The following is a 144179-nucleotide window of genomic DNA, read 5'->3' on the forward strand; positions in this document are numbered from 1 at the left end:
TCAAAATATGTAAGAACTAGAAATTTTTCTTGATTTAGAGCCTCAGGATTGTATCTGCTAACTATGCAAATATCAGAGCTCTACGAATAGGTCAATTTTGAGGTATAGGTTGAATTAGTTTAACCTATACTAGGTGTATGCCAACTTAGTTTGACCTATACCATGAAGAGTTAAAGCTACAAGGTTTTGTTTTGTATCTACTCTCATTTATGCAACTTCACAAATTTGAATTTGTACGTCCATCACTTGCACCTACACACAAGAAAGAAGGGGAAATTGTTGTGGGGAGGGGCTTTCCTTGGTCAAGCTCATGTTTAGGAATTAAACTTGAATTAAAATAAAGGAAATGCTATCATATAGTAGAGGTTAAATCTATCAATGGATTAATATCATACCATGTAGATGTGATTGTGCTTAGTATGTGATTAAGTATGTCGTGCAATAGCTTTGAATTAACACAATAACCAAAATGAATTCATGTAAGACAAAACCTCTGGTAGTAGATGTTTTAATTTACCTTAATTTTGAATTGAAGAAGAAGAAGATGGATACTTTAATGGATGAATGTAGATATCTTCCTTTGATAACAAACTACTTTGCCTCCTATGGAGAAAGTGGAAGGAAATTCATGAATGCTCAGTAAATGATGGATGAATGCCTTCAATGAATACTTTCTTTCTTTCTTTAACTCCTTGAATTTACATTAACTTTATTTGTGAATAGATTTCTTGAAATGATATGTCTTGTAATTAATGGATGTCAAAATGAGAGGAAGAAGTCTCCTTTTGTAGCGATTTTGATGTCCAAATTCGTGAAGGCTGAGTACATTGGGCGAGAAAATAAAACACCTTCATATCAAGCCTGAAGCCCACTCAATTTTTTTTTTTTGGGATATACGTCAAATCAAGTTGACCTTTACCCAAAAAGACTTTCCATGATCCCAAATAGGGGTCATGAGAGATCCAACAATCTAGCATTTGAATTTTTAGTTAATTCTAGTGTTCGATTTGAATTTTGAGGTAAAATAACACCTAAGAGGGAAATGAATTATGTGAATAGATGGACACATTGTCAAGAATTTAACCTTGATAATCCTCAGGTCTAATGGTGCAGATTGTACCTGACTCTTCTCCCTATATAAACTTAATGAATGGAATTTGTAATTATTTATACATGCTCTATAGGTGCCGATGATTTGGAAGTAATTGGTTTTAGTTTGTCCTTAACTAACTTTAGTTAGATCTAACTAAAAATTGTCTTATGGTTGCCGACTTAGGGATATTTAATTACTTGTTATATGCCAAGGGTTATGTTCCTTGAGGGACATATCCTATAAAGAGGATATATAGGTGGGTTATATGATTATAGTTTGGACACACACAACAAACATATAGTTTGATCTCCAAGTAGTTGTATTCCCACAGGTTCCTAGAAGAAGTTTATATCATTCAAGTTTGTGATTACAATTCGGATCTGTAGTTGTCATCTATATCTGCCCATATATATTTGAACATATAATTTGAATCAAGGTTCATTCTAAGCCCAACTAAGTTCTCATCTTGAAGTCTAATTTATATCTCAGAATTTGCAGAACTGTACATGGTATCAGAGCCTTGTTATCAGATCTAGGGCTCTGCAAATTATCAATTATCAGACCTGTTTATATTCAGAAGTTGTCTTCTATTTCCAATGGCATATACAATCAGGCATGAGGATAGATTCGATGGAAAGGAACACTTTGAAGCATGGAAATTTAGAATCTTGATGATTCTTGAAGAAAATAATGTTAGACAGTTTGTTGATGGAGCATCCAAACATCCACCTATTGAACCTCACAAATCCATATGGACCTATGAAAATAGGAAAGCCATTCAAATCATCTTGGATGGGGTTAAGAATGATATCATACCTATGCTTACAAAATACCAAACTGCCTATGATATGATGAACGCATTATGAAATGCATTTGAAATAAACAATGCAACTAGGGTCCTTGCATTAAAAAGACAACTGAATCACATCCAAATAAAGAAAGGAGAATCAATAAACTCTTATTTCCTAAGAGTTGCTAGTATTAGAGATGAATTTTCAAGCATAGGAACCATCATTAATGACACCAAACTAATGCTCATGGCCATAGATGGATTGCCAAAATCATGGGAAACATTTGCACAAGGAATAAGTGCTTCCAAATTTTAATAGACTTAAGAATGATTGTCTTCAAGAAGAGTCAAGAAAACTAAAGAAAGGTGGAAAAACTAAAATGGAAGATGAAGAACTTCATGTTCTTAGTGCCAACTCTTATAAAGGAAAGAAAAAACAATTCAAGAAGAATAAAGGAAATTAGAAGAATGGAAAGCCCAAGAAAGACCTATCAAAAATAAAGTGTTTCAAATATGAAAAATTTGGATACTATAGATCTAATTGTCCAGAAAATTCGAAACAACATGTGAATTGCACAAATGTCGTTAGAGAAGAAAAAACTTATGATCTGGAGAATCATGTTTTGTATTCCTCTTTATCAAATGAAATCTCAAATAAGGCATGGGTAATAGATAGTGGATCTTCCAGGCATATAACTGGATACAAAGAAACTCTAGATTTCTTGTTAGAGAAAGTTAACGATGAAGTTACTATTGGTGATAACTTAGCACATTCAGTTGAAGGAATTGGTAGCTGCACTTTGAAGCTAAAGATAGGAAATACTCTTCTTCTTAATGATGTACTATATGTACTAGGGATTAAAAGGAACCTAATATCAATTACAACATTAGAAGATGATGGATGCAATGTTGCATTCATGGATGGCAAAGTATTAACTTGGGCTAAGAACTCTTCCATCAAGAAAGCTAAAGTAATTGGTCAAAGAAAGGGATATTTGTATGAACTGAATATAGAACCCATTCAAGCCCTTGTTCACAAAGCAGAAGATTCAAATGGAATCTGGCATAGAAGATTAGGGCATCTAAACTTTAAAACCTTAGTAACAATGGAAAAAATGGTTACCAGATTACCTAAATTAAACAAAGATCACCCTAGTATTTGCAAAGGGTATGCCCTGGGTAAAAGTACTAGAAGTCCTTTTCATGACAGTACTAGAAAAACAAATAATGTACTAGAATTAATTCATTCAGATTTATGTGGACCCATGTTCGTTCCCTCTCTTGGAGGATTCTGGTATTATGTCTTGTTCATAGATGACTTCTCTAGGAAAACATGGATTCATTTCTTAAAATGCAAAGAATTAGAAGAAATCTTAAAGAATTAATTGAAAATTTTTTAGGACATAAAATTAAAACCCTTAGAACAGATAATGGAGGAGAATATACCTCTGACTTGTTTAAATATTTTTGTAAAGAATCAGGGATCAAGAGGGAGTATGCTGTTCCTTATAACCCTGAACAAAACGAGGTAGTTGAAATGAAAAACAAGACAATTATAGAAGCTGCTAGGGCTATGATTTTTTATCAAAATCTAGAATACTATCTTTGGACAGAAGCCTCTTGTACTGTTGTATACATTCAAAACAGAAGCCCTCACTCCTATCTTAAAGATAAGACCCCTGAAGAAGTATTCACTAAAATAAAACCTAATATAAGTTATCTCAGAAATTTTGGATGTCCTGTATACATTCATGTGCCAAAAGAAAAGAGAACCAAATTAGAACCATTTGAGAGGAAGGGTATCTTTGTAGGGTATAGTGAAACTTCTAAAGCATATAGAATTTTCATACCTGGACAAAAAACTATTGAACTTAGTAGAGATGTAATATTTGAGGAAGATCTTGCATTCAAAAGAGCAATAAGTTCCAATGAACCCTCTCCTTTATCAAATTTTGAAAGAATAAGTGAATTTGAATCCCAAAGGGAGAACTTAGAAGAGGTTGAAAATGAAGTAAGCCTTGAGGAAAGTTCAAAGAAAAGGCCACTTTGGGCCATAAAAATAGTTGAAGCAACTCAAGATTTTGCTGCACCTTCAAGATCAGTCAGAGAAAGTAAAAGACCTAAAAGATTCTTTGGTTATACAACAAATATGATTGATTTATCCAAAATAGAGCCAACCAATCCTTCTGATGCTATTAGACATCCAGCCTGGAAAGAAGCTATGACAAAAGAATATCAATCTATTATGAAAAATGATGTTTGGGAAATAGTTCCATGGCCAAAAGGAAAATCCATTGTTTCTTTAAAATGGATATTCAACATAAAGCATGCTACTAATGGAAGTATTGAGAAATATAAAGCCAGATTTGTAGCCAGAGGTTTTTCTCATAAAGAAGGAATTGATTATGAAGAAACCTTTGCTCCTGTTGCTAGATATACTACTGTTAGAGTTGTCTTAGCAATTGTCGCATCTAAGGGATGAAAGGTACATTAGATGGATGTAAAGACAATGTTTCTCAATGGAAAGATTTCAAAAGAAGTCTATATAGAGAAACCAAAAGGATTTGAAATCCATGATTCTAATGCCTTTGTCTGTAGACTCAAGCAAGCTCTTTATGGGCTTAAACAGGCTCCCAAGGCCTGGTATGAAAGGATTGATAAATATCTCACCATCTTAGGATTCTCTAAGAATGAAGATGATCCGAACTTATATTATAAAAGAGATAAAGATGGTATTGTAATATTGATATTGTATGTTGATGATTTGTTATTCATAGGTGATGATCATCTTATAGATCAGATCAAGAAAGATCTTACCAGAGAATTCAAGATGAAAGACTTGGGTCTTCTCCATGTTACTTCCTAGGATTGGAAGTACAACAGAATGCTGATAGTATCATACTGAATCAAGGGAAGTACACTTTAGATATCTTGAAGAAATTCAAAATGTGGAACTGCAAGTCCATGTCTTCTCCAATGGAGAGCATAAACTCAAAGAATCAACTGCAGAATCACCTCCAATAGATTATACTCTCTATAGGAAAATGATTGGATCTCTAATGTACCTAGTAAAGACAAGACCTGATATTTGCTATGTTGTTCATGCCTTAAGTCAGTTTATGTGTGAACCTAAGGAGATTCACCTAGTTGTTGTTAAACACGTGTTGAGATACTTACAAGGCACTCTTAATTATGGACTCAAATATGAGAGAGTTGCTTTAGATTTGCATGGATTCATCGATTTAGATTGGGGTGGAAGTGTTAAAGATAGGAAAAGCACTTCAAGATGCTGTTTTAGTTTAGGATCAGCTATGATTTCATGGATATGCAGAAAGCAGTCTTCAGTAGCTCAGAGCTCTACAGAAGCTGAATACATTGCAGTAGCAATGGCCTCTCGAGAAGCAGTATGGCTAAGGAAGTTACTTGTGGGGTTATTTGGGCAAGCCATGAATCCTACAATCATTCATTGTGATAATTAGAGTTCCATCAAGCTCTCAGTGAATCCAGTTTTCCATGACAGATCCAAGCATATTGAAAATCCTTACCATTATGTAAGAGATATGGTAGACAAGAATTCTATTAAGTTGGAATACATTTGTACTGCAGATCAGACAACAGATATACTCACCAAACCTCTATCTAGAGTAAAGATAGAACATTTCAAAAAGAGACTTGGTATGGTTGAGTTGTAATTCATTTGTACTCTTTGATTATTAATAAAATAATAAATTTTATTTTGTTAGGCTATTGACTATTATGGGATTCACCATATGTAATCATTATTTAAGAGGTGACGATCTCTGAAATAATGAATATTTGTGCAAAAGGTATTATGAGAGGCGACGATCTCTTAGATAATGTCCTAACAGTAAATTTTACTGTAAGATCTAGGTGAATTTTAGATCATCTTGTGACATTGACATTGCTATTTTCATGGGTCACAAATTGGATAAAGGAAGAATTCTAGAAATTCTTCGGGTTTATCCTATATTCTAGTAGATCTTATAGTCAAGATCTAGTTGTGATTTAGAAATACTAGTTTCTATGAGTCACAACATGTGTCTTATCACTAGTAGCAGTGATTTTTCATATCACAGGCTTAGTAATATGACTTTGTATCATGTGTTCTATGATACTACATACTAAGAAGAGATAGACAGATATAGAGTATTAATTCTTGCTTAACATCTGTATTGATGTTGCTAGATCTGATATCTCTTTGTAGGATTATTAGGGTAAGAGGGAGTGTTAAGAATTTAACCTTGATAATCCTCAGGTCCAATGGTGCAGATCGTACCTGACTCTTCTCCCTATATAAACTCAATGAATGGCATTTGTAATTATTTATACATGCTCTATAGGTGCCGGCGATCTGGAAGTAATTGGTTTTAGTTTGTCCTTAACTAACTTTAGTTAGATCTAACTAGCAATTGTCTTATGGTCATCGACTTAGGGATATTTAATTACTTGTTATATGCCAAGGGTTATGTTCCTTAAGGGACATACCCTCTAAAGAGGATATATAGGCAGGTTATGATTGCAGTTTGGAGACACACAACAAACATATAGTTTGATCTCCAAGTAGTCATATTCCCACGGGTTCCTAGAAGAAGTTTATATCATTCAAGTTTGTGATTACAATTCAGATCTGTAGTTGTCATCTATATCTACCCATATATATCTAAACATAGAATTTGAATCAAGGTTCATTCTAAGCCCAACTAAGTTCTGATCTTGAAGTCTGATTTATATCTCAAAATCTGTAGAATTGTACACATGCGAGAAATTATGCACAGAGATTAGAGGCAACTTAGAGTTTTGAGTAAGATAGAAGAAGTTAGACCTTAATTTTAATTATGTCTTCTATTAGGTGCAATGTGAGGTCCTAATATAAGAACACACTAAAGTGGGGCTAAAAATGGTCCCAAAATAAACACAAAAGTAAGTGCATACTTTTTAGAACTATGGACAAATATACACCAACATATGAAATGCCTTTTTAAAGCTCATTTATGTGTCCAACACATTTTTATATTTCCTAGTTTAGGAGACCCCACTTATGGAGTTCATAACTTTTAAATCAAGTGTCTAATTAACAAATAATTTGAAGTGCTAAAAAAGCTCATGACGTGATCTATCAAGTTGTAGCCAACTATTTTTGTTATAGACACTTTTGAACCATTTAGGAGTTTCTACAACCGTCAAAATTGACTTAGAAAAATTTCTTCAACAACTTCAAAAACAAAAATTGCAATATCTTCAAATCTAGAAATGGTCTTGCAACAAAGATGTATCGACATGCTTACCTAGCTGAACCATAACTCTAAGACAAATTTAGGACCAATGCATGCTTAAATATAAAACTCACAATAAATATTAGTCGTATTTAAAGGCAAGGTAAAGACGCTATTTTTCTAACAGGAGTTACCCTCATGTTCCAATAGTTGACAATTGTGTTAATGTAATTGATTTTGTTTTGAGGCTGTTGTAACTTTTTTGTTCAAAGAAGTCTTAAACAATCTGTTGAAGTGAGAAGTTGCAAATACTGTAATCTACGCCCAAACTCAAGGAACACGCCCTTACTTAGAATGGGGAAACAAATTTAAAGTGTTTATTTTAATATTATGTGTGTATAATCACTCCCTTTCAGTCATACCATTACTCTAAAAACATAGTGTAACTGAAGTTGTGAAAAAAGGGATGGTACTTCTCATAAGTGAAGGTGTGAAAAAATGGTTGAAAGAAATCAGTTCATCTTTCTAATATTTGGGCTCTTTAATTGACACTTTTACTATTACATACTTACCATGAACTTTTGTTGTTATCGAACATTTATCCTTTACAACATATGAAAGTCAAATAATTTATATCTTTAGATAGTCTTACATTTTCTTATTTTCAACCATTACTTATTAAAAATAGATCCTACCTTTCGAACAAAAAACACATTCCATATAAATATATTAAATTTAAATAATAAAAAATATCAAAAATAATATTTTATTTATTTCTCTTAAAACCTAAAACCCTTTTTCCCACTCTCCTTTTAAAAGATACTTGTAAAGGTATACAAATAAAAATATAAAAATAAAAACTATTATCAAAATTTGAAACCAGTAAACATTAAAATAAAAACAACTTCATAAAAATAAAAATTATCTTTACATATATTTTGATGATTTCTCCATATCTCCACTCTATGTGATAGTCTTAAATTAAAATTTCATTTTATTGCTAAAATGCCTAGATACGGCCATACCGCCATACGTATCAGACAAACAAATTGCAGGTTTTGTATTTATAACCTCTGCATAGCATTTGATAGGTTGGGTGTTCAATCTCACCCCAAAATTGGATGGAGGAAACTTTTTTGATATGAATGCAAAGGAGTAAATCTCCAAATTCAACAGCAAGGCAACAATGAGAGGCCCGGGCCGAAGTTGCATCACCCTAAAACATCACAGTCCTCTGAAGGATTTCCACGATGGTCCGCATTTCGTCTCGTTCTGTTCAACTACCCTCACCAATGGAAGATCTATCAACAAAAAAGTTATTAGCAACTACAGCATGGTGTTATCTGTAGCGGAGAAAGCTTTAATAGGAGCTTGTGCAGGGGGAATAGCAGGGGCATTTACTTATGTGTGCCTGCATCCACTGGACACAGTGAAGACCAAACTTCAAACACGAGGGGCTTCGCAGGTCTACAAGAGCTCCCTCGATGTTATCAGCAAAGTGTTGCAGAAGCAGGGCGTTGCAGGGTTCTATAGCGGAGTGTCGGCTGTTCTGGTGGGCTCTGCTATATCCTCGGCCATATATTTTGGAACCTGTGAATTTGGCAAGGCTATTTTGTCCAAATGCAGGCCAATTGTACCGTCCTTGGCAATACCGCCTGTTGCAGGGGCAATGGGCAATTTGGTGTCCTCGGCTGTGATGGTGCCTAAAGAATTAATAACGCAGAGGATGCAGGTAGTTAAAATTTAGGTTCTTGATTTCTCAGCTTTTTCTTAAATTCATTTTTTCTTATCTAAATTTGGTACTTATCTGGGCGAATTTTTGGGTATTTCTTCCATGACGCTTTCTTAATTGCCACAATTGGGTGGCATGTTTCTTCTGTCAAGTTGTCAGGAGCCAATATTAAATAATTCATCGACTACATCCAGGACCTACACTACCCTAATTTTGAAATTCATCCAAGGCTTTACTAGCTTTGTTTGTATATAGCTAGGGAGTTTGAATGTAACTCATCTAGGAGTTAACTGGCCTCGTTTGTTTGTGCCCAGTGAGCTAGATGTAGGGATATTTATAATTAACAATATCCAGTAATAGCCAATGTTTTCTCCTCTAGCTCCCCAAAAGATTTTGCATATTGGAGACATTTGCATGTGAAGATTCCCCTTAAGTTCTTTGAACAAAACTTTTTCTTTCTGAATTTGCCAATTTTATCTAAAATATAGAAAATGTCAAATAAATACAAGAAATTTTTCAAATATTGACATTTAAAAATTCAGTGTTGAAAAGGATTTACCATGATTTCTGAACTTGGGTGTGTCATGACTATGATACCTGTAATTGTTAAAACTCATCTCATTCATCGAAAAGCACTTTCAGTTTGAAAATGAATGATTGTTTCATTTTTTCTTAGAGATTGATAAAAATATTGGAAAAGTTTATCTGTAATTCGATTTGGGCCAAGTTACTTTGGGCACTTGACCAATGAAGTCCTTGGGTTTTTGGATCAGCAATCCATGTGTGCTAAAGGATCCGAATGTGACTTTTGATTGGCTGACATACTTAGGACACAAATGGTTCTGCCAAAGTTCCAAGCCGGTATCACTCATCCTTTTCCTAAGACATTCGCACAATTAAGGGGATTTTTGTGTTTTTGTAGTTACTAGAGAAAATTTGTTTGTGGATTTTCCCAGTCGGCTACCCATCAATGGACTTAAACAATAAATGGAGAATTCTGGTGGAACAATGAAGCACAAAGGGTTTCTGAGGGGCTCAAGGAGGTAATGAATAGTTGCCTTGTACTTTCAATATCTAATTTCTCACTGCCTTCCATGCTGGATACTGGAATGTGACACATCCATATAATGAATTTCAGTGATGCTAATGCAGAACAATTATCCTATAGAGGATCCCCACTTACAATTAAAAAATGCTCCCCATCATGCATGCCTTGGCAAAATTCCACCAAAGCCCATTTCATGGTAAGTTTGTGGTAGAAATGGATCATAATAATTTGAAATTCTTTCTAAACCATTGAGACCTTTAGGGTAAGTAACCTCCAAACTAATAATTTTGAAATTGAATTGTTAAGGGAAAAAGATTGCAGTTGCTGATTGGTGCATTCTCTAGGATGCGAAGTATGTGCTTTATTTTTGAGATTTCTATTGTTTGGAAGGATTTCTTAATAGTTGAATATGCCAAAGATGTTTTCCCAGTGATATTTTTGATGAAAAGTTCAGCAATGAAGGTTTACAGTAGTTGATGGACTTATTAGGTAAAAGGGAAGAACCTTCTTGATCCTTGAATGAGAGTTAACAAAGGAAATCCTAGAAGTAGTTCATGATCCCCCTAGTAGGACATCTAAGTTTCTACAAGACATACAAACAAACTAGTGAAAGGTTTTCCTGGAAAGGCATTAATAAGTGCTCAAGCATGTATGTGAATATTTCACTTGCTAGTAGAACAAATTAGAGAAGATACTTCTTGCCATTTTTCTTCAACCCTTACCTATTTTTGAACAAAAGTGGGAGAGTATAACCATGGACTTTATCACAGAACCTCCAAAAGCATATGTTAAAGATTGTATTCATGTGGTTGTGGACAGGTTAACAAAATTCACTTTTCTTCCCTATTGCGCTGATTACAAAGCACCAGAAGTGGCAGATTATTTCTACAAAGAAATATCCAAACTCTGTGGCTTGCTAAAATCAGTTATAAGTGATTGTGACAGCACATTTTTAAGCCTATATTGGCAAGAATTGGTCCAGTTAGCAGGCACTGCGCTCACTCCAAGCACAAGCTGCCACCCACAAATAGATGGCCAAATGAAAATAGATAACAATTGGACATAAGGATACTTCAAAAATAATGTTTCAGGACAGCAAAAGGCATTGGTCGAATTCCTTACCTAGAGTACTGCTACAATACAATGCACCGCATGTCTTGGTTTTTCTATTTTTAAGGCCTTGTATGAGTATGTGCTGATGTGATTTTTATGCCACTACAACATGCAGAATCAGATACTTAGTATTCCAAGAGGAAACACCAAATCTCCAACTTTCTCTTCAATAAGGATGGTCACATGCTAAACAATGTATATGGATTGTCTGCTCAAATGTAACAACCTTGAGATTCCTTCTTATTGTGGAGTTAACTCAGTTATAATGATGTGATATGCTTGGTATCGCAAAGGGACTTGCATTGTTCATTCAAAGGACATCAACCACTACAACTTTTTCCAACCAAAGAAAGTTCAAACATAAAGGGTTTAGTAAGCTATTCTACTTCTAGAATGCAAGAGATGACAAATGCCTTTGTGACTCTACTGGATTTAGTTTAGCCATTGGCATCAACCAAGCTAGTGTAATCTCCTAAGGTAAATGTAAGATGTTTAGATTATTACCATTCCATTCATACCATCCATTGATGCATGCCAACCTGCAAGCAATAATTGAAGTAAAACCCATAAATATGCCATTCGACCATGCAAGACAAGCTTACAATCAGCAACCAGCTAGTGGTTTGGTCTATGTGAGTTAACAAATATGCATCCAAAATATATTCCATTCAACTAAACAATTCTTCTAATCAACATGAAATGAAATCCTAATCTAAGTGAGGAAATAGAGACACCATGCAATACACTAAAGCAACATAAGTAATCCACCATGGAGACCAACATTGAATTGGCAATTACATTGATAGCATTGTGGCAAAAATTTCAACCTTAGTGTGCTTATCTTGACTAGATCATTTTCTTGGTGAGAACCTATCTCTTGATATCAACATTTTCAAGCCTTCAATTGGTTGTGGCAGTCCAAGTTGTTTCATCTTCATGATTTTTTCTTTTACTTCTGGAATTTTCATATTGCATTTGCTTTCTCTTTGAAATCTTGATTTCTTGGCCTTGATCTTGTTGAAGTGATGAGGTACTTCATGTACTTGAACTATAAACTTGGATTTTTGACGGAAATTCAAATTGATGATAACTTCTTTTACTTGTAGCCTCTCCATTTTTCTTGCATGACTTGTTCTTTAATCTCCACCTGCATAATCTGGTCTTGAACTTGGATTGGAGTCTACATTTTGGCTTTCACTGTCAAACCATCTCCTTGTTTGTCCTTTTTGATGGATAGCTTCACACTTTCTAAGCCATCTCCTTTCATTGTTGCCTTGCAAAACAGAAAGAAGAATTGTATCAAACTCAAACATTGAATTTTCACCCTTAAATTGGCAGTTGAAATTAACTTGAAAATTCCTGATCATTTACCAAATTTCAAACTATTTTAACATGTAATTGCTAGGAAGTCCAAATTTGAAGGGGGGCAGCTTATTTTTGAGTTTGAATTGCCACTCTACAAGCTGTCAGAAATCAGGGGCACAAAGTCCCAAGTGGGACACAGATGGGTTCGATTCTGACCTCCCCAAGTCCGAATCTCCTTCAAGCATCACCTTCAATCAAACTTATAATCTGCTTCTTTACTTGGAGTCTGATGTCTGGGTTGATTCTTAGTTCAAATCAGAAGTTTGATCATTATTTTCTTTCCCCTTAACATCTGATATCATGCCCAGATTTACAATTCACAGCCTTGACATGTTTTACGTTTAAATAAAAACTTCATTTTACCTATGAAACAATTGATTTACATTCTATGATTAACCTTGGAGGGAGGTTTCTGAATAAAGCTAAGTTTTAGCCTCAAAAGGGGGTGGCGGAAATCGAAGGTGCTTTGTTCACATGTGGACGTGAGAGGATTGGAATCCGACCACTCGAAGTCCACATTTTACTTGCAATTTTACTTTATCTTATTTCAAATTCAACTTTCTTTCTCAGCAATTTCACATTAACTTCCAAGCATTGATCAATTTTATTCACCTTGCAAACTATGATTTGATATTTTCTTTTCTTCAAGAATCTGGTTTCACCCTTTGTTGTTTTCAGCCTTAAAATCTGATCAAACATGGAGATAACAACTAAATTTAATCCTTGTCATTTTACCCTTTTTCAACTCCCCAAAGCCCAAGCAATGCAGATTGTTTTTCCCATATGAGGGCAGAAATTACATGATCTTCGTGCAAGAGTGGGCAAGAGAGGGTCGGAATCCGAACACTCCAAGTCCAGGCCACTTTAAATTTCACATAAACTTGGTCTATTTTTCCCTTGAAACTGGCATTTCTCTACTCTACAATGGCAAATGATTTGAAATTTGTCTAAGACTTAGGGCAAAAATTTGAGGGGTGAAGTCCTTAGTTGAAACATGTGGTGGTCAGATTCTAACCACTTTATGTCCAGGCACACCTATTCATTCATGCCAAAACACTTGTTTGCATTTCAGTTTCGTGGATATTTTTTCCCAAATTCAAGTTTCTTTATGATTTACATCCTTAATTTCATCTCTCTCTTCATTACCCCTTTGTCAAAATTTCCAAAGTTTCATGATTGCATCCATTTGACAAGCAAAATTGAAAATTAGGCCCTCATGTGGTAGGGCAGCTAATAAAATACAACATATAAGTGTTTTATACTTTAAGTTATATTTTATGTATATGTTGGCAATTTGGCTAATTAGGATAAGTTGTATATACCTTGTATGAAGAAGGCATTATGTGCAGAAGAAGATTCTACAGTTAGACTTGAAAATTGTCTAACTACAAGTTAGTTTATCTGGCAGAACAAAGGTAGTTTTGATGTGTACGAATGACTGAGACATTTTGGGCATGTGCGTTGTTAGGTATGGACAGTACAAAGTGTCAGGATGACGCGTGTAAGTGCACAAGTCAGTACGGAAGAAGATATGATAGTTTTACCAGTTGGGGCAGCATACAGACGGAACAAAGCATAATAGTAAATGGGCAATTATGAGTTAAGGAAGTATTTTGTAATTACTTGACTAATTAGGGACGACATCCTAGATGTTAACCCTAAGTGAGCAATAGTTAGTTTTGTATTTTGCCAAGCGTGTGAAAGCTTGAAGGCCGACTTGACAGTAATTCGTAAATTGCAAAGGTATAAAGGTAGATTACAAAATGCGAAGTAAAGCGTGCTTCTTGTGAAGACTATGCAAACTTTATGCAATGCAAATTCTAATGTATGATCAGAGGATTGCAAATATTTTGATGAACAATAGTGACATATCAGATATTGCAGATATTAGCAACAAGCAAGAGGTTATTGTATCTATCTTTTGTACCAAGGAATTACATTGTAAGTTACATGTTTGGGTAGTGGGCTCAGCTTGTACATAATTTTGTATGTATATTTACCAACTCTTAACAGGGTTGAAGCAACTCCTAATAGGGTTGAGGCTTCTAACAAGGCCTAAGTCATCTAACAAGGACCAAAACACTATACAGATGTAATAGACTCCTAACTGTTGACATTAAGGTCAATTTTGTCTATTAGTGACTCAACACTTAGTCAAATTGGTTACATTGCTATTGAGCTCTATAGTTGCTGAAATATTTCAAACCGGATATTTACTCATTTTTCCCTTTTGACTATATTTAGAACTAAACACATGCAGATATATTGCGAGCACAATCAAAATCGGTACAAAATTCAACAAATGTTTAACCAACTTCTTCTTAATTATAATGTTCAAACTCAAACGTAGGCAAATGTAAAATGATACGACAATAAAACCAGAAGATTTTCCACAAGATAATAACAAGTTCTTTTTAGAAAAATATTCAGGATTTCAAGCATATAGAAATGCATTACAGACCCACAATGATAAAACTAGAAGACTCATAAAACTCCTTAAACAATGTTATTGCATTATACAACAGCAATACAATAACCAACACTAACAAATCCAATCTTAAATACAGATGAATAGTCAGATTGGAATACTAGAATAAGAACCTGTGAGTGCATGTGAAACACCTGAACTGATGTCTCCCCGGACAATGGGTTTGCGTCCACTGTTTGTCGGCATGAGGGGCTACGTCCTCCTACTGGTTGAAAGCTGAAGCTTTCTAAATAACTCTCACAAGAGAGAAAACTGAAACTGAATCATAAATCAAGCATCCCATGGAATGAGCCTCTTTCCCTTTTTAGTACACAAACTAAGACTCTTTGACTCCCCACTAGCTTTTGTCCTATTCCCTTGTGACTCTTCAACTTCCCCCTAGCATTTCGTCTTATTCCTCCTTGACCCTTTGCCCTCTTCATAACATTAAATTTGACCTTTTAATAATTTGAGTCTACGCTATCATAGTCAATTTTAACATTATATAAATAAGACTTTAATATTTCTAATGTCCCAAAAAGGGGACATTACAAATCTCCCCTCCTTAAAATTGCTTGTCCTCAAGCAATTAGTACCAAGATCCCATACGAGTTTGTAGGTAGCTTGGCAGCACAAACAGAATACAACTTCGACCATACTGCGAAACAAGGAGCCCCTCTGCAATCCTTCCATCAACTGGATCCCTGGATCCCATATAACTCTATGAAAAAGCGCTGTACTTGTAAACTGTACAACTTTGATCATCATTGCATCCAATCTCAAATTGAGTAGAGCTATAACCAAATCCTCAATAAGCCAGAGATATATGCTATCAACATCTAGATCCTAAACCTTGTTGTCATAACCAGCTAGTATGATAAGGTAGAAATGTATCGATGAACTATGCATAACCTAGTAGATGGTGACAACCCTACGTAAATAGATGACGTAATAAACAAGCCGCTCAAAATTTGAAGGTAACACTTTGGGCGCAACAAATACCATAGTGTCATCTGCAATCTGTGGAACCTCTGAGTAGATAGGTACTATGAATAAGAGTGAAACTGAAAGAGCATTCCCTATGAGCAACACATAACTCTCCTCAAAACTACAACAAAAACTATCCAAAGGCTGATGTATGTTGATGTATGTAATTCAACCAACCCTTGTATGGTGTGAAATCAGGGACCCTATGTGGATTGATCCAATGATGCACAACCGTAGTCAAACCACCACTTCCATCTTGTGACCCATATTCATTGCTAGGAATCATACCAGGATTCCATATCTTGAAATAAGAATCATCTTTATCATGATAATCAAAAGGAGAGTCCTTGTTTATTTCAAAAAGGGGATTATCGAAAATCCAATCAACATCTACTTCAAACACAGGGTTATCGATAAGCCGAAAGTGATTTGAAACTTTGGAACTTGGTCGCTTGGGGCAACTATCCAAATCAAAAGTTTGCTTGATGCTATCAAGCTTAACAATGACTTATTTGAAAAACTCTTGCCTCACCTTACCCTCATGTTCCTGAGAGTGATTTGTGACCTTGATCTGATTTTTTGTTTCCTAAAGAGAAAATTGAGTTTCATCTAATGCCTCTTGAGTAGACATAAGCTCCTCATTGAGCTCCATAATCTCATTCCTTTCCTTTTTCAGCTGATCAACATGTACTTCAGCAACCTTACTAATGTTATCCTAGTCGGAAAGCAAATATAAATAATTTGATTTCATAGTTTCAAGAGCTGCTTTGATTACATGCAAATCGGAAACAAGCCATTCTTCTTCCACTCCCTTTTGAACCTTCCTGTAGAGATCCTCAACCATTTTGTGAGTGCTGTCATAATGTACCAAAGATGCTACAACCATTTCTTCGTTAACCCTTAGCTGGTTTCTAAATGCATGCATTTCATTATCATGTTGATACAACTCAACGTCTTGTGGTGCCATCTTGGATTGTTCCTTTGAATTCCTATCATGGGTGTAGGAAATATATGGTTCATCACACAAAAATTCCAATCTGTTATTACCTTGTGTGCAACCATCTTCATTAGCCTTTTTGTCAACACTAACCTCTAACTCACCAACATAAAAACTTGTACCCTGTGTAACATCTTCTACATGGCCGTTGGAAGGCTGTAAAATAATGGTAGTTGACTTCTTTTCTTTTTCAAGAACCTTTGTTCATTGATCATGATTTTTTGGAAATTCCTTGTATACATTTTTGCCTTGGACCCTTGCAAGAAGATCCTAAACCAATTCCGAATACTTCCTCTTTGCCATCTCAGACTTATTTTGCTGCTCTAAATGATAATCCAAGTAATCATTGAATGATAAATCATTCTGAATTCGGGTAGGAAGTTCTTTATACTCTTCATAAATGTCGAGTATTTCTGTTGTTATAACAGATTTTGAATTCTGGGCTAAGTGCTCTTGTAGTTTTATAGTATCTTTGAAGATATTGTTCAAGTCTTTTACCATTGCTGAATGTTGTCAAACAGCTATTTTCTGTCCCAGAATTGCCTTGATGTTCCTGAACCTCTAAGTTTTGTAGATTCGCATTGGTTTTTTTTTTTTTTGCAACAATTTTTGAATAATGATGAACTTATCAATACACAATTGCTAATAGACTATTGATCTCCAAACTTAGAGTATTTGCACACAACTGCTTTGTCACTACTGATGTGATACCAATTAATAACGCTATTTAGAAAAAATAACTCTCAAGTTATGGGTCTAGAACGACCTTCTAGAACTTAGTCATCTGATATAAAGTCTTGATTCTTCTTGCAGGAATATGTCTGTAGTATTACTTTAAACGTCACGAGAGTCCATGCTAAGCCTTGCTCCAAACTCATTCCATTATGCGTGGGGTGCGACAGTCTTACGATCCCTTCTATATGCATATGTATCAGAATTTGCCAATGGTAGTTGGAATTTCTTTTGCAACATTAATCTGTAGGCACTCTACTTAGTCTCCAAGACCTCCATTACTGCTCATTCCTTTTTTGCATAGGTGACTTGATGGCATAAAGAACTGGACATGTCCAACAACTTTGTACATTCTGTGATGCGCCTCAATTCTATGACATTAGAATTTGCAAATGTCTGAATAGACATAGTGTGATCATTTAGAACTAAGATTTTTCTGATTGCAGAGAGTTTCGAATTATCACTTACAATTGAAAGATATTCAATTCCACTTGAGTCCACTTTCTGTTTCCCTGTGCTTGTTATTTCTTCTAGGCATCAAACCTTGGCGAGTCTCACTATGATCACTGCCACAATAAAGTTTAGTAATTTATTTGCTGCTGACTGTAAAGATTATCAATGTCTTCAAATACACACTAACTCCAAATAACAATAAAACCTTGTAGTTGCAAACATCTTCACGCTTGTATTACCAATGTTGTTGGTAGAGATTCCTCAAAATGTGTAATGCTTGAGTACAATATTGCCGCGTGGGTTATGCTTGAGTCTACTTTCAGACAAAACAAATAATAGGCTTTGATTCGGGCAACAACTCTTGCTCGGTTACTGACAAATTTTGTAACGGTAGTGCAACAATTCACCAACTCTGCTACAATTGACTCTCCCCACCAATCCCTCCAAAGTAATATTGAGGCAACTGCTATATAGCCTGAACATTACTTCGTATTGACGGATGTATTAAAATTACCACTTAATGATTCTCACCCAGACTTTAGTATAAGCTTTGGTCATAAGATTCACGACAATAAAATCTCGATTGGTCGTTGTTGCTTTGTAGGTTCCATTACCTTTCTCAACTTTTCGATGCCTTTGAAATTCCTCCTACACCATTTCTTTGACAAGTGTTTATGCACAGGAGGACAGGTCAAAGGTTTCGCCGTTTTCATTGGATGCACTTCAATCGGAAATTGTCAATAATCCTTCCTCAGTGCGTACACATCATAAATACAATTACAGTCTATGCAAATGTATCAATAATGCATGTTCAAACGCTTGCTACTCTTATTTGAAGCACATTGTTTATCTTCACAATTATTGCGTTTAACCGGTATTCATGATGAAAATTTCGTCTGTACCAAAAATCGTTCAATACCACCGTTATGCGTTGTTGTTTATAAAGAGATGCGATGCCAGAAACGTTACCACTTCACTTGCTGGAACCATGCGGAAGTCTGTATGTGAGCTTGATCTCTTGGGTCATTCCAACTGTATTGCGTCCACCTAAATCCGCTTGTCTCAATGTTATAACCTGACTGACAATGTATTGGGCTCAGCTACATTTGAGGGCTGCAGATGTGAAATCGTCTACACTGCTGTAACAGTTAATGTAATATTGAGGTGACTGTTAACTCCACCTCCGCTTATAGTCTGGGTTCTTTTTGTCTCGACGCCCTATAGATTGCCGTCAAACCAATGCTCAATTCAACAGTTTGAACATGGCTGTATGAGCTGATAGGACACCCATGATTGTTTGAGTGCCGATACCTACCTGATAAATTCTGCTCTGAACTTCTATCCATGAAAATACTTATACTCGGGCGCTGTGCTTCTTTCCTACAATTGTTTCATTACTCGTCAATGTTCACCAACCAACCACATGCAGTCATAAGATCGTGATGCATGTGCAGTGAGAAAAGAATAGCACTTGTTTGCCTTGGTGATACTACCATGTCGCTATTGAGAATGGGTATGATATGTTGCTTGCCCTTGGACTAGTTGTGTGGGATGGCAATAGCAGCTACAGGTCACCTGTTATCGTAGTTCCTTGCTAACCAATATGCATTCCTTCAAACTCTCCCTGTACACCGTGACGTCCCAGCAATTGTGTAGAATATTATGGTGCCGCAGAATACACTTGCCAGAACTAAACACAGGATTTACCACAATTTCAAATACAGCTCTCCTGTTCAAAATATTAGTACTTTCAGACCTCCAACTATGGTCGCCACTACAGAATACTGTCCACTGATAAGGTTTCCTTTTTAGAAGTCCGTTAAAATCATTTGGTAGTTTTCAAGAATGTTTATTTAAAGACATGCATAGCACACTCGGTTTTGCATCAGTCCAAGCCTTTCAAATTTGCATCCATTAGTTTTCAAATAAACCATATTCTGGTATAAAGCAAGGCCTGATAAAAACTTACACTCTTAAAGAACTCACAACGTCCAAAATGAAATTCCCAGCATAGAAATTATTAAAGACTACTCTCTATTGAATATGGGCTCCAAAATTATGATAAATCACTCTCTGATAAGTATCAATTGTTCATTATTCTATTTGGATAGTTGCAACTAAGCTCTCAATCGAAACTCTGAAAATACCCACTAGGATGGTAGGTTCAATAGCTCTGATACCATTGAAATATCCCTAACCGGATATTTACTTGTTTTGTCCCTTTTGACTATATTCAAAACTAAACACATGCAGATATATTGCGAGCACAATCGAAACCGGTACAAAATCCAACAGATGTTTAACCAACTTCTTCGTAATTATAATAGTCAAACTCAAACGTAGGCAAATGTAAAATGATACGACAATAAAACTAGAAGATTTTCCACAAGATAATAACCAGTTCTTTTTAGAATAATATTCAGGATTTCAAGCATATAGAAATGCATTACAAACCCACAATGATAAAACCAAAAAACTCTCATAAAACTCCTTAAACAACATTATTGCATTATACAACAGCAATACAATAACCAATACTAACAAATCCAATCTTAAATACAGATGAACAGTCAGATTGGAATACTAGAATAAGAACTTGTAAGCGCATGTGAAACACCTGAACTGATGTCTCCCCGAACAATGGGCTTGTGTCCACTGTCTGCCGGCACGAGGGGCTACATCCTCATACTAGCTGAAAGCTAAAGCTTTCTGAATAACTCTCACAAGAGAGAAAACTGAAACTGAATCATAAATCAAGCATCACATGGAATGAGGTTCATTCCCTTTTTAATACACAAATTAAGACTCTTCAACTCCCTACTGTCTTTCGTTCTATTCCCTTGTGACTCTTCAACTTCCCTCTGGCATTTTGTTTTATTCCTCCTTGACCTTTTGCCCTCTTTATAACCTTAAATTGACCTTTTAATAATTTGAGTCTACGCTCTAATAGTCAATTTTAACATTATATAAATAAGACTTCAATATTTCTAATGTCCCAAAAAGGGGACATTATAGTTGCTACTTAGCTTATCGTTCAGTTTGCAATGTTAACCAAGTGATTTCGTTGTTCCCGAGCTAAGTAGTCAGTTTGTAGTGTTTACCGAGCTACACAGTGTTTACCAAGCTTCAGAGATATAAGTTCAGTGCAAACCTATGTTACCCAAGGATGCGTTTCCGGCAAAAATTGACCCCGTCCCCATGTCCCCTCATCCCGGAAACTTCCAGAAACCTTTCCTTTGGCTGTCCCATAAAGTTAATGTTTCAGTTTTGATAATTTGTTTGATTTCCACTCTTATGTGAACTCTAAAGTTAAATTATTTAACACAAACATTATATGTTAAGGTTCTATAATTTATATAAGCATGCATTATCCATGTTTTTATATGAACATTTAAAATTTCCCTGTATATTTTAAATTTTCCCTACTTTTTATATAGTTGTTCCCATTGTCGACCCCTGTCGTCCCTTGCTCTGAGAAAAAAAAAAATCCGTCCTGGAAACCCGTTTCCTCGTCCCCTCGTCCCAGAAACTTGAGGTAACATAGGTGCAAACCGAGCGTAGCAGAGGCTACTGAGCTAGTCAGTGGAAGTGAAGGAGATCGTAGTGTTAACTGAGCTGTCAAGGTTAGCGAAGTGGATCTAGTGTTGACCAAGTCATGCTATGTCAATTGAGTGGTCTGGTTGCTACCGAGTTTCTCAGAGTTCACTGAGCCACACAATGTTGATCGAGTTCAAGCTACTTGGAAGTGATTAGTATGGACCAAGCTTCAAGTTCAACCGAGTGCCAAAGATTGCTGAGCATTGACAATGTTTGTTGTGTATCAAAACATCATCGAGTTTGTCTTTAGAACCCAAGTTACATTAGTTGGGCCGACTTTGTGGATTATGATGTAATTGGTATTGTAGCCGATTACAGTAAGTTGCAATTTGGATTGATATATATGTAATGTATTGTATTATATCCAAATATGTATGTGGAGAATATATGATGAGCAGGAGTGTGAATTAAAGAAGGCTACAAGTAGTATAAGGGACAACAAAGTATTATCTATTACAATTAGGCAATCATTGTAATACAAGGAATCTGAACCAACAAATCAAAGTTGCAGATCAAAGATTAGCCACTGGTTCATCCTAATAGGTGCATCAACCAAATCCTTTAACAAGGTAGACCTAATTGTCTTTGCTAAATCTCTTAACTGAGCGCATACTTCATTGTATGTTTGTAAATCCTTTTACAAGGTGGACCTCACAGTCCTTATTGCTCCTAATAGGGTAGATCACCAGAAGTGGTCAATTGTAAGCGTTAACAAGTTAACTTTATATTGCAGTACTAAAGCTTGTGGGTATCATCCCCACCCCAATTTTACTTTCTAATTGGAAGGTTTCTGGGTCACCATATCTTGTGTCAAATTGTTATGAATGTTTATTTGCTTTCATTCTTTCATACATGCAATTAGATTAGAATATTATATGAAGGATTAATTGGTGAAGTAAGATAAGCTTTATTTTTTCTTGATTCACCCCTCCCCTCTCAGTAACCTTGCCTACCTTATATTTCTAACACTAACAAGGTCAATATCTTTAATCGGATACTTTTGATTAGTGGATCATTTTGTGGGTACCATCCCCACCAAGGTTTTCCCTTGGCCAAGGTTTCCCTAGTTAACAAAATATGGTGTTATGAGTTCTCTTATTGCATGGTTATGTTTACTGTTCAACATTTTTAGTTTACTTTCATATGCAATTATAAGGTAATTAATAATATCCAATTTTTGGCCTAAAGTTCGTAGAATACTGATTCACCCCTTTCTCAATATTCCCTATTTCTAACAATTGTTATCAGAGCATAGTTACTCAGAAGAGGCATAATAACTTGAGTAAGATCCCTATGGATATGGAACAATTATAAAAGAACCTAGAAGAAGCTCTTGAGCAGATTGATATTCTTAGTGAAGAAAGAGATATTCTGAAAGAAAGATATGAAGATGCAAAAGACTACATTGGGAAATTGAAAGATAAGATTGATCATCTCAAATCCAGAAAGGAACTTAAAGATTGGACAAAAGATATTGATGAAGTATCAAGATTGAAGAAAGAAAATTAGATTCTAAAACATGAGTTGACGATCATTGAACTGAAGTTAAGTTTGAAGAAAGATGATAGCAAAGTTGAGTCAGATATGAAATCTGAGAATGTAGATCTAAGATCCATCTTACAAAAGTGACATCTGAATTTGAATCCATCAAGTTGGAACATGCAGAACTTGAGAAGTATAATTCTATTGTGAAAGGAGAGTTAACCGAGACTAAGCAACAATTAGATAAGTTATATTCCAATAGTGAGAAAATTGATGAGCAACTATATTTTTAGATACCTTCCTATGATAAGATTGGTCTTGGATATTTTATTAGAGAAAAGTCAGCAAAGAAATCTGAAACAAGAAAGGAACCAGATCCATTTGTTGAACATCTTGAACATAAGAAGGATGACCAAAATAAGATTGAATAAAGTCAATCTAAAGATGCACCAAGAGAAGTTGAGCACGCAAGTCAAACTGAGAAAATTGATGAACCTAAGCAAATTGAGCAATCTGAATCACCAAAGAAAGTAAGCTATGAATTTAGAGGTAGATGCTTTATATGTAATGAAGTTGGTCATATGAAGAGAAACTGTAAGTCATTCAAACCTATTACTAATTTTTATTGTTATAATTGTCATAATTTTGGTCATAAAGAAGTTGATTGTAAGAAACCTAAATTTGATAGTAATAATAGCAATAGTAGAATGTTTAGAGATTGTTAGTTCATGTTTTTCAGAGTCGCCATTTTTACTCTTTATTTTTGGTTCAATCTTGTTTTCATTTTTTTTAGTTTGAACCATTGGTTCTGTCAATTGTCAAACTCGAAAGTGAAGTTGTACTAACATTTTCATATTTACTCAACTTTGTTTTTGACCAATCTTTCCCTCAAGCTAAATTGTTGACCAAGTCCATTTTGGCCAACTTTAACTGAAAGCGATTTATTTCAAAACACCATCTTGTTGCGGTTCGGAAAGTTTCTTGGTATAATAGACAGGTTTTCTTGTACTCCTTGAACCTTTTGTACCCCTTGTACCAAGTTCAAAGAACACTAAGCTACGTTGAACCTTTTGTACCAAAGGAACTAGTTCACGGGTTCAATGTTTTGTTCGTTCCTCAAAGCAGTTTCCCTTGGAGGACCCACTTGACATGCTGCATGTACACGTGGTACATGAGACACACAACAGCTGGTTGCCTCGTCATGATTAACATGGTTGTAGGTGACGTCATGATCTGAAAAGTGAGTACAAGAAATCAATGGTCGAAGTAAAATTGTCATTAATGGTCTCGCCGAAGTTTTGATTTAAGGGTGCGGAAACAAAGATTTGGCACGTGTAAAGAAGGGTAATTATTTAAAGTACTTGCCTCCTAATTTAATGCCAGTACCTATTTTGCCCTGTCATCTTTCCTTCACGACATGCGAAAATTACTTCCGTCCTCTGCGCAGTTAATGATCATTTCCTCCTCAAAATGCATCTAAAAGAAGGTTTTCTCGTTTAAAAAGAAAGACATTAAGTTTCTTTTCTTGCTCAAAACAAGCAGTCGTAGGAAAAAAATGGAGAAAACCAGCCTTCTTTCATAGTTGAAATAGTTGTTGTTCTCCAGGAAATCCTTCCATCTTCTGGTTATTTTTCTTCCGCTTGTGGAGTGAATCATATTTGTGGTTGTTTCCTTGCTTTTGCATTCAAAGTAAAGCTCCTAAAATCATGAAGTCTACATTACACCTATTTGGAAACACACGTAGTCTGCAATGTATGCCCCCCATAATAGCCAATACAAACTTGCTAGGGGTGGATTTGGGAGGCGTTTCAGAAAGATTGTGTGAAAGACTGGCCCAACCTTTTTCCACTAAAGTGTTAGACACAAACTTGCTCATGGCTTCAACTTTCCCTCCAGCTTATCCTTGCCCAGAGTTAATTTAGGAGTGCATACATATGTACAATGTGTCTAAAGGAAATATATTGAAGAAAGATGGAAGTGTTTTGTTAAATGTCAATAGAGAGACTGTATCTAACTTGTTTCACCTGGAAGAGCAGCAATTTGTTGATCTTACCACAGCCTTGTCTGCCGCTAGATTTTCTGAGAAAGCAAGTGATTATAAGAATGTCATAGCAAAAAGTTGGACTGAATCTTACTATAAGGGTGGTTCAAGGTTACCTAAAACTTTGAAGAAAAGCCTAATGACCACCCAAGTTCAAGACATAATGGTTCTTTTACACAAAATTTGTGGTTCCCCCGATGTCTCTGTTTTTGAAAATTGGATGTACTTCTACATTCAAATTGTGTTAAAAGGTTCACAATTTCTAGATTGGGCAGAATTAATAGCTAGTTCTCTCAGAGATTAGTTGAAGGTGTTACATCCCAATTTTTGACCTAATTTGAAATATAGCCGTTGAGGTTTTGTTGATGCGAGTTTTGTATCACTTACATAACATATTAGCAATTGAACATTTGATACAGAGTATCAAACATACAATTCCTCTCTTGAAAAGTTATTGCTCATGGGACATGAGTATAACTCCAATGTTCCTTACATTGTTGGATACTTGCTCAGTTTTATCGATGTGATTTGCTGATAATCATGTAGGCAGCCTTACGCTATTCTTTTGAGGATGACTCGGACTTTGGTGGGATGAAGGTGATGGTGGCTCGGTTTGTGAAATGTGCGGGTGGCAGATGATGTTGATGGTAGTGATGGTGGAGGATGTGTCTGCCAAGGATGATGTTGGTGGGAAAGCGGTGGTGGTGGAAGGTGAATGGATGTGCTCTGATACTTAACTTACTCTTCTAACTTCCTTTTCTAAACTTCGACTACCCAGCTACTCACTATTCTACTCCTACTCCTATGAATGGAAGGTTAGCGAATGGATGGGGATCAAACCTAATGAGAGTTGACCAGCAGCCTCACTTCCACAGGTGCAATGATTCAAAGGAATAATAAACTAGTTTACCACACAAAGCTTCCCAACCAACCGTTAGGATGCTAGTGGTCTAGTATTGATCCCTATCAAACATTTTTATTGATGCTAGCATACAACTATTCATCTACTTTACTCTCACTTAAACAACTTGAAATGAAATTAACTTTAACAACTTGAAAGGAAATCTAACTATGTGGAAGTAGAAAACATGCAATAATACCCAATGTTCTTAATCAACATGCAAATCGCAACAATGAAAAAGAGAGCAATTTTGGTATTATCTTTGCAACAATTTTTCCAACACCTTGCAAATCAGAGCAAATGGCCTTATATAGGGGCCAAAAATACAACGGACAATGGAGATCAAAACAAGATCAACGATCTGGATTGGATCCTAAAAACCCTAATTAGGGTTGCCACCCCATTGGCCAATGAGAAGTTGCCACCTCATCAATGGACCAATGAGAAAAGTGCAAAAAGTGGCAACCAATAAGAAGGCACCAAAATGGTGGTCAATTAGAAATAGACACTTGTCCTATTCTAGAAGAAAGAGAAATTTGCCACTTTGGCTTACATCAAATGATCTTCTAATATAACTCTTCCCTTTTCTTTCATCTTTTTAGCTAAGGCAATGAACTTAGCTAGCCTTTCGTTAACTTCTTCCATAGGAGGACAAGGTGTGTGCTTCGCCCTGAGTTCTGCTGACTTCGCCACGCTGCTTGCTGCTTGTAGTATCCTTTCGTGATCCTTCTCATATTCCTTCGCAAATCGAATAAAAGCACTGAGAGAGGAAAGGGTGCCCAAATGCTTTTTCTTGATAGCAACCTTTCCCAACTCATCCAACCTCGATCCAAAATCTATCTCATTGATATCCTCCTTGCCAAGGGGGATTGTCCTTCCTTTAGTCTGTCCTTCATCCGTATCATGTCCAATGTATCGATATTGGTGTCAATTATTCTCTTCATTTTCGAGAAGAAGGGCATTTTGGGCATCATATCCTCTTTGTCTTTCTTAGTGTTTGTCCATTTGGGATTCTTACTTGCACTAACATCCTCCATGCTCGTTGCCTTATTACGGGATGGTAGAGTGGTGGACCAGAAGGCAAGTAGAACCAAGGGAAGGAATCCTAAGACTAAAACAAAAGAAGGATGTTAGCTTAAGGACCCCTTGCAACTCTAGATGATGAAAATTCACCTTAACCAATAATCTTACAATGACTTTTCGGAATTAGGACTTGACCTCAAGAACTTCAAATCCCTTGCAAATTAGAAATTTATCATGCAATTCACCTCCAAATAAAATTACCCAACCTAGGGCAAAAATTGCAGCCTCTTGCAAAAATCAGAATTTTATCTCCCACAAATTTCGGCTCCCACAAAATTCGCCAAGCAAGAAGAGTGCAGATTTGCTTTTGCAAAATCACCAACGCCTTGAGAAGGAGAAGTGAGAAGTGAGGAAGAAATGGGAGAGAGGCCTCCTCTTATACCCAACTTTCTTACTCCCTCCAAGCTGGCCGACGTGGACCCTGGGAGAAAGAAAAACAATAATTAATGCAAAATTATGGCCCATAATAAAATACTTAGCTAAATATTAATTTTGCCAAAATGAAAATTGCCTTTTAAAATTGCCAATTTGTTCTAAATTGCAAGAGGAAATTAAATGGTGCCTTGGAGATGTTAAATATTTCCATTTAATGAGGATTTAGTAATTAATACGTCATTTAAATTGGATTTTGGCTAACCAAAAGCCATTTTTCAATATTAAATTACCAATTTCATTAAAGGCAAAAAGTTTTCAAGGCAATTTTAGTCTATTAAAGCCAATTTTTTGCAATTTTTACCCAAATCGATTTTGCTATGCCAGTATATTTATTTTTGACAAAAATAAAATAAAATTTCTTCTAGAGCCAAAAATCAATTTTTGCAATTTAGCCCAATTTCAACAAAATTGAAATTTTCACCAAAGAAAAATTTAAGATTTTCCAAAACCAAATTTAAGAAAATTTTCTTTTTGAAAGATTATTCAAATTGACAAATTTATATCCGGATTTTCAAAAGAAAACGTCTAAGTACAAATTTACAATTTTATCTTGCCAAATATTGCTCTTTAAAATTTTGTTTGGCCTAAGGATGAAATTGGTGGCTCTAGAAAATCAAGTTAAAAAAAAAAAGGTGAAAATAAGCTAAGTCTCTCCCACATTTGGCTTGAAGGTGTCTAAGGCTCAAAATTTTCAAAACTCAAAAAATTTTGGACAACCCAAAAATTTGCCGAGGCGATCAAAAAAAGGGGTCCCCAAAGAATTTGGGGCGATGGTGTGAGAACCTCACGACATCTAGATAATGTTGATGTGAGTTTTGTATTACTTACATAACATATTAGCAATTGAACATTTGATACAGAGTATCAAACATACAAGTCCTCTCTTGAAAAGTTATTGCTCATGGGACATGAGTATAACTCCAATGTTCCTTACATTGTTGGATACTCGCTCAGTTTTATTGATGTGATTTGCTGATAATCACGTAGGCGGCCTTACACTATTCTTTCGATGATGACTCGGACTTTGGTGGGATGAAGGTGATGGTGGCTTGGTTTGTGAAATGTGCGGGTAGCAGATGATGTTGATGGTAGTGATGATGGAGGATGTGTCTGCCAAGGATGATGTTGGTGGGAAAGCGGTGGTGGTGGAAGGTGAATGGATGTGCTCTGATACTTAACTTACTCTTCTAACTTCCTTCTCTAAACTTCGACTACCTAGCTACTCACTATTCTACTCCTACTCTTATGAATGGAAGGTTAGCGAATGGACGAAGATCGAACCTAATGAGAGTTGACCAGCGGCCTCACTTCCACAGGTGCAATGATTCAAAGGAATAATACACTAGTTTACCACACAAAACTTCCCAACCAGCCACTAGGATGCTAGTGGTCTAGTATTGATCTTTATCAAACATTTACCAATGCTACGATACAACTATTTATTACTTTACTCTCTCTTAAGCAACTTGAAATGAAATTAACTTTAACAACTTGAAAGGAAATCTAACTATGTGGAAGTAGAAAACATGCAATAATACCCAATGTTCTTAATCAACATGCAAATCTCAACAATTAAAAAGAGAGCAATTTTGGTATTATCTTCGCAACAATTTCTCCAACACCTTACAAATGAGAGCAAATGGCCTTATATAGGGGCCAAAAATACAACGGACGGTGGAGATCAAAACAAGATCAATGATCTAGATTGGATCCTAAAAATCCTAATTAGGGTTGCCACCCCATCGGCCAATGAGAAGCTGCCACCTCATCAATGGACTAATGAAAAAAGTGCAAAATGTGGCAATCAATGAGAAGGCACCAAAATGGTGGCTAATCAGAAATAGACACTTGTCCTATTCTAGAAGAAAGAGAAATTTGCCACTTGGGCATATATCAAATGATCTTCTAATATAACTCTTCCCTTTTTTTCATCTTCTTAGCTAAGGCAATGAACTTAGCTAGCCTTTCATTAACTTCTTCCATAGGAGGACAAGGTGCGTGCTTCGCCCTGAGTTCCGCTGACTTCGCCACGCCGCTTGCTGCTTGTAGTATTCTTTCGTGATCCTTCTCATATTCCTTTGCAAATCCAATAAAAGCACTGTACAGGTAAAGAAATCAACGCATACAGACCATGGAACAGAATAGCAGAATTATATTCGCATATGCCAGACATACATTATGCTTCATATCCTTTGCAAATCCAATAAAAGCACTGAGAGAGGAAAGGGTACCTGTTTACCGTACAGGTAAATAAATCAACGCATATAGACCATGGAACAGAATAGCAGAATTATATTCGCATATGCCAGACATACATTATGCTTCATAATATCCGTAATAGTAAATGATGATTTACAATGATCCCAGACGGGATATAAATACTACCGCCGAACCTTCCCGAAGGAGTCTGTCGGCCACAACATTACATCCGCTACAAACTATTTGCCCGTCGGCTACAAAATACAAAACACTGACGACAGTCAATCCGTCGGCTATAGAAACATTGCCGGGACCATCCAGTCGATTGACACCATCCCCCCCAAAAAGAAAAGTCGTCTCCAGACGCCAATTACAAAATATCTGAAACAAATTAACAAACAAAATACATTAACGGACTAATTACAACCAGATAAATTTGCTTCTGACACATCACTGTCACTTCGTCCTGTGCTTGTAGCCTCTGCTAACACAACACTCTGCCTCCTCAATGAAGCTGACCTTGATAGCCACTTGTGCTTTCTCTGTTTTCAATTCCTCGGTAGCCTGAGCCAAGTGTTGCTGCACTGCCTCCAAATTGGATGATTAGCTCCTCCCGAGCTCTCTACGCATCCACCAAGACAGCCTCCCGGCCAACACCTACTCCTAGTGCTTTTGGTACATAGAAAGTCCATGCCTGCAGCAACTTCAACTCTTCTCAACTAGTCAGATTCCCACGACTGATATCCGCAACGACTGGGGGTCCAAGGGGCAACGCCTTCAAGGGGCAGCGCCCCAGGTGCGCTCCAAATTAGCACTTCGAAATCCACACAAAATTGCACGAAACACACCATTTTTGCCATTTTCTACCAATTCTACACTCTTTCTGGCAACCACAAATGCGTCTCCTTTCCTTTGGCATCATCTGTAACTCATTCTGAACAATTTGATTCTGTCGTCGTTTTTTCTTTTTTTAAATTTTTTTTAGAGAAACCCTCCTGCTACCCTGCAATCTTCTTCCTCCTCTCCACTTCCTAACGTATGGAATAGCTTCCTACATGCTGCAGCCGATCACAAAGTATATTCACACCTTTCCTAAGGAAAACTAAAACACCTGGAAAGAAATTTGCACCGCAGGAGCGTCCGCGGAAGAGGGAGAAGAAGATTTATCATCCTTTTCCCGCGGCATCCCCGACTCTCGAATACTGCAGCCCCGAATGCCTGCCTAACAAACGCGCCTTTGCATTCTGGTCACGAGTTCGAGATTCAACTTTGTCATGTGCACTGCGATCATTCTAACCCTGGCGGCAAAGTTTGACAGCCGAGTAGTCTCATTGGAAAGAAGAAAGTAGCAAAAGACTCCGCGGAAGATAGGAGCACCACCACGGAAATTACTTGAACGATCGTTTGCGGAGGAAATCACGCGGAGAAAACATAGTCTGTGGCTGTCCCCCAGAGAAGGAAAATGTCCGTGGAGAAGGCAGAGTCCGCAGGGACATCTACCCGCGGGGACACGAATGATGTCCGCAAACAGGTGTCCACGGGACAATCTGCCTGCGGGACATCCTTCCGCAAGGCCGCGGATGATGTCCGCGGACAGGTGCCCGTGGGACATCCTTCCGTAGGGCTGCGGACAGGTGCCCGCGAGACATCCTTCCGCAGGGCCGCGAACAGGTGCTCGCGGGACATCCTTCCGTAGGGCCGTGGGTGATGTCTGAGGGGTTGCCCGTGGGCACAGTAATCCATTTGTTTCTATTTTTTTTAAAATTTGTTTTTTATAAATTTTAATCCAATTTTTATTTTATTTTTTACAAAAATAAAAATACAGAGGTACCTCAATTTTGCCTCCAAGCGTCGCCATTCTGCAACGATGACGGAGTTTGCCCGACACCATATATTTGCAATTTAAATCCGTTGACTACCGGAGGCACCTCTTGCTCGTCCAATGTCTCCAATTTTATCACCTGATTGTCGCCGACCTTCCGGGTCTGATATGGTCCAACCCATCTTGCCTGTTTGATTTCATCCCGACCGTCGTACTTGAGTACCAACTGCCCTGGCTAAAACCTACTGAGTTTGTCATGCCATGCTTTATGTCTGTTCTGTGTTACCTCCGTCGCCCACTGTGCCTGCGGTCGTCACGCATCTAACTTATTTCCTTGCTGTCGGCACCCTTCAACCAATTTTATGGTGCGATGCGTTCTTTTCCTCCTGTGCAGTCCGTTCACCGTGTACCGAATGGTGGGAACTTTCTTTTTTTTGGGTCTATATCGTATGTCCTTCCCTTCTTCAGCCGTAACCTCCTTTGCGTCATCTGCTTCTCTATATTCCTCCGGACACTCATTTTCCTCCTTTTTCTCACCTTCATCGACCCTTAGCATATTACAACTCGGAAAGAGTTCGTAGTCTTCTATCTGCCAGTGGTAAAGGGCATTCACCAAGTCCAGGTCATCGTCATTCGATCCTTCGTCAAGTCTCAATACTCCTTCGTCCGGTTCCATTCTCCTCTTTCCTTCGTCATCACTCTCGCCTTCACTTTCAGAATCTGACGATGCTGCCTCCTTGTCGACCATTTGCGTGTGTAGCTCAATTGTGAATCTTTTGCCTCCGCCCTCCATTGATAGGGTATTTCGTTTCCAATCATGTTTTACTTTTGCTTGCACCAACCAATCCCGTCCCAGAATAGCATCATATCCTTTTCTTTTTAATGGAATAACCACAAAATCCAATAAAAATGGTTGCGTTCCAATAGTTACTGGTTGCGCCTTCAAGATTTCCAACGGTTTGATTCCGTGTTGGTCTGCCGTGAGCAACTGGAATGCCGGTGGCCATAAGGTCGGCTTTCCCAACTTTTTCCAGGTATCCTCCGGTAACACATTCACGCCGGACCCTCTGTCAACAATTGTGTCTGTCACAACCTTTCCCAAAATTCCCATCTTGATGACCGCCGGAGGTGAGTGCTAGCAGCATTGGGTCTGTTGTCATCAGTTCCCTATTGTCCCTTCCTGTGTCCTCCGTTGCTTTCGAAAACGGTGTATGATTCAGAATGGCCGTCTGTAACTGGGGCATTGTGAGGAGGTCACTTATCTTGACCGGTATCTTCGTTTGTAAGATCTGTCGTACAATGTTTTGTTCTGCGAAATTCCTTGCCAAGGTGCCAGTGATGTCCAACTGAGATGTCCCCGCCGACGATGCCTTTGCAATTTCCGCCTGCGCTTCCCCCAATTTTCTCTTTTCCTCCGCTTGCCTCCGTGTAATTGCCAGAACCTCCTCTACATCCGTGCCGACAGTGATCAAGTTTACTCCAGACTTTGGACACTTGGAATCTTCGTGATCGCCGGGTCCGCACCATCTATATAATAATTTCGGTGTGTTTGCCGCTGTACAATCCCGCGCAAAATGACCCCACAAATTACATGCTCGGCATTGAACAATCGACCGTCCGTTTGCATCATACTAAGTTTGACTTCGGCTCCCATTATTATTGTTATTATTTGTATTGTTGTTATTTTACCCTCTGCTATTATTCCTGTATCCTCCGGATGTGGCACTTGCGCTATTTGTATTTCCGCTATTGCCCGATGGGAAAGCCTCTTGTGTAAGAAACACCTGCGGAGATCCTCTTGTCTTCATGTTAAAGGGGCACTCTTTTGTGGAATGGCCTATGATCTGACAAATGTCACAAAATTGGTTCTTTGGACACGATCCTTTAGTATGACCGTCGGTCTTACACTTCGTGCACCACAGTTCACTGCCTTTTGGCTCCTTCTGCATGTTTTTAAACTACATCATGCGAACCATATCCTTCTATAGGGCACGAACCTTCTTGCTGCTGCCTTCGTCGTTGCTGCTATCATCTCCGACAGGCTCGTCGTCATCAGAATCAGAGGAGCTAGTTTTCTTCTTCTTTGTCTTCTGCTCACTTTCAAGGTCCAGTGCTTTGTTATACGCGTCCGCATATGACGATGGTGGCACAATTTTCATTTTCCTCTGCAATTTCGAGCGTAGGCCATTCACGAACCATCGTTTCTGCAATCCGTCCACCGGCTTGCTTTCCATTTTGTTTATTAAGTCTTTTAATCTCCTGGTGTAGACGCGAACAGTTTCGTGCTTCCCCTGTTTGGTATTGAAAATCTCTGCTACGATTTCATTATCATCTCGCAAGAGTTTAAATTCCGCTAGGAACTCCTTTTTAATGTTATCCCAGGTATTTATCTTTTGTGGATCCGTATCCGAAAACTAATCAATCGTCACACTTCGTAGGGTTGCCGAAAATTGTCTGACCCATTCGTTGGCATCTGTGATTCTATTTGCCTGCTAGATCGTCTCACATGTCTTACAATGTCGGATGGGGTCGGCTGTACCATCGCCCTCAAACTTCGACAGCTTTTCTTTGGGTCCCGCCATCACAACACTGGAGGTCTGCACTGCCACACCGGCGGTCGGCACTCCCACGCTGGTGGTCGGCACTCCCACACCGACGGTCTGCACTCCTACAGCGGTGGTCTGCACTCCCACACCGGAGGTGTTGACAGCTGCGAAGCTTGGTGAAGAAGAAGGATCTTCTGAAGTTGTTTCCTGTGGAAGTCTATCCGAGACGAAGAGGTCACTCCACGCTCGTGCTCCCTCGGCACTGCGAGCCGTGCGAGTTGATGCTCTTCCGTCTGAATTTTTCTCCCTCGGCGAACACAAATTCAAGAACTCCTCCTATGCTTCTCCCACCAATTCCACCCGCTGCCGAGTCTCTTCCAACAATTCTTCGGCGCTCCAATTTTCGTCGGCAATCTTCTGAAATCTCCGTTGACATTCAGCTTGCTGTGCCAGAATTAAATTCTCTTGCGCAGTACGGGTTCCATCTTTTTCCTTGCCCTTATTCCGATATTTGTTAAGCTGATTTGGCATTAATCTTCATTCCTCCCACCTTCCAGATTCATAAGGCAACAACGCCAAATGTTTTTCGTACAAGTAAAGAAATCAACGCATACAGACCATGGAACAGAATAACAATATTATATTCGCATATGCCAGACATACATTATGCTTCATAATATCCGTAATAGTAGATGATGATTTACAATGATCCCAGACGGGATATAAATACTACGACCAAACCTTCCCGAAGGAGTCCGTCGGCCACAACATTACATCCGCTACAAACTATTTGCCCGTCGGCTACAAAATACAAAACACCGACGACAGTCAATCCGTCGGCTACAGAAACACTGCCGGGACCATCCAGTCAGCTGACAGTACCCAAATGCTTTTTCTTGATAGCAACCTTTCCCAACTCATCCAACCTCGATTCAAAATCTGTCTCATTGATATCCTTCTTACCAAGGGGGATTGTCCTTCCTTTAGTTTGTCCTTCATCTGTATCATGTCCACTGTATTGATATTGGTGTCAATTATTCTCTTCATTTTCGAGAAGAAGGGCATTTGGTGCATCATACCCTCTTTGTCTTTCTTAGTGTTTGTCCGCTTGGGATTCTTACTTGCACTAACATCCTCCATGCTCGTTGCCCTATTACGAGATGGTAGAGTGGTGGACTAGAAGGCAAGTAGAACCAAGGGAAGCAATCCTAAGACTAGAACGAAAGAAGGATGTCAGCTTAAGGACCCTTTGCAACTCTAGATGATGAAAATTCACCTTAATCAATAATCTTACAGCAACTTTTCGGAATTAGGACTTGACCTTAAGAACTTCAAATCCCTTGCAAATCAGAAATTTATCGAGCAATTCACCTCCAAATAAAATTACCCAACCTAGGTCAAAAATTGTAGCCTCTTGCAAAAATCAGAATTTTATCTCACAAATTTCGGCTCCCACAAAATTCGCCAAGCAAGAAGAGTGCAGATCTGCTCTTGCAAAATCACCAACGCCTTGAGAAGGAGAAGTGAGAAGTGAGGAAGAAATGGGAGAGAGGCCTCCTCTTATACCCAACTTTCTTACTCCCTCCAAGCTGGTCGACTTGGACCCTGGGAGAAAGAAAAACAATAATTAATGCAAAATTATGGCCCATAATTAAATACTTAGATAAATATTAATTTTACCAAAATGAAAATTGCCTTTTAAAATTGCCAATTAGTTCTAAATTGCAAAAGGAAATTAAATGGTGACTTGGAGATGTTAAATATTTCCATTTAATGAGGATTTAGTAATTAATACCAAAGTAACAAGAATCGGAATCGGATCGGAATCGGCAAGGCCGAATCAAATCGTGAATCGGCCATGAATCGGAATCGAATCGGCCATGAATCGGAAAATTTAAAAAACCCTTGAAATTTAGTGAGTAACTTATTTCATAAACCCTTTATCGCTGATTCAATTCACCGATTCACAAAAAGTTTTCAAGGCAATTTTAATCTATTAAAGCCAATTTTTTGCAATTTTTACCCAAATCGATTTTGCAATGCCAATAATTTTTTTTTTGACAAAAATAAAATAAAATTTCTTCTAGAGCCAAAAATTGATTTTTGCAATTTAGCCCAATTTCAACAAAATTAAAATTTTCACCAAAGAAAAATTTAAGATTTTCCAAAACCAAATTTAACAAAATTTTCTTTTTGAAAGATTATTCAAATTTACACATTTATATCCAGATTTTCAAAAGAAAACGTCTAAGTACAAATTTACAATTTTATCCTGCCAAATATTGCTCTTTAAAATTTTGTCCAGCCCAAGGATGAAATTGGTGGCTCTAGAAAATCAAGTTAAAAAAAATCAGGAGAAAATAAGCTAAGTCTCTCCCGCATTTGGCTTGAAGGTGTCCAAGGCTCAAAATTTTCAAAACTCAAAAAATTTTGGACAACCGGAAAATTTGCCGAGGCGATCAAAAAAAGGGGTCTCCAAAGAATTTGGGGCGATGGTGTGAGAACCTCACAACAGGTTCACATGAAGTCAGTTGGCAGTTTAATTTTTTATATTTTGGTGAAATGGTAAGATAGTTAGTCGTTATGATTTTAAGTGAAGATAACATGCTAAGTTGATCGTTTATCACGAATTCATGGAATTGAGAAGATGGTTAACCGTTATGATTAATTAAATAATTCATTATGATAATATAATTTAACCACTAGGAAATTCCTTGCAGGAAACATGTCAAAGGGGGTGGAAGCATTGTCAGAAAAGAATTAGGTAGGAACATCATATTATTTTAATTAATATTTGTAAACGTTCATATATGTATAAATGATTTAGCGCCATTATAATTTAATAATTTAATAAAATGATGTTAATATGTACATATAATATTATAATAATGTTCATAATTAAATAACGTTTGAATTATAATTATAACTCAATCCTTTCCATTTTATTATTCCTTGCCTTTAGCCAATTAACACTTGGTTTGGAAATCAATTTAATATTTGGCATTTGGAACTGTCTTATAATCTTTCTCCACTTTTAATCGTTTCCTCTTTTTTTTGTTTTTGTTTTTAATCAATTTATTTCTTGGGGATTTTAATCGATTCCAGTCTTCTTGTAACTGGAGGGAGCCGAATAGCCAAGCCAGCCATTAATTAAGAGTATCGATGATCGTTTTGGGGGATAACCTATTCCTCTCTGCAAATTCGCGGTTTTCTTTCACTTGCTTTATGTTTTAGGAAGAATCTGAGATTGATACATCTTCTGTGGCTTATCTCCCGCCGAATCCATCTAGCCTTTCCGACTTCTTTAAATCACGGGATCAGTTCAAGGAGAACATAGACTATTTCCTCTAGCCGTGGGAGCAAGGAGATGAGTTTGATAAAATCACGTAAGGCATTCTGTGTTTTGAATCCTATTATTTCCTAACACTTTACCAGACGACGTCCTGTCTTATTCATTATGTTTATGAGAAATTAAATAACCATAAGATTGTCCCAATTATGGATATGTAAGATGGAAATAAAATGAAATCCATGGATCGACAATCATGCCTGTGTTATCACCATTAATTATAGTACTTGTTTCGCTCCATGCATTCTGTAGAAGTTTCTTTGTTTCTCATGATGGCTGTACAAAAGCTTAAGTATTGAATAGCAAGTTATAAAACAGAATGCAGATTCCATATTAGAATATAGAATTTGTATCAGAACTTTGTTTCAAAGGAAGTCATATCAGTACAAGCTTATACAAAAGTATTTCCCATCTACCTCTAGATAATGGATAGTACTCTCAGGAACTAGTAAATAGGTTATAAAGCAAATTTTTAAATCTTTGCTAAGCCATAGACCCAAGTCGGATACACTGCAATGGCTGTGAATATAAATGTTTTTGTATTCTTATGAAAGGCAAGTATTATGAATCTTTTGTTGAAACCAAGAAAAATTTAGTATAGATCCATAATCATTATGTCGAAGGATATTAGAATAAAACATTCAAAATTTTGGAATCTCTAAAGAACATAATCATGTAATCATAGAATGTGAAATGATGGATGTAAGTAGTCATCTTGAATAATTGACAGAGCCGTCTGCTTTGAGAATTCCGAATACTTGGGACTCACTCGGTTGTGTGGCCAAGAAGATGGGTGATGAGGTGAGAGAAAGGAATCATCAATAATATGTATCAGTATCAAATGTGATAGAACAACGTTTATCATTTTTAATATGAAGTAATTAATAGCTCATGGATATTTCTATTATTGTGTACTCCTACTGCCAAGTCGTACGATGTGTTATATACTAGAATGCCCAGTGGATGGCAAGATGATCCCTGCCCATTCCGGGTAGGGAGGGCCTTTCTCGTTAGAGATCGTGTGGGGATATGTTGTGGTCCGAGGTTGGGTGGTTAAGCCTCTGGCAATGTTTCACCTCTCCCCAAGATGTCAGTCGTGAGTCAGATAGAGAAAAGCTATGCAGTCAATTGTTTAACGAAAATAGGTAACATCACTTTTATTTAGGAGGTAAGATTAAATTGAGTTATTTCATTGTTACTATTATTTTACACCTAGATATAAGAGATAAATTCAAGGATTGCTTTTCATGAATATCGAATATAAGCATATTTCTAACCTTGAGATACTGTTACAGTTAAGTAATCAAAAGGAATGGAATTTTGAAGCCGTGATTGATTGAGAGACGACTGGAACCCTAAATGATACAGTGGTATCGGAAGCCCTAATTGAATTTGTGGTATTGGAAGCCCTAGTTGAATCAGTGGTATCAGAAACCCTAATTGAATCCGTGGTAGCGGAAGTCCTAATTGAATCAGTGGTATCGGAAGCCCTAATTGAATCCGTGGTATTGGAAGCCCTAGTTGAATCAGTGGTATTGGAAGCCCTAGTTGAATTATTGGTATTGGAAACCCTAATTGAATCCATGGTAGCGAAAGTCCTAATTGAATCAGTGGTTTTGGAAGCCCTAATTGAATCAGTGGTTTCGAAAGCCCTAATTGGATCAGTGGTATCAGAAGTCCTAATTGAATTAGTGGTATCGAAAGTCCTAAGTGATATAGCGGTAACAGAATCCCTAAATGAACTGATGGTAAATGATGCCCTAATTGATACAGTGGTATGTGATGACCTAGTTTAAAATATAGTGGTATTTAATTGTAATTATCATTTGATTTTGAGATAGCGGTTTTTAGATGTTAGTCATCATGTGAAATTGTTATAGCGTATTTGTGGACTAACTCGGGTGGTTGCAGAAACATCCCTAGTTTGATTTCAGTCTCATTTTTTTGAGGTATGTGGTTTTCAATTTCTGTATTAATTTCAATTGACGGTATTTCAAGTTTTTAGTCAAGAAATTTTATCTAACTGATTTTAATAGTAAATCTTATTCACATGAACATGCATGATATAATTGTCTACCTATGAAACGAAGTAAAAACTGTATTCTTTTAGTATGTTAGATGTTAATTTAGACTTGGAAAAACCGGATGTTACAGAAGGGTGTTTTAAATCTGAAAAAGGATTTCATGTCATCTTATTTAATGTATATGTTAGTTGCCACTCAGGATTTGCAACATTTGCCACACGAACCCTGGACTGAGGATCACCATATACAATTATTGCCTATTGTTACATAAGGATAAAGTCTTAGATGACTTTAGAAGGGTTCATGATGTTTTATTTGGGAAATTGTGTTTTGAGATGAAAAGTTCTTTGCAACATAGATTATCACCTGAGTCCCAAAGACTCATCCAATCTTTGGGTAGCTTATATATCCAATTCCCAAGGTTCACTTATTTGAGAGTAGGAGGTTTTGATGAGGAACCTATGCATCTTCCCAGATTTGCCTTTGATTGTTTCATCTTGGCAAAAGTAGCGCGGCAATTAGTCTTTGTGATAAATAAGTTCTCAGCCGAAGAAGTCCGTGATATCATTTTCCCGCTTAAGCTAGGCAAATTAACATGTGGAAGCATGAAGATGCAAAATTTATAAGCTCTGACCTGGTTAAATTTGGTTTTGGTGTTTATCAAGCTAGGCCAAACTTTGGCAACAAAGGAATCATTCATAGCTTGTTTGATACTCAGGTGAAAACTATACATGTACCCGTTGTGGAAGATTTTTGGGAATTAGAATTGAAGAGAAGAGGGTTATCCAGGTTTATCATTTCCCAAATTCTCCTTTTTCAATTGAAATTGGGTATAGATATTACAGACATAGAAAAGGATGGGACCGACATTTCAGCTTCCCAATAAATTGAACCTGTAAACCTTGTTATAGATTGGGATTCTAAAGAGGAAGATAATATTCCTTAAAAAACAACAAATGTGATTAAAAAGACAAAGTCTTGGTTGAAATTGAAAAAGGGCACATGTGCTAATGTCAAGGTTGATCCTATTTCTAATGTTGGTCTCCCTATTGCAGGTAGCAGAAGGTCATCAAGAATTTTTGAGAAAAAGGTTCACAATCCCCCTCTTGAGCAAAAAACTTGTTCTAGCAAGAAGACTAAAATGTCAATGCCAGTAAGTCTTTACCAGGTTATTCAAGTTGATAACGAACAAGACAACGATTAGGGCAGAGAGCTCATCGTTAATAGCCAGAGAATTCAAATGACCGTGGGTTCATCTCCTCCAAGGATGCAGACTGTAGTTACTCCAAAAAGGGCTGCTGAATCACAACGGGATGCTATCATTCCTAATTGGCTTGTGGCCTTGGTGAATAGGAAAAGGAGTCTGGTTCCAATTTCTTTCTCGGTTGATGATATTGTGAGTAAATATACTAATAAGGCTCCCAAACCCAAAAGAACCAAAAGCACAGCTAGGATAACCTTTGACAATGCGACAGGGAGGAGCATAGTCGAGATAGCCACCTATAACTAAAAACAGGGAATTGACAAGATGGACCTGAGCAACTTTGAAATTACACGTACAGATTTAGGGGTAATGAACCGTGAGAAAAGAACATTGGGTAGAGCCATCCACAAAACAAATTGTGCTACAATCACAGAAAGATGGAATTGAGAAGAAAAGGCTAAAGCTGAAAATAATGCAATGGCTGAATACATAAATTCATTGAAAAGACAAAGCTCAGTTCTCGGGAATCAGTCACAAATGGCCTTTGATTCCAATGTCCCTGAAAATCAGCAGCTGTTAGAAGATTTAAAAAAAGGAAAAATGATGACGTTTGTAGTATCCAGTTGGATTAACCTAGTAACGAGTCAAGTTGCTAAACTCATGCAAAATTTGCATGAGATTGTTTCCTTAGTCGGGATTGCACTTGACGAATCCCGTGTTCAATCCGGGACTTGGAAAATAGAAGTCGAAAAACAATCAGCCATGGTGTCTCAATTAGTGGAAGTAGAAGAGTTTGGACTAGAAAAATTCCTCCAAGAGAACCCGTTGCAACATGTAGATGTAGGTCTAATTCAGGTTTTGAGGAAAAACATAGCCTAGAGAGTGTCCAATTATACTTCCGCAATTTCAAGGACGCAATCATGTGAAAGGGATTTCAAGACATTATTGGAGCAGGTAGGCAGAGACTTCCAGTCCATCAGTTCGCCTTGGCCTAATCCCCTTAAAGGAGGTTTTGATGTAGAGATAATGGTCAAGCAACATGAAGAACGCATGAAGTTTGTAAAAGACAAAATAGATCTCACATCATTCGACTTCTCCAAAGTGGCCAAAAGTGAAGTGATGTCAAGAACCTGCACCCTGCGACTACCAAGTTACCTGGACACTATGAACAAAATGAAGCTGGACAAGGACATTTGGAAAAACCGTCTTCAAAGCATTAAGAATCCAAACACGACCGCCATGATTGAATTCATGAATGCATTTAGGACATGGAAGTTGGTGCGTGGGCAAGGTGATGTTGAAGATGCCGAGGATGAGGAAGAGGAGGAAACCACTTGACCAATGGCGGGTGTTCAATGCTTTTTGTTAAATTGCTTTCAAAACTTTTTAGTTATGGTTTTTAAAAAGTTGAACTCTGGGTTTGCATACCCTATTTCATGTTGGTTTTCATAACTACTTCTAACTATCGAAGAATCGGGTTTTCAGGGAGATTCTCGAATAGCTTGTTATTTAAGTTTGAAACTCCGTAGTGCTAAGGGTTGGCAGTTTTTGATGGATATCATGCTGTGACCATTTTATCTGAAACTTTATGATTATGCAAATTTTCTAAGTTTTTCCAGTATCATATTTGAACAGTATTGTTCTTTTTGAAAGGAAATGGTTGAATGTTCAAAGATGTATGCTTTGAATTCGCTTATTATTGATTTAGTATTGAATCAATATTGAATTGTTGAGATTCCTTGTGTGCTGGATATTTCTTTCTTCTTGTGACTGTATCAAATTTGTTTATTTTCTGGAGGGTGATTGATAGAGAAACTGTGTTCTCTCCTTTGTATTTATTTGTTTTTATTATACTGTCATTAATTAAATTGTTCCTCCTATCCAAGAATAGATGGGAACCCTCGTTACTTTTGGGTTAAAAGTAATTCTCTTTTGAAAGGTGGTTTTGATTGAAAATCTAATAAGGAAGCTAAACCTTGCCAAAATTTAGAGAGGAATTGTGAATGTGAAAATTCCTCAACTGTTGGAAAATTGTATTTGTGTTATGAACTTAGGCATAGAACCTTTCATTCTTTTTTTTTAAAATTTAAAAGACAAATCTGTTCGTCAACAAAGATACTAACCCTGCAGGTAATCAAAGAAGAAGATCTAGTGAAAGAACATCAAGCGAAAGAAGGAGATCAAATGAAGGAACAAATGGAACAAGGAGCAACATTGTGTATTACAAATGTAACAACTTTGGACATATTGCCAGAAATTGCAGAGCACTAGTTAAGCAGTGTGGACCTAATCAAAGAAGCAGTGCACCAATATGTCAACTATGCAACAACTTTGGTCATATAGCAAGATTTTGCAGAATGAACATCAACAATAATCCACATTTCGGAAGGAACAACATAAATGGCAGTCCCAACTAAACTTCAGGATTATCAAGCTTCCCTTAAAAAACTGATTAAGGACAGTGAGATGGGTATGCAGGGTGTTACCTCGTCCATTCTGGCTGCTGTTGCTTCTATTGGAAAAATTTCTCCAGATGAAGCTAACTTGACCAGTTATGCACTGGTGTTGGCTGGTGGTTCGAGTAGAAGAACCAAAAAAAGCACTAAGAAAGTGGACCTACAGCTTCTGGCGAAGAATATTCAAGACTCTCTCAAAGAGGTTGCTGTTTTATGCACATCTATTACTGGTGCTATTAAAGATCTGATCTAAGTTTTTTCTGGAGTTTTGGTCCCTGTTGTTTTGTTGATTTATGTTGGTTGTTGGTCCCTGTAAAACCAACTTGACTTGGTTGTTGGTTCCTGTAAAACCAGCCTTTGAATTCTACTATGATATTCTGGGTTGTTGGTCCCTGTAAAACCAGCTCTCGACTTTGGTTCTTTTTTGTTTAGGGTTTCGGGTCCCCTTCAAACTTGCTTTTACCTAATCAAAACAACAGAAATGTCAGAAAGAATGATAGTAGCAATAACACTCAAAAAGATGAGTTGAGAGAACATGTGGAAGAATTCAAAGAGGTATTTGTCAAGGCAAAAGATCCATCAAGCTCGCATAAAGTATTGGAAGAACAATATTTTGATGCACTTGATGAGAGATTAAAGTCAGCTATTGTTTGTGATTCATCTTATTTGAATTGAGCATATTGTAAAATTGAATTAGCATTAGAAATCAGAGAAGATAGTTGACGAAGAGTTAATGTTTGCGCAGTTAATATGAGGTAGTTCATGATGAGTTGAAGCTATGGTTAAGAGTGCATGTCATTTGGAGATTGTATGTATGTGTGCAAAAGTAAACAAGTTTACCAGTAATCAATAACAACTTTTCATGAATTGCATACTTGCGCAATTAATACAAAGATCATTTTGGTGAGATTTAAGGATTGCAAATGAGATCCTATGCATCATTCGATCATGTGAAAGGTAAAGAAGCAATCAAGAGCAAAGTGATAGCGATTTGGAGGCAAATTGAAGTGCGAAGTTCTGTAAACCCTAGTTACATGCAGAAACAAGGTATTTTTATATTTTCCGCAAGAATTGTGTTGAGAATTGAGTCTTGAATTTAACCATTGAAATGGTCATGTCATTGATTCATAATGTTGAGGATGAATGATGCAAAGGACCTTGGTGGACTTGCAATCAGCAAATAAACGAGGGCTTGAATAGTGTTTCTACAACACCAACCAAGCATCTTCATGAGGATCATTCTCCTTGATCCAAGCCAATTCCACAACCTATCAGAGTGCACACCTTGTCTTTATGCCACCATAGGCTCTACATATTTTATAACTATCACCAATGTCCCTCAAATACATCAGTGTCTTCAACCAAGCAACTATCTCTTACTAAGCGCTCACTAGCCCAATCACCAAAAATATGCTTCCTTGTTGTCTCTGGACAGACCTTCACACAAATAAGTATAACTTTTGAAGATGATACAAACTTCTCGATTGCTCTCGTGAGAATGGGTGTAATTAGATCCTCACAAACATACTTAAATTTGAGAGAGATCCAACGGTTTGTTGGAAAGATATTGCCCCCGTACTGAATTGCATTTTTCTGGAACAGTCATCTTCAACTTTTTTCAAAATGTGTGATCCATTTCTTCAATCTTGTCCATTCTTGCACACAAACACTTATAGAAACATATGATACATGGATTGGCTCCTCCAACAAGACACAATAGCCACAGTAAGTGGGAGGGCCTAGGTATTCATAACCACTTCAAAAAAAATCTCTGATTGCACTTAAACCTCTGTTTAGGAACAGTCAAGACAATATGAGTTTTTCTCGCTTTAAACTTCACAAAACAATAAGCCAGAGCATGGGAATGAACAATCACTCAAACCCTTACTATCCTACTCCATTATTAATTAATATTTCCTTAAAAAAAAAAAAGGTTCAACAATCCACAACAAAGGAATGCTCCCTCACGGCAGAGAACAGAGAAAATTGCAGAGAAATAATTCTATATTCAATGAAACTTCATTACATTACTTTTTCCTTTGATAAAAACTCACTACCCACTCTCTAAGACTCCCCCCTTTTAAAAAAAATCATGCTCACACAACCAAATAACCTTTCCAACCGGTTATCCAATGTAACTTCCTCCTAACTGGCAATCAGTCAGTTTTATGACTGTTACAATTAGTCGCCATTTTAGGCAAATTGCATTATTTGGGCACTTTTAGTGCATTACATCCTTTTCAATGGATTTATTAACCATATTACATTAAATGACCCAACATGGTCATGTTTATTCTTTGCTCCCACCTAGGATCTATTCGGTGACCCTAGTGTCTTCTTAGGCCTTTGTCTTTGGTCCTGGTGCTCCTGCACCATACTCCACAACTTTAAAACATTTCCAAGTCCTCTTGGAAACCTGAAAGTAAACAAATGTCAGTAAAAATAAGTTAGGCCTCCATCTGGACCTTTGGCAAATATAGGTCCTCCATGAACCATGCATTTCTTCCTCCATGGAACTTTATCTTGCATCTAGGCTTCCTCTCCTTCATCAATGCTTTCTCATACTGCATCTTCTTACTCACCACCATACCCACTTGTATTTCTGATTCCATTTGTGCTCTCTCCATTCTAGGAGAAATTTTTTTCATGGTTTGAGCCTCCTCATGGCCCATCTCTGCAAACATAATGTCTTCCTTGAAGGCTGCTTCCTCATGTGCCTCCAACACTCCTCCATAACTCTGCCACTCTTCTACTAGTGCAACAAACTCATTCCACAAATCAAGTTCATGTTCAAGACCTTCTAGGACTTCCTCTATGCTATCTCCTCCAGCATCTACCAAGACTTCCTCACAATCCTTTACACCTCTCACTATGGGTGTATCCTCCACTTCAAGAGTACGCATCCTAGTACCCTCTTCCTGTCTCTTCATCTTTGCTGCTGCAACTAGTCTCTGAATAGGCCATCTTATCCTCTTCCTCTTCAACCTTAAGCTCTAACTTGTAGCATTTTTGAGTATCTGCTTAAGTCTCTCCAATCTTGCTTCACCTTCATCTAAGGCTTTCTCTAGAATCTTTATCTTTTCTTCCCTCTCTTTTCTCTCTTCTTCCCGCTCTTCCAAAGCTTTCCTCAAGTTTTTCAACTCTTCTTGCTTCATTGTATCTTCTTCTTCTTTCTTTCTACTTCTTTGTCTTCATTCAAGAATTCTTTCCACAACTTGTACAACTCTCTCTCACTTCTGGTCAATGCCATCTTCTCACACCAATCTAGGATTCATTAGATATCTAGCCACCACTTTGGAAGACTCCCAAAGGATAGTTCAACTCCAAGGGTTCAACAAAGGGCTTTTAATCTTCCAAATCCCAGAACTTACTCGCTCTGATACCACTTGATGTAGAGGACCTTGGTGGACTTGCAATCAACAAATAAAAGAGGGACTTCAATAGTGTTTCTACAACACCAACCAAGCATCTTCATGAGGATCATTCTCCTTGATCCAAGCCAACTCCACAACCTATCAGAGTGCACACCTTGTCTTTATGCCACCATAGGCTCGACATATTTTATAACCATCACCAATGTCCCTCAAATACATTAGTGTCTTCAACCAAGCAACTATCTCTTACTAAGTGCTCACTAGTCCAATCACCAAAAATATGCTTCCTTGTTGTCTCTGGACAGACCTTTACACAAATAGGTATAACTTTTGAAGATGATACAAACTTCTCGACTGCTCCGGTGAGATTGGGTGTAATTAGATTCTCACAAATACTTAAATTTGAGAGAGATCCAACGGTTTGTTGGAAAGATATTGCCCCTGTACTAAACTGCATTTTTCTGGAATGGTCATCTTCAACTTTCTTCAAAATGTGTGATCCATTTCTTCAATCCTTTGTCCATTCCTGCACACAAACACTTATAGAAACATATGATACATGGATTGGCTCGTCCCACAAGACACAATAGCCCTAGTAAGTGGGAGGACCTAGGTATTCATAGCAACTTCAAAATAAATCTCTGATTGCACTTAAACCTCTGTTAAGGAATAATCAAGACAATATGAGTTTTTTTTGCTTTAAACTTCACAAAACAATAAGCCAGAGCATGGGAATGAACAATGACTCAAACCCTTACTATCCTACTCCATTATTAATCAATATTTCCTTCAAAAAAAAAGGCTTAACAATAAACAACAAAGGACTGTTCCCTTATGGTAGAGAACAAAGAAAATTGCAAAGAAATAATTCTGTATTCAATGAAACTTCATTACATTACTTTTTCCTTTGATAAAAACTCACTACCCACTCTCTAAGACTCCCCCCTCCCTTTAAAAATAAATCATGCTCACACAACGAAATAACCTTTCCTAACCAGTTACTCAATGTAACTTCCTCCTGACCGACAATCAATCAGTTTTGTGACTGTTACAATTAGTTGTCATTTTAGGCAAATTACATCATTTGGGAACTTTTAGTGCATTATATCCTTTTTAATGGATTTATTAACCATATTACATTAAATGACCCAACATGGTCATGTTTATTCTTTGCTCCCACCTAGGATCTATTCAGTGACCCTAGTGTTTTTTTAGGCCTTTGTCTTTGGTCCTAGTGCTCCTGCACCAATGAAGCAAGATCTAAGTTGAAGATAGTAAAACCTATGGTAGATGATCCTAGTGTCGCATTTTTGAGAATTCCAGAAAATGTCATTTACCTAGATGATGTAGGTTGTTATCTCAGAAGTAAGTTTGAGGAGATAAGCACGTCTCTGAGGAATTCAACCTTATTTACAACTAGGACATGAGTTATAAACAAGGTTATGAGCACCTAGATGAGCTGAAAATTATCAAACATATGTTTTATACTAAGTTTGACAACCATGAATGGACAAGGATAATTTTCAGCCGTATTCATGAAGATATGTTTTAGGTAGAAGATACAATGATAATGATTGATAATGACATGATTCACAAACTTACTGGTCCAAGTAACAAAGGATGTAATCCTATAAATGAGAAGAATGTGAAGAAGCTAGATGAAACCAATCTGAAAACCAAATTTGATGGAAGAAACACGAGACTTGACTTGATTAAGGAAACTGATGTCAGAGTGTTGAGCAAGGTTATTGGGTATAAGATGGATTATGGTTCTAGAATGAATTCAGTGCCTGCTGGATTCATTCATGCAGCTTACCTAATGGCGATAAAGAGAGAGAAAGTAAATATGTGTGAGATCCTTAAGCAACAAATCTTGGATAACATTGAAAGGATTAAGAAGACTAAGAATGCATCTTTTAGATTTGAGTCTTTAATTACACATCTATTCTTTCAAGTTATGAAAAAGTTTCTTGGTATGCCTGATTATCAGTGGAATAGAAACAAATGCACCATGAGCATGATCACCCATCATTATAGAATACAATTAGAGGAGAAAGTTACAGAGGATATCTCTAGAATGATGAAAAGTTTTCAGAATGAAATGAAACATAGATATAGAATTCCGCCATCACTAGTTGAGAAATATAAGAATGCCATTTGCTTCATGGTAGAGACAAATGTCACATGCATGGAAGCAGTTGAGCCGAGAGTCGAATTCATTGACCCCATGGGCTATGAAATGACTGAAGAATTGATAGAAGGATATGCAAAGATAATTCTTGAGTTTGAAAGAGACAAGGAATGTCCTAGATGGGGGACATATAAAGAAAAGATGAAAGAAGTACAAATTGAGGTATACAACAAAGATATCAAGAAGGTTGAAAAGAAAATTGAAACACTAATGAAGGAAACATGGATGAAAAAAGATGAACTAAAAGAAGCCACGAGTATTGCCAAAGAGATGAGGGCAAGTGGACAAATAGAGGTCTTGGTTGCTACACCACCAGCAGTTGCAGGATCAGCAAAGGGTGTTACATTGGCAGGACCATCCACACAAATCCCAAGTTCACCCTATGCCGTAGTATCCTAGGTACAACCTATTATTGTACAACCAACGCAAAAGGAGAAAGATGAAGATGAAGTGAGTTTGATAAAAGCACAAACAATCACTCCTAGCACTAGGAAGTTTGAAAGACTGACAAAGGTGAAGCAAGAACTAGCGAAGTCACCTTCCAAGAATAGAACTAAACAAATGTCCAGTCGGCCGGGCAAAAGAAGAAAGACCCTGCAAATGATTGAACCAGATGAATCTGATGAAGAGGAAGAAACAAAGGACAAGCCAATTGTAAGAGTAGAGATAGAGTTAAAGAAATCCTCTAGAAGAAATTCATGGAAACCAAAAGTTGAAAATTTGAATGTTCAAATTATCAACAACTTTGTACAATTGAATAAGTTTTATGATCATTATAATAACATGGATAGATTGCAATTGGAGAATCCAGTAGTTAGACATATGATTCTAACAAATAAGAAGTTTGAGGATAATGAGAAGAACATACCAAAAGATCTATAAAATAGATTGATTAATAGAAGGAAAAGAGTGGCAAAAGAGGACAAAAGAATCAGAGAAAATATGACCTGAAAACTCTGTGAGATAAACAATGATGATGACTTAGACAAAATAGTAAAGGGCATTGAACCTTTCCTAAGAAACAAAAGAAGAGCAATATTGTTGATGGGTGGCAACTATGAAGAGGTAAATGAAGAGGCTAAATCGGCAATTGTGAAATTTGTGATCTCTACATCCAGCATCCCACAACCAAGCAAAGACTTGGGGGGAGCAATCCCTATGGCACAAGAAAAAGCTACAGAGACTTTACCAGCATAGACAAAAAATGACACCTTGATGAGAGTCAACTTCGCAGATAACATTTTCTACAGATACTATGCAAATTAACAACACCAAGGTAATAGTTGATACAACTGAAGATCCTTTTAAGGGTACAAATATTGTTGGCAATTTGACTAGTTACACTAGTTTTGAAGATGAAGAAGGGGAAGAAGAAAAGAGAAGAAGATGAGAATTGAAAACAAGAAGAAGAGAAAAAGAAAAAGGAGGAAGAAGAGAAAACAAGGAAAGAAGAAAAGAAAAGGATAGAAGAGGAAGATAAGAAGAAGAAAGAAGACGAAGAGAAGAAGAGAAAAGAAGAGGAAGAAAAGAAAAGGTCAGAAGAGGAAGCAAAGAAAAAGAACGCTGAGAAAGAGAAGGATGAAAGAATAAAGCACAACTGGAAAGTTCTGATGCAGGAATCAGCATTTAAACCTCAGCTCAAACATGTTACAATAGAGTATGATAAAATAAAGTTCCAACATGAGGCTGATATTTTGTTGGCTACAGTTGAGAAAGGAAAAATTCTATGATAACAAAATTGTCACTTGCATCAGATGATGATGATGATCAGAAAGGACTTATATCATCACTGAGCAAGCTATTGGAGAAGAACAAGAAAGTTAGAAATCTAGAGAAGACTTTGGAAGGAGTTCTTGAGAAATTGCAGAAAATAGTTAAGACCAAGGTGATAGAGTAGGATTTACAATTGAAGGCAAAAGAGTTAGTGAAATGCTTTGATGCTGAATTCACAAATTTATTTGATGTAGCAATAGTACAAGCTTAGACAAAGCATAAAACTCAGATGTTTGACATTGTGTGTCAAAAATATCAGAAATGACTTAGGAGCTCTTGATACATGCATCAAGGAGCTAACAAGATGCGAGCAAGAAGGCAAGACATTTTACGCCAAATGTACAATGTCTTTCAAGTTCACCAAGGACAATGAAGATGAGGAAGCATGATGAGTTAAAGGCACTAGTAAATCAGCTTCAACAACCAGATAAGAAGATTGAAGACATTGAGGCACAAATAGGGAAGACTTGTGATGAGATAAGTCTTATAGAAATGAATAGAGAAAGGACAGTGAAGAGGTTCTCACTTTTGAGAGAACATTTGTCTTTGAAGATAAGTACACTTGAGCAGCAAGTGGAAGAATGTCTGAAAGTGAAGACATCTTTTGACAAGTTTGTCTACTTAGAGCTGAACGCAGTTGAAATAACATCCTATGGGTTATGTGCTCTTCTCAACATATCAAAGGGAGTCAAAGATTCATGGGAAAAGAACTTTAAGAGTTTGAAGACAAGCTTTGATGAACTGTATCGCATGCCTATCAGCCTATACAGAGGTATAAGATTCAAAATTTTGACTTGTTGTCATTGATGTCAGAGGGGGAGTAATATAGGAAAATTGTATAAAGTATAATGTAAGGGGGAGTAACAGAATAATAGTATGATGTTTGTAGAAAGGGGGAGCAATATTTATGCGAAGTATTATAATATAATAGGAGATATAAGGAAAGATGGTTATAAAATATGATGATCCAAATTTTTTGAAGTTTTGTGAATTTTGTAAAGGCCAAGTTTTTGATCAACATTTTGGGACTTCGCCAATTTTCCCATGTGTTGCCATCAATGCCAAAGGGGGAGATTGTTGGCAATTTGGCTAAGTAGGATAAGTAGTAATAGAGTTAGAGTTATTATTTATGGTAACATATACCTTGTATGGAGAAGGCATTATGTGCAGAAGAAGATTCTAAAGTTAGACTTGAAAATTGTCTAAGTACAACATAGTTTATTTGGTAGATAAGAGTCAATTTTGATATGTACGGATGATTGAGACATTTTGGGCACGTGCACAGTTAGGTATGGACAGTACAGTGTTAGGATGACGTGTTTAAGTGCGCAAGTCAGTGCGGAAGAAGATATGATAGTTTTACCAATTGCAATAGCATACAGATAGAACAAAGCATAACAGTAAATGGGTAATTATGAGTTAAGGAATTATATTGTTTACGAAATAATAACTTGACTAATTAGGGATGACATTGTAGATGTTAACCCTAAGTGAGAAAGAGTTAGTTTTGTATTTTGCAAAGCATGTGAAAGCTTGAAGGTTGACTGGATAGTAATTTGTAAATTGCAAAGGTATGAAGGCAGATTACAGTATGCAAAGCAAAGTGTGCTTCTTGTGAAGACTGCAAACTTTATGTGATGTGAATTCTGATGTATGATCAGAGGATTACGAACTTCGTGATGAGCAACATTGACATATCATATATTGAAGATATCAGCAACAAGCAAGAGGTTATTGTATCTATCTTTTTGTATCAAGGAATTACGTTGTAAGTTACATGTTCGAGCAGTGGGCTCAGCTTGTACATAATTTTATATATGTATATGTACCAACTCTTAACAAGGCTAAAGCAACTCCTAACAAGTTGATGCTTCTAACAAGGCCCAAGTCCTCTAACAAAGACCAAGACACTATACGAATGTAATAGACTCCTAACAGGGTCAACATCTTTAACTATATACTTTTGATTAATGGATCATTTTGTGGGTACCACCCCCCTTCGAGGTTTTCCCTTGGCCAGGGTTTCCCTAGTTAACAAAATATGGTGTTATGAGTTCTCTTATTGCATGGTTATGTTTACTGTTCAACATTGTTAGTTTACTTTTAGATGCAAGTTATAAGGCAATTAATAATATCCAATTTCGGGCTAAAGTTTGTAGAATACTGATTCACCCCCCTTAGTATTCCCTATTTCTAATAGTATATATAGTCAGCATGTTTGAGTGTGGTTTCAGGTTTATAAGAGTTATAATAGATTCTATATTTTGTGAGATCCTAAATTTTTTCAAACTCAGCCAAATCTTAGACATGCTTCAATGAATTTTCTTTTTTGTAACTTTTCCTGATGTTTTAAGATAAATTTGATATTGGAAGAAGGATTTTCCAAGAATTCTTGACTTCATTTCCACATCCTTGATTAACTTGGCTTAGTCCTTACTCATCCTTGACTAATTTGACCTCCTATCGAGCCAAAGTTGCTCAAACTCATCCCTTAGACTTAGAGACTTGAAAATTGTCACTGAACTAAGACTACTTGGACAACTACTCTGTTGCCAAGAAAAATGAGGGGGTCCACATTTGCAATGGGGCAATGATGTGAAAACCTCAGAACAATATGATGCAACAACTTTTGTTGATTTAGTCATGTCAGCTAGTATGGTGCTAGGAGCCAAAGATTTGATTCAAGTGAGTCAATACTTATTGAAGAGCTTTCAGGCATACTTATAGTGAGTTCAACATCAGTACAAATAGTGTGATCAGTGAAGAATTGAGAGAATTTTTGAAGCAGGGGACATGGTTTTCCGATAATTACAGCTTTACAAATATCTCTCCAAATAAGTTGAGTAGATAACCTCAAACCACATTTTCATGGACCATATAGGATTATACGAAGAATTGTAGTTGTGGCATACAAGCTAGAATTACCGAAAGGGTGCAAAGCCCATTTTTCCATGTTTCATGCCTCAAGTGAGTGATTAGGACGCACCTTGTACCTTCTATAACTTTCTCGCCTGTGTAATGTCTTGCCAAGGAATCCTTGGAACAAAGGATCAAACATCCACTAGATAACTTATTTTTGATCAATAACTATAACATCAATGACTCAAGTGTATAATCATAATGACATTGCATAAGCGATAAAGAAACACCATGATTGCCAAGTGATCAACACAAGCAAAAGTTTTATAAGTACTTCCAAGGGTTCCCAAACCACTAGAAACACTCAAGCATAAAAGATAATGTAGGTAAAGCATATAAGGTAATGTAGGTATACACTCATGTCAATCAATGCATGCAAATGCGGATAGTCAATAACACTTCGAGGACACTCAACATGTGGACCAACTTCCAAAACTACAATAACAATGCCACACGACCATAATACACCAAGGTACTACTCACTGTTACAAGACCTAGATGCAATTAGTACTAATTATAGGGAGTATACATACTCACACAGGTCACATCTAACATCCTAGGACTCAAGTACCATCTACCACCCTCATGTGTCACTCATGACATCTGTGGATTCAATGGTTTCCACCATCCGCATGGGTCAATAACTGACATCTAGGGGTTTAAATTAATCTTGTTTAATGTTTATAGCCAATTCATTTAATTACATTATTTAAGAACTCCTAGATGTGTTTGATATGACCTCTTGTGGGCCAGGGCACACGTGAGGAGTTGCTCACATACCTACTCAACACACTTAGTCCTATGGCTCAACATCACAAAAGAGACAAATCCAATAAGCTCATCCATTTGGGCTACACCAAGGACATGAATAAAAGATTCTATCCACTTGGTCTATACTAAGGACATGAATAAACCACAACTTGTCCACTTGGTGTACACTGGAGACATGATGAACACTAACTTGTCTACTTGGTCTTCACCATGTATGTGGTTGACAAAAAACCCAACAAGCAATCAAAGCAAGAATAGGAGGATCATCAACTCCCAAAACACTCTAAACCAAGTAAACACTCACACAAGTGTACATATTAAGGTTGCTCAATTGTCCACTTTTCCAAGGGCACAAATTCTGATGGAGTCTATCAAACATCTCATGAACACATGAGGAAAAATGCCCAGTGAAGGAAAAGTATGCAAGAGAAGCATAAAATAAGAGAGGGGCTCAAAGCCATAAAACATGAGGAGACTAAGTGAACTCGATTGGCCTCAAACCAAGAGCATGGGTTACTTAGATCTCATCATAGGCATAGCTGAACCATGTTTGAGGATGTGGTCTCAACTTAATGTAAAGCAAATGAAGAACAATGCGGATGTAAAAACTGTCAACACAAGCCAAGAGAAACAAGGGCAATATGGTAGTGCACAAGTATGCTTAGTTGACCTCTTTGTGAAGAGCACGAATCCCTTGATGATTTGAGATGTGCTTCACACTCTGCCCTCAATCAAAAAGCTCCATAAGACCGTATTAAACAAAAAGGGCAACTAATTCTAGTAATTACTAGCTAGGTGCACCAACTAGAAAATTAATTGGAAATCCAAGGTTTGGATTGTGGTGGTAAGTGATTGGATTGTCTTAGATAAATTTTGACGACATAATCCAACTATAATAATAGGATACAACTAAAGCCCGTCTACAAAACATGCCAACATGGCGACAATCCCAAATGGGAGTTCATACAAAACGAGGCACACACAAAAATTCTCAAAAATGAAACTAAATCTTACAAAAAGAGAAAAACCCACTGGTTTTCATATTCTCACGAAGTTGAAAATACAATAAAATTCCGATTTCAACATCATGGGACAAAACGGACAGCCTAATGGCGATAATTTACTCTTGCAAAATCCCAATCTCATACAAGCCCGATCAGGCAGCAAATTCAATAGTAAATTTTGGGAAAATATAGATAAATATCGTGCTACATGATTGCAAACAATAAGCAGCTGCAGAAATGGGAAACAAATTAAACATGGAAAGTCCTGCCTCAGGGACCGGCGGAAACCCAATAATAGGAGAGAAAAATAAACACTTGACCCATAGGATGAAAGTCATGACAAACGATGGTAATCTTGCCATGGTTTCAACAAGCCATTGTCCACAAAATTCGGATGCTTGAGTTGCTCCCAACAAAAAAGAAATGGAATTCCTCCATAAGAGGGTTGGAGCAAATTCCCAAAACTCCACAAATGGAAAATGAATAAAAGAATTCACTTTCAAAACATAATATGCCTTTTCAAAAAGGCAATTTCCCCAAATTATATAAATAAAATAAAATAAATGACTTAAAAAACTCAAATAAATTTTGGAAAGCCCGTAGGATAAATAGATGGACTACGCCCAAGGCACAATTTGACAAGAATTTTAATAATCCATTATCAAATACTAACAATTAACATATATTAAGATATAATATAACTAAGACCACTACAAATTGCCAATGCATTGCTTGAAGTATAATGCATGAAATCTAGGATCTTGTCTACACAACGTTCAAAAGGTTATAATGCTAATTGGATACATTGTTCCATCCTAGAATGATATTGGCTCAATATGCAAAATGGCCAATGTGAAGAAATCTAGGACCTTGTGTACACACCGGTCGAGAGGTTATTTTGCAAATTGGATACAACACTCCATCCAGGAATGATATTGGCTCAATATGCAAAATGACCAATGTGACTATCTCCTATAACCATTGTAGGGGATAAAGAGGCACTCAAACTTGTAGCTCACGTGGAGATGATGTTGGGTACATGTTCATGCTTTGGTGACATAATCATTCGTAAGTATTGGAATGTTATGACATTGATCATTCCATATTTAATCCTTAGTGTACAACTTAATTAAACATTGCATTTAAATTATAACATTTAAATAATCATTTTCCAACACTTTGAGAAATTAACAATGAAAAACTCTACATACAGATTCAGCAACATGATAAAACATAATATCATTGAAACTCAATAATAACCTCATTATAACATATATAATGATCCCCAGTCCAAATAACATCTTAACGTGATAAAAAATCATTATCCAATAGCCACAGGCACATGCATAAGTGAAACTATTAAATAACATCATAAGCCATATATCCCAAATACCATCATAAGCTCACCTATAATCTTGGAACCGAACACAAGAATGAATTGAGCCAGGTGCATCTCATAATGCTAGCTTACAATCATTACATGAGAGCAATCATCGAACCACATAAAAGAATCAAGCTTAGGACCAAATCATCGAGAACACAATGAATCCACATAACTCACAAAATAGCCTTAGGAGGTCTAACATCCCAAATCAGGTATACATCGAGACACAATAGAATGGTTCTCCCAACTAGGAATAAGGACATAATCATTTTGCCGATTCATTAACATAAAACAGATCATCAAAAAGGCACCAATACATCATGGATCCAAAATGGTAATAATTTATAAGAATATATCCATCAAAGCATAAGATATGCTCAACCAATCACATATATCAACAAAGAAAACATCTAGAGCCAAAGCAAGATATCACAAGAGATTTCATTACACTGCAGAAAGGCACTAACGCCTAAGCCACATACATCAAGATTGTTAAATTTTAAAAACCAGAATACATAGCGGATCATAGATAAATTAAGAACACAAACACACTAGAGATTATCCTGGGAAAATCCTCCACTTGAGCATGACAAAACCCAACCCCACAAAAATAGATCCTTTATTGAGTGCTCAAATCAAATACAATGCTCTGACACTTCTGATTGTTAACTCTTAACAATTAACCAATAAGCCTTGATCACTTTTTATATGCAAATGTAGGATAAATAAAACTACAAGTATCTTGCAGATACTTCTAATAGTGGTAACATCCTACAAACACAAACCAATCATTCATTGATCGACATAGAATGATCCTTACAGTGAAATGATCATACACAGATCATATGTAGGACAAATCTGTTGCAGACATAGAGCTTTCTATTGTAGATATGCCATCCTTTACGTAGTCACAAAATCTACAATCTTTCACCTTAGCTGAAGACGCACCCAATTTAGCTTAAGAATAATCACATAGTGATCACGTCTATGATCATAGAATAGGCACACACACTCAAAATATCTTCAAAAGCTCACCTACTTGATGCACGATCCATATATAAAACGCCCTTCCATTATAACTTGCATTAATATTTCATTATCTGAAACAAAGGCCCGATGAACTACCAAAGTCAACACCTATTGCCATTGTCATTTCTTATTCCATCTCAAAATGAAGAGTCACACGATGCTTGAATTAGATTGATTTAAGGAGTAACTGCATAAGAATAACCAAACACGTAATCATGTGAATTGCAACACCCACGAGCCTTAATGCCAACATGTGAATACTGACAAATGTGAAAGAATAGCCTTTTTCCAAGAATACAAGGAGGCAACTGAAGCTACTTAATGAATTGACGTCAGTTTAGGATGCCAGGCGCAATGAATCATCCATGCGATCATGATATGACACGTTTACAAAGCCATGACATCCACGTAGATTAATGACTCTAGACAAGCATATTGATTGCTAGTACTTGCATATTAAGTTTGGGCAGGGATGATTGAGGAGAAAACGTCGATTCACCTTCACAATACACAAAGTCTTACGAATATTGACCAAGAGATGAATCACAAAGGCATTTGAGCTGACAGTGATGAGTCAACTAGGTTCCACAATAGGCTAATGTAGACAACAAGTCCATTGCAGGTAGAAATGATTTCTCCTGTAGCTATAAAGCTTTAACACTCCCTCTTAGCAAAGGAGAAGTCATTTGTAGATATCATGTCATGGAGTCTCTCACATGACATCCAACAAAGGATCCACTGAAAATGTGTCAATAACGAAATCTTATTACACATTCTCTTAGCATGATATTGTCATCTCAACAAGACTCCCAAAGGGTGAAAGAACACAAGGGCTAAGTCATGAAATCTCTCACATGACATCCACCATGGCTACTCTTAGAGGGTGAAAGAACACAAGCGCTAACTCATGGAATCTCTCACTTGACATCCATCATGGCTACTCCTAGAGGGTGGATCCACCATGGCTACTCCCAAAGGGTGGACCAAGGGCTCTCACCTCAAATTTCAATCACATAGAAGAATGCATTAACAAGTGTTTCCAACTCAAATTTCTCTTGCAAAGAAGAATGCATTAACAAGGGTTTGCACCTCAAACTTCTCTCAGAGAGAAGAATGTATCTGTAATATCCCTAATCGGACATTTGCCCCAAACCCTTAAAAAAATCTCAAAATTTTATAACAAATAAATTCTGCAATGTATTTCATAGATTTCACCAACAAAACCCCCATTAAACAACCAGATAAAGCAAAGTTTCGAAATGTTATTACAACAAATCTGCAACGGAAATACATTTTTAGAAATAATATTTAATTGAAGCTCTTCAACAAGACAACCAAGAAATCCAATTGTAGATACATTAACTACAACTAAATTGGAAAACAGAAAAGATGAACCTGAAATACAATGTGAAACACCTATGCAATGTTTCCAACGAACAATGGGTTTTTGTCCTCTATCCAAGTTTGAGGGTTTTTGCCCTCTGCCTGTTGAAAGCTGAAAGTTTCCCAAATAACTCTCCAAGAGAGAAAATGGAATCCAAATCACAAAATCAAGTATGCTGAAAATGAGCTCGCTCTTCCCTTTTAAGACAGGTGACTCAACATTCCCCTTTCAGTTTCTTTATTTCTTTTTTTGAAAATAATACTTTTCTCCCACTTAAGGAAATAAAGTGTCCATAGGCAATAAGGTGACATTAATAATACAAATTAAGTTATAAAGTCAATTTATAATAAATCAGTTAAATCTTTAGGCATTAAGATCTCTGATTAGATGGACTCAAATATGCATGTGTGATAGCTTGTCGGAAAGGTCTCGATGTTAAATATGATAGTGTTGGTCAGTATGGAAGGATGTGAAACTGATAACTATGTATGCATAAATGTATACCGGTTTACTTTGTGCAACTGTTATACATGTATACATACACAATCATATTTATGATCCAATTAATTATCCTTTACATCAATGATCTGACAATGCATATTTTTGTCAAGTATAAAACCGTCGATTATCTCTTGAAATTGAGCAAATCGATCAAGCATTTGTTCATATATATATTCATTGTTTTATATAGATTGATCTTGACTTGTTAACCAAACAAACACTAATGAGATTGGTGTTAAAACTAGTTAACTGTTAACACTCGATTATGATCGGGGCTCTTTTGGAAATTAATTATGCTGAACCGTCATGCCTCCTTATTTGATTATTCATGACCACCTGTTCATAGGATTATATATATGAATGAGATCGTAAGAGATAGCACCATCGAAAGCAATAAATAGTACTATCTCTACCTTTGGATATCAGATGAAAGAAAAGCATTATCTTCAGAATTTCGATCTCAAGTCTGAATAATATATTAGCATTGTGATTGCTGATACCTGCAAGACAAGACAAGAAGATCAGTATTCTGAAAATTGAATAAATTACAGTCTACTACTAAGTTTACCAGTAGATTTACATGGTATCAGAGCCAAGTTAGGAAGATCAAAGGTAAACTTGAGAAATCAAACTACATACGTTGATAAAGTTATGTCACACTTCCATCACTTAGAATGACAAATCCAATCAGATTTGAGGATCACCTTGAGGGTGCCAACAACTTCATAGCGTTGAAATTAAGAATTATGATGATATTAGATAAGAATAACACAAATTAATACGTAAAAGATAAAAGGATGAAACCCGAGGATGAGCTAGAAAAATCCCTATGGATTGAAAATAACAAGAAATATATGAAACTGATAATGGATTCTGTAAGAGACCACATAGTACCTATATTGGCAAAGCAGACAACTGCATATCTCATGTTAAAATCTCTAGAGAGCACCTTTGAGATAAATAATACAGGCAAAACCTTTGCATTCAAAACACAGCTGAATCACATAAGTACGAGTAAAGGAGAATCTGTGACTACCTACTTCATGAGAATAATAGAATCAAGGGATCAACTATCAAACATTGGGTATGAGATAGAAAGAAAAGAATTATCCCTGATAGCTCGAAGCGGACTACCAAACTCATGGGAATCATTCAAGCAAGGCATAAGTGCAAGGTCAAAACTCCCAAAGCTAGACCGCTTAAGGTTTGAGTGTTTACAAGAAGAAGCTAGGCAGTTACCAAAAGGGATCAAACAAAAAACCAAAAGGGATCAAACAAAAATCCATAAACGAAGACCTTGATGGTCTAAATGCCAGACATCATAATAAAGGGAAGAAGAATAACTTCACAACAAAGAACTTTTTTTATGGAAAGCGCAAGGAGAGGTGCTTCACAAGTCCAGTGTTTTAGATGTGATGAATATGGACATTATGCTGCCAACTGCCCTGACAGACTTAAGAAACAAGCATCCTATGCTAAAGTCAGAAAAAAAAAATACAGAAGAGGATCTTGAGAAGTTGCTATTCTATTCAGCACTATCAAATAAATTCAATACTTGGGTGATTGAAAGTGGGTCATCTAGACATATCATCGTATTTTGAGAACATCTAGATACTATGATTGAAGAAATTGAGGAAGAGGTAACTATCGCTGATGACTCTGTAGACCCTATAAAAGGAGTGGGGACTTGTAACATTAAATTAGATTTAGGTATCACTATTCAACTACAACATGTACTATTTGTACCAGGATTTAAAAGAAACCTTGTATTTATATTTGCTTTAGAAGATAATGGATACATAGTCACTTTCATGAATGGAGAAGTCTTGGCATGGCCAAAGAATGCTACTTTTAAGAAGGCTAAAACAATAGGTGTAAGACATGGATACTTATATAAACTTTGCATTGAGTCAAAACAAGCACTCATTCATGAAACCTCCGACTCCAGTGAATTCTGGCACTGAAGATTAGGGCATATACATTTTCGAGCCCTAACATCTATGGAAAAATTAGTGATAGGACTTGCCAAACTAAACTCAATCCGTAATGGGACAAGTAAGGGGTATGCCTTAGGGAAGAACACTAAAGGATCCTTCCCAAATAGTTTAAGCAAAACTAAAAATGTATTGGAATAGTCCACTCAAACTTATGTGGACCTTTGTCAACTCCATCCATGGGAGGGTCTCTATATTATATAATTTTTGTGGATGATTTCTCTAGAAAGACCTGGACCTACTTCCTGAATGTAAAGAGTTAGAAGAGATTCTTAGAAATTTAAAGCGTTCAAGGCCCTAACAAAGAACTCATCTTGGAAGAAAATTAAAACCTTGAGAACTGACAATGGTTAAGAATTCACTTCAGAAATCTTTAAAGAATTTTGCATTAATGTCGAGATTAAGAGGGAGTTCACTGCACCCTATAATCCTCAACAAAATGGTGTAGCTGAGAGAAAAAACAAAATGATTGTGGAAGCTGTAAAGTCAATGATTTATGACCAAAATCTTGATACTTCATTTTGGGTAGAAGCTTCATGAACAGTTGTCTACATACAAAATAGATGTCCTCACTCATCTCTTGATAATAAAACACCAGAAGAGGCCTTTACTGAGATAAAACCTGATGTAAACCATCTTAGGATATTTGGGTGTCCTGTATACATACATATGTACATAAAGAGAAAAGGGATTTTTGTAGGTTACAATGAAACTTCTAAAGGCTACATGATATACCTCCCTGATCAATGACAAGTATAGTTGAGCAAAGATATCACCTTCGAGGAAGATATTACCTTCAAAAGGTCAAAGAGCTTAGATTAGTTATAAATTTAGGATTCACTTGAGAACATGGAGGAGGAACCTACTTTTGAGCCTCAGAGGGAGCAACCAGAAGAAACCTCTAACGAAAACCAAACTGATCCTAAAACTCAGAGGGAGCAAAACCAAAATATTAACAAAAGGAAGCAACCACTTTGGGCTAGAAAGGTTGTCGAGGAAGCATAAACTTTGCTGCACCAAAGGGCACTTTTAGAGAGATTAAGATAGATTAAGAGGCCTAACATATTATCAAACTACATGGCTCTAATGAACGAGATTATAAACTCAAAACCTACTAGTGTTATTGAATCTCTTAAACACCAAGTATGGAAAGATGCCATGACAGAAGAGTATCAATTCATTCTAAAAAAGAGGTGTGACAAATAGTACGTAGAGCTGAAGGGAAATCTATTGTGTCTAAATGGCTTTTCAAAATTAAACATGTTGCAAACGACAACATAGAGAAACATAAGGCATGTTTTGTTGCAAGAGGTTTCTCACAAAAGGAGGGAATTGATTATGAGGAGACATTTGCACCAGTTGCCAGATATACGTCTGTTAGAGCAGTTATAGCCATTGTTGCATCTAAGGGCTAGAAAATACACCAAATGGATGTAAAGACAACATTCCTGAGCGAGACTATTGAAGAGGAAGTCTATCTAGAACAACCTGATGGTCTTGTGATTCATGATGTAGCATCCCATGTATGCAAATTGAAGAAAGCCTTGTATGGACTCAAACAAGTTCCTAGAGCCTAGTACGAGAGAATTGACGACCACCTTATGGGATTAGGTTTCTCTAAAAATGATGCTGATCCAAATCTCTACTTTTAAGTTATTAAAGGTGACATGTTTATATTAATTTTATATGACCTATTGATTACAAGAGAAGATCACCTCATTGCTCAATGGAAGAAAGATTTGGCTTCAAAAGTTGATATGAAGGATTTGGGTATACTACACTACTTTCTAGGATTGTATGTCTGGCAGAAACCTGATGTTATAATTCTAAATCAAGGAAAATGTACCATTGATATACTGAAAAGATTCAAAATGCTAAACTGTAGGCCCCACACCCATGGAAACAAACTTATATAAATTGAAAGAAACAACAATTGAATCTAGATTTCCAGATCCTACCCTATATAGACAAATTATCGAATCCCTGATGTACTTGGTTAACACATGACCTGACATTTGCTATGCAGTGAATGCATCGAGTCAGCTTATGTGTGATCTACGTGAAATACACCTTGTTGTTGCTAAACACATATTGAGGTACCTACAGGGTAGTATTGGACATGGGCTCAAATATATGAATGTTGATCTAGACTTACATGGATACTTAGATTCAGATTGGGCCGAAAGTGTGATTGATCGAAAGAGCATGTATGCATGTTGTTTTAGTTTGGAATTAACCATGATCTCTTGGATAAGCAGGAAGCAGTCTTCCATAGCACAAAGTTCTACACATTGTAGCCGCCATGGGAGCTAGAGAACCAGTATGGCTTTGAAAATTGATTGTGGGACTATTTGGAAAATTCTTGAAACTTGCTACTATTCATTGTGACAATCAAAGTTGCATCAAGTTCTCAGTGAATCCTATTTATTATGATTGATCCAAGCATATAGAGATCCCTTATCACTATGTGAGGGATATGGTTGAAAGGAAAGAAACTCAGCTCTAATATATTTGTATAAATGATCAAATAACAGATATCCTTACTAAGCCTCTCTCCAGAGTTAACGTGGAGCACTTTAGAAAGAAACTTGGTATGGTTGAAATGTAATTCGTTGAGACCAAATCTCAACATTTGTTCTATTTGTACTAATATATATATATATATTTTAAAGATGTTTCATGTGTAAACTCTTTTGTCATTTGTGTGACTCTATGACTTTATGGGCCTCCCCTGTGTATATTACTGAAACATGATGATCTTTCTGATAATGTACAGTTGTATTCAATATTGTAAGGTGATGACTTTACAGTGTCTACTATCAGGACGAGTATCATGCTGACTTGATATTCGTAGTGATGGAACTCTAATTTTTTGAGTTTCCATTTTTAAATATGATGGAATATAATAGTGGTTTGCATTTTATAGGCCATATACATATGGAACTGAAAATAAAAGAAAGTAATGCACAAGTAATTGGGTTGAAAATCAATATTTCCATTCATAGTCATATCAGAATTAAGCATGAATGTAACATCCTTTATTACCACTGTACAAATCAGAACACAAGGAAATTAAAGGGTTCCTTGGCTTCACACATATGCACTATCAATTCCTGGAGACTTGAAGACTTCACAAAACGTTCCCAAGTCACATATTGTCATACAAATAATTTCTGAACAATGCTGTGGTTGCAGATTATAATCTGGAACCCTAGAAAATGAAATGAACAGAAACTGAAATGTTTAGCTTTTTCTTATCCTAAGCTGAGACAGAAGTACACATTCAGCTCTCTACACAACTATGGAAAAACATTGAAAGTCTAAACATTTGGAACCCAAGGATATAGTGCTCCCTTTAGAAAGATGTAATCATGGCAAACACATCATATATCAAGTGAGCAGAATCCTTTCGCAGAATCATTCATCCAATGCCTGATGAAAGACAAAATGAACGGCTGGAGAGATTTGATGGCATAGTCTGAAGAAACAATACAAGATATAGAAGCAGACATGAAAGTATTTTCAAATTAGAAACTTCATGCAGAGATATTTGTTGTAGAAGACCACAAGACTTCCAATGAAGGGGAAAATCAAATAAACGTCCATCATCTGAAGGAGAAGGTAGTGTGCTAAAAATAAAGAGTGTTTCATAAATTTGAGAATTCTTAAAACAGTGAGGTATATAGAGTATTCACCAGAATCTATTTCGTGAAATTAAGGGACTTCATAACGGTGTTTGCATAGGAATCTGAAGATACATATTTATAACTGCAACTGTTTTTCTCGTCAAACCCACAACATAGGAACCCGTCATCGCGTGGACTTTGAAATCTGCCTGAACAAAGAAGAGTACGCAAGTGGAATCGGACATGTTTGGAATGAATCTGCGATGAAGAATCCATATGCCCTCGGGAGTTTATTTAAAAGCCACGGCAATAAAATCATGATTATAATGCCAAAGATGGCCTATGGGGTATGCATGATCGCATTTGTTATCTAAAAAGATTAACTCATGCAGCATAGTCAAGAACTCACATACTTCAAGGCTATCGAAGGATATCATATTTGAAAATAAAAGCCATAACCGATTATATTGACTATTGTATCCGCTAAATCATAACTTGTTAATGAAGGAAGCCGATTATATTTGTGGTTAATTATGCAAAAGGTGTATTAATTAAAAGGGGCTGCCAAACATAGACGTTTCTTCAAACAAGAGATACAACTTTTTAATCGAGAAGAACATATATAAATTGAGAATCTGAGATTTGAAAATCTATATTTTGAAGAAGTATTTAATATCTACTTGTATGGACGAATAAGGGCTCAATATGGCTTCGTAATATGAATTCTATTATTTAATTTTATAATAAAATAAAGTGTCTTATGTTTATTTTTAAATGGCATGGAGATTTAAACTGCAAATGAATTGTCCTTTCTAATTATTTTTTGAATTTTGTATACAATTTAAATGTCAGATAAGTGGACACGGTCATTTATCATCTTAAACTCGATCATCATAGATATTGTGAAATATTAAATTGTTTTCGTATCTATGTCCAGTTTGTCTCCCTACTAGAGGAGTTAAAATTCAATCTGGGCTAATTTAAGATTGCATATATATTTGATCTGTCGCATCTTGATTATTTAATTGTTGGCAGTATAAGTGCGTAGAACATTATAAAGTTGTATGTGAAAATTCATTGAAGTTGACTCTATTGCTTGGAGGAGTAGAGGCATTGGCCTTTTTATCATTGAAGTCAGAAAATCTATATATTCCTTCCTACAAGCATCAAATTCATTATCATTCAAATATTATACAAAACATCCAACCATTACTTAGTATTCAATTTCATTGTAATTGAGTTCCAGGACCTTGCCAGTCGGAGAACTCCCAAACTTAAATTCACTTTAGAAAAGCTTTGAACCAGGTGATCAGGTTCGAGGAGAAGGTCTACCCACCTAGGTGTAGTGGAGCTTGAAGTGCAAGGGAATCGAGAAGTATTCCCGTTCATTGGCCAAAACTGATTGCGGAATCCTATCAGAGAAGTGGCAGGCTCTTGGATTTCGAATCTGCGGTTTTGGGAACCAACACATAGAATGCCTTGATAGTTAATATCTCTTAGACTGATTGATTGATATCATGCTGACTTGGTGTCTGTTGTAGATCAATTTGGTCTTAATGAGATAATCATGGTGGACATTATGTGATGTAATGTCCGTGGACATGCCATGACTTTTTATGGCGGACATCGTGCGACGTGGTGTTAGTGCACATACCATAACTAGGATATACAAGTATCATGCCGACTTGATATTTTGTATACTCCTTGATATCACATGCTAGGTGATATCTAAACCAATTCATATCTTTTTGCCTTCACTAGCTAAGAGGGAGTGTTAAATATGATAGTGTCGGTCAGTATGGAAGGATGTGAAATTGATAACTATGTATGCATACATGTATACTAGTTCACTTTGTGAATTGTTATACATTTATACATACGTATCATATTTATGATCCAATTAACTATACTTTCCATCAACGATACAACTGTGCATAATTTTGTCAAGTATGAAACCTTCGATTATCTCTTGAAATCGTGCAAATTGATCAAGCATTGTTCATATATATTCATTGTTTTATATAGATTGATTTTGACTTGCTAACCAAACAAACACTAATGAGATTGGTGTTAGAACTAGTTAATTGTTAACACCTAATTATAATCGGGGCTCTTGGAAATTAATTATGCTGAACAGTCATGTCTCCTTAGTTGATTAATCATGCCTACCTGTTCATAGGGTTATAATGTGAATGAGATCCCAAGAGAGCACCATCGAAAACAATAAATAGTACTATCTCTGCCTTTGGATATCAGAAGAAAGAAAAACATTATCTTCAAAATTTCCATCTCAAGTCTGAATAATATATTGGCATTGTGATTGCTGATACCTGCAAGACAAGACAAGATCAGTATTCTGGAAATTGAATAAATTACAGTTTGCTACTAAGTTTACTAGTACATTTACACTTGACAAGTCGCTCTTAGTCCAACCTTGAAATGCCAAGAATGCTGAGCCTGTTGACTTTCTAAAAATAGTAAGTGTCCGAAAACCCCACTAAAACAACCCTCCTTGACTAGCAACTGAAACTATCTAGTCCAAAAACTGAACTGATGCCAGAGAAAACTTTGTTAGCCCTCGAGACCAAGGCAAAGGGGGCTAGTGACGCAACGAGAATCACCGTCCTAAGAAAGTGGGCATGACAATTCTCCCTCCCTAAAGATTGCTTGCCCCCAAGCAATCCACATCTGTATATTGGAACCAAATACTTGGATCCCAGATATGCCTCAAAGCTGATACTCTGTCCAATTGTTGCGCTACATTGGTGTAAACATCATTAACCCTAGATTCGTAGAATTCAATATGAACCCAAACACCAATCAATTGGATATCAAGAATCCAAAACATCTCGTATATACTCAATCGGGACAACCTGCCATGCATTGCTATTAAGTAAGAAAATGCTCTCTACCCAAGTACCTCACTTCACTTGCAACTACACAAACCTCTAATACCAGGAGGTGGCAGGAGCTCAACAGTGTACCAACCTCCATCAAGGGGGTAGTTCGACAAATCACTCCTCTCAACTCCCTTATCCATAATCCATCTGAATGCTCCCCCTGGATCTATCATGAGGGTATTGCAACAAATGAGCAACCCATTTGTTCATTCACTGTTTTTAATCATTTCATCCATTCTCCCTATCCATACCTTGTCTTAAACCCGTGTTTTTACATCAAAAACTTGTCATGGACCCTTCATATGAAGATGTTCTTACACTATGGGATTTTTATGTAACATTTGTGTAGGCATACCACTCTACAATGCGAAGAGAACCTACTCTAGCAAAAGATAAAGATAGAAAGAAAATGAAGTGCCAATATGATCATTATCATAGCTACATTCCACCATCACAAGTAACTTCCTATTGTGATGAAGTGCGGGATACTGACATCTCATATGAACATTGAAGATTTCCTTGCGAGAGTCAATGTTGAGGCTATCGAGAATATGACATGGATCAAGTGAAGCCATATTCATTTGCTGTCCACTTTCCTCTTGGCAGCCCATGAGCCAAAATTCATTCTTGCATGTGCAAGACACTTTGATGCACCCTCTCGAACCATCAGAGATCAAGATGGTAATACTATCATTAGTCTCAATCCTGAGACTATTGATCGTATTTTTCATGTTCCTCACACTCCAATTGTCACAGACATCACAAGGCAAAAGGCTTTGGATCGGTGGAACGAGGATACCTCCTATTGCACCAAGTTCGTCAATGATAATTGGTTGATCACTAAGAGGCCGAATCTTGTTAGATGGCCAAAAGGTGTGCACTGCAATGATTTCAATGAAGAGATTAATGACCTCATCGCATTGCTCAGTCGCTTAGCAGGGCTCAAGGATTCAAACACCGTCAAACCTTAGATGTACAAGTACGTCTCTCTCATTATAAGGTAAAATGAGAATAGATTTTGGGCTGAACTAGTGGGTGATGCAATTTGTGAACAATTGGTGAATGTGCTGACTACAGGTGTGTTCAACATGAACTCCTACTTGGTGTATATTGCTGCTGTCCTAGGTTCCTTCTTAGGTTTATCAACCAAAAATGACAGGTCTGTGGTGCACGTGTGGGAATGCTATGACTAATTGCCTTTGAAGCAAAGCCGGATACACTTCCAAAGGGTTTAGGATGCCTTCTTTGGGTATTACATGTGCTTGTTTGACAAAGTACACCCAAACAAGAGAGTTTCTGATGAGGCGTGGAATAAAGTGAAAGAGTATGGTTGCATGTTTCTACAGTTTCTTAACTTCACATATCTATGAGTTGGATGTTTCAAGGGAGAGCCATACATTTTGCCTCATGGATTTGGCAAGAGAAATCATGGGGGTACAAGCTTATCAATTCAGTTTGCATCGGCTAGGAGTGGGGACTTCATCACGCAATCCCTTAAAGATTGGTGGGTACTCTTTGGATACTGTGCCTAAGGGAAAGAACATAGAGTTTGAACTTAAAAGAATCACACTGAAGAAGTTCGCATCTAGAAGTTGCTTTGACTGGAGAGGATTGAATGATAAGATGGGGAAGCAATTCCTACACATACATCACTTGGAAGATCTCTGGATTGATGTACGGACCGAGGTGGATGTAATGTCCCCACTAACTAGGACATTAATACCTGCAAAACCAATGTTAGAATTTATACAATAATAAAATCTATCTTACTATTCTACCCTTTATCCTAACCCAACCTTAAAGACGTCTCTAGATCGGGTTACCTAACCCTTAGTTATTCAACTGTCTTTTCTAGAGTGCACCCTTTGAGGTTCACATGTGCATATGTTGACACCATTAGAATATTCCTTCCATTATACTTCCTCAAGCATGTTGGTCAGATGGAGATAATTCTCGCATACCAACATTATAGAAGTTGTATCCATTAAGTAGTGTTTTTTGTCCAAATGGGTGTCACACCCATCTCTGATACCAACACTTTACCATCATCTCTGTTGTGTTAGCCAAATAGGCAGTCATACCTATCTTTGATACTGACACCAAGAGCTTGCCATTTACTTCATCGTAATTGCCAAATGCGAATGAACCTATTTTTGATACAAAATATGTGAAGCGATAACCTTGGATCATTCCATGACATTCGCAATGAATGCCCTCCACCAAGTGCACTTGGATTATAATATGACAATTCCTAAGGAGTGTCCTCCACTAGGCATTGTAGACACCTAAATTTGATTACACTGCTTTGGTAATCTAATTTAGCCATCTCTAAAGGCATCATTAATTAAATTCTTATTTAATTAATCCTTTGTCATCCCCTAGCTGATTAATTTAATTAATCATCTATAGTCCTAAATTGATAAATCAAATAATCTATTATTTATCAATTAAATCCTTTTCTCCTATCTAATTCCAAAAATCCCCATTTATTAAATAAATCTATTTGATAAATGAAATCCTCAAATTCAAAAACCCCTAACCTATCTCTAAATCCTCCATTTAGCCTAATCCACCCCATCCACCCATACTAACCAAGCTTAGCCACTAACTCACCCACCCTCATTAATGTCATCCACTTGCACATCTCTAACATCCCTAATCTAATCCTAAACCCAAGCCTAATCCACCCCCTAATGTTGTCAGATTCCTTAAACAAGTTTAAGACTTTCCTAATCCAAACCAAAGTCTCCCCTCAAAAAGCCCAACCACTAAGTCATGAGTGCTCTTACAAAACATAAAAGACTCTTACAAGCCCACTCATGACTCTTACACCCATCTTCCACACTCTTCCCTCTTCCACACTCATTCCTCTTACATCCCTCTTACATACTCAACCCCACTCATCATGCTTTTAACCAACCCTTTACCCTACCCTCTCACACTCATCCTCCTTGTGACAAGTGTCACCTTCCCATTAGTGCTAAACAAGCACAATCCATGTGCTCTCCTTTGAGTGCATCCTAGCCCTCCTTAAGCCTTCATCCATCCTTGCATCTAAGCCCTCCATCCCTCTACCCCTTAGCCTATAAATTGAATCCCATCCCAAGCCATTTCATCAACAATCTTTGAGCTAAAGTTACCATGCTATTTTGAGAACCAAAGCCATCAACCATACCCTTATAATGCCAAATTGAGAGCTCACAAAGCTACCAATTTGCCATTACCCATCTCCATTGAAGCAGCTTTTGAGCATCTTGAGCATACATCCACAACAAAAAGGACACATCTACAGAATCAAGAAAGCATGGAGTGCTTTTTCTTGTGAGGTTTGCACTTCTTGTTTTCTTCCTTTGTCTAAGCATATATGTGAATTTAGTTTTTGGTTTGTGAATGTTTACTTTATTTGTTAATGTTCTTTGCATACTAATTCTTGTTCTACAGGCATATACCTGGATCATGACATGACATTCATAACGAGTGACCTCCACCAGGTGCACTTGGATTATAATATGACAATTCCTAAGGAATGTCCTCCACTAGGCATATACCTAGATCATGACATGACATTCATAACGAGTGACCTCTACCAAGATTTACTTGGATCATAAATATTATATCTTTTTTTTAAATTCTATTATACATTTCTATTATGATCAAACATGATTATTTATTACATAATGTAATAATATATGATTATATATATATGAAAAGAACATAATATAATAAAATCATAACATTGTTTCATACCTTTGTCTTATCTTATGAGCCCACTCAAGTGGCTCCTTCCTTTTTTCTTATATGATGAAATTAAAGTCTTATATTTATAAACTTGGTATCTTTCTTAGTGCTTGTATGGTTAGTCCCCTATAATTTCGTGTTTATCTGTAATGCCCCGCTCGGAGTTCCTTGGAACAAGGATGAAATACAAGCCAAGATATATATTTTTTGAACAAGTACGAGTGCACATGACAACATCATACACGGATCACATAGGTCGCAATGGAAGACTTAACCACCATCCTGACAACCAACGAATCTCTAAACGCCCCTACCCAAACTGACACACACAATTGGAAACTAAAATTTAAAATGAAAACAATAAAAAGAATCTACGATCTGTCAGAGCATGGTAATTTAAGTAAACCCAAAGGGTACTGGAATCACCAAAAATCAGTGGAGATGCCCACTGTTTTCCGCTCGAGGACCACAAACTAACAGGTTTTCTTGTGAAGATGTGTAGCATGCCTTGCGAGAAAGTGCCTTCTGCGTGAGGATGTGCACCATGCGGCGCAAGGAAGTGCTTGGCCAAACAGCCAAAGCACCCAACATTGGTGTTGGGTTTTGCGCGAGAAAGTGCCCAAGGCCACGCGAAGAAACCCAACACAATGCGAGATCTTGCATCCTCGCGCGAGGATGCACGATTTTGCACAAGATCCCAGAACAACAAGCTAGAAAATGAAAAGATAAAAAACTAAGGGATGAAGTTCCTCCACACTGGGGAGTACCGGATCTACAATTTGAGGCGTAAACACTTGAACACAATACTGAAAGACGGAAATACAATCTAACCATCTAATAATTAGTGAAGGGAAAGTACAGAAGGTAACATCGCAATGTAGTCAAAACAATATCGCAATAACTGAAAACAACATCGCAATATGCAAAACAACCAAACTAAGTACGTGGTTCCTCCCAACCATAATAGCATCATAAGGCCATCGTGGACCCTAGCCATCCCTTGCGTGTAACATCCCAAGTTACCGATTAGATCGTCAATACTATCATATAAGGACGTCACTACTAAAACATGCTACAATCACAAGCATAAGAAAATCTAACATGCTAGAAGTAAAGCATAAGATAATCCTACAAACATGGATAACATCATCTATCATATGCTAATCATCATAGTAAGGAAATGTGTCAATATCTAACATCATCTAAACGTGATATACAAGCATCCCAATGAAAGTATAAATCACTAGAAAGCATACTCTGGAACTCGAAGCACCAAGTGAAAACATCCAACAACGGTTGCACCAAGACAAAAAATTGTCTCTGTACATTGGTCCCTAGCAGTGGTATGGGTAGTTACGCTTCCCAACCATGTGGCACTCGTAGGTTCACTCCCGCTGTGCTGATGGAGATAATGATCCAACTACAAGCACACGCAAGCACAATGTCCATGGCTAACACACACGCCAAACAATATGATGACTGAATCCAAGACCTAGACAATGCATAAACTACAGGTCCTGGTCAGAAACTCAATGGGCTACTAAGTAGGGGCTGACATCATGGAGAGTTGCTTGGCATTGGCAAGCCCAAGCTAGTACTGGTAGCTGCCCTCCCCAACAGAAGGTGCATAGTCTAGTTTTAATTATCTTAAATTTATTACCACCCAAAATTTTCATTTAGTTATCACTTAATTTAAAACTTCCTTCGCCAACCCTCTGGGTACAATGATCACCAAGCTGCAAGATGGAAGCCCCCTCCATATGTTACCCTACCCTACCCATGCTCATCCAACGATGAGTACCCGTAGGCATGCAAATTCCCAATCCAATCCTAATGATCATAACTTCCAGAAGTACCACGAAAGATTGGGACTCGCAGGTCATCCGACAAATAAACACGCACGTACTCGTGTGTGGTACACCGCCATCACGAAGATCATTACACAAGGACTGGATGAGAACACAAGGCAAAAAGTCACTCAACCCAAAATAGACTTGGGAGGACGGATGCTGCACGCATCCCAATGCAACACAAAAGTGCAACAATGGTTCGACTGACACCCAAATGGATGATCCAAGTCCATGACAACATTGTGCCAAGAAAACACGAGAAAACAGGGTGGCACACAAAATGAGGTAAAAACCCAAAAATTGGAAAACTTCGAAATTAAAACCCATTTGGTCTATGGGTACAAAGCCCCCAAAAATCCAATAATATTTGGGTTTGGACACCGTATGCAAAAACGGTTAGCATAACGGTGCGAAACCCCAAACCCCCATCCCAAAAACTGGAAAAATGTTCATACCCGACCAACTAGGTAGAACCAACAAATACAAACGGAGGGGAACACTAGTTCTCAACCTCCAAACAAACAACTACCAAAAATAGAAGCTAAAACAAAGCAGAAACAATAAAACGGGAAAGCCTTACCTGGCAACAAAAGGGTAGAAACTGAAACCTGTACAATAGAATAAAACACTGAAAATCACGGCAAAGCAAGGTCTACCCGAGCCAGATCTAACAAGATTGACCTCGCGAAATCCCACGCTCACAACTCTCAGAGCGAACAAAAACGTGATCCTCCAGAAGAGGATTCTCAGAAAAGCTCTCAAATTTCTATTTTCAAAAAGTGTGAAGTGAATAATAAAATTCCTTTTTCAATACTTATTCACTTTTCAAGTGAATAGTCAATTAGGGCAAGTAGCCAGTTAGACTAGCTAGACTCCGAATGAACCCAAACGAAAATAGGTTATTCCTCGTAACGAGAATTTACTTAAGGAAAAGTTGGCAGAAATTAAATTCGAGAAGATTTAAAGCCCAAAAACCGAAAATCACAAAAAATCACTTAACAACTTTCGTGACAATGTGAACCTCTAAATGCACAGACACGCTCACTGGTCTAGTCACATAATACAGATGAGTTTGGATTTATTAATCACCGAAAGGTTTTAATTTAAACAATTAAAATAAGGATACATTGACCATTCAAGGATGACATTGGTAAAATATGAATAGCTGAATCACTAACTCCATGTGCCACTGCCAGGGATGTAATTCCTGCACACTAAAACAGACGATCAAGTGCAATTGCATATAATATCATAGCCGAAGCAAAATGCATTAAATACTTAATTAATCCATTTATATCACTCACGTTCGCATAAAGTATAAAGAGACAAGAATGACGTAAATCACCATAGCATAAAATCCAACGCATAACATAATCAGAAAGTAAGTCCAAATACTAGGTAAAAGGGATTGGAACTCAAGAAATACTAATTGACTTGAGTGATGATGATGCTAGGAGATCAAAGGAGCCCTTACCACTGGTTCTGTGTCCTCTTGAGGTTCTTGCAACAACCTCTTCCAGATTCAATACCTGCATTAGATGAATCCCCAGATTCACCTTTGAACACAACTGTTGATGCATTTTCCAAGAATCCATTCATTGAAGATCCCATGGTGATAATACAAGCCTTGCCTATGTCATCAGCTGCACCTGCATACAAAATGGAAGACTACGAGAATGTGTTTGACACATATTCTATGTCTATTCCTTCAATTCAACCTTAGTCTTTGGTTCTGATTGATGTGACTTCAGCCCAATTTGAACAATTCATGATTGAAGTTACACATAGTAGTCCTACCCCTGCAGCCATTTAGATTGAGGCACCTGCCTTAGTAAATATAGTTATGCAAGATAATCCAATACGAACCATGGTGATTACTACTACAGCTGGCACATCTTCTTTCAGCCTTCCTCCATGGTTGAGCACCATCACATAGAAGAGGAAGAAAGAAGGAATCCCACCTGAAGAGTTTGACAAACAAGTCACCAGACTAAGGTTTTCAAAGAATAAAAATGCTAAAACATTTTCTCGGGTTGTGGTTGATGCTAACTGAATAAAGTATGCAAAAGTTGCTGAACCTCTTGTTGAAAAACCAACAGAAGAAATGCAACTTGCCGATTACAAGTTTTCCACAATTGATTTTGGCAAACAAACACGTTTGGGCTGCAGACAAGATGCTCAAGACGCACTTACTTTTGAAAAATGACAAGTGGGAAAAAAAAATGCTGAAAAGTGAGAATGCACATCTTTTGAAAACAGTTGAAGAGATAAAGAAATCTTCTTCAGGTGTTGAACATGCTTCCTCTGAGTGTATAGAAAGAATTAAAAGAAAGGCACAAATTGTAGATGAGTGGGCTGCCAATGTTTAATCACAGGGTGTTCAAATCATTTGAGATATCTACAGGCTGCTGAAGAAAGGAAAGGAAGCTGTTGCCAAATTAAGTGATATTCAAGAATCGCTTAAATGACAATTAGAGTTGTTGGATGGAGATATAGGTGCCTGGAAAAGCATGATGTAGTTTGATATGGATACCTTGTGTGACTATGAAGTCATCTCATCTGCTGAGATGTATCATGATTACAAGTACCTGATGACTAACAAAGAACAAGTTTTACAACAGCTCATGAAAGATGCAAAGGCAGCAGTAATAAATATTAACGATCAAGAAGACATGATCAGAAAATGCTACAAAAAGCTGTCATGTGGAGTTATTACTGGGAATAATGAACTCAAGAAAGAAGAGGATATTCTTACAAGGTTCACTGAAGCAATTCACTTACAACTTGAAGCGGATGATATCAATATTAGTGTGATGAATGCATTTGCAAGTTGGAAGTGTTCACTAGATGAACTACAGAGCAAAAAGGAAGTTTCCATCAAAGAAATTTCGGAAGCAGCAAGTACACATTGAAGGATCATAATGGTTGTTGAATACACAAGTCAGCCTGCTGCTGAAGTTATGTGTAACTCACTGCAAAAATAGTTGAGACTCTGTGAACATTTCAAAATTTTCATATGTTTTAGAGTAGGATGACAAAGATTACATGAAAGGAGCAATTATGTTGTAAATATAGGATAACATGTCCCTATACAATCAGCTCATATAGTCAAGTTGCAAATGCATTAGACATGCAATTTTGAATCAGTCAAATCAGTTAGGAGTTTGTTAGAGAATAAGTCAACGTGGTTGAAGAGTTCCTCTTTCCCCTCCACCTTTGTCTCTCCCATTTTCCTATATAAAGGAGAGAGCTCATTGTAAATAATCATCTTTTTCTTTATAGAAGAAAGGCTGGGCTTGTAGCTTGAAGGCTTTGTATTTCATATTGCAAATCTCTGAAGTAAATAAAGAACCAAGTTTTCCCAAACTTTGTGTTGTGAGGCTTGGAATCAATCTTTGTTTCTTATATTGCATTGATTAATTCATCTTTGTTACTTCTCTCTTTGTGAAGCATTTGAACATTTGGTGTTGTTCTTGAAGACTTTGAGCTCTAGGAAACAAGATTTCTTTAGTTTAATAGTGGCTGTAAGTATGGATAGTTAAAGACTTTGTGTTTTAATTCTTAGTATATCATTTTAAATTGAATAGTTGATAAGAGACTTTGTGCCTTATTAGCCATTCATCCTTTATTCAAAGAGGATTGATCATAGGAGACCGTGGGCTTTTATTCTCAATCACAAAAATCAAGTTGTAACTGCCGTCTTAGAAAATCACAAAAATCAAGTTGTAACTGCTGTCTTAGAAAATCACAAAAATCAAGTTGTAGCTGCTGTCTTAGAAGTTGTTCTTATGTCAGTTTCTAAGACATTAGTATTATCGTAGCAATAGGTACCTTTTGTTGATTCTCAAATAGTTGTTGTTAGAGTATAATCGTTCCTGAAAAAAGAGGAATTGATTAAGAGAACTACCTATTTGTCAATTCCAGTTAGCTCTCTATTGTAGCCACCTGTGGACCAAGAAGGGAGCCTCCCCTATTGCTGAGAGGAGAGATTTATCTCACTACACCGTTGCTTGAAATTCCCATTTTGTAAGTTGTAGTTCTAGTGACTTACAAAATTTCTAGCCAACAATGCCGCCAAGGCATTTGTGCAAGTGATGGTAGCATCTAGGATTAGAAAGTTAAGTTGAGACAAGAGAGCTCTCCTAGTGAAAGGGAGTGGATTGCGAGAGAATTTTGTTTTAATCTCAGGATGTTCATATTCCTGTCTAGTCTAGGGATCTATCTTATAATAGTAGGTCCAAGGTGGTATTGGATCTAGCACATTCAACCATATGTGGATCATGCTAGATGATGAGAGTCTCTTGGAGCAAGATATCTTCCATGATTGGGACCATGTGAGTAGGGTATGCTTCCATGAGAGAGGGAGTAGCTAGAGGATCTTCTTTAGTTGACATCGAAGGATCTTGGTCATATTTGTTCAGAGGGAGTGCACCATGTCGAGATGGTTTCTCTAGTGATTAGGTTTACTTCCATTCAGACCATGACTTCTCCAGTTCTTTCATGAGATAGAAGTTGCATCAGTGAGATTTGATGGTTGATTTCTTCTTTTTGGAAATTGTAGTAGTAAGAGGACTGTGATTCATGGGATGGAGTCCCATGTATATAGGTTAGAAGGCCTCTATGTTGCCACCTATGTCGTGATATTCTTGATAGATGAATACTTGGTGAGCTTGGAATTCACCAAGAGTGATGTAGACTCCAACCTTATATTTCATGATAGGTCAAAGCATGTGGAGATCAAATATAACTATATTAGAGATATGGGGAAAATGAATGCTGTTCAGTTAAGGTACATTAACATTGCTCAGATGGTTGATATTCTAACCAAGCCTCTTGCCAAAGTGAAGTTTTTGCATTTTCGAGACAAACTTGGAATTGTGGAAAATGAAGCCCTTGTTGAGAGAGTCTTACCATCAACGATTTCTAGAGATGTACAATAATGCATTTCTTCTCTGCGAGGGAGAAGTTGGAGGTGCAAGCTCATGTTAATACATTCTTCTCCGTGAGGGAGAAGTTTGATGTGTAAGCACTTAACGCATTCTTCTTTGTGAAGGAGAACTTTGAGGTGTAAGCCCTTGTTCCACCCTCTAGGAGTAGCTATGGTGGATGTCATGTGAGAGACTTCATGACTTAGCAGTTGCGTTTATTCATCCTTTGGGAGTAGCTATGGTGAATGTTATGATGGGATGATAACATTACGTTGAGTGATTCCATGATGGACACGTGTTCAAGCATTTCCCTACATGGGAGTAGCCATGATGGATCTGTCCTCTAGGAGTAGCTCTGGTGGATGTCATGTGAGAGATTACGCAACTTTGCACTTGTGTTTATTCACCTTGTGGGAGTAGCCATGGTGAACGTCATGATTAGATGACATCACATTGAGCAATTTCGTGATGAGCACTTGTGTTCTTTTGCATTTTAATTCATGGGAGCATCCATGATGGACCCGCCCCTCAGGAGTAGCCATGGTGGATATCACCACATAACTCAAATATCAAGAAGGATTCCTCCTTAGCTAAGAGGGAGTGTTAATGTTAATTGTACGTATGGTTTGATTCCTTTAGGCCGACATAGATAACATAAAGGTTGTGATAATATAATTATTGTGATATAATAATTATATTGATAATGTTATTGTGATAATATAATTATATTTGATAATATAATTTTTGTGATATAATAATTTTATTGACAATATAATTATTAAACTAATGGGGCCACATGTGAAGGGTGGTGACTCTTGGTGAAGGGGCACCGCCGATAGGTATAAAGGAAGATTGAATCTTCCTCTCTTGGCAATTGAAATACACACACCAAAAAATAACACTAGCAGCAAAATGAAATATTGAAAAGAAAGTGCAGACAAGAGGTTTGAGCTATTTCTCTGTCAGTGTTGTATTTCACTCTATTGTGATGGATAAGGGGAAAAAATAGAACATGTGCAATGGATTGCAGATGAGTTCTAGAGATTCCAACTTAGCTCAAATAAAGTAAATGATTCATACTTGCATAATATACACATAATAGATCTCAACAACCTTTATATATTCCTAATAACATCATGTGGTACATGGCTATCAGTTCCTAAACACGTAATAGCTTCTCATGTATCTATCACAATATCTCAATATATTATGCTCTTATCTCTCTTTACATATATATTCACACCTCCCTTATATCACATACATTCCATCACGATATTTCACTTATCAAATCTTCTATTCCTATGTGGCACAGAAATATAGGGATATGTCCATCCTAATGTTTCTTTAATGATATGCCTCGTTAAAGGTGCTGCAGTTTGGCTGTAGGTACCACTCTGTTGTTTCCTTGGCTTACAATGTCTTCAATTTGTTCTGCCCTACAGGGAAATGCATGCTTTGGTTGCGGTTTCACCCTTGGCCTCCATTAGGATGCCTTTTTTGGGTTTTCACAGTAATGGAAATGGTACGGCTGAGTCTTGCCAGCACTACCATATTTTCAAACAGGGTCCTTATACTTGTCATCACCTCTCCTATTTGTGGATAACATTTTGTTTGGAAAAATAAATTAAATATTAGCATGATGAAAATAACAGAAAAAATATGAAACAAGACCCTAGCAGTATTAGAAACTAACTCAATATCATTACAAAATAGTAAATAACTGAATCCTGGCCCTAGAGTCTAAAATGTTTGAATGAATGCAACAATTATTTATTTATTTTTAAACAGAAAAATTTTAGTACGTGTTGAGTGCAGCTGAATTAGAGGTAACAAAGTTGCTAATTTTTCACTCCCCACTTCCAAACACCTCAAGTAAATGTGCTAATATAGTGCTGAAAAACAGATTGAAGAATGAAGAATGGTGGCTTTTTGGGCAAGCTGACATATTTGAGTACCACGCAAGTATTTGCCAAGTTTTACATATGGGTTCACAAGTTATTGAATAACTTGCAGGTTTTATTTGATTCACAAGTACTCACGAGCCATGCCAGTAGCTCACTATATTTTAGTCTATGATTTATATTACCTGAATGCCGCATTTTCTTGATTATTATTTGAGTTAGCATTTTCCATGGTGAAGATGAGGTTTTGTCTCAATTCTTTTTAGAAATAAATAAGTTTTCAAGACTAGAGCAAAAATATCTTATTGATTCTCATTGGCAGCATGAAATAAAAAGATTAAAATACATTTGTGAGGTTTCCAAACTTATAAAAGTTAGTGTTCTCTAAATCTTTCGTGGATGCAGGCTGGGGCACCTGGCCGTTCTTGGCAAGTTCTGTTAGCAACTATAGAACGTGATGGGATTGGTGGCTTATATGCAGGATATTCTGCTACAATCCTCAGGAACTTGCCTACAGGTAATCTAGGCAGTTAAAGAATTCCGGAGAATATTTCCATTATTGAATTCAAAAGTTCCTGAGATTGTTGATAATTTAAATTGCTATTGTTCTAACTAATGAAGATTTTAAACGTTAAAATTGGTGATTCTTTTCTGTTGCAATCTTAGTTTGTGAAAATTAAATATTTTTGTTTAATCCAATTGGTGAACTTTTTTTGAGGAAAAACTGATAAATTCTAGTCTACTGGCAGTGATAGCAACTAATTTTTTTGAAACTGCAGGCGTGCTTAGTTTCTCATCTTTTGAGTATCTGAAGGCTGCAGTTCTGAGCAAAAGTAAGAAACCCAACTTACAGCCAATGGAGAGTGTAATGTGTGGTGCATTGGCTGGGGCTATATCTGCAGTCCTTACCACCCCTCTAGATGTTGTTAAGACAAGGCTTATGACTCAGGGAGTAGGAGGGAATTTGGCCAGTTCATCTGCTGCTTACAAAGGCTTTTTGTCCACTTTCAATAGGATATGGCTTGAAGAAGGGTGGAAAGGTTTGACACGAGGAGTGGGTCCTCGTGTCCTTCACAGTTCTTGCTTTGCTGCGTTGGGATATTTTGCATTCGAAACAGCCAGACTTGCCATATTGAGACTTTACACTGCGGGAAAGACTGCTGCCCTTGAAGAGCAGGGCAATCCTACTTGATTGCAAGCAGTTTGTTTTTGTCACATTGCAACTGTATGTGATGAACAGCTATGGGAAGACCTTGCTCTGGTCTATTGGTTAGGAACCCAAAGCACGATCTTAATTTGAGTTCAATTATTTTTCTAGGAATTAACTACATTAGGGATCATTTTTTCAAGCAACATAATGTATACAGCATCTTGGGAAAAGTTTATAAGCTTTGAAAGATTTTCATCTCATTGTTGAGCAATCCTCAGAATATTTTATCTTTCGTCTTTGAAAATAATATTCTAGGTGGGAAGGATCTCTTGAAGAGAGTTTTTATTTGCTAAAATATTCCTTTCTCTTAGAAGTGCATTCCAGACAATAACTCCAGAAGCAGGTTAGCTATTGTATTTTAGTGGTGAAGTTGCTTTTTATCCATAGGTGGTACATACAGAGGATATTTCAGTCTTTCTTATCTTCAAGAAGTCAGTTGAGGTTGAGTTAATGTGTGATTATGTTAGGCTTATTTGTGCAATAAAATTTTCCAGGTTACGAAATCTACTGCTCCTTTGTTCTTTATATCCAAGATTTTCATACAGAGATCAGTGGTAACGCATATCTGAGATTGTCGGTTCTTGTTACATGGTTAATGCAGAGAAGAGTCGAGCAATAAAGAGAGGAGTCCGCAGAAACAAAACTATGTAAAAATCTCAAGTAACGAAGGGAGGAGTCCCAAGAAACAAAGCTATGTATCAGTAGTAAACATTCCGTTAATATTTTAGATAGGTCACTTTGTTATTACTTATTAGTATTTGTGTGATATTTAGAATATTAATGATCAATTATATTTCCTGTTGGGTAACAAACATTAATGAGATCTCTTTGTACAAGGTTCTGTGGGAGGTCTCTTGGTGGCCAAATATGATACCCGTACCCATACCACTGGATCTTTTGGCCTTATTGACATCCGTACCTTCAAGAAGTTTTGACTATCCTACTTGTTGACTGTTTTGAATTCTATGATATTCAGTTTATACATCGTTTCATTCTGATTTTGAAATTTTTAGTTTGAAGCCATTGTCGTTTATCTGCTCAATCATTGTAACTGAAATTACTATTTCATAGCTGTATCAGCTATTGTTATTACTAAATCTGCCTCTGATATCATAGTACTGTTGTCACTCAAGAAGATTTGACTTTTTTTGAGAAAATCAGGCTATTGCAAAACATGTTTTTTCCAGCATCCCTCCAAGTGTCAGGCCTGAATTTTCAGGACAGCCCTTTTAGGGTTTTTACAGTATTTTTCCTTTAAAATTATCTTTTTAATTTTATGCACTGAATGGAGTAGGCTGTTCAATCTTGAAATAGGGTATGTCCCTCCAATTTCCTAATTCCCAGAGTTCTAGGAAGTCAGGCACATGATCCAGATCTCTTTGGCTGCATCCTTGTGGAATTCTGTGTTTTTCAAATATCTTCAGCTTTATGAAAAATTATAAAGAAACTGGTTACTGGGACTTGAAAAATTGCTGAGTAGGCTAGGAGTACTTATGGAAATACTTCAATCTGTAATGTTCTTTCTGAAGCCCCGGCCCTTAGTAGCATTCTCTTTGAGTTTGACAACAAATATGCAGCAAGAGTTTTTACAATGTATCTATGACTCTTTTTAGTTGTTGTTGGGAGATAACTACTTATGTGATGAGAACAGTTCTCCTAGCAATCACCTTTCTTGTGAATATCACTATCAGTGTAATTATCTCACATACTTACTTGGCCCATCTCATCAGAGGCTCACTGAGCCAGGTGTCCACAGATGTACAATTCGGTAATTGCATTTAGCTCTACTGAATGAGGCGTCCATGCATCTTTACAGCTATTTAACTGCACGTTAGTGAGACCAGTTGAGGTTTCTACACATAAATTAAGAGCACTTAATGTCATTATTGTAAAACTAACATTCCTCATTAACACAGATTGCATATCAGCAGTTCTGACAGTGTACAGATATCACTTCTGCGTCCATTTTTCGCTTTTCCTTTAATTTACTTCTGCAGTTTCTTAAATTATATTAGTTGCTATCATATCACGCAGTCAACCCTCTTGCAGTTATACAATTGTGGTTCTACTTGAATGTTATTTCCATGTAGATCTCTTCTTGAGCTCCCAACTTTATGAGGCATATCAGTTTCCTCCATTCAGCCTTAAATGTATTAGAGGGTATATCCGTGTGTGTAGATCTACCAACTTCAGCAGATTTAGATTGTGCCTTATACATCATTATCGACCAACCATGTAAAACTCGCTAGATTCATAACTTTGCTTTGCGCAAATTGTCAGCAGTAGAAAGTTCTTGCTGCAGCATTATACATGCAGTCTACAGATATCACTTATGTTCTTTTTCGCTTTTCCTATAATTTACTTCTGTAGTTTCTTAAATTATATTAGTTGCTATAACATCATGCAGTCAGCCCTCTTGCAGTTATACAATTGTGGTTCTACCTGAATATTATTTCCATGTAGATTTCTTCATGAACTCCCAACCTTATGAGACATATAGAGGGTATATCCATGTGTGTAGATTTACCTTCTTCAGCAAATTTAGATTGTGCCTTTTACATCATTATCGACTGACCATGTAAAACTTGCTAGATTCATAACTCTGTTTTGCCCAAAGTTACAGCAGTAGAAAGTTCTTGCTGCACCATTATACACGCCTTCTCCAGACATTAAAAATCCTACTGTTGTGTATGAATCTTTCCTAGCCTTGAAATCTGTGCTAAAATACAAATTACTGCATGGAGGCAGATTTTATTTATCTGACTGCTTTTGGCTTCTGCTGTTCAACATTAATCTTTATTGCATTTTTATCTTTCTTTTTATTAAAAAATTAGTAGTGTAACACAAGCAATGGGGGGTGGGGGGGTGGCGGTGCTGTAATATACAATAGATATAGTACTTGAAATTGTACTTATGAAATGGTGTATAATAGTATAAGAACCAATATATTATAATATCAAATACTTGAGCATAGTAAAATTGTTACATGGATGTCAAATATATCATAAAGATGATTACAATGAGTAGGATGATATCAAAACAATTACAAAATCATGTGCATATATTCATAAATATGTATATGCAGTGTGTGGAAGTGCCTTTTGCTTGCAGAAACCCCTGGTGAGACAGTGGCACGAAGGTAGTGTGTTGCACTGAAAATAAATAAAAAATAGAGGCAACGCAAAACATGATTCTGTCTGATTACTGTTGAATTCTGTTGTTCATTTTAAAACATATCACATTTTTAGCTTCTCATTTTGTTTAGAAAATCACAGAAAGAAAAAGAGACAAAGAAAAACATACAAAAAAAGAAACATGTTTACATTTGCAGATTGCTTCTGGTATTAAATAGAGTGAGTTCATGGATCTTTTTGGCAATCTGCAAAAGGCCCTCAAGTGTGACCCAAAATCCCGATTCAGTTCAGTAACTCATATGAGAGTTACATGATTGGTGGCAGCAATAAAACGTTTTTATATTCAAGCTTATGCACCAGATGCTGAGCAAGCTCTAACAATTGATAAACCGATGCTCACCGCCATCTGACATCTCCACAATAGTTCCTGGATAGCGGTGAGGGACATGGGATAATCAGATTGTATATGATACAGAGCCAAGGGTGATAGGTATGGACTGTACTTGTAACGGGTCTTGTGCAAGGTTTCTGAAGCATTGGGAAGACTAGAAGTGGGTGTTTTGAGAAGGGGAAATATGTGAAAACATGGAGGGATGATAGGATAAGTTTAGAGACAAATAAAATGGGTCTTCTCAAGGGTTAAGTGGGTTTTATGAAGGTAGGAACTCAATTGAAGTTTGTTAAGATATATATCTTAGGTGTAGGAATAAAAAATCAAGTGCTGTGGATGCTAAGGGAAGTGTTGTGAAGTATAGATATAATGGTGTGTAAGCCAGGTTAGGGAGAGAAGAAAAAACTAGGCCATAGGTTGTCATTTTTTCCATTTAGATAAAGGGATAGGATTCAAGATAGTGCCTGTATTCTTTTTTTTGTGGTGGTGGAGGGGTGAGCTGGCTGGTAGGGTGTTTTTGTTTTCAACTTGATTTGGAAAGGAAAAGTAAAAAAAGAGAGTTGTTATTGCTGTTTGTGTCAGAAATTAGATGCGGAAGTCTAGGAATGTCTAGTCATCAAATAAAAGGTAATATTATGAACCTTCAATTGTATTGGTGAACCTAGGAGATATCTACTACTTTCTTCTGTATTAATTATTAGAATAAATTAGATAACAAGCATTAAATACATAAGTAAACTACTGTGATTTAATCTACAAGTGAGTGTATGAGGTAGGAAATTGTATTGTTTATTGAAAATAATAAATACAAAATGGCCATATACACCTGATCTCTGCTGGACTTGAGCTTGGAAATGGGTTGGAGAGGTCTGAAATTACTTGCAGATGAAATTTGGGCTGGAATTATTCCTGTGTTAATGGCACATGACCACCTTGAGCATAGTTATATTAATGAGTGCATGTGACTCTTGATCTTTGTCTTTCAAAATTTATGGAGCCCTCTATCTTTTGTCCTTGGCCCCAGTTTTACCTGCAAGCTTCTCAGTTTGCTGCTGCTGAATAGATATTCAAATTTGAGTGTAGGGGAAAAGGAAATGGATATGTTTCTTGGGAGACTTCTTTAGATAGTCTGTCTAGAAGATGTATTTCAACCGTCACAACTATACTGATTGGATGAATGTTGTGTGCATGTAACTGGTACATGGTGTGTGAAGAGTGATGGAGGACAGAGACATGGATATCTACAAAGAACTTCAAGTGTTTCATGTTGGGATAGGGTTAACACTGAGCACATGCAGATTTGGGAATGGCTAAAGTGGCTTTATGAACTCATAAGTGTGAAGAATTAAGGAATATGATATTGAAATGAAAGGGGAGATGACAAACTATGTAAGGATGCCACAACTTGGATGTCAATCCTATGCTAGCTTTAATGGTGTTGCCACAACCTCTCAATGGATTGGAGGTGTAGAGGAGATACCAAGTTTTCACAATGAGGCATAGTGAGCAACTTAAGGGAAAGGGATGATTATATATCAAGTCATACCAAGTTTTCTGACATGTGATTAACATAAGACGTAAAAGGATTTGTCAAAAAAGGGCCAAGAACCCTTTTTCTTGGTTTCTAAAAAGGTCACTAATGTTGGGGATGCTAGGGGCTTATGGAAGTAACCTTCCATGGTAGAGTTACCAATTTTCAAATGTTGGTATAGGACAAACTCTTAGGGCCTGTTTGTTTGCTGGAATTGAACTAGAATTGGTGGGAACAAATTCTAAAATGTTTTAATCCTCAGCTTGGATGCATCAAACTGGAATTGGAATATGAGTTTTGAATTCCCATTTTGGTCTGAAATAAGGATTTGTTAATGCCACCTCAAGAGGTGGAATTGGAATTGGAATTAAATCAAATTTGAATTTTCTTTTTTCCTGTTCAACAAAAACTATGGAGCACAAGAAAATGGACAGGGAAAGGAATTCTCTAATAACATATACACTCGTGGCTCTTGTTACTACTGATCCTAAGTACAACACAACACAACTTTGGCTCTTGTAATCTAGGCCTCATTGCTGCTTGTTTTTGCCATTACTTTTATTTTATTTATGAAGTCACTTACATAGAGTTGAAGATGACAATAAGGAATTTCAAATATAAGCTTGGCATCGAAGGATTTAGGTGAGTTTACAAAGGCACTTTGACGTACAATACACCTTTGTTGTGAAGAAGTTGCACGGTTCAAGAATTGCCGGAAAACAATTTTGGTCAGAAATCAATTCTGTCAGAAATATTCATCATGTGAATTTGATCAAGCTTAGAGGATTTTGTGCACAAGGAAAACATAGGTTGCTTGTCTATGATTGCTTGCTTAGTAGCTCTTTGAATTCTTTTACATAGTAATTCTGAAAGCCTGGAGAAGACACTTGAGTGGAAGACCCGACTTGGTTATTTTGTATCTAAAATAAGAGCCATTGCAGACTCAACAAGACAGACTAAACAAGGTTCACACAAATTGAATCAAATCAAAATGTTCCAATTCCAATTTGAAGTCCAACTTCAGTTTTGTAGAACCACATGCAGAAGAAACATCTTCCCCATCAAATTCCACGTGAACCATGTAGGATATGATTTGCATGCAAAAAACCTATCACAGAAGAAAAAGACGAGGAGAGGCGGGAGTTTTGCTCTGAAAATTATGCAAATGTATTCTCAGAAATGGAAGAGATTGAAGAATTACAAAGAGATCAATCCTTGTAAAAGGAGATCAAAACTCAAAAAAGGGTAACCTAATAAGTTACAAAGGGTAAACTAAAGGTGAAAACTATTCAATAATTACTAATTAATTATTAAATAGAGAAAGTAAAAAAATGCATAAAGCGAAATCTTAAGAAGGGAGAAAAAGGTAATTTAATAAATGAAATGAAATTATCCTTTTTCTCTAACAACCCCCCTTAAGATGAGCAACAATGTAGTTACAAACAATGCAGAAAGAGCAAGGAAACTACAATGCAATGCTGAAAGCAAACTTGGGTTCCAACATCAAGGCCTGATGAGGTACCCAATCACAACAAAATATCTGTGAAATAGAGAAATAGAGAAAACACAGTGGGAAAAACTCTAAGCCAAAAAGAGATAGCTGAAAACCTAGTGAAGGACTGCAAAAGCCTCCAACTAGAGGAATGTTTCAGAAAATAGTAACAAAGAGAGATCATGAAGAAAACCACTGAAGCATGAAGAAGCTACAAACTTTGTCAAAAGGAAACTGCTGATATGTAGAACCTCCTTTGAAATAGAACCTGACTAGGTAGAGAAGGCTATAATTTGCATTGAATCAGGAGGCAAACAAAAGCAAACAACTGAACTCGAAAATACAGATGGCATGAAACACCAAATACAATTCCACAAAGCTTTAGAACATCTGCATGCAAAAAACCTATCACATAAGAAAAAAATGAGAGGAGGCAAGGGTTTTGCTCTGAAAATTATGCAAATGTACTGTCAAAAATGGAAGAGATTGAAGAATTACAAAAAGATCAAGCCTTATAAAAGGAGATCAAAACCCAAAAAAGGGTAACCTAATAAGTTACAAAAAGTAACCTAAAGGTGAAATCTATTTAATAATTACTAATTAATTATTAAATAGAGAAAGCAAAAAACACATAAAGCGAAATCTTAAGAAAGGAGAAAAGGTAATTTAATAAATGAAATGAAATTATTATTTTTCTCTAACAAACCAAACATGTCCAACTATTTTCCCAAAACCCAATTCTGAATTCACAAATCTAGCATCGGACAAATTTTGGATATAAGACAAATTTAACATTTGCTAATGCCAGTACCAAATAGGCCCTTAAGGTTTGGGACACTTGTAATATATTGCTTTTAATATATTGTTTCGATCACTAGGATGACCATAAAATGTGTAAATGAGTGGAAAACATTCTAGGAAAATGTGCACTAAAGTGATTGTATAAACATACAACATAAACATTGAGGTATGTAAGTGTTGTCATCACACTTATCTACTAAACCATTAATTAAGGAAATAAGTACACTAATTTTTGGTAGCACCTTTGATGTTGATACAAATTAATTTGATAAGGATTTATTAAAAATTTGGAGAATATTTGGACCCTTTTAGTGATAAAATAAGTCTACTTTGTTTCAAGATTATAATTTCTTGATTGCACAGTCTTATCAAGACACATTGACATCTTACAATGATTGTCATGCATAATTTTGTTTTAGATGATCCATAAACTTGGAGTAGTGAGATCCCATCCTAATACATTAGCATATGGATTTTAAGTGAGACGCTTCATTCTACCTTTATGTGAATTTAACTACCTATAATCACTACCTATGCATATGCATTGAGAAAATCAAAACATAAACACCTCTAATGCAAATCATAAAATTTGATATAACACAAAATATACATGCAACACGAGTAACTTGATAGATACCTTCAATTGGATAGAGATTTATTAAAAGAGCGAGCTATGTTTTTCATGTCGCTCAGTGTTATATTTGAATCTATTGCCTAATAGACTTATGGATCTCTACATCTAGTACCAAGTTTCTGACATGTATAAAATTTACTTAAAGATGAGTACTTGTGTTTCATTTGCTATGTGGAATGGAAGACTATCTCAACCACACCTTGTTATGTGCCTAGTGATATCATCTCATGATGCATTTAGATTGATGTTGACTTGTGGTGCACATCCCTTTAGTTGTATTGGGTCATTTGGATGACTTTTGTAATTAAATATGTCAAGCGATGAGTAGGCCTTCATTGGGAATATGGTGTCCTTCCATTATGCAATTGGGAGGAGGTATATGTGTAGGATGCAAATGTAGTTGCAAGGATGAGTATTTAGTATGATATTGTGTTTAGATCATTTAGAGTATATGGCATGCTATTCTTGTGAACCACTACCCATGAAACATGGATCAACAAGTTTGACTTAAAAACTATACAATTGAAACCTGGTAGCAATATCGCAACTTTGTTCTATCTTGAGGGTTTATTCTAATTTTGTGTATATTTTATATTAGGGCATCTTATCCTACAAACATCTTGTGTTGTGTGAGATCTATCTTCCTTCATTTAAAATATGTGTGTATTTTGTTACATCTAATATGTTGTTTTAGATTAAGGTAAAAGCAGATTTTGAAGGGGCCCCGAAACCCTTTACATCAAAGAGAAAGATAAACCATTAAGCACAACCAGGTTTTAAAAGGACCTGAAACCAACTAAACAACTAAACCAGGTTTTATAGGGACCTTTGACCAGAAAAAACAACCATAAAAACACTGGAACCTGGACAGTCCACAGATTGGAGCAAAGCAGCCTGAAAAACCACCCAAACTAGTATCCATCAAACCAGAAACGCATCTAGTTTACCGTCACAAAAACACCAGTCAGCAAAAGGGAACATAGGATTTTCCTTTTGATTTGAGGTTTCCCTTTCGCGACCGAAGCATCATATCTAAAGGGGGAGCAGAAGACTTAGTCTTCTTCCTTTTAACTGTAGTCCAACCATCCTCTAACTTCGCTGCCTCAGTAACCCAATCCTCAGAAGACAAAGACCCATGGAACCCAGGGGATGCAGAAGCCGCAACAAACTCCCTGTGAGAATCAGACAACTTTTGGCCCCTAGGAGGAACATCTGAAACAGGGGGAGAGACCAAAACATCCACCTCAACCACCGGCTTAGAATGAACGCTATCCTCAGCCGCAGAATCCGCAGGAACATCCAAGGAATGTTCCACCAAAGCATCCTCCTCAACCACCGACTCAGAACGGACGCTAGCCTCGGTCACAGAATCTGAAGGAGCAGCTCGGGCCTATTTAACCGTGTAGTGCTCAGAGGAGGCCCCTGACCACCAAGAAGGTGGTCGCCTAGATTTGGATCTCCCAGTAGCACAATGAGCGACAATGTGACCCGTCAAGAGACAATTCTTGCAATGAAAAGGGATACCTTCGAAATCCAACAATTGTGTCCAAGAACCCCTCAGGGAATCCAAGCAAATCGCCTCAGGAAGGCCCTTAGAAACATCCAAGTCAACAAGAAAGCGTGCACAAGTCGAATGGAGAATATCCGAAGTGTCAGCATCCACATATAGGAAATCGCCAATAGCATTTCCAATAGTTTAAAAAATTGAATCTTGCCAAAGATGTAATGGAAGATTGGGAAGCCGGACCTAGATAGGGAACTTATTAAAGGATTCTGTGAGTGGATCAAAATCCATATGCCACGGTTTGGCCATAAGTGGAAATTTGCCCAGCGAAGAAAAATTATTGTGACACAAAATAATCTTCCTGTCACTGGAACTTTGAAACTTAGCTATAAAAAAACCTTTTGCACATGAGAAGATGTGGACATTATTATCTATAAGTGCCATCCAGTTCTTGGAGATCCAGACATGTAGATCAACAAGAGAGGGCTAGTAACCTCGGAAGCAAAATATGGCAGCCAAAGAGGAAAGCTCTTCAGCCGTATGAAAAGTATCTTCAACCGAATCTGGGTCAAGAGAAACCTTAATGGGTTTTAAAACACTTACAGGCATCACAAGAGGGGGTTTAGATGAACCTGCAAGAGGGGGAGCGCCATGTAAGCCGGTTTCGAAGACAGCCACGTCTGCAAAAGACCTGCCCCCTAAACAAGGAGGTGACCCAGGAGCTGAGTGAGGGGCAAAGGAAGCCCTAACCCCACCCGCATCAAAGGCTGAATGCAGGGCAACCCCTTCCACAGACTGCCCAACAGCACAACCACCCGCACGACCAATAGGAGCAGACACTAGAACGAAGGATGAAGACACAGGAACGCCTAGAGCGAGGGCACCGAATTTCGTAGCAGGAGAGGAGGCGTGAATGCCATGAGCAGGAGATCCAACATTTCGAACAAGAGCGGGAGACCTAGCCATATTACATCTAATATGTTGTTAACAATTCAAGAATTTGGAATAATTTATTACATTGATAATGCTAGTTCCACATGCAAGTCATTAATGAATCTAGATCTTTAAAACATTTGATAGCTTAACTAATCCGCTTTGTGCTAATCAATTTGGTCTCTAATAATTTCTTCATCATAGGACATGCAAACTATGGCGCTACCAAACAAAATGTAACAATAACCATACTCTATTAGTCCAACTACCTCTCTAACATTTACACTATCAAGGTGCACTAACTCAGTCAAACTATTAATGCTTGAACCAAACTTACACCTGCAACCCTAGAATTCATCTATACACTTGGCCTCCATACAAAAACTTTGAAGGAATAATTGATTTGAGGTACCTTAGGTGATCTTCCACAGGCCTCAATATAGGGATCTTTGGAGTCCTCTTTTCTTATCCCCACTCTCCTTTCTACCTCTTTGTACTTATAGAAAGACACAATCACCACAAGAGAGATGAATGGCTTGCTTCTAGGCAATAAACCTACCATGTAACTACAACTCTCACTATTTATCTCTCTTCCAATTGTAATCAATCTAGGAATATCAATCAACCCTAGAATCCATACAATTGCCTAGAAGTACTTGCATTCTAACCTCCCCTTTAGGACTCCCACCATTTTTCTTTCCATCCTAATCGAATTTAACAAATATTACTCACATTCATTATCTATTGTGTACACATTCTTTTATGTTTGTAACTGCACAATCACTTATGACACTTGTCGATGAGTAGTGTTAATTAGATCTCTGAGAACAACAACTACACATGTATTTGAATGTATGTTCCACATACATTCACATACATATGCATATCATAACAAACCCAAAAAGCATTTCACTGATCGTGAACCAGTACGATCATCTAAGAAAGATGAATTTCTCGCATCCATAAACATATTTAGATCCGACATCATATTCATTCTAATCATTGATGACAAAGATAGTATTTACTAACTAATCATGTTCATAAGGATCAAATTAGTTAGTGAATACTAACTATTACAAATCACACCTCTTGGAGTTGAAAGATCATAACTGACCACAATTCAACCCTTGAATATATTATATATGCAAGATCGATGAAGGAAAGTAAATAATTGAAATCAATAAATGTATTTACTTTTCCAACATATCGATTATAATTCAACTCATTATCATTTTCTACAATAGATATATTGCTTACATAATCATAGAGATATATTACTTGCATATTAGATTGTTCTCCATTATTGGAGAAAGACGACTCATATCAAGCAAGCATATTAGATTGTTCTCCGTTATTGGAGAAAGACAACTCATAACAAGCAAGACATTGGCAGTGAAAATTAATATATAGAAGATCTATCATTAGATCAGAATCTCTACAAGAAGAGATCAAACATTTGCATAGGAGATCGGGTATTTGAATTGAAGATTATAATTGCATTCAAATCATTATTGAATCAATACTTGCAGGAGAAAAGGTACATATTAGATCCTCATCTATATATATACGCTAATAAAATTAAAAGATACACATTTTGATATAAGTTTAATTCATTTACATAGTATCAGAGCCACATTAATAACATACCTAATATTAAACTTGAGAATTTAGATTGCATATTCTTAATCCATCCTTCAAGATGAGATGTGCAATAAGATTTGAGGATCACCTTGAGGGAGCCAATAACTTCACATCATGGAAACTACAAATCATGAGGGTATTAGATGAAACCAAAGTAGATTCATTTGTTAAAAATAAAATAACAAAGTCAGCGAATGAAGCAAAAAAATCACAATGGATTGAAAACAATAAGAAAGCTAGGAAATTAATATAGGACTTTGTAAGGAATCACATTGTGCCTATTCTAGCAAAACCAACAACTACAAAGCTCATGCTCAAGTCCTTAGAAAATACATTTGAGATAAATAATACTAGAAGAACTCTTGCATTAAAAACACAACTGAACCAAATAAGCATGAACACACGCAAATCTATAAATGCCTACTTTATGAGAATTATAGAATTAAGGGATCAATTGTCTAATGTTGGGTGTAAATAGATAGCAAGGAATTACCCCTAACAACCTTAAGTGACCTCCCAAGTTCATGGGAACCATTCAAACAAGGCATTAGTGCAAGATCAAAACTCCCAAAGCTAGATTGTCTGAAGAATTATCAACCATCCAGCCGGAGGAGCCACATTGTTGAAGGAACTCTGTTTTTCCCACCTTCGATGACAATAATATGAAAGGGGCCCATCCAACAGAACCAACGGAGATGACGAGGCTCTTAAACCTAACAGAGGAAGCCATTTGATTGTCTACAAGAAGAAGCTAGGCTATTACTGAAAGGAATCAAACAAAATTCCTTAGGTAAAGACATACAAGTTCTTAATACCAATACTAAGAAGAAAGGAAAGAAGAACTTCAAAAGAAAGAAAAATTTTCTTGGGAAGGGAAAATATAGAAAGGTTGCTTCACAAGTCCAATGCCTCAGATGTGACCAATATGGGCACTATGCTGTAAAGTGTCCTGACAGAACAAAGAAACAAACATCTTATGCCCACGTTGGAAAAATAAACTCACAAGAAGAATATGAGAAGTTTGTATTTTATTTAGCACTACTGAATCAAGTATCAAACAAATCAAGCACTTGGGTAATGATAATGGATCGTCTAGACAAATAATTGGATTCCGAGAAAATATGGAAACTATGGTAGAAGATATTGATGAAGAAGTGACATCATAGATGATTCTATGCATACTGTAAAAGGTGTAGGAATTTGTACCATCAAGCTAGAATTAGGCATGATAATTCAACTAAAGGATGTACTATACGTACTTGGAATCAAAAGAAACTTAGTATCTACATCCACTCTTGAAGATAATGGATACATGATCACATTCATGGATGTGAGAGTTTTGGCATGGTATAAATCCACCACATTTAAGAAATCCAAACCTATAGGAATAAGGAAAGGTTATCTATGTAAACTATGTGCTGAACCTAAACAAGCTCCCCTTCATGAAACTCTTGACATCAATGAAATCAGGCACAACAAATTAGGGCACATACACTTTCGAGCCTTAAATTCCATGGATAAAATGGTAACCAAACTACCCAAATTGAACTCCTCACATTGTGGAACATGCAAAGGATGTGCTTTAGGTAAAATCACCAAAGGATCATTCCAAAATGTTCAAGAAAAACCAAAAATATATTGGAACTAGTCCACTTTGGCCTATGTTGACCTATGTCAACACCCTCTAAGGGAGGGGCCCTATACTATGTAATCTTTATTGATGATTTCTTATGGAAAACATGGATATATTTCCTAAATGTAAATAATATGAGGAAATCCTAAATAGATTCAAAGAGTTCAAAGCTTTAACTGAAAATTTCTCAGGGAAGAAAATTAAGACCTTGAGAACTGACAATGGGTTAGAGTACACTTCAAAATTATTCAAAGAATATTGTGCTAGTTCAGGGATTAAGAGGGAGTTTACTGTACCTTACAATCCTAAAAAAATTGGGTAGCCGAAAGGAAAAACATAACTATTGTGGAAGCAACAAAATCCATGACGGTTGATCAAAATCTAGATTCCTCTTTCTAGGCAGAAACATCTAGAGCAACTGTTTATATTCAAAACATGTGCCCACATTCTCATGATCTTGATAACAAAATACTTGAGGAGACATTTACCGAGCAAAAACTAGATATAAGTCATCTAAGTATCTTTGGTTGCCCAATGTATATTCATGTACCTAAAGAAAAGAGAAAAAAACTAGAATCTTCTGAAAGAAAAGGAATCTTCGTGGGATATAGTGAAACTTCAAAGGCATATAAAATATTCATTCTTGGACAAAAGAAAATAGAATGTAGTCAAGATGTAATATTTGAAGAAGATATTACCTTCAAAAGGGCAAATGATTATGATGAGTTAGAAAATAAAAATTCAACCTTGAACAAGGATATGTGTTCTACTCCTGAGATTCAGTCAGAGCACCTTGAAGACACCTTGTATGAAAAATCCACCTAAATTTGAGACTCAAAGGGAGTATCATGATGAAAATCAAAATATCAACAAAAGAAAACAACCGCTTTGGGCTAGGAAAATTGTGAAGGAAGCTAAAAAAATTGTAGCACCTGATGGTACATTCATAGAAAGTAAAAGGGCCCACAAACTAACATATGATGCATTGATGAGGGAAATCCTTGACTCTAAACCAGCTAATTTTAATGAAACCCTCAAACAATAAGCCTAAAAATATGCTATTATAGAAGAGTACCAATTCATCCTAAAGAATGATGTTTGGGACATAGTTCCTAGACCAAATGGGAAATCAATTGTTTCCTCCAAGTGGCTATTCAAAGTTAAACATGTTGCAGATGGTAGTGTAGAAAAACACAACACATGTTTTGTTGCTAGAAGATTCTCTATGAAGGAAGGTATTGAATATGAGGAAACATTTGCACCTGTAGTTCAATATACCTCTATTCGACTTGTGTTAACCATTGCAACATCCAAAGGTTGGAAGGTTCACAAAATGGATCTTAAGGTTGCATTCCAAAATGGAACTATAGAAGAAGAAGTCTATCTTGAACAACCTAAAGGATTGATAGTTCATAATGTAGCATCTCATGTATGCAAACTAAATAAGGTTCTATATGGACTAAAACAGGCTCCCCGAGCTTGGTATGAAAGAATCGACAAATACCTCTTGAGATTAGGATTCTCAAAGAATGTTTTAGATTAAGGTAAAAATAGGTTTTGAGGGGACCCAAAACCCCTTACAACAAACATAAAGATATACGAAAAAATTACCCCAGTTTTTACAAGGACTTGGAGCCTAAAGTTCACAAACACAACAAAAAACTAGATTTTACAAGGACCTGGAACCTACAAATAAATGAATAATGTTCAAAACCAAGTTTACAAGGACCTGGAACCTAATAGAGAAACAGTGAAACAAAAGCTGGATACGAAATAGAAACAGGTAAATTAGGACCGACAACCCAACTAGAGACCATAACCTACAATTAAACTAACTCTTTGATAACCTTGGCTAATTCCTTACCAGCCACCATAGTACCTTGAAGGATATCTTCTACTGCAGTACCCAGTGCAGCAACCACAACTTTCTTTGTGCTTTGCCTAGTTCTTTTACTAGGGCCACTCGATAGCTTGCCAATAATATGGGAAGTAATTTCCCCGTTAATTCTTTTACCCATACTTGCAACAACATCACACAAACTTGAAGTAATCATGTCCACGAGTTGCCCGCTATCCTTAACTAGTTGGCATAATTCCATTTCATGTGCCTTTAACCTCTCTAGGATGTTTCCCACCTGATTCTTTAGCTAGATTCTCTTCATTTTTTCATCTAGTTCTCTTTGGAGCTCTCCCATTTTTTTCTTGAGTACAATGATTTCATTATAGAGCCAAGAATCAACTTGGAGAGAGGCATCAACTTTCAATTTAGCCATATGGAGGAAAGACAACTTCACTGTGTTATTGTCGTCTTTGGGCTCATCATCAAACAAAATTCTCTGAATTAGTAGTCACATCCTAGGTACCATCTAGGTTTAACTGATTTTCTTTGTTTAAACCCTCTTGAGCCCTATTATCCTTTTGGTTCTCCTTGTTCAAATTCTTCTCTTTGATCACAAGGGCATTATTCTCAACATTCTTTTCCTTTTCTGAGTCCACTAGGATATTAACATCATTAATATCCATCTGGGTAGGTATAGGCCTTTCACTTTGATACATATTTTCGTCAATCTGGTCAGAGGGTTCAACATTAACTTAGTCTCCATTTTCCCCTCTTCACTACTTTCCCCATGATCTTTAGCCAAAGAGATACCTCGACTAGCAGAATACCTGTCCAAGTTGGAGCTAAGATCATTAGTTTCCGTTTCATCCTCTTCATCTTTGCTTTTCTCAGAATCCATAGCTTCCTCATTAACCTTACTAGTTTTATCAAACTTAATCTCCTTTTTTCCCTTACTATCACTACAACCCTCCTCAGTTTTTTAGCACTCAAAGAATGTTGCTGATCCCAAATCTCTATTTTAAAATTATAAATGGCGTCATGTTTATTCTAATTCTTTATGTTGACCTATTACTCATAGAAGAATATCATCTTATTACTCAATGCAAAAGAGATTTAACTTCAGAATTCAAAATGAAATATTTGGGTATTTTACACAATTTTCTATGATTGGAAGTATGGCAAAAACTTGATGGTATCTTTTTAAACTAGTGAAAACACACCATTGATATACTTAAGAGATTTGGAATGTTAAATTGTAGACCAATATCCACTTCCATGGAGATAAACTTTCACAAGTTAAAAGAAGCTACAACAAAATCCAAATTTGCAGCTCCTACACTCCACAAACAGATTATTGGCTCACTTATGTATTTGGTTAACACAAGACCTGACATATGCTACACAATGAATGCCTTAATTCATGTGTGAGCCTTGTGAAATTCATCTTGTTTCTGCTAAATATATTTTGAGATACCTACAAGGTCCTATTGAACATGGTCTAAAATATAGGAAGATTGATCTTGATGTACATTGATTCATAGATTCATATTGGGTTGGTAGTGTGATAGATTGGAAGAGCACATCTATGAATTGTTTTAGTCAAAGATTTGCTATGATATCTTGGACCAACAGATAACTATCCTTAGGAGCACAAAGTTCTATAGAAGAAGAATATATTGCAGTGGCTATGAGAGGCAAATAAGCTATATGGCTTAGGAAGTTTATTGTGGGACTATTTAGAAAACCTTTAAAGCCTACTACTATTCTATGTGATTATCGAAGTTGTATCAAAGTGTCAGACCATCCAGTATTCCATGATCGATCCAAGCATATTGAAATCCCTTTTCAGTATGTGACAGATATGGTAGAGAGGTAAGCCTTTCAGTTAGAGTATATTAACACTAGTGATCAAGCTACAAACATTCTCACCAAGCCTCTTTCCAGAGTTAAAGTGGAGCACTTCAGAAAGAAACTTGGTATGGTTGAAATGTAATCGAGACTCAGTCTCTAAATTATTTCACTTATAAAATTATATATATAGATGTTTAATGTGTAAACTCTTACTGTCGTATGTGTGACTCTATGACTTTATGGGTCCTCTTCTTGTGTACATTACAATAAGCTGATGATCTTTCTGATAATATACAATTGTACTAAACATTGTGAGGTGACGACTTTATAATGTTTCCTATCATGGTGAATATCATGCGATGTGATATTCTAATGTAGGTCATGATTGTAGCATCTCTCGAGCATTTTGATGGATATCCTGAGATGTGATGTCTTTTAGGTCATTATGTTCTTTATGAGATAATCATAGTGAGACACCATGATATGTTATGGTAGACTGTTAGAGTGGGGTTGTCGTTGCACCAAAAGATCGATTTGTCAATGCCTGATACAACCACTCAACTTATAGTACATAGGAGGTGGTTAAGCCATTGTCACAGATCCCGCGGGGAGTGCTAAACAAATTTCCAACAATCTCCCCGTTAGTGTTACTCGAGGGTTTGAGGATTCGAACCTGTGACCAAGCTTTGATACCACTTGTTAGAGTGGGGTTTCCATTGCACCAAAAGACCACTATGCCAATGCCTAATACAAACACTCAACTTATAATACACAGGAGGTGGTTAAGCCCTTGTCACGAATCCCGGGGGAGCGTTGAACAAATTTCCAACATAGACATCATGCAATGTGATGTTAGTGCACATTCCATAACCAAAATATATGAATGCCACATGACTGGATGTTCAATATATTCCTTGATGTCACGAGTAAGGTGATATCTAAACTCATTCATTCTTAGTTATCTTCCCTAGCTAAGAGGGAGTGTTGATGAGTAGTGTCGGTCAGGTCCCTGAGAACTACAATTTCACATGTTTGTGAATGTATGTTCCACATACTTTCACATACACATCCATATCATAACAAACCCAAAAATAATTTCACTGATCTTGAACTAGTACAATCATCTAACTAAGATGAATTTCTTGTATCCATATACATATTCAGATCGGGCATCATATTCACCCTAATCACCAATGATAGATAGTATTCACTAACTAATCATGTTCATACAGATTAGATTAGTTAGTGAGTACTAACTATTGCAAATTGTGCCTTTTGGATTTAAAAGATCATAACCGATCACAATGCAACCCTTGAATATATTGTATACACAAGATTAATGAAGGAAAGTAAATCATCAAAATCAATCAATGTATTTACTTCTCTAACAGATCAATTATACTTATAGTTAATTATCATTTGTTACAACTGATATATTCCTTACATAGTCACAGAGATATATTACTTGCATACCAGATCGTTCTCCATTATTATATAAAGATGACTCATATCAAGCTAGACATTGGCAGTGAAAATTAATATATAGTAGATCTATCATAAGATAAAATGTCTAAAAGAAGAGATCAAACATTTGCATAGGAGATCGGGTAGCTGAATTGGATATTATAATTGTATTCATATCATTATTGAATCAACACTTGCAAGAGAAAAGATATATATCAAATCCTCATATACATACATACATGCATATGTGTGTGCGCGTGTGTGTTTGTGTGCACTGATAAAATTCAAAGATACACAGTTTGATAGAAGTTTAATTCATTTACAACACTTGACATTTTGTTTCTCACTTGCCATTGCCCAGTGGAATAAGCCAATGGATGGCACTACCTATGTTGATAATTGTCTTCAAGAAATTGCACAATCCAAAAACCATTGCATTGTTTAACATATATCTAAGTGATAATAAAGGCTCACTTCTATAGCAATTTTCAAGTGGTTAGCGAAAATTGTGTTCTATAGTAAGGAAGTCTTTGACAACAAGGATAACTTTGGAAACAATTATTTCCTTTTACAACATTCATGTATTTTGATAGAAAGAACAACATAAGACATGGCACTAATGGTATAACATCCAAATAAATTTGAATCACAACCAATTCTAGATCTCACCTCTCTAAATAGGGAGTATTTTGTTTCTAGGACCCTTAAAATCCAAAGAAACTAAATATTCTTACATTTTTCCTCACAAACCTTAGAGTAGCCCATGTCCAAGGCTACTTTTTGATGTAACGTGTTATCATGCCACAAGTCTTGATCAAATGTCTAGAGAATTTTACTATACCTCACATCTCTTTATAATCAAATCAATTACAATTCATCTCTCTTTAGAACAAAGTAGAAAGACGAGTTTTATATCCAAATAACAATACATAATCCTCATTGATTTTGTTGTCTCATGCTTCCTACATGGATAATAATAACATTTGTAGGACCCAAAACCTTTGTAGTTGTGTTTCTATAGTTGGAAAGTGATAAAAAATAAAGGAATAAATGTTGTCATTTATGGGAACATAGTTAGTTGATGAGATTTCTTGAAATGATGATCAATTTTGTTGAAAGTTATTCATGAAAACTACTTATGTATAATGCAAGAAACCAATATATAGTCGAACAATTTTGGTGAACGAGCACAAAATATTTATTGAACATGGCTACAATTTTGGATTATGGTAATATACAATCTATATATGCTTAAGGTATGACTGTCTATGTTAATATGCTGATTGACACCTGTTTTGATGAGATAAAGTAAAACTAGCAGTGTATAACATTTATTCAGGAACAATTTTGAAGATTAGGCAAATTGGCCTAAGTAATTCGATTGTTTTATCACTTTTCTTTGCATTGCATGATGAAATCCTAGATGTTAACCCTTGGATAGCACCATGTTATATTTTATTTTGGAATTTGTGCTACACTTTTTGTGAAGAGTTTTTGCAAGTCGACTGGATAAAGAATTGAGAATGGTATAAAGGAAAGATGGATTTGTAAGAGAGCACGGGTATTGATGCTATGATGATATTATGTTGGTTAAATGTGAGCCTTGATGTTGAATCAGATCAGATGCAAGCTACATTATAGACTAATCAGACATTGTGATGTCAATATAGTCATTTTGATATTGTAATTACTATCTTTGTAATTGGACACTGAGGTCCTATCAAGTGGTGGAAATTTCCATTTGTAATAAAACTCCTAACAGTATCGAGACCTTAAACAAGGTCAAGTCTTCGAACAAGGAATAATGTACTAAATGAAATGTAATGAATCCTTATAGGGTCAAACCTCTTAATAGAGAACTTTTAGATTAGTTCATAATCGTGGGTACCATCCTTGCTAGGGTTCCCTCGAAAAAAAAATCACGCACAAATACATTTGGGCTCAAATTGTGAAACCACTCGTTGCCCAAGCAACAAAACCATGAATTGGCTCCCATCAAATGAATGTCAGACTTTTTCTATCGTAAATTGTGACGACAAGGTTGCCCATCACAATTGTGATAGATAAAGCTGTTGTAACTTGGAAGAAGGAAGGGGCAAGAGTTCATGTTGACACCATCACAATTACGACATCCATGTGACAACTGTGCTGTGGTAGCAATGTTGATCCATCGACACTATTCATTGTAATTGTGACATATGTTTTGTGCAAGTGACGACTAGCCATCATAACATGTCGTCACAATTGCAATGGCTAGCTGATTTTTTTTTTTGTCATTTTAGATGTGAGTTCGGAGGAGGCAAAGCTTGTGCCTGAGTTAGTTCTCAAGAAGAGGAAAATAAATGAAGAATGGGAGAATGACAAGAAGCGGTAGTTGGAAGTTACAAAAGTAAAAAATGCTACAAATTGCAAACTGATATTTAAGAAGACTGAGGAATATTCAAAGGAGTATATGGAGAAGGTAATAAATTGCTTGATTTGTGAGTGATGTGTCACCATTCCATCTAGTGTTAAGTGTGTACCTTAGTTTTTTTTTGACAATTTTATATCAATTTATGAGTCACCAAGGAGTATGCAGATACTTTAATAAATTGTTAAGTTTTTGATTGATGTGTCATGATGCCATCTAGGGTTGAGGAATGTACCTCAGTAAGTTTCTTATGTACATTGTGACAAAAATTAGGAACATGAGGTTCTCAGATTGAAGAGAGAGGCAAAAATGAAAGGAGGCTTTTATGTTGAACTACAAGCTAAGCTACTGTTCATTATTTGTATCTCTGGGGAAGGTAGCCAGTTTGTAGTATTTATATACCCTGTACTTTCTTGGTCTTTATATAGTGATAGTTTTGGTAGACTATTATCTCTTTAGTCTATTTTTCATAAAAAAGAGAAAATGTTTTTTTTCCAGATTTTATTATAATATATTTACATCTCTTCTATTTTAAATAAAGAGGATCACAAAATTATTAGTCTTCCCCAAATTCTAATATAAGTTTTTAAGTAGTTTTTTTTTTGTTTATTGAGTTTCTTATTTTTCTTATTTAGTATCAATGATATGCATCCAAAGACAAGAATAATTTTATGACTTTTTACGTTTGAGGCAAGTTGGTCCTTTTTCAAGTTGACCCATCTCTTCTGCACTTTTTGTTTTTGAAATAGTGGTTAGTGATCTCTTTTGGATGTATATATAATATTCCAATGATTTTGACTTGCTATGGCACTTCATTTCAAATATTCAATGGTGCGTTTCTAAAAGTGAACAAAGAAACAATAAACATGTTGCATCGCATTGAGTCATATGTGACCTTCGACCCGTGGCTAATTAGTAGAATAAATGCACATGATTTGACTTTTTAAAAAAATTTGTTAATTAATTTAAAAGTTATAGTACCATTGTTGCGTGATTTTTAAATTAATAAAAAAATAAAAAACATATCAAATCAAGTGCATTCATTCTGCTAGATAGACGTTGCTTGACCTTTTGGGTATATTCTTGGTCAGTGATAAGCATTATGTAGATTGATTTTTTCTTATTTCATATATTCTTGTGTCTACTGTTATTTAATTCTCTTGCTTAATTCTTTCTAGATATCCAAATTTAAAAAGCATAAGAGAGTTGATTTACAAGAGAGGTTATGGAAAGGTTGATAAACAAAAAATTCCTTTGAATGACAACTCTTTCATTGAAAAGGTACTTGTGTTCATGATGTATTTTTGTGTTAGTCAGTATGCTTTCCCAGTTCTTATTATTTATACCTTGTTTCTTGTGAACATATTTTAGGTAAATATGGCGTAATCTGTATTGAAGATCTTATCCACGAGATTGTTACTGTTGGCCCCAACTTCACGAAAGTAAACAAATTTTTGTGGCCATATAAACTTAGCGCTCCAACCGATGGACTGAAGAAGAAACACAACCACTACAATGAAGGTGACGATGCTAGAAATCGTGAAAAGTCATACATTTAAACTCCAGCTAACTTACTTGCCCTGGTGGGCCTTGTGAAACTGAAAAGCTTGGATCTAGAGTGATGCACACAAATTCATGGGGGGTAGGTGCATCTAGTAAAAGGACTCCCCAAATTGGAGTTGTTCAATATTGGATGGTCATCACAAAAGAGAAGATGCTCACATGTTCTAGAGTTTTGCCCTTAAATCCTTGGTGAATAACATAACACTCAACTAAGCAAGATATAAACCCTGTGAAGGATGTGTTTTATTCTGCTTCTTACCATAGACTCTTTTACTTGCATAATCATTGATGAGAAAATCCTTATGGAGTTTAAGAAGTCCATCATATTGAAGTCCATCATATTGGATCCTCTCCATTCCATACAAAAATGGGTCCATAATGTTCATTTTACTACTTTGTAGTTCACATTTTGTAATCTGTAATTGAGGTCTAGGTTCAAACTTAGAACACAGAGAAAAAGAACGAGTATATATTACACATTGTAATCTGTACCATCTAATCAATTAGCAAAATCTATATTTTATGTGAGAGCTAACCCCCAACAAGATTTAGGTGCAGATGTACTCTTCAAAGGGTCTTAAGGAAATCCTTTTGGATAAGTTACTTGTTAGGACACATTTCATGATTCCTTCCAATCACCCAACAACCCATTGTAATGAAAATTGTGTATGACAAATGGCAATAATAATCACAAAAAAGGAGTTTTGGTTTTCTTAAAAAAATGGGTTCTCTTGACAAACTTTATGAGTTAGAGTGTGCCTCAGTAAAGACATGCTTAGTAACTAGCATGGTGTGTTACTTGTCTGCTACAGAAACATGTGTGTCTATTGAGCACCCACCAAGAATTTGAACTATATAACTCATATGTTGATCACACTAGTGGAAAATAAAAAAGCCAAACTCCTACATGAAACCTTAGCAGACATTTAAAAGTCTCATTTCTTATATCTTTTGTCAACCAACATATATTCCAACCATAAAAGAGTCACAATGTTCAAATAGTAAAGACCAAAAAAATGAACATCAGATAATGTTCTCAACTTCTCACCATATCTGGTTCGCTTGAAATCAACAAGATCTTCTTTGGGCATTTGTTCATAATTATGTGGATACATTACTTGAAAGCTAACCTGCAGGGATAAATTTTATTTCATTTCAAAGAAGCTCTTTATCAGAAAATTATATGGAAATAAGATAATACATGTATTCTTTTTAAGGCCCCTCAACATCCAAAGTGCACAAAAATAAAAAGTATACTATAATGCACTTGTACTTGAAAATTACCAATTGTTGTGGCTTCCATCCAAGATGTGATGATTTGCATGTTCCACAAAAATCTACTAGTAACTCACTATAAATACAATACAACGACATGAATAATATCAACGGTAATATTTCAATGACATTGCAAAGTGAAGAACATTGCAAAGATGAATGCCAAAGCAAAAAAAAAAAAATTGCTAAGAGGATAAAATAGTGACAATGATTAATATCCCATAGGCAATACCTGATCATCCCAACATTAATCATTCCTCCATCTTCTTCTGAAGGGTTTGGTTTGTATAAAGCTTCAATCATCTCAAGATTTCAAGATTGGGTCCTTACCAAGGCTTTGTATCTTGAAACCAGAGGCCATTTTCTAAAAGAAACAACCTCTCAACAAAATCGATTCTGAAAAGATCATACCACCTAAAGCATTGAAAAATTGTGCGCAAAGATAAACAATAGCCCAAAGACTATGCATGCCTTTTCAACAACCATAATATTAAAAAATGTAGACTAATCTTCCATTTACTCAATTTACTAGGATTTTTAACTTGAAAACCGATCGAAATGTATAAAATATTTGAATCATGTATATTTATGCGACCTTCTTCACCATAGCATTTATTTTCAGGGCGACATTCACATAATAATGGTCACTCATTTTCTTTGATGGGACTATGCACTGATTCACAATACCCATATCTGAAAGGAACTTTTTCTTCCAAGGACTATTTTGGATAAGGGCAACAGTGTTCCAAAGGTCAATCAATATATACAAAGTAGAATGACATAACTAAAATAGTAAAATTGCTAAACACATTATTTAATCACCATAAAGATCACTTGTCTTCCTTTTTGGTAGAAGACAAAACATAAAATTGGGTTTAGTTTAAATCTTAGATTTCATTTAATCTAACGTCATGTCCACCCTACCCATAGGGTTAGAACACATATCTCTCTGATTCTCACAAAAACATTGGTTGATGCTGATCAAATCAAACTTCTACGAAACAAAAGAGGCACTTCACTTATATACTGCAAAACAAGCTTATCAACTACACCTCATCTTTTAACATATTACATATCGATCCTTTTCTAGCATAGCACCATTGAAGATCATCACCAATATGCTTACATTGGTTCACATGACATTTGGTGAAATTAACTACAATCCATCTTTCAAAACTTGTTGGTCAAAACATGGTCTAAAATAAGGTTTTCTTCGCAAGTTAGATCAAATCAATTAATATCAAAAAAATCCATATGCAAAATTTAAATAATACCTTATTGTTGAAATTTAAATCCACTGATGTAGATATCATCCTTTTTAATTGAGTACATTACTATTACATCCCACCCTTATCAATTCAAGAAACAACACCTTTTAGTCTCTTTATAATAGTATCATTCATTGCTTCTTGAATACTTGAACTCTATCCTTACTTTGATATGTGAGAATTAATTCCACTTACAAGGTTAAAATTAAAAACCTCAAGAGATTATCACTACTTACAACATTCAAACCAAGCTGCTAATGAAGTTGTTCATAGTTGGTGTTTACATACAAACTTACAATTAGCTGCATATCTTGTCAACCAGAAACAAAAGTTGTAATGAGAATGTGATTATAAAATTCACATGTCCAATTCTATTAATTTTAAAAAAATTTAACTCATCCACAACTTCAAACAATTGATGACCATTATCTATATAGATTAGAAAAGCACCAAATACTACATACCTCACTTCATATTTTGATGTAATCTTAGTAAACTTGTTTGCATTATATCTGGCAAGCACAATCTATTTGTCACCATCAACAAGCATTGGAGCAACACAATCTAATGTTAGAAAAGTTCCATAGTTAAAAAAGTTGACATAAGTTCTAGAAAATTTATACACTTAACCATTTCTTTATTAGGTCATCCTTAAATTGGTCTCCACATTTCCATATTGCAAAGACAAAAGCCCATAGAGCGTCGAAGCTACAGGGTTCAATCGATAGTACCATCTCTCCCATAGCGGAATCATCTATCAAGTTGCAGGTGCCCATGCTACTTGTTAGATTGTACTTCAACACAAGTCAATCATTTGTTAATGGGGGACACGACAACTTACCTGATGAGGGATCATGAATCTTGAGAAATATCCTACAACACAAAACTAAGTTTAAGCATATGTAGAGTTTGTAACAATAGCCTAACAATTACCTAACTTGCTAATGCAAAATTGTAGTTGTGAATGACATCATACCATTGATTTGATAAACTTGTGAATGCACCTCTGAATTGAGAGTGCATGTGCAACTGTGTTCTATATGCATCCAAAATAGGAAGAGTTGAAAAAATGCACCACGTTTACATTTATTTAATAGGGCTATTAAGTTTTTAAAATATAGACCATCATGAATGTTAGAACTCTAGCTGCTATGGAAAAGCAAGCCAACCCATAGAAAGTATTGATTTTCTTGCATGTTGAGGACATTACCCTCGTAAAATACCTAGTAAGACCTCTAACAAAAATGAAAACTTGTTGCATTTTTCAACTCTACCTGATGTCGTATGCATATGAATTGAGATTTCATATTGAGCTATGGCCTCCTTCTACATTGCCTGAAACCAAGAGATTCACATAGTTAGTTTTCATACAATCATAGGCTAATGTTGAGCTTTACCCTGTTTCAACAATAGTTTAAAATTTTCTACAAATTAGGGCCAACCACGTGAAGGTGGAAGTTCATTTGGCCTCACCCCCCCTAACATCTAAATTCCTCGTTAACATCTAAATCTTTAAGAAAGGATCAATCTTTAAAGTACCTAGATGTTGGGCTACTCTCAGGGGAAGTCTATCTTCATTGCTCATGAGAAATTCATCACAATTCTTTAGCATTCCCATACATTTAACACAGGTATATCTAGGAATGTCCTCATTGCCTCCTGCATAAAATGAATCCAATATTACAAAATTCCCCCTAAGAAATAATAGTTCAAGTGAAATAAACACATGAAAAATGAGAGAGAAAAAGAGAAATGTACTTACCAATAGGCATTGCATTGCATTTGTGGCCATGCTATGTGTTGAGCGAGTTTTATTGTTTTATTATTTGGATTTTGGAATATGTATGCATCTAGATCAATAAGCACCTTAGAAAAGATCACTCTGTATATATACATACATACATACATACATAGATACACACATATGCATGTGTATGTATGTATATATACATATACATATACATATACATATGTATATACATTTATACATACATACATATACAAAGATCATAAGGGCACAACAATGAGATGTGCAGTGATCAAAAGGGAACGACAATGAAATCCTAGATCTGCACCAATCTGCACCAATGTTTAGAGATCTTCACCCTTGTTTGGAGCTCTCCACCCTCTTTCATGCACAATTATCCACAATTGATCAAAACAAATAGGGAACAATTAATGTCTTGTTTTCTTTTCTTTTTTGTTTATAATCCATAATCCACAATCCACAAGATCTCTTTGTATACGTACATACATACATACATAGACACACACATATGTGTGTGTATGTATGTATACACACACACACACATAGACATATATACATATACATATGTATACATACATATATACATACATACATACATACATACATATATATACATACATACATAGATATACACATACATATGTACACACACACACACACACACACACACACACACACACACACACACACACACACACACACACACATGCAGATGCAATTTTTTCACCTTGGAAAATTGTATTTGATCGTGCTAGTTGGGAACATCTGATTGTTCATTTTATTGTACCTAATTTGATGATAGTTCTACAGGAATTTGAAATCAACCCACCTAATTAGTAACTAGACCAATTTAACTAGGTTATTACTTGTTTCTTTCTAAAAATATCTGCTATGATATGTTTTTGTAAAATTTCTTGTGAACTGTACCCATTTATCCTAGTCTGCATTATGTTTGTGTAGGATCTTGAACAATCTTGAAAACTTGAATGCTGAAATGAAAGATATCGAGGAAGTGATTGAAACATATGCACAAGAGCATGACATCCAAATTTTCCCTAAAGTGGGACACATAAATGATGGTCTTCAGGTTTATGGCTTTGGAATTGTTAGTATCTATCTAGATTATGTAAAACAACAAGTGCTTGCACAATCTGGAGAGAGATGGCTGATTGCATCATTGGAGCAGCTAGTTGAGACACACCGTAATTGAATGAGAGAGATTCTGTGGCAATATACCATAAGGAGAAGGAGCGACTTTAGAAAGAGATTGCATGATAGAAACAACTAGACAACATAGTGGAAAGGGATATAAATCTATGAGTGACAGGTGAACACATATTATATTTGAACATTTTTAAAATTAAATTATGTAAGTTATTTTTTCTTTGAACACCTATTGAGATTAAATCTTATAATTCACTATTAAGATGATCATATAGGAAATGAATATAAATGAAATGTTGTTAGAAATATTAATCTGAAACACAGGATGGTTCAAATAAGAATGAAATGGCTGCCAACAAAGGAAGATTCCAAACTTGAGGTTTAATCCCCTAATTGAGTGAGGATTTATATCTAAATTTATGAAGAGAAAAAGAATCATATAGTAACACCACATAGAAACTAAACTATCCTAGAAATATTTCAATATCATTAAACTATTAACACAATAAATAGATGCAACTATACTTTATGGAACACCAACTAACACAACCCTAAAACCTCACTTTCCCAATAATGATGAATGAAAAACTGATCTTTAAAATGAAAATGCAAAATAATTGATCACCTCTCACACAATAATCTCATTCATAACTAAAAACACATAAAGCAAAATTAGTAAAGGGATCAATTTGAGTTGTATTATAAAACTAAGGCCATGAAAGACATGAAGTGAAGTAAGGTGGTTGTTTAGTCCTCCTCTACTGGAACTCTTTTGGTAGCACTCTCTTCTACAGAAGAATGACATGTGAAATATGGTCTAAATGATCTACATAATAATGGTGATGGAGAATAGAATGAAGGTCTATGATGTCATTTTAGACCATTGCTAAAGAATTGCTAGATCCATTTTGGGTCTAAGTGTTGATGAGCAATGAACATTCACAACCCTAAATGGAGAAATCACACATGTTTTAGAAGTGCCACCAAACACACCTCTAGAAGAATGTATATGCAAGAGATTGCATGATAGAAACAAAAACTAGACAATATAGAGGATATTATGAGATCAACACTAGATATAATCCAGGAAAGTGTTGCGGTAGGTACTATGACATTGGAATAAATCTCAAGTGTCTTTGAGAATTTATGGTTCAAATATTGAGAGGAATACAAGTTGCACAATGTGTCATGTATTGCATCTACATTTGCTTATAAGAGTGTTTCAAGTATTGGCATAGTCTCCCTGTGATGATCCCAAGTATCCATTTCTTATAAGAGTGTTTAAAGGTTGGGAACTACTTCTACATCCTTTGCATGGTTTAGAGGAAATGTCATTGTGGTAGAGGCTTCTGCAAGGGAATGAGCCTTGTGATTATGGCATTTACACAGAAGAAGAACTTGCTTCTTCAACTCCTTACACTCAACTCTTCACTAAAGTTATTCTTCCAACAGTGAGAATATATGCTACAAATTCTTGGGATCCAAGGGAACCTAAACCTATGCTAAATTTTTTGGAGACATGGGATAAGTTACTACTGGCTTTAGTACTTCATAACATTTTGGATCATAGAGTGATGCCCAAATTAACAAGAACAGTAGATACTTGGGATCCTTGCAGGGAGACTGTGCCAATACATGCATGGTTACATCCTTGGCTTCCATTGTTGGGCCACTGTATGGAGCCTTTATATCCAACCATTTTTTATAAGTTGGGGAATGTGTTTCATGCCTAACATGCAAGTGATGTATCTGCATATGCAACTTTATTCCCTTAGAAAATTGTATTTGGTCCTATTTGCTGGGAATAGTTGATTGTTCATTTTATTGTACCTAATCCGATGAAATTTCTATAGGAATTTGTAGTCAACCTAACTAATCAACAACTAGAACAATTTACCTAGGTTATGGCTTATTTCTTTCCAAAAATATCTATTATGATATTTTTTTGTAAAATTTCTTGTAAACTCTACCCATTTTTCCTAGTGAAAATTATTTTTGTGTAGGATCTTGAGGTAAGTCACTTAGCACGGGTTCAATGAGTTTTATTGTTTTATTATTTCAATTTTGGAATATGTATGCTAAATGAAGAGGGTTATCATTGTTTGATCAAATTGGGCCTATGTTTCTTGACTTGGTTGGTACCTCTTCTTGTAAAGAGTGATTGCATATTGTGGCAGATCTTTCACATTGATATGAAATGTCAAGTTGCTCATTGCTTGAAATTATTTTGGAATGATTCTAGTGTGACTTGTAGATTATTTGTATGTAAATCAATGCCTATAAGAAGTGACATTCGCCAAGACGCATAGATCAAATAAAATACGGGTAAATCTTATTGCTGGATTGGTCAAATGAAGGTGGAGGGGATTAATTGCAAGAGGGAGTGCCATCCTATACTCTAGGAAGTGTTTTTTAATTCTAAAGTTGTAGGGTATCATTTTATTCTTCTTCCATTTTGTGCACAAGCACAAAGAAACAAGTGGATGGTTTCAACTTTTCTCCATTTTATAGGTAGTGCCAAGCAACATATCAAACACTGACACCATTCTAGAGATTTCAACATTGGAAGAAAATACACCACTAGGTGTTGCTTTGAATGGACCAAAGATTAACTCTTTTAGAAGGAAAAGAAAAAAACATTTACATACCTCTTCTCCCCGAGAAGAAAATTGCAGAGCTCTAAAGGCACAGAGATCACAAGGGCATGAGCTCTTGTTCAGAGCTCTCCACCTCTTTCACGTGCAACTCCACAATTAGTCAAAACAATGGAATGATGTTGTATTTATTTTATTTTATTTTATAATCATGCGCATGTCGCAATTACAATGACAACATCGGCATTGCGATGATGTTGGGGAAAATTGGAAGAAAAACATGAAAATCACCTTAAATTACACCACCGTTGCAAATTGCTATCACAATTTGACCCCAAATATTATAGTGATAGTGTTATGAGTTCTTTATGGTTTTATGTTTTAATTTCTTGTATCTTTTATGTGGATATTTATGTTTAATTTTCAGATTTATTAATTGGTTTGAAAGTGTTGCAACACCAATTCACCCCCCTCTTAGTGTTGCTTGATTCTAAAATTTGGTATTAGAGCTTAGTTTCTCAGAAGAAATAGTACATATTGATGAGGATCTTGATGGATGTAAGCATATTATAGAGTAACTTTGATGCAACACTTGAAGACCTAGATAGAGCTAATATAGAGAAGGAAAGACTAAAATTGAAGTTAAGATTTGCCCATGATTACATAGAGAAACTCAAAGATTATATTAATATTTCAAGGACAAAGAGGAAAAAACCTATTGAGAAGATCACATAACCTAAATCAAATGAAGACGAGTCAAATCTGGCTGAGAAACTTCAAAAGGAAAATTAAACACTAAGACATGATTTGAGATCACATCACTTTATATGGCCAAAGAGATTGAAAATGGAAAGACATAGAGAAACTTGAAACATATCTGGAAAGAAAGAGAAATAATATAATGATTCTAGGTGCACAACTTGAAAAGGAAAAATTAGAGCTTGAAGATTCAAGATCTAATTACTAGGAACTTGAGAAATATACCAACACTATCAAGTGTGAGCTTGTGGAATTAAAGTTACATCTTGAGAAGCTTTTCTCAAGCAATGATAAACTTGATGAGAAATTACAACAAATTAATCTAAATATGACGTGGCTAGAATTGGACAACATAATGGTGAATGTTTTAAAGAAGTAGTAGAGAGACCAATGCAAGATCTTATTCAGATAACCATTCATAATTAAGAACCTAGAGAGAAGAAAAATAAGATTAAAAGGAGATGCTATACTTATAGCAAGTATGAACACATGAAGAAATATTGAAAACATAACACAGATACTAAGTCTTTTACTATTTATTGTGTAAATTATTGGCTTTACGGGTTTAAGTTATATGAATTCAAAGCTAGATCTAATTAGAGAACAAATGAAAGATCTAATGTCAATGCAAGGAAAGCTATTGGAAATAATAATGTCATGTGTACTAGAGTCACATGGTACAAATGCAACAACTTTGGACACATTGCTAGAGATTAAAGGTTACAAGTAAATCATAATGGACCTGTAAGTCAAAATGGAACAAGGTATGGAAATTTAGTTGCTAAAAGTGCAATAATCTAGGGCATACGACTAGATATTGCAGATTTAATGGATTTATGAGCAACACAAGAATTCTTAATGTTAGAAGGAACAAATATAATAGAAGAATGAATAGTACTCTTAATCAGACTAATTATGAGAATGCCAACAAGACATTTTTGAAAGAAAGCAATAGTGGAAATGGGAAGATATGAGAGGGAAATAGAAGAATGTTACAATAGGCAAGGGAGAATTAATGCCTATCACTAAACCCTCTTCATCAATCTAATTGGCTATCACAGCCTTAGGGGGAGCAATAATACAAAGAGTATCATGCTCTTGAATTTGCAGAGTTAAGAAAAGAAAGCTTAGAGTTAGGTGTATTGGAGTAGAGAGATCCCATATCTTTGTTCAAAGACCTTGATATGGTATTATGTGAGATCATTGTGAGTTTGTGTAGGTTCTTCCTGTGTACCAACTTTATGAAGTATGCAACCTAAATTATTAATGAAAAAGAAATTTATAAGGATTTAAAAGACTAAAGAAAGATATTCTTCACCATTTGAGTTCCTAGAGCTAGACGAATCAAAGAAAAAGGTAATTTAGTGATTAAGCAGAGATTTTAGAAAAAAATTGTGCAAACCCTATCTCGATGGTGTGAAAAGGTATTTATTTGTTATGCAAGCTTCATTGGAAGTACTAAGTGTTGAATTTAGTTGAATTATCATGGATAAGACTTAGTTTTATGATGCTAAGGAAAGATCTAGATCTCTTTAAGAAACTTCCTTTTAAATCCATGGAAGATGATCTTGAGGGAGCATTTTCACAAACTCGCTGACGACATGCTTCATGTTGAAGACCTAAGAGCCTACATTCATTGTAAGAATGAAGTAATTGAGAATGATAACATGTGGGTATACTTGGGAAGTATTTATAATGATAATAGGTCATTTTGACGTAAGGATGACATGAGATAACTAGGGCCACATGCACACCTAGCTATCCAAGTTGCCTGCAAGAGTAAACACAATGGGAAAAAACACAAATAACAACAACCAAAGGAGATAGAAGAGCCAAATTTCTTTATAAATTCATCAAATCATCCATATATATGCCCAACCCTAAGGCCTTTTGGGTTATGACCATCATTACAATTCAGACTCCAAACTTCAATGATAAACTTTGTATTCCAACTTTGCTTCTGCTCTTCCTATTCTACTATTCTACTCTAGGACTCTACCCAAGATCCCTTTAAATACTTGCATGTCCACAAGTCGGCCTATTGCAAATAACAACTAAATAAACCCTTACATTAAATGCAAACCAAGCCACAAGTTGGCTCTTAGAAAATACACATCACAAAATTAAATTAAGAAAGGTTGGCCCAAACTAGAAGCAGACACAAACAACTTGGTCAAAGAAGACCCAAAAAAATACTGGAACTTGGCAACTCGACACACACACAAACTCGAGAAACCACAGAGAACTTGGAAACCACAAAGAAATCAACAACCATAGAGAACTCAACAACCACTTCAAACTCGGCAACCAAAGAGAACTTAGAAACAACTACAAACTCAACAACCATGTCGAACTCGATAATCAAAGAGAACTTGACAATGCAACTGTGAACTCAACAACCACTTCAAACTCAAAAACCAAAGAGAACTTGGCAATGCAATTCAACAATAACTAATGAACTTGGTAAACATGCAAGATAGCCATGCAACCCAAGATGCTCCTGCATCAAAAAATTGAGGTTGAAAGAAATGATTCTCCTAAATCATTGAGATGTCACAACCTGAGTTGAATCGAACTCAGATTGGGAAATCCATGTAGCATCTTCAATTGGTCTATTCTTCCACTTTACCAAATACTCATAGTAACCTTTTCCTTTTGTACTCTTACCAACTTTTTCATCTAGTGTCTGTTCAGCCTCTTCAATCTACTTCTTAGGATAATTATCTAATAGAACAGCTTTATCATTTGACTCATGATATTTATAGAAATAAGCAACATTGAATATAGGGGATATATCCATGTCATTAGGTAACTCAACTTCATAAGCATTATGTCTATCAAAGTTTCTCAAGATCTTACAAGGTCTAAACTTCTTCATCTTCAACTTTCTGTATGTTCCAACAAGAAATCTTCCTTTCTTCAAATGAACCATCACCTCATCACCAATATCAAAAGCATGATGTCTTCTAGACTTATCAACATTCTTCTTATACTTTGGGTTACTTTGTTCCAATCTTAAATTTACTTCCTCATGCAAAGACTTCATAAAATCAGCAAACTCTTCCCCTGCAACACTTCTCTTCTCTTCACTAGCAACATCCCTTAAATTTGATATCCCTTTAGGCTCCATTCTAGTAACAATCACAAAAGGTGTTTTTCATGTACTCCTATTCACAAAATTGTTATATGTAAACTCAACTTCTGCTAATACTAGCTCCCAATTACTTAGCTTATCTCCAACTAAACATCTCAACAATTTACCGAAGCTTCTATTCACAACCTCTGTCTATCCATATGTCTGTGGATGAAATGTAGAACTAAACTTCAACTCAGTACCCATATTTTTTGACAAAGTCTTCCAAAAGTAACCAACAAACTTACTATCTTTGTCAAAATTATACTTCTTGATAATCCATGCAATCTAACAATCTCTTTAAAGAAAATCTTAGCAACATGCTCAACATCTGATGTTTTCTTATAAGATATAAAATGAGCCATCTTAGAGAATCTATCCACACCAACAAATATAGAATCATACCCCTTCACTATCTTAGGAAATCCAAGAACAAAATTCATACTGATGTCACTCCAAGGTTTCTTAGGAATAGAAATAGGTGTATACAAACTAGTATTTTGACATACTCCTTTTGTAACTTGACAAACTCCACAACTCTTAACAAACTTCTAAACATCCTTATACATCTAAGGCCAATAATACTTATCCTTTAGAAAACTCAGTGTCTTATCAATTCCAAAATGTCTAGCCAATTGACCACTATGATTTTCCTTAATCAAATTTAGTCTCATAGAACTCTTAGGAATACACAACTGAATTCCCTTAAACAACATACCTTCTTGAATAAAATATTCATCAAACTTACTTAGGTTTTCTATCAAAATAGGTGCTCTGCAATCTCTCCACATCTCAAAAAAATTAGGGTCAATATAATACAACTCCTTCATCTCAGAAAAACCAAGAACTTCAACCTTCATCTCGTTCAACGAAGAACATCTTCTACTCAATGCATCAACAACTTGGCTAGCGACTCCACTCTTATGCTTAATCACAAATGTGAAACTCTGCAAGTACTCAACCCACTTTATATGTCTATGATTCAACTTATGTTGACTTCCCAAGTACTATAATGATTTATGATCATTATACAACACAAACTCCTTAGGAATCAAATAATGTCTCCATTTCTTCAATGCTTGAACAATAGCATAATATGCTTGAACATACACATAATATTTGATTTTATCATCATTCAACTTCTCAGTAATGAAAGAAATAATTTTACCTTCTTGACTCAATACAAATCCTATTGCACTACCCCCTACATCACATTCAACTTGAAATAGCTTATTGAAATTAGGTAAAACCAATACAGGTAACTAATCAACTTTTTGTTTCAAAGTCTCAAAAGTTTTATCAGTTCCATGTGTCAACTTGAATTCCTTTTTATCTCCTCTTATTGTCTCAGTCATAGCATTACAAATAGAATTGAAATTCCTTATAAAATTCTTGTAAAAACTAGCCAAACCATCAAATGGTCTTACCTCACCCACATTATTAGGTGTAGGCCATTCCAAAATTGCTTTAACCTTCTCAAGGTCCATTTTCAAACCATTAGCTGAAATCACAAATTGTAAATGCACAATCTCCTTTTGCATAAAAGATTTTTTTTTTCTAGATTAATCATCAACTTCTCCTCCTTCAATCTCTGCAATACTTGTCTAACATGCTCAAGATGTTCTTCCTTAGTCTTATTGAATATTAGAATATCATCCATATAAACAATCATAAATTTACCCAAAAATCTCTTGAGAACTTCATTTATCAACCTTATAAAAGTACTAGGTGCATTAGTCAAACCAAAAGGCATTACCAACCATTCATAAAAACCATCTTTTGTCTTGAAAGCAGTCTTCCATTCATCATCTTCTCTGATTCTGACATGATGATAGCCACTCTTCAAATCAACCTTGGTAAAATACTTTTCTCCATTCAAACAATCCATTATATCATCCATCCTCAACATAGGAAACCTATATTTCACTATGATTTTGTTAATAGCTCTAAAATCAGTATACATTTTGCATTCTCCATTATTCTTAGGTGCTAATATAATAGGTACAACACATGGACTCAAACTTTCTCTGATCAAACCTTTCTGCAACAACTCATGCATTTGTCTGTTAAGCTCTTCATTTTCAGTAGGTGTCAATCTATATTGTTCTTTATTTGGAAAACTAGATCTAGGAATTAGATCCATGCAATGAATTATACTTCTCATTGGAGGTAAACCATTAGGTATATCCTCTACTACAGCAGCTTTATACTCATTCAACAATTTTGTAATTTCCACTGGCACTCGGTCAATACTACCAGTTTTTGTTGTTACTTGGTTACCACTAACTTCAATCACTTGGTTGCAACTGACTGACACTAAGTTAACACTATTTTTTGATTCTTGGTCACTATTGACACAACTCAGTCTCCTAGGAATTATGGCAAAATAGATTTGTTTCTTCTTCATTTCCTTTTCAAATTGCTTTCCATTAACTTTGCAAATTCTCACACTAGTAAAATTAACCTCATCTGGACTTTTAATCAAAGACAACAATATTTTCTTTCACCCATTCACCCAAAGAGTATATTGATTCAATATTCCATCATGTATTGCATATCTATCATATTGGCAAGGTCTACCCAAAAAAATATAACAACAATCCATAAGCATAATATCATATAGAACTTCATCAAAATAACTTCCAATTTTGAACTTCACAATACATTGTTTACTTACCAATATCTTATGCTCATCTTTGATCCATGAAACATGATAAGATTTAGGATGCTCCAACCTCTGTAACTGTAACTTTGTAATAAATTCTTCTGATGCCAAATTTGTAGAACTTCCATTATTAATGATTACCTTGCAACATTTTCCAACCATCTTACATCTGGTCTTGAAAAGACTTCTCCTTATGATAGGTTCCTCATCACTTCCATTATTACATAAGGTCCTTCTTTCCATCAGATTTTCTCTAGCCTTAAGTGCACTTGGTGAACCCTCAGTGTCTCATTGAATCACAACATTTCTGTTACCTTTTCCACTTTTAGAGGATCCACACTCAAAGGATCTGTGCCCTTCTTTACCACATCGGAAACAATTAACATGAAAACCACCTCTAGAATAAGAATTACCTCTTCCTTAGTAAGAACCAGAACCTCATTGGTAAGGATCACCACCTTTCCACTCGGTCTTGCCTTTATCATCATTCTTCTATTCAGATTTACCCTTATCTTGCAGAAAACTATTAGATCTTCCACTTTCTCCATAAGATCTACCTATGCCTCTCTGAAATCTACCACCTCTACCTCCTTGTCTTTGTTCATGCTTCTTTGTCAAGATCTCCTTAGCTTTCAAGGCATATTGATATGCTTCCTTTGCACTTTACAATTTCACAAAACTTATCTCATCATGAATCCCAAATCTCAATCCATTTATGTACCTTACAATTTTTTCAACATCATCATCCACATTTCTAGATATGATGTCCAATTTATAGAATTCCTCAGTATACTCTTTCATAGTCATGTCTCTTTGTCTCAAGCTTTGCATCTTTCTCAACAAGCTAACTTGATAATCAGTAGGAAGGAACTTGTTCTTTACCTTATTCACCATTTTCGACCAAGTCACGATCTTCTCCTTTCCTCTCCTATGTCTTAGTTTGTAAATTCTCCCACCATAGTGAGGCATGACCTTTCAACCTAGTAATTCCAATCTTCACCTTCCTATTATCAAGAGTGTTTTCATAGTCAAAGAACTTCTCCATTTTAGAGATCCAATCCAACGCAACATTGGTATCCAATTTTCCATCATAAGGAACAACTTCTACAACAAGCTTGTAATTTTCCCTAGATAATACTCTCAACATCTTGCTTCATCTTGATCTTCTTCAAGTTCTAGAATAGGGTTTGGTGCTACTACTTCATCATCACTCGCATAATCAAAGTGCACTCCTCTCCTCTAGGGTATCTCCACATCATCTAATCTGGCTGCAAATTATCTCAATGTATCCAATATGACATTGTTAGCATTTCCTCTACCTCGAACCATCTTTACAATCAAGTTCTTGCAAGATCATAACCCTCTACAAGTTATAGTTCAAATTTGCAGATCGACAACCCTAAAACCTAAATTCACTTAGGGTTCTACATGATCCAATCCCTACAGGGTGAACCTTAGTCTTTGATACCACCTGAAATAGGGAGGACATGAAATAATTAGGGTCACAAGCACACCCAACTATCCAAGACACTTGCAAGAGTAAACACAATGGAAAACAACACAAATACCACAACCAAAGGAGATATAAGAGCCAAAATGCTTTATAAATTCATCAAATCATCCATATACATGCCTAGCTATAAGGTCTTCTAGGTTATGACCAACATTACAATTCAAACTCCAAACTTCAATGATAAACTTCGCATTCCAACTTTGCTTCTACTCTTTCTACTCTACTATTCTTCTCTAGGACTCTACCCAAGACCCCTTTAAATACTTGCATGAACACAAGTTAGCTTGTTACAAATACCAACTAAATAAACCCTTACATTAAATGCAAACCAAGCCACAAGTTGGCTCTCAAAAAATAGACATCATGAAATTAAAATAAGCAAGGTTGGCCCAAACTAGAACCAAACACAAACAACTTGGTCAAAGATGACCCAAAAAAATATTGGCACTTGACAAGCTCGACACACACATGAACTTGGAAAACCATAGAGAAATTGGCAACCACTTCAAAATTGACAACCAAAGAGAACTCAGCAATAACTGTGTACTTAAGGACCTCTTCGAACTCAACAACTAAAGAGAGCTCTAAAACAACTGTGAACTCAAAAACCAAAGTGAACTCAACAATGCAATTATAAACTCGAAAACCACTTCAAACTTGACAACCAAAGAGAACTCAATAATGCAAGGCATTGCAACTCAACAAAAACTAAGGAACTTAGAAAACATGCAAGATATCCATACAACCCAAGATGCTCCTGCATCACATTTAAGGATGTGTTCAATCATTTAGAAAACATAAACATAGTTCAAGTTATGAATTTTGAAGAGTTTGAGGAAGTTAAGTTGATTAAGATTATACTTACCGGTATTCATGATCAATTATTTTGGCTTGGTGATCAACCAATCAAAATAACTAAGGAGTTAAATCATTTGGTAACTAGTTTGGCTAATGGTGGTATAGTTCTTGTTGTGACCAAACTTGTTAAGAAAGAAGCTGAGAAGAACATTGGTCCCAAATGGGATAAGTGGGCAATGATCCTTGCTGATATGTGACAACATGATGTGAGGCTAATTTCTAAGATTATTGTGTATAAGATGCATTACAATAGAAAAAATAAATTAGTTTCAGTAGGAGTGATTCAAACAACTTTCAAAATGGTGATTGAACATGAACACTTTGATAGATGTGAAATCCTAAGACAACAACTTTTGAAAATGTCAGAAGAATCAAATGTGATAAATCACAAGCATTTAGATTCTTTGATACTACAACTACTTTTCCACATTATTCACAAAATTCTTAACATGCATCCATATGTTTGGAGAGAAGACATCCCTATAACAACCTTGACCAAATAACACTATAGAATGCAACATAAATGTATGATTGCAGTGAATTGTTTGGACCATTTAAGGGGTTTTAGAGGGAAATGAAACATAGAGTCAGAATTCATAAGAAAATACTTGAAGAGAATATGAAGAAACAATGTATTTCATGCTTGACATAGATTGTACATGTGTGGAGACATTTAAATCAAGGGTTCAATGGATCCCTCTTATGGGCTATGAAGTTAATCCCTATATTGTGATGCAACATGTTGATATAGTTCTACCATTTGCAAGAGATCCTAACATAAAGAGATGGGGAAAGTATCAAGAAAAGTATAGTCAGGTCAGGAAAGAGCTAAACATAGGCTGTAAGAAGAGGAATCTAGAGAAAATTGTAGACAAAATAATAGAAAAAGAATGAATCTCAAAAGAACAAATGGATACTCTTAGACGGAAGAAATTGGTGGGCCAAGCACAAAATAGATGGTAGAGGGCATATATGATGATGTGCATCCACTTGAGGTACCATATGTTATATCTGAAGTGGTTATTGAGGCTCAGATAACACATGTACCTCAGAGGGTTACAAGGAAGTCTAGTAGGTTAAATACACCTATTAAGAAAGAGAAACAAAGTGAATAATTAGTAGTGAAGTCTTATAGGATACCTAGATCTAAGGCCAAAGCTCAAGGGCCTAGTCTTAAGTAGCCAAACATAACCAAACCAAAAGTAATATTGAATGAAAAGGAGAAACTAGTCATAGTTGAGCAATCAAAACTAGAGGATAAGAAAGTGGATGAAAAGAAGAAATGACAGTCAAACATGAAGACGATCACTAGTAGAATTGAGAGGGAAGGATAGATAAATCAGTTAGAAAAGTATTGCAATAGGTATAAATAAATTGATTAGAAGATCTTAGAAGATTATGTTATTAAATATCCAGTGAATTTTAAAAGGAGCTTGTTAGAGATTAAGGGTACTATTCTAGATGATTTGTATGAAAAATTGGATTGTGAGATGCCAATTAGCATTGTAAGAGGATCAAAGCATAAGAGAATAAATATTGCTTAACCTTTGTACTTTAGTTATTGGTTATGAGATGAAGAGCATACTAAAAAAGGCCAATAGTAATATGAGTACCAAAATGAGGATAATAAAGATTATGGCAAGATCATATGAAGATGCTACAAAATAAATAGTGGAGGCTATAACAAAGGGTTTGGATGAGATAAATTACAAGAGTTTTCTTGAACCTAGGCCTAAAGGTATCATTATTAAAGAGAAAGAAGTTACACCATTAGAAGAAATTGGAGATGTGAATGAATTCTTAGCACATTACGTCAACCTAATTTCTTTGTATTAGATGTACCTATCTCATTGGATATATCTAAGGAGTAAAATGAGAAATAGGAGAAAAACTTTAAGGGTAACATTATCTCTAATGATGAAATTCATGAAATCATGCTTGAAGCCAAAAATGTGGCTGAATAAATTACTGAGGAAGAACATCAAGATTATGAGAAAGAGAAGAAGGAAAAAGAAGATACCATGATAGAGGAAGAGATTTGAAAGGTGATCAATGAAGAAAAACCTTCATTAATCACTATTGATTCAATTGACCAGTGTACAGTTCAAAATGAATATCATTCTCCACAAGTTGCAACAAGTAACTATTGGTACTAAGTGATAAAATTATAGAGAGGCAGAAGGGGTCACAAATAAGTAATAAATATATCAAAATTTTTTTTGACCTTTTAAACCACTAACTAGTAATCAAATTTAAAGCATCGAATAAAAACTCCAAGACATGAAACAATTCACACATTTGACACAAAGATTTTGATTATGTGGAAAACCAACTTGGATCAATATCAAAGTGGGGATTAGTACAATCAAATGCTATTTACTCTTCTAAAGTACATCCTATTAGGAGCTTAACCCTATTAGGAGTTTACAAAGACACGATTAGGTGCCACCCTATGAAGGGATTTACCTCTAGCCCTATTTTAGGAGTAGTATTGTTACATGAGCCTTAAAAATAGCTAAAGTGCCACTTTGTTAAAGGATTTATAATAAAGACTTGTTAGAATCCACTCATTTCAAGGATTTCACCTATTGTAATAATTAGGGAGCAATAGAAAGATTGATTTATAAAACAACACTATATCTATTTGGTTAAATCCTCTTAATCTCTCTAACTCTTCTCAACTAACTTCTCTTATCTCTAGCATGACCACACATTCAACTTCTTTAGACACAAATTAGACCACACTAAAAATATCAAATGTGTCCTTCTTTTACTTGTTATACTAGTTTTTTGTCACTTCTATTGACTTAACCAAACCCTAAATATATTACAATTACGAAATTCAAATATCTTTGTTAGATCCAATTGCCATAAGATATTATCTTATGTTACAAGTCACCTTACATGGCCACACCAACTAATTCATAGTATTATGTGCCAGAGGTCAACACATTTTAACCTTTGACCTACCATGAGCTTCCTCTAGAATCTTCTCCACAAAGTCAATCTAGATTACTATGATGCGAATAATCACCTCCACATGTACATCCTCATCACTAGATTAAAAATGACTCACCTCAAGTTATTGCAACCTTTGTTGAAAATAGATTGATACAAGTATGAATATGTGTTTCAATCATTGTTTTGTCACTGATGTCAAACCTACTATTTGTTGGTAAGACAATTGCTTATATGATTTAAGTACTATCATTTTTTTGATTGATGAAGAAGATTTGATCAAATGAGGTAACAATAGCACCTAGAGGAAAGGTTTAGTTATGATATTGAAAAGGTGTACAAGGATCAATTAAGATAGTGATATTATAGTGCACTGATAATCTACTTAAGGTTGCAAAAAATGGTTACACTAATTAAGTTCAGAAGAACAAGTTAAACAAAGTTTGTCTATTAAGCTTAACATTCTGCATAGTAGGTGCCAAGAAAAGTAAGTGTAAGCCAAGTAGAAAATCAATTGGAGCCAAGAAAAGTCAATTTCGGCGTAAGTTGAGTGAAACAATGCAAGCCAAGTAAAGTTTAGTTGATTTCGAGCACCAGTAAACTTTAGTTTATGCCTAGTGTTTTGACAGTGGATGCTAAGCAGCGCAGTATATGCTGAACATTAGAAGCTAGTTAATACCAAGTGTCAACATTATGAGAAAGATCAAGAATTTGATGAAACTGAGTTGACAAGTTTAATTTCTTGGATTGCATGAATCATGTGGAAGACAAGCTTGATGAGCTAGTGGCACAAAATTCAAGATGTGTTGGAAATTTGTTCAGTGCTCCCCTTGAGATTAATGATAAGGGATTAACCACCTCATGTGTACTACAAGTTGAGTGGTTGTATTGGGCATTGATAGATCAGTCTTTTGGTGCAATGACAACCCCACTCTAACAAGTGGTATCAGAGCTTGGTAACATGTTCGAATCCTCAAACCCTTGGGTAATGCTAAGGGGGAGACTGTTGAAAATTTGTTCAATGGTCCCCTCAAGATTTGTGATAAGGGCTTAACCACCTCCTATGTACTATAAGTTGAGTGGTTGTATCGGGCATTGATAGATTGGTCTTTTGGTGCAATGATAATTCAAAGAGGATTGAAAGGAGAAGTTTCTAGAAGGGATTGAAATGAAATGAGGGGTAGATTCATTGAACCCTACCTAACACAACCTAACCACAAAATGAACGATGGAGGATGAACAAAAAAAATCTTAATTCTCTATTTATAGAGATGGCTAGTTAGAAGGAAGGGTTATCATGTGTGAGAACCTAATGAAGACAAGGAGTCTAGGGTATTGCTTCATTCAATGACCTAAAAGAAGAGATTGAATTGGCAAGAAAAGAAAGAAGGCTTAAGGGTATGGATGCTTGAAGGGTGAACAATTGATCAGAGATGAAGTGTGTGAAAGCCAAGAAGAATGAAGGACTAAAATAGAGATTTTTAATCTGCAAATGGAGTTGTAAATTATTATCAGATCAAGCCTTACTATTAATTTCTAATCATTGTAATAGTCTAGGGTAAATATTTTGGATTAAGGTTGATCTAATAGTCATTTGTAAATCCTTTAATTGGATAACATTCCAAGTGAATGGTATAGACTCCTATAACAAGGCTTACTCCTAACAAGGTGATTGAAATCCTTTAACCAGGTCACATTTTACAGTGTGTATTGGAACCTTTAACAGGGCTAGCCTTTCACTTGGCATCACTTTAGAAGAGTGAGAATGAGTAGCATGTTATTGGTGGTTTTTCCCAAATTGGATTTCCATGTTAAATCATTGTGTCAAATGTGTTATTGAATCTATTATGTTTCATGTTTACATTTTTACAAGTTGATTTGATACTAACCAACAAGTTTAAGTGATTGCATAATGTAATGGATGCATGCATGATGAAAATGTTTTATGGATATGTGCTCACTAAACTGTGAAAATTTTTAATTATATATTTTGCCCTTGGATAATTGATTCAACCCCCTTTCAGTTATTCTAAAGAATTCCAACAATTGGTATCAGAGTCATTTGCTTAAGAGGAATAGTTTGAAGGTACTAGAAGCAAAAAGATCAAGATGTCAAAAGAGAGGTACCCAAGCTTAATAGAGATAACTTTCCTACATGGAAAAGTATGATTAAGATACACATAGGAGGTATTGGAGATCATGCACAAACTAGCATTTCTATTGAGCATGTCAATCTTGCTGGAGCTCTAATTGCTAAAGATCTGAAAAAGAAGAAATAACAATCAGGCAATGTTGGAGATTGCCTCTGCCCTGAGTTATGTTGAGTTTGATGATTTGAAGGATTTTGATAGTGAAAAGAAAATGTAGGATGCTCTACACACCATCTATGGAGGTGACAAAAATATTCTAAGAGCCAAAACTGAAAGTCTTAGAGGTAAGTTTGATGATATGAGAATGCAAGAAGGTGAGAATATTACTCAATATTTCTCTAGGATAAAAGATGTTGTTAATTCAATAAGAGGATCTAATGGTGTAATAGATGATGATATTTTACTAAGAAATTTTTTGAGAACACTACTACCTATATATGCTATTAGAGTGTCTGCAATACAAGAACTGAGATGTATGCTAGGGAATAATCTAACTCTTGAAGGTCTGGTAGGTAGGCTCACTACTTTTGAGCTATCTAACTTTGATAATTAAAAACTTGAAAATATTGAATCTACTTTCAAAGCTAAGATGCCATTAAAGAAACTTGATGAGAAGAAGAAGAAAAATGAAAAATATGTGTCTAGTGACAGTGATACAGATGCAGAAGATGTAGATCAACTTGAAGCACTTCTAGTAAGGGGAATTCATAGAGGTAAAGGCAAGTTCAAAGGTAAGTTACCTATCATGTGTTTCAATTGCAATGAGGTTGGTCATATTGCTACTAGATGTCTAGAGAAGAAGAATTACAAAGGTGGAGACAAGTGCAATAGTAGAAGAGATGAAGACAAAAAAGATTACAAAGACAAGGCAAGAAGTCTTGCTACATTGGTGAAGAGGAAACAAAAGATGTATCTGACAATCATGATGATGAAGTGGTGTATGTTGCAATGAAGGATGAATCTGATGAGGATGAAGCAACTGCACTAGTGTCTTGTGTGAACAAGAATGATAGATGGATCATTGACAATGGGTGTTCACATCACATGACTAGAGATAAAAGTAAGTTCATTAAATTGGATTATTATGATAGAAATACTGTAAGGATTGGTAATGATGCACCATGTTTGATAAAAGGAAAAGGTTCTATCAAACTCATAGAAAATATTTTATGTGACAATGATTATTATGTTGAAGGACTTAATTATAATTTGTTGAGTGTGCCACAAATAAATAATTTGGGTTGTAAGGTTGACTTTGAGAACAAGATTTCTAAGATATATGATACTGATGGAAGACTAATTGGAAAAAGGAGATCAAACTAGAGGTAATCTATTCTACCTTGATATAGAGGATGCTACTTGTTTAGCTATAGAATTTGATGATGTGTGGCTATGGCACAAGAGGTTATGTCATGTTAATTTTGATAAATTGGTTAGTATTAGTAACATAAGAAGAGTCAGAGGTTTGCCTAAGTTGAAGAAGCCTGACAATATAATTTGCAAACAATGTTAGTTAGGCAAAATGGCTAAGTCAAGTTTTAAGAGTAAGACTCATACCCCTAAAGGAATATTAGAGATTTTTCATACTGAATTGTGTGGATCAATTGAAGTGCAAAGCTACAAAGGAGATAAGTACATTATGCCTCTTGTTGATGATTATTCTAGAATGATGATAGTTATGTTTCTAAAATAGAAATCTAATGCTTTCCAAAAGTGGTGAAGAGGCACTTCAAGAAAATAGGGACAACTAGAGGACTCCAAGAATGAAGAAAAATCACTCATATCATGGTGGAATCATCTGGGAAGTTTTAAAGCCTATTACGACATAAAAATGCAAAATATGTAAATCCTAGGTTTTGAAGGCTCAAAAAAAGACTAAACAGTAATAAGGATGTAAAATGGATCATATTGGGATAGGTTAGTATTTAGGAATGCTTAATAAGACCATATAATTCATTTGGCAAGGTTGAATTAGTCTAAATGTTTTTAAAAGCCAAAATTTGTAATGTTGTAAATTCATATTTTTGAATTACAACAGTTAGTTGGAATTAGGAGGGAAAAGTGTTTTCTTTATGTTTTAGGCTCTTAATAATTCCTATACCAACAAAGGGTGGTTAGGAAAGTTATAGGGAAGGTTATATATTATGGAGGATTCATTTGTACAGATAGAGAAGTGATTGTATGGATTGCACACAAAATTTAGGAAGGAATATCTCCATTTTTACAATTTTCATGAGTTCATTCTTTGCTTTGTGTATTGTTTGAAGATCCATTGGGACTTGGATGAATCAAGGACATTGTTTTATGTTTCTACATTTCATTTCACACTTGTTTTGAAGGATTCCAATAGTATCTCCATTCATTTGTGCTGACTATAACAAGCATTTTCAGATTTTCTCAAGCAATTTTGACAAAGTTCTTTAAGGAATGGTCATTCCATGAATGTATGGCCTGGTTCTCATGGAATGGCACTAATTATATTTGTATCATAGCCTACTAAGCCAGTAACATGCAATTTGAAGAAATGAGATGAGTTCTTGGTGATCACCATGCTGTTTTGAACAATTTTGCATTGAATTTGCTTGGTATGCTGTGGCAGTAATAGTTTGGCCTTAAGGAGAGGGTATTTTTGTGTTGGATTTCATCTACACATATTAAAGAAAAGGTGTTCCAATCTTTCAATCTTGAAGAAAGCGTTGGGAGAGCAGAGATTTACAAAGCCCTAGATTTTGAGGGTTTGAAGGCATAATTTGGGGTTTTTGTATTTGTAGGAACTATAAACCCAAATTGGTTGTAGATTTCTTTAATTGAATCCATTTGATGAGATTTTTTAGAGTCTTGGAATAAGTTTAAGACATAGTTGCTTTGGAAACCATCTTTTTGGAAGTGTAAATTGTTGATCAGGTGTTGAAATAGGGAATATTCTCCAAAGAAACCTTACTTTCCCTTTTGATATGTTGAAGTAATCAATAAAGGGTATTTGAAAAGGTAATTGGTTTTCTTGTTGTTTTGGGAGTTTTAAGAGTTATGCATTTTTGAAGCTTGTTGGAGACCTAATCAACAGGGCTATTATGCCTAGAATGTGCTTTTCCTAGTTTATGACCAAAGTGAGTTTTAGGAAGGGTGAAACTAGTTGAGACATCTTATATTTGATATTTTAAGACTATTCAATCACCTTGGAATAGGGCATAGGTCTTGACTAACAATTTTTAGGTGTTGAGGCTTTGTAGGTCATTGCATTACATCGAAACATTGTGAATCTTTGCATATTCCTTACTCTTGCTATTTGGACCTTCATCCCACCACCATCCATTGCATAAAAAATTTTAAATGGTACTTAGAAAGAGTTGAGAAGGAAATAGGTAAATGTCTAATTTTTTTGTGATCTGATAGAGGAGGAGTATTTACATCAAATGAGTTTGAGATGTTTTGTAATGATAGAGGAATCAAAAGACAAACATGTGCTCCTAGAACCCCTCCACAAAATGGAATTTATGAAGGAGGAACATGTTTATAATGGACTATACTAGGACACTCAGGATGGAGAAAAATGTTTCTTTGAAATACTGGAGAGAAGTTGTAAGTACAATTGTTTATACCTTGAACCGTGTACAAGTCAATAAACGTACTCATTCAACACCTTTTAAACTATGGTATGGATACTCACCCAATGCAAAATATTTTAAGGTATTTGGAAGAAAGTGTTATATTCTCAAAGATTTTAGGAATGGTAAATTAGATGCAAAGAATGAAGAAGGTATATTCCTTGGTTATTCAACAAGAAGTAAAGATTATAAGTGTTTGAATACTAACACTAATAAAGTTGTGGAAAGTTCAAATGTGAAATTTGATGAATATACAAAAGTATATGAAGCTGAACCTATGAAGGAAAAAAAAGAATACAAATCATTTGTATATTTTTATGAAGGTATGCCTGTTGAAGAAGATACTGTAAATCAAGTTGCAAACCAACAACAAATTTTAGTGACTACCGAGTCACATACTATGAATGTTGAGTTGCATTTAGGAACCGAGCTACATTTATGTGTCGAGTTATAGAATGAAGTTGAGGGAGATCCTAATTATGAGATTACTATACATGAAAGAGATGTTGAACTACTTGACAAATATGTACATAGTGATTCAGAAGTTGAGAGACCAAATGAAGGAAATAGAGATGAACCAAGCTTGTCTAAGTATGTCAAGAGACATCATCCTACTACACAAATAATTGGAGATAAAGATGCTAGACCAATGACAAGGAACAAGTTGAGAAATGATACATGTTTGCTGAGCATGAAAGAACTTAAATTAGTGAAAGATTCCTTAGAAGACGTGGACTAGAGTAAAGCCATGAAAGAAGAGATTGAACAAATTGAGAAAAATAAGTAATGGACTCTAGTTCCTAGACTAGAAGATAAAAATGTGATTGGTACCAAGTGGGTATACAGAAACAAGTTAGATGAAAATGGTGAAGTCACAAGGAACAAGGCAAGATTAGTTTGTAAAGGATACACACAAGAAGAAAGGATAAACTATGGAGAGACATTCACTCTTGTTGCAAGATTGGAAGGAGCAAGAACTCTGCTTGGTTACTCTACATACAAAGGTTTCAAAGTTTATCAAATGGATGTTAAGTCTACATTTCTGAATGGTATATTGGAGGAAGAGGTTTATATAAAACAACTAGAAGGGTTTGTTGATGCTGACAACAAAACATTGTATGTAGACTACACACAACTTTATATGGTTTGAAGCAAGCACCAAGAGCATGGTATGAAAGGCTTCATAATTATCTTGTGAAGATTGGATTTGAGCGGACTAATGATAACAAAAATTTGTACTTAAAGAAAAAGAAAGGTAAAGGTATTTTGTTATCTGAAATTTTTGTTTATGATATCATATTTGGAGGTCAAGATACTTTATGTAAGGCTTTTTCAAATGAAATAAAGCAAGAATTTGAGATGTCTATGTTTGGAGAGATAAAGTTCTTTATGGGTTTGAAAGTACATCAAATGAAATATGGTATAAACATCACTCAGTCAAAGTATGTTAAGGAGATACCAAAAACTTTTGGATTGGAAGATTCCAAGCCAGTAAGCACACCTATGGTAACAAGACATAAATTGTCAAAGAATGATGATTTAGTTGAGGTGAATCAAACATTATATAGGTCTATGATTGGAAAATTACAATGTGTAGCACATAGAATAACTAATACTACATTACCTTTAGGGATAGTTGCAAGATTCTCTACTAATCCCAGGGAGAATCACTTGATGATAGTAAAGAGAATAATGAGATATCTGAAAGGAATAGAAGAGTATGGTCTATACTACAAGAAAAATAAGAAATTTGAATTGAGGGCCTACACTGATGCTGATTGGGATGGAAATATTGATGAAAGAAAGAGCACCAGCGGAGGAGCATTTTTCTTACGATAAAGGTTGGTTACATGGACTAGCAAAAAACAAAACTAGATTTCTCAATCTACTACTAAAGCTGAATATGTTTTTGCTGTAGTAAATTGTACAAACATTGTATGGATTAAAAAAATACTCAAAGGTATGAAGGAAGAAATCAATGAACCTATGATACTTTATTGTGATAATACAAGTGCTATAAATATATTAAAGAATCTTGTGATGCACACAAAGACTAGGCACATTGCAATCATCATTACTTGAAAGAGTTAGTTCAAGATAAAGAGGTGAAGATGGAATATGTTAACACAAAAGAGAAAATGGCTGATATCTTCAAAAAATAATTACGTAAGCATGCTCATGAGTATATAAGAGGTAAATTAGGGGTGACACCCCTATCAAAGGCAATCTAAGAAGCATGAGGAGTACCGTGCATCAAACAAGCTGCTTGACATATGTTATAGATTGATGCAATGGATCTTACTTGAAGAGCTGCCTAAAGTAATCAAAGAGCTGGAGTTACAAATAAGTCACAAGCTAGATGACCGAGGGAGAAACTAAAAATGTTCATATCTACATGTGAAGATGACAAGTCATTAGCATTGTTGTCAAAGAGGGAGATAAAGGAATTATCTGAGAGAGAAATATGAGTTAAGGGAGACATCATTAAGGGAGAAAAGATAGAGAAATCTAGAGGAATCCTAATTTGGAGATAAAAGAAAACACAAAAGAAACATGAATACATAGTAAGAGGGAGTTAATGTCAAGGGATATATAAGAAGTGATCCAGAGGGATTCATAAGGATGAGTTGGTTGTCTGTTGATCAAAACATAATTTTGTAACCTATTCAGAAGATGAAAGTTGTTGATAGAGGGAGAAATTTCAATAGAAAGATTTTTTTTGGGTATTTTGTTGGTTATACTAATTAAGTTTGGTTAGTTTAGTTTTCCATCAATGCCAAAGAGGGAGATTGTTAAAAATAGATTGATACAAGTATGAATATGTGTTTCAATCATTGTTTTGTCACTGATGTCAAACTTACTACTTGCTGGTAAGATAATTTCTTATATGATTTAATTAATATCATTTGTTTGATTGATGAAAAGCATTTGATCAAATGAGGTGACAATAGCACCTAGAGGAAAGATTGAGTTATGATATTGAAAAGGAGTACAAGGATCAGTTAAGACAGTGATATTATAGTGCATTGATAATCTACTTAAGGTTGCAAAGGATGGTTACACTAATTAAGTTCAAAAGAACAAGTTAAACAAAGTTTGTCTTCCAAGTTTAACATTCTGCACAATAGGTGCCGAGAAAAGTTTGTGTAAGCTAAGAAAAGTCAATTTTAGTGTAAGCTTAGTAAATTTTAGTTGATGTCGAGCACCAGTAAACTTTAGTTTGTGATGAGTGTTTTGATGGGGGATGTCAAGAAACATAGTATGTGTTGAGCATTAGAAGGTAGTTAATGTTGAGTGTCAACATTATGATAAAGATTGAAAATTTGATGAATCTGAGCCAACAAGTTTGATTTCTTGGATTGTGTGAATTGTGTGGAAGATAAGCTTGATGAGTTAGTGGCACAAAATTCAAGATGAACCATTTTGAGGAAAATTTAAAGAGGATTGAAAGGAGAAGTTTCTAGAAGGGATTGAAATGAAATGAGGGGTAGATTCATTGAATCCTACCTAATCCAACCTAACCAAAAAATGGACGATGGAGGATGAATGACAAAATATCTTAATTCTATATTTATAGAGATGGCTAGTTAGAAGCAAGGGTTGTCATGTGTGAGAACCTAAGGAAGACAAGAAGTATAGGGTATTGCTTCATTCAACGACCTAAGAGAAGAGATTGCATTAACAAGCAAAGAAAGAAGGCTTAAGAATATGGATGCTTGAAGGGTGAACAAGCTATCAAAGTTAAAGTGTGTGAAAGCCAATTAGAATGGAGGACTGTAACAAAGATCTATAATCTACAAATGGAGTTGTAAGTTTTTAACAGATCAAGCCTTACTTTTACTTTCTAATCATTATACTAGTCTAGGTATATCCTTAGGATTAAGGTTGGTCTAATAATCATTTGTAAATTCTTTAATTGGGTGACATTCCAAGTGAATGATCTAAAGTCCTCTAACAAGCCTCACTCCTAACAGTGCAATTGAAATCCTTTAACCAGGTCACATTTAATATTGTGTATTGAAAACTTTATCAAGGTTGGCCTTTCACATAGGATCACTTTAGAAGAGTGAGAATGAGTAGCATGTTACTAGTGGTTTTTCCCAAATTAGGTTTTTCTGTTATATCATTGTGTCAAATTTGTTATTGAATTTGTTATGTTTCATGTTTGCATTTTTGCAAGTTGATTTGACAGCAACCTACAAGTTTAAGTGATTACATAATCTAATGGATGCATACATGATGATAATGTTTTATGGATATGGGTTCACTAAGCTATGAAAAGTTCTAATTGTACATATGGACCTTGGATAACTGATTCACCCCCCCTCTTAGTTATTTTAAATAATTTGAACAACCTTGACACCTGTCACTAATTCTAGTTAACTGATCATTAACCAAGAACACATTCTTTGTTAGCCTATCTATCTTTTCTTTACCTTTTCTATCACAACTTCACCAATCACCTGTCTAACCTGAAACTGTCTTTCCTTCACCTTTTCATGTTGGAAATGGTTTACCTTTCATGATAATGAGTTTCTATCATAACTATATCAACTTTACTATCTTGTGAATGCCATCTTTTGATCACTTTAATTCATTTTCGATGGATTGGATAAACCAATCAAATCACCTATCGTTTATCACTAACTACTCATAGTAGCTGTATTCTTACCTTGTCGATCATATCTTTCTTCTTCTACATACACCTGATTCTTACTAAAACACTTAATTATACTTGGAAACGTACTAAGAATACTAGATCAATGGTTGACATGAATGAAAACACAATAACTAATTATCATGTAATCAAATCATTACTCCTCTTATCATCATCACATCATTAGTTGTGCCAAAAATCTCATCAATTATGAAAATAATCTCCCCCTTTGGCATTCATGGCAACACATACTATGGTTCGCTTGACTTCATGCATAAAATTGTTAAAAAATAATCACTAGAAACAAAGTGTTTCCACTTCTATCTTCGCCTTAACCTTTTTAGTCTTCTACAGATTCTCCCCCTTTCACTGCACTTCCCTATACAACTTCATTCATATAGGTAAACTACTTTGTTTGCACTTCATAAAGTCATTCTTCATTCTCTTCTATCCATTCTTTTTCATTCCCTCCTTTCTCTTCTAATGAAATCACCTTCTCACAAAATCATCTCCTCAATCTCTCTTTTGAATCTCCCTCATTAATTCAACTTTACTCTTTTCCCATTAAGTCAGATTCATTCTTCTCCCCCTTTGATAATAATGCCATGTAAGGAAACTTGTAAGAAAGAATTTAACTATTTCCACATAACCCATAATAGATCTAAAATAAATATACAATTGAAATCCACATGCAAAAGAAGAGACAACATACCCAAAAATGTGACACAAGATATACCCTAGGAAACCCTCATCGAGGGAAAAACCTAGCCTCCAAAAGAATCCATCACCCTGTATTATTCAACAAAAACACCATTGCAATACAACCATGGTAGCCTTCAAAGCCATAGCCACAACTAAGAAATCTATGTGAACAAGCATGAATCCACACATCACATGCCATGCTTCCAACCTTCACAAATGCTCCCTTGGCTAACCTGTCAAGCCTTGTCTTGCTCGACTCTTTCCCTTTTTACCTTTTTTCTTCTCTCTCTCACACCAAAAACTACCCTTGTGGCTTCTTATATAGTAGCAAGTCCCACAAAAACCACCAAGTGGTATTATATAAACTATGTGTTACCTAATCCATTGACCCCACATTTAATATTAGAATTTAAATTTTTCTCCAATATTAGATAATTACATGAAATATTATCATAATTTTATAATACAACTCATCAATTATATCCCATGATAATCTTTCCATGTTGCACATCCATCTAGATGCAAAATTACATAATAAAATGAAATAATACAATATAACAATATTATGCAATGTGTGCAACACCCATAATCTCAACATGCCAAAGGTTTCAATGTCTACTTATTATCTTTTCTCCAGCCTCTACTACTTTAGTACACATCTCTTCAATATGTACCTACCCCACTAAGGATTAGCCCCAAACATTAATTAAAATAAAAAAATATTAAATGATTACACTAGAATTGATGAATTCTACATATTCTTGTAGTTTATCTTAGGTGAGAAAATCACCCCTAACCTACCACTTTGGTACTCAAACTTCATGCATATATATATTTTTAAAAAATCACTAAAAGAAAAATGATTCCACTTTTTTCTTTACCTTAACCTATTCAATCTTCTATAGATTCTCCCCCTTGCACTTCACTTCCCTATACAACTCTATTCATATAGGTAAATTCCTTTGTATGCATTTCACAAAGTCATTCTTGATTCCCTATTTTCTCTTCTAATAAAGCCACCCTCTCATGAAGTCATCTTCTCATTCTCTCTTTGAATCTCTCCCTTTATTCAAATTTACTATTTTCCCATAAAGCCACTTTCATTTGTGTCTCCCATTGACAATAATTCCTAATGTGTTAATGTATACCTATTGTCTATTCTGCAACCTCTACATCTTCAATACACACCTCTTCAATATGTAACCACCCCCCTAAGGAGTAGCACCCAACATTTATTCAAATGAAAAAGTATTAAATGATTGCACTAGAATTGATGCAGTCTTCATATTCTTCTAGTTTATCTAAGGTGAGGGAATTACCCCCAACCTACCCCTTAGGAACTCAAACATATCCATGGGTAGTGACTTTGTTAATATGTCTGTAACCTATTCCTTAGTTGTAGATATTCCAAATTTATTTCCTTTTCTTGAACTTTCTCTCTAAGATAATTATACTTGGAGACTATATGGTTGGTCTTCAAGTGCATCACTAGATTCTTTGAAATGCTTATTACACTTGTGTTATCATAGAAGATAACCAATTTTCCATCAACGTTCTCCTGCATCCCTTCACAAATTTGTTTAATCCATATTGCCTCTATGAAATTTATTGTAACAACTATGCACTCTCTTTCAACCATTGATTGAGAGACACAATTCTACTTCTTACTTGTCCATGAAATAATTCTTTCCCCTCAAAAGAATGCTCCACCACTTGTGCTCTTCCTATCATCCACATCACCTGGCCAATCAACATCATTATATGCACTTAATGAAAAGATTCCTTTATGTCCATAAAAATATCCATATTATTCGGTTCCCATGAGATATCTAAAAAATTCTATTAGCAACAATCAAGTAAGATTCTTGTGGATTTGAGGAAAACCTTGCTACTAATCCAACTATTCGTGTTATATCTAATCAATTGTGTACTGCATATTGTAGCTTATCGATCATGGACCTATATAATGTCTCATCCATGACCTTATAATCATCTTCTTTGGATAGCTTGCAACCTTCTATAATTGGAGTACCAAGTGGGTTTGACTCTTCTAGACCAAATGTCTTCAATATCTCTTTTACATACTTGGTCTGACTGATGTAAATGCCATCATTAAGTTGGTAAATCTGCAAACCTATGAAAAATTTGATCTCACCAATCATAGAAATTTAAAATCCTTTCTTTGTTTCTTCCAAGAATGAAATACTCATCACGTCATTGCCTCCAAAGATAATGTCATCAACAAATATTACTACAATCAACTACTTGTCAACTCTTTCTACCTTTAGGTACACATTGGTGTTGTCACTTGTCCTTGTGAATCCAATCCTGATCAAGTATGAATGTAACCTTTCATACTATTATTTGGGTGCTTTTTTCAATATGTGCAAGACCTTTTGTAATCTACACACCATTCTTTCCTTTTGGATTGGTAAACCCTTCAAGTTGTTCTCTATAAACTTCTTCTTCTAAGATACCATTTAGAAATTTTAACTTGACATCCATCTAATAAAATTAAATTTTTTTGTAGGAAAATAATGCAAGTAGTATCTTGAATCCCTCTAGTCTAGCCAAAAGTGTAAAATTCTCTCCATAGTCTAGTCCTTCCTCTTTTGCATAAACTTTACAAACTATCCTTTCCTTATTCCTAACCACTTCACCTATTTCATCCATCTTATTTCTATAAATCCATTTGGTTCCAGTTACATTCATTTCCATCAATCTAGACACTAGAGTCCATGTTTGGATCTTTTCAATTTGTTCCAACTCTTTCTTTATGGCCCTTACCCAATCTTCTTCCTTTAAAGCATCCTTTATAGTTTTTGGTTCAAATTGAAATAACATACATGTACATTCTCTAGCCTTTATTCTAGTTAAAAAACAACATTCTTATCACCAATTATTTAATCTGGGGGATGATTTAGCTTGATATACCTTGGCAACACCAATTATACTCTGGAAGCTTCTTCAACTGCTTGGACTAGTTCCATTATATTCTCTTGTTCTACCACTGGTTGTGTTCTAAGATCTTGTTCAATTGGATGCATGTAGACAAATCCTCTACAATCTTCTATTTCTTTGTTGCTAGACTAATTATTTTGTTTTTAGTACTCATCAATTCTCACATTTTCACATTCTATCATCTTATGATCTTTTCTTAGCCTAGAAACATTTATTTATCACCACTTGAATCAAACTTATATGAGAAATCATCTATTTTGATTTAACATTTGGTTCCAAATACTTTGAAGTAACTCACACATGGAAATCTTCTATACCATATTTCATAAGGTTTTTAATTTGTACCTTTCTTCAGTTATACCTCATCCAACATGTAGAATGTCTTATTCACCACTTCTCTCCAAGATGTTTGAGCAACACCTTTCTACAACATAAGTGTTCTTGCTCAATCAATGATTTTCCTGTTTCTTCTCTTAATAATCCCATTCTACTGAGGTGTCCTAGGAGATTATATTTTCCTTCTAATTCCATGTTCCTCATAGTATCTAGTGAAGTTATGTGAAGTGAACTCAATTCCTCTATCCAATCTCAAAAATTTCATCTTCTTATCAGTTTCCTTTTCTACTTTATCTTTGAGGACCTTGGACATGTAGAATGCTTTTGATTTACACTTTAGAAATACAACCCACACCATCCTATAGTAATCATTTAGAAATATCATGAAATACTTGTCTCTAGGATAGCTCTAAGTTCTTATGGGACCACACAGATGTTGAATTTGATGAAATATCAACCCCATGGCTCCCAAGAATCACCTACATGCAAACCCTTGTCACAGAAAGGGAGAAACAAAAGCTATGGAGGCTGAAATTTCCAAATCCATAGATGAGACATTCTTGATGAGAAAATTGTTTTTTCTATAATCAAAATTGAATGAATCGGTAAATAGTTACAAAGAAAGATCATCCTTATAAAAGGAGATCAAAACGCTAAAAAGGTCTAACCTAGGTTTCATAATAATAAGCTAAAAAAAATAATTATTATATGTCTAAAGTTTAGCTTAATTAGACTAGAGTTAATTAGAAAATATCTAATTACTCTAACAACCCCTCTTAAGATAAACTTAGGGAGTGGCTAAAAACCTAGAAACTACTACTAAAAGTAGATTTGGGTCCTGAGAAACAAGGCTATATGAGGTACCCAACCACAACCAAATCTCTATAAATAGGAGAAATAGAGAAAACCACATGGGAAAAACCTTAATCCAAAAAGAGATAGAAAAAACATGTTGAAAGAAACTAGTGAAGGACTAAAGAAGCCTCCAAACTAGGGAATGTGCTTGAAGATAGGAACAAAAGATGATTATGAAGAACAAAATTGAAGCATATAGAAGTTGTGAAGCTCTATCAAAAGTAACTATTGATTTGAAGAACCTCCACTAAAATAGAACTTGACTAGGAAGAGAAGATTATAATCTGCATCAAATTAGAAGGTACACAAAGGCAAACAACTAAACTCAAAGATACAAATGGCATTAAAAATCAAATCTTGAAGAGTTGATCAATTGAACATGGAAGTCTATAACCAAAGTAGGAATGAAAAGAAGAGTGTTTATATGGTAGATGATCCATCTCACCGAAATGCATAGGTACCTAGCCACTGCATCCACCTTGTACATAGGAGTAAAAATTAAATATATGGCTCACTCCATCTAATGAAGTAAGCATGAGAAACAATAGAAGAACCCCCCTAATGTAGACAAGGGTGAGGTGATAGGAAACTGGAAAAGTGGGCCAAAAGAACTACATGTCAGGGAACCATGATCAAGATGCACAAAAGAATACATATTTGTGTAATGAGGTGATCAATCTTAAACATGTCATGAGGCTAATGTCACATAAGAGAAACTCAATGGACAAAGGAAGATGGAAAAAAAAAAAAAACATCAACCCTCCATGACACTTTAATCAGAGTAATGCATGTACAATCAAGCACAAGATATGGTGAATCCCAAGAATACAATAATTTGCATGAGTGTCCTCAGATGAAACTGCTCAAATTAGAAGGAAAAACAAGGCAAAACAACTAAAATGAAAATATAGATGCAATATGACACTTTATCTTAGTGCATTTGTGAGAATGCATACAATTGATGTCTAAATAGACCAAAAGAGAAATAAGACTAATACAATAGATAATACAAGTAATGACAAATCATCTAAAGCAATGAAATTGATCCCTAGACCTAAAACAATCAAGATATCCACTAGAATAAAAAATGCAAAAGATTGAATAGAATGTGCCTGCAAAAGAATCTGGAAAAACAACCAACATCACTAGGAAGAGCTCAGAAAGACCTTTCCAACAATATAAAGAATTTCCAAATCGAAGATTGGATGCTCAAGATATGTCTCCTAGAGTGAAAAACTTTACCCCTAACTTGATAGAATAAAATGCTATTAAAAAAGCATCAAAACTGAAAACTAACTATACCATTGTGACAGGCTTGGAACCAGCTTTCTGGCGTTATCTAGTTTGTGGAAAATGAAGTCCATATGCTCAAGATATGAGCAAAAATGTGAAGGTAGGTCCAAACAAAGCCTGAAGGGGTGACATGACTACTAATGCAGTGGTGACGTTAGCAAGTGACAAGCATAAATTTGATGATCAAACGACTATCGAGGCCAAAAAATGCCATAAAAAAGACCCCTACTAGAAAATATTTGAACCCTAGAAACAAAATAGGATATCAAAAAAGGTCACTATTGCCAGATCAAAGAGCCGATGTCAAAGAACAAATCTAGTGGCCAATAAAGAATGCATGTGTTTTAGAATAGTTGCCAACTAAGGCAAAACAATGGCCTATGCAAAAAATACTGAAACAACATACATCGATGAAAAAAAATTCCTACATCAGAGATTCATGGTAGATAGAATCTTGAGATCACAGTAAACCACCAATCAATGTCAAATCATCATCCAAAAAAAAAGGCATGCCTTCCTTTCATGTGCTAGACAAGCCCAATTTAGTGCGGATCCCAAGACCCAAAACACATGCACCAAGGCTCATGTGTGAAAAATGTAGCACCAATGACCACATGTTTAATGAGGTGGAGGACTTGTATCATGGGTGCAAATTATAGAGATCTCCAAAGTGCAGATGTCCAAGAATGTAGTCTTCAAAAGAGCATCATAAAAAGTGCAAAAAGAGTCATTGTCTCCTGTGTGTGGTGCAGGCCCAAAAGAAGCCTACAACTATCTGTCCCAAGGAAAAGAGACTTGAGTCAAAAAAAATTTGCTTCTTTTTCCAAAATAATGTAGGATCCAATCTGCATGCACCGACAAAAAACAAGCACAAAAAAACCAATGTTAATATCCAAAATATTTACCAAGAATGTGGCCTGACTATTGATATGATGCCATTGATGTTGGATTTAACATGCCTAAAGTGTTAATGAAAGAATTCCAAAAAAAGGCTAAAAAATACATGTGTTCCAAAAAAAAGGCGCTACATCTGAGGTGGAAGGGACATGGTGCATGGAGCATATGGAAGGGATAGTCAGATTTGGCTTTCCACTGAACTCAGGGCCACATCGGATACCATGTGCACAAGTACAACTTCAAGAGGGAGACGTGGGGCCCAAGATCTGATGTCTCTAATGATGGGGCAAATAAAAAAAATTCTCAACAAACCCAAAAAATTCCTTCTCCTCCAATAAAAGCTACCAAACCCATCAAATTTTTTACTTGTATTTGTAAAAAAATAAAAACTCTCATAGAAAGCCTACTGTGTGCACTCCAAAATGTGGGGCTACTGGAAAATAGAAATGACTTGTATAGGGTCCACAAGTACAAATAACCAACACTGGCCAGTAACAAATAGTCCAAAAGATTGTGCATGAGTCCATAAAAGTTCTCTGGCCAAGTGCATTTGGAGAGGAAGCCCATCCAATGATGAGACCTAAAGTACTATAAAGTCAATGCTCTAAAACTTTTTCTCATTGCCTCCTTTTTCACAAAATGATGCAAACATTTTGCTTTATAAAAAAAAATAGTATGAGTGATTGAAATTTTTTTTGATAAATAAAATCAAAATATCGTCTTCACCTCAAAGTGCATGCCCAAGTCAAAATGGTCTAGGTGATTTGTTTTGCCTCAGTGTCCAAACTGGATGTTTTTAATATAGAAATGGGGGTTTTTGAGTGCTCTGATCTCAACGGTTGTGTCCATTTAGGATCAAAGTACTCTAAAAAACAGCTCCCCCATCCAATACAAAACACTTCTGAAAACTGAAACCCTTTGGAAGAGAAAAAAACAAATTTGAAAATCAAGCCAAACCTCTTACAAAGAGAATAGGGGCATGAAGCTCTAGAGCTCTAATACCATGTTGAAGTTGATGAAAGATCAACCCCTCGGCTCCTAAGAATCACCTACATGCAAAAAGCTATCACAGAAAGGGAGAAGCAAAAGCTATGGAGGCTAAAATTGCAAAATCCATATATGGGACATTCTTGATGAGTAAAAAGAAAAATTTCTATAATCAAAATTGAATGAATCGGTAAATAATTACAAAGAGATATCATCCTTATAAAAGAGATTGAAACCCTAAAAAGGTCTAACCTAGGTTGCATAATAGTAATTAATAAATGAATTTATTATTATATTCCTAAAGTTTAGCTTAAGTAGACTAGAGTTAATTATAAAATATCTAATTACTCTAACAATAGATCTCTACAAACTATGTCCATAATACCTTTAGAAGTGTAACTCTTACTTATAAAGATAGAACTAGTTAACAGTCCACATTGACACTCTTTGCACCTTACATTATCTAATTTCTTTAAATTAGGCAACCCTCTTACTACTTTCATCTTACTTACTTGGACCAAGTTATCAAAGTTGACATGATAGAGCCTTTTGTACCACAACCAAAAACCATTAACCTTATCAATCAAACAACTTTTAATAGTAAAATTTAGTTGGAATAAGGTGCCTCTAGTTTGTTTCAAAAGATTGATTATATCTCCTAACTTTCCAATGATCCTACACATTCCTTTCTTAAATTCTAATATGTATCATTTGTTATTTAGCTAAGAAAAACTTAACAAATTATATTTCAATCCTTAAACAAAATAAGTATCATCACATTGTGTTTTATCATAAAAAATAATAAAGCCTCTACCTTCACTACATAGGGACTCTTGTAAAGCCTCTACCAATCATAGAAGATTACTTGGAAGCTTGACATACATGATGATTCCTAGTTAGTTTGATTTTAAAATTTACAAAGACATTAGATGACATTACTTGTAGATATAAAAAAAGATTAGGATAAATGAATGAAATTAAAAATAATGGACTTTTTCATATATAAAAATATATTCAAACTTTTCTAATATATTTTTTATATTAAAAGCATCCAAAAACAAGGGGATTGGCCCTTAGTACAAAACTATGGATAAACCTTATGCAGGATCATCCTGGGTGTAAGAGAAATCTTGCATCACTCAAAAATATTTCCTTTCAATTGTTTCAATAAGGGTTGTCTTAATGTAGAGTTGTTGTCTGTGGAGGCTTGCTACTTAATAAGTCATACTAGCTTGAAATGTTCTAATTTTTGAGGTGAAGGCTCATTTTAGATAAATCAACTTATGTATTTGTGAAGTTATTGCAGATTTTTGGTGTGTAATTTTGGTATAA

General features: G+C 35.7%; 1 protein-coding gene and 1 pseudogene across 1 annotated transcript; both read left to right on the top strand.

Moving 5' to 3' along the window:
* Positions 1-8211: 8211 nt before the first annotated feature.
* On the top strand, positions 8212-82130 carry MFL1 (Mitochondrial substrate carrier family protein). Its single transcript, XM_089798288.1, has 3 exons — positions 8212-8849; positions 80823-80934; positions 81197-82130. Exons 1-3 carry the CDS (start codon positions 8304-8306, stop codon positions 81607-81609), a joined length of 1071 nt encoding a protein of 356 aa, XP_089654414.1. The 5' UTR covers positions 8212-8303; the 3' UTR covers positions 81610-82130.
* A 19553-nt stretch (positions 82131-101683) lies between these two features.
* LOC149543487 (large ribosomal subunit protein uL30y-like) lies at positions 101684-104445 on the top strand (annotated as a pseudogene).
* The last annotated feature ends 39734 nt before the right edge of the window (positions 104446-144179 follow it).

The sequence above is a fragment of the Cupressus sempervirens genome, chromosome 8 (genome assembly GCF_028749045.1).
Source record: "Cupressus sempervirens isolate cs-2001-9-10 chromosome 8, ASM2874904v1, whole genome shotgun sequence".
Taxonomy (NCBI): domain Eukaryota; kingdom Viridiplantae; phylum Streptophyta; class Pinopsida; order Cupressales; family Cupressaceae; genus Cupressus; species Cupressus sempervirens.

What these genes read in the sequence shown, in the direction of transcription:
- MFL1 (XM_089798288.1), top strand. Translation starts at nt 8,304, where the DNA reads ATGAGAGGCCCGGGCCGAAGTTGCATCACCCTAAAACATCACAGTCCT. An exon ending in TAATAACGCAGAGGATGCAG is followed by an intron (nt 8,850 to 80,822) that starts GTAGTTAAAATT and finishes TCGTGGATGCAG; the next exon opens with GCTGGGGCACCTGGCCGTTC. An exon ending in CCTCAGGAACTTGCCTACAG is followed by an intron (nt 80,935 to 81,196) that starts GTAATCTAGGCA and finishes TTGAAACTGCAG; the next exon opens with GCGTGCTTAGTTTCTCATCT.